This window comes from Homalodisca vitripennis, chromosome 2 (genome assembly GCF_021130785.1).
Source record: "Homalodisca vitripennis isolate AUS2020 chromosome 2, UT_GWSS_2.1, whole genome shotgun sequence".
Classification (NCBI taxonomy): domain Eukaryota; kingdom Metazoa; phylum Arthropoda; class Insecta; order Hemiptera; family Cicadellidae; genus Homalodisca; species Homalodisca vitripennis.
The window spans coordinates 18,099,779-18,239,594 of NC_060208.1; the positions used below are offsets into that span (position 1 = coordinate 18,099,779).

General features: G+C 35.0%; 4 protein-coding genes across 7 annotated transcripts; 3 read left to right on the forward strand and 1 right to left on the reverse strand.

Moving 5' to 3' along the window:
• Window positions 1–666: 666 nt before the first annotated feature.
• On the reverse strand, window positions 667–39,388 carry LOC124353617 (probable cytosolic oligopeptidase A). Of its 3 annotated transcripts, none has more exons than XM_046803538.1 (15): window positions 39,139–39,388; window positions 36,012–36,175; window positions 34,491–34,696; window positions 33,201–33,368; window positions 31,459–31,550; window positions 28,778–28,966; window positions 27,132–27,247; window positions 25,509–25,635; window positions 22,694–22,894; window positions 20,874–21,045; window positions 17,214–17,326; window positions 13,584–13,742; window positions 12,124–12,339; window positions 10,223–10,372; window positions 667–2,377 (listed from the first exon to the last, which is right to left on the reverse strand). In XM_046803538.1, exons 1-14 carry the CDS (start codon window positions 39,222–39,224, stop codon window positions 10,255–10,257), a joined length of 2,127 nt encoding a protein of 708 aa, XP_046659494.1. In that variant the 5' UTR covers window positions 39,225–39,388; the 3' UTR covers window positions 667–2,377; window positions 10,223–10,254. The 3 variants fall into 3 exon arrangements, with proteins under 3 accessions (XP_046659494.1, XP_046659496.1, XP_046659495.1); XM_046803540.1 differs by lacking the exon at window positions 667–2,377 and adding an exon at window positions 7,221–7,267; XM_046803539.1 differs by lacking the exon at window positions 667–2,377 and adding an exon at window positions 8,568–8,610.
• A 2,080-nt stretch (window positions 39,389–41,468) lies between these two features.
• Window positions 41,469–47,936, forward strand: LOC124353618 (small nuclear ribonucleoprotein F). The gene is made up of 2 exons (XM_046803541.1): window positions 41,469–41,626; window positions 47,491–47,936. Exon 2 carries the CDS (start codon window positions 47,527–47,529, stop codon window positions 47,788–47,790), a length of 264 nt encoding a protein of 87 aa, XP_046659497.1. The 5' UTR covers window positions 41,469–41,626; window positions 47,491–47,526; the 3' UTR covers window positions 47,791–47,936.
• A 5,244-nt stretch (window positions 47,937–53,180) lies between these two features.
• Window positions 53,181–77,092, forward strand: LOC124353620. 2 transcript variants are annotated; one of them, XM_046803543.1, is made up of 7 exons: window positions 53,181–53,669; window positions 56,120–56,401; window positions 64,190–64,412; window positions 69,548–69,711; window positions 72,578–72,720; window positions 73,706–73,851; window positions 76,967–77,092. In XM_046803543.1, exons 1-6 carry the CDS (start codon window positions 53,300–53,302, stop codon window positions 73,838–73,840), a joined length of 1,317 nt encoding a protein of 438 aa, XP_046659499.1. In that variant the 5' UTR covers window positions 53,181–53,299; the 3' UTR covers window positions 73,841–73,851; window positions 76,967–77,092. The 2 variants fall into 2 exon arrangements, with proteins under 2 accessions (XP_046659499.1, XP_046659498.1); XM_046803542.1 differs by having other exon boundaries at window positions 56,120–56,397; window positions 64,171–64,412.
• A 42,323-nt stretch (window positions 77,093–119,415) lies between these two features.
• On the forward strand, window positions 119,416–125,811 carry LOC124353621 (1,5-anhydro-D-fructose reductase-like). Its single transcript, XM_046803544.1, has 6 exons — window positions 119,416–119,605; window positions 121,608–121,775; window positions 122,082–122,279; window positions 122,416–122,669; window positions 122,798–122,957; window positions 125,072–125,811. Exons 1-6 carry the CDS (start codon window positions 119,522–119,524, stop codon window positions 125,210–125,212), a joined length of 1,005 nt encoding a protein of 334 aa, XP_046659500.1. The 5' UTR covers window positions 119,416–119,521; the 3' UTR covers window positions 125,213–125,811.
• Window positions 125,812–139,816: the final 14,005 nt, after the last annotated feature.

Below are 139,816 nucleotides of genomic sequence, written 5' to 3' on the forward strand. Positions count from 1 at the left end.
GATTTGACTTTATTTTTTGACTTTGTTAAATTATGCATATTTTTTACTTGCTTCTTCTATTAGTTGTTTTCCTTGAGTATTTATTTATTGTTTTTAGGATTAATTTTGTTTTCTAGAAATGTTAATTATTGTTATTGTCTTTCTTGTGAAGTTTTGGTATGTTAATTTGAAATTTGTATTTATTATTTTTTATATTGCTACTGCATTATTGCTGAGGTGTTTACTCTTGTAATAAAACTGCATGGACTTGACCACAAATTAATTTCAAAGAACAGATTAGTAATTAGTATGTTAAGTGAAAATGCAGACAAACCCAAATAGGATTTTTGCATTTATGAATAAAATGATTTGTAATTGTTGTTATTTCAAAGAATAAATAAATAAAAAAAGATAATTTAAATGAGTAACAAGATGGTAGTTGTGGATATTTGCGATTTGCTGGTTGTCCTTAAAATCTCATCCAATTTGAACTTTTCAAATCATCCCTACTTCAGATTATTTTACTAATCAATACAATTTAATTGAATAAAATTGACTAAAATTGATTAAAAAACAATACTCAATTGCCAAGAGCTAGGGCAGTTTGGTATAACTTTATCTGTGACTAGAAATCATTTAAATCTATTAACCTAGATTATTGACACAGGAGTAGAAAAATAACACCAGTTAATTTCAGCTAATGAAAATAAACATTTTATTAATTGAGTGATAAAATATCACAGATCTAGAATGAGGAAGTGGCATGTATTTATTCATAGGTTTTAAATAATTACAAATAAAATATAGGCCTACAATGTCGCATTCATTTTACTAGCCTATTTGATGCCAGTAGTAAAATATAACATGATAATGAATTTAGTTTATTGTGATCTACAATAAATAAATGTTATGGTTTCTTAAATACTCTAACAATAAAATGCATGATTTTAAATACAGTTTTTTTTATTGTAGAAAAACTTAAGCACTTTACTTTAATGCTACATTGTTTTGAAATGTTAAAAAGCACATAAATGATGAGTAAAAAGCGTATATAAAAATTCAAACAGCAACTAAAATCTGTAATTAAAAACATTAAAGTTGGAAAATTGTTGGCTGCTTTAAGATGTACACTATAGATATGTAATAACTACTTGTTTTGAGTGAATTTATTGACTTCATCTGCAAACATAATTTAACATTTTATTAAATGTTAACTTCAATAATGTATTGGAATGGATCGTGCAAGCCGGATCATTTCCTGTAGCCGTACACTGTATTAGAATTGCATTCTGATAGCGCAGGGTTTTCTCAAACCCACGGAAAACATACCAGAGGCGTATTTATAGGAATGAAAATGAAATTTTCTCACAATCATAGGTCTTAAAATAATTCCCATTAGAACTACTGGACCCAAAATTGTCTTAAATAATAGTTACTTTGTTACTGAAATCTATTTAATTAATTAATCAAGAAATTCAGTAGCTTGTTGCACAGACCACTTATGGGGAATATGTGCAAAAGTATAGCTTTTCACCACAAATCTGAAACAAATTTTGTGGCTTTGCTTCTAAAATAATTATAGGTATTGTTGACTTTGAGAGGCAAAACTCATGAACCCAAATTCTTATTTTGTTATGATATTACTCTTATAATTAGACAATAGTTCATTAAAAAAATTGGATTTTATGATTTTTTAGGACAAACAATTCTTGAGAGAACTGAGTTTTTAATATGACCAAAATAATATCTAGGTTTTCCTTAATTTTTTCCATTCCACACACAAATTTCCCGTGAGGGGTTTCAACTTCCAACTTAATTACATAAGAACAGTTTGTTGTATTAATAAAATCAAAATAAACCAATTATATTACAAAAAAGATTTTTTAAAATCTTAAAATCATTTGTTTCCTCAAATTCAGCAGAAATATTAAAATCCTTCTTTAAAATGCTGTACTATTTTTAACTACTGGCTTATTTCACACAAGAGGTCACGTTTCCATCATATGTCTTATATCATTAATTATATATTTTTAAAGAAACAGCAATATGATATTTTTGGTGAGTTTGAACAACTTTACATTCACAAAATTCCATTGCTAAAAAATCATAAAAAAGGGTAAACAACTGTATTGAAAGATAATTACAATTAAACGAATAAAAAAATTAACCATAATCATTTGTGCTACTTTATAATAATGTAAACAACCACCGTGAAAAGTGCACAGTTTGAGTTGTTATTAAAATCTAAATGCGGAGAGACACACGAAACAAAACAAAATTGAATTTGTTAAACATTCTCTTTTGAAGTAGTAGAATTTTGTTCTTCGCCACAGAACAACTATTAAGATAGAGCCGTCATCTGCAGACTAGAAACATCTTCAGTCTTACTGGACACCACCTGTAACATGTCAAGTTCTCAGACTGATTGACAGTTACTACAACCATCATCTGTAGACTAGAAACATCTTCAGTCTTACTGGACACCACCTGTAACATGTAAAGTTCTCAGACTGATTGACAGTTACTACAACCATCATCTGTAGACTAGAAACATCTTCGGTCTTACTGGACACCACCTGTAACATGTCAAGTCCTCAGACTGATTGACAGTTACTACAACCATCATCTGTAGACTAGAAACATCTTCGGTCTTACTGGACACCACCTGTAACATGTCAAGTCCTCAGACTGATTGACAGTTACTACAACCATCATCTGTAGACTAGAAACATCTTCAGTCTTACTGGACACCACCTGTAACATGTCAAGTTCTCAGACTGATTGACAGTTACTACAACCATCATCTGTAGACTAGAAACATCTTCAGTCTTACTGGACACCACCTGTAACATGTCAAGTTCTCAGACTGATTGACAGTTACTACAACCATCATCTGTAGACTAGAAACATCTTCAGTCTTACTGGACACCACCTGTAACACGTCAAGTTCTCAGACTGATTGACAGTTACTACAACCATCATCTGCAGACTAGAAACATCTTCAGTCTTACTGGACACCACCTGTAACATGTCAAGTTCTCAGACTGATTGACAGTTACTACAGCCATCATCTGTAGACTAGAAACATCTTCAGTCTTACTGGACACCACCTGTAACATGTCAAGTTCTCAGACTGATTGACAGTTACTACAGCCATCATCTGTAGACTAGAAACATCTTCAGTCTTACTGGACACCACCTGTAACATGTCAAGTTCTCAGACTGATTGACAGTTACTACAGCCATCATCTGTAGACTAGAAACATCTTCAGTCTTACTGGACACCACCTGTAACATGTCAAGTTCTCAGACTGATTGATAGTTACTACAACCATCATCTGTAGACTAGAAACATCTTCAGTCTTACTGGACACCACCTGTAACATGTCAAGTTCTCAGACTGATTGATAGTTACTACAACCATCATCTGTAGACTAGAAACATCTTCAGTCTTACTGGACACCACCTGTAACATGTCAAGTTCTCAGACTGATTGATAGTTACTACAACCATCATCTGTAGACTAGAAACATCTTCAGTCTTACTGGGACACCACCTGTAACATGTCAAGTTCTCAGACTGATTGACAATTACTACAGCCATCATCTGTAGACTAGAAACATCTTCAGTCTTACTGGACACCACCTGTAACATGTCAAGTTCTCAGACTGATTGACAGTTATACAGCCATCATCTGTAGACTAGAAACATCTTCAGTCTTACTGGACACCACCTGTAACATGTCAAGTTCTCAGACTGATTGATAGTTACTACAACCATCATCTGTAGACTAGAAACATCTTCAGTCTTACTGGACACCACCTGTAACATGTTCAAGTTCTCAGACTGATTGACAGTTACTACAGCCATCATCTGTAGACTAGAAACATCTTCAGTCTTACTGGACACCACCTGTAACATGTCAAGTTCTCAGATGATTGACAGTTTACTACAGCCATCATCTGTTAGACTAGAAACATCTTCAGTCTTACTGGACACCACTGTAACATGTCAAGTTCTCAGACTGATTGACAGTTACTACAGCCATCATCTGTAGACTAGAAACATCTTCAGTCTTACTGGACACCACCTGTAACATGTCAAGTTCTCAGACTGATTGACAGTTACTACAGCCATCATCTGTAGACTAGGAAAAAATCTTCAGTCTTACTGGACACCACCTGTAACATGTCAAGTTCTCAGACTGATTGACAGTTACTACAACCATCATCTGTAGACTAGAAACATCTTCGGTCTTACTGGACACCACCTGTAAATGTCAAGTTCTCAGACTGATTGACAGTTACTACAACCATCATCTGTAGACTAGAAACATCTTCGGTCTTACTGGACACCACCTGTAACATGTCAAGTTCTCAGACTGATTGACAGTTACTACAACCATCATCTGTAGACTAGAAACATCTTCGGTCTTACTGGACACCACCTGTAAACATGTCAAGTTCTCAGACTGATTGACAGTTACTACAACCATCATCTGGAGACTAGAAACATCTTCAGTCTTACTGGACACCACCTGTAACATGTACAAGTCCTCAGATGGATTGACAGTTACTACAAACCATCATCTGTAGACTAGAAACATCTTCGGTCTTTACTGGACACCACCTGTAACATGTCAAGTTCTCAGACTGATTGACAGTTACTACAACCATCATCTGTAGACTAAGAAACATCTTCGGTCTTACTGGACACCACCTGTAACATGTCAAGTCCTCAGACTGATTGACAGTTTTCTACAACCATCATCTGTAGACTAGAAACATCTTCGGTCTTACTGGACACCACCTGTAACATGTACAAGTCCTCAGACTGATTGACAGTTACTACAACCATCATCTGTAGACTAGAAACATCTTCGGTCTTACTGGACACCACCTGTAACATGTACAAGTCCTCAGACTGATTGACAGTTACTACAACCATCATCTGTAGACTAGAAAACATCTTCAGTCTTACTGGACACCACCTGTAACATGTCAAGTTCTCAGACTGATTGACAGTTACTACAAACCATCATCTGTAGACTAGAAACATCTTCAGTCTTACTGGACACCACTGTAACATGTCAAGTTCTCAGACTGATTGACAGTTACTACAACCATCATCTGTAGACTAGAAACATCTTCAGTCTTACTGGACACCACCTGTAACATGTACAAGTCCTCAGACTGATTGACAGTTACTACAACCATCATCTGTAGACTAGAAACATATTCAGTCTTACTGGACACCACCTGTAACATGTCAAGTTCTCAGATGATTGACAGTTACTACAACCATCATCTGTAGACTAGAAAAACATCTTCAGTCTTACTGGACACCACCTGTAACATGTCAAGTTCTCAGACTGATTGACAGTTACTACAAACCATCATCTGCAGACTAGAAACATCTTCAGTCTTACTGGACACCACCTGTAACATGTCAAGTTTCTCAGACTGATTGACAGTTACTACAGCCATCATCTGTAGACTAGAAAACATCTTCAGTCTTTACTGGACACCACCTGTAACATGTCAAGTTCCTCAGACTGATTGACAGTTACTACAGCATCATCTGTAGACTAGAAACATCTTCAGTCTTACTGGACACCACCTGTAACATGTCAAGTTCTCAGACTGATTGACAGTTACTACAGCCATCATCTGTAGACTAGAAAACATCTTCAGTCTTACTGGACACCACCTGTAACATGTACAAGTCCTCAGACTGATTGACAGTTACTACAGCCATCATCTGTAGACTAGAAACATCTTCAGTCTTACTGGACACCACCTGTAACATGTCAAGTTCTCAGACTGATTGACAGTTACTACAGCCATCATCTGTAGACTAGAGAAACATCTTCAGTCTTACTGGACACCACCTGTAACATGTACAAGTTCTCAGACTGATTGACAGTTACTTACAGCCATCATCTGTAGACTAGAAACATCTTCAGTCTTACTGGACACCACCTGTAACATGTCAAGTTCTCAGACTGATTGACAGTTACTTACAGCCATCATCTGTAGACTAGAAAACATCTTCAGTCTTACTGGACACCACCTGTAACATGTACAAGTTCTCAGACTGATTGACAGTTACTACAGCCATCATCTGTAGACTAGAAACATCTTCAGTCTTACTGGACACCACCTGTAACATGTACAAGTCCTCAGACTGATTGACAGTTACTACAGCCATCATCTGTAGACTAGAAACATCTTCAGTCTTACTGGACACCACCTGTAACATGTACAAGTCCTCAGACTGATTTGACAGTTACTACAACCATTCATCTGTAGACTAGAAACATCTTCAGTCTTACTGGACACCACCTGTAACATGTACAAGTCCTCAGACTGATTGACAGTTACTACAACCATCATCTGTAGACTAGAAACATCTTCAGTCTTACTGGACACCACCTGTAACATGTACAAGTCCTCAGACTGATTGACAGTTACTACAGCCATCATCTGTAGATAGAAACATCTTCGGTCTTACTGGACACCACCTGTAACATGTCAAGTTCCTCAGACTGATTGACAGTTACTACAACCATCATCTGTAGACTAGAACATCTTCGGTCTTACTGGACACCACCTGTAACATGTCAAGTCCTCAGACTGATTGACAGGTTTACTACAGCCATTCATCTGTGAGACTAGAAACATCTTCAGTCTTACTGGACACCACCTGTAACATGTACAAGTTCTCAGACTGATTGACAGTTACTACAAGCCATCATCTGCAGACTAGAAACATCTTCAGTCTTACTGGACACCACTGTAACATGTCAAGTTCTCAGACTGATTGACAGTTACTACAGCCATCATCTGTAGACTAGAAACATCTTCAGTCTTACTGGACACCACCTGTAACATGTACAAGTCTCAGACTGATTGACAGTTACTACAGCCATCATCTGTAGACTAGAAACATCTTCAGTCTTTACTGGACACCACCTGTAACATGTCAAGTTCTCAGACATTGACAGTTCTACAGCCATCATCTGTAGACTAGAAACATCTTCAGTCTTACTGGACACCTGTAACATGTACAAGTCTCAGACTGACAGTTACTACAGCCTCATCTGTAGACTAGAAACATCTTCAGTCTTAATTGGACACACTGTAACATGTCAAGTTTCAGTTCTTATCTGTAGAGATCTACAGTCTTACTGGACACACTGTTAACATGTCAAGTTCTCAGACTGATTGACAGTTACTACAACCATCATCTGCAGACTAGAAACATCTTCAGTCTTACTGGACACCACCTGTAACATGTCAAGTTCTCAGACTGATTGACAGTTACTACAGCCATCATCTGTAGACTAGAAACATCTTCAGTCTTACTGGACACCACCTGTAACATGTCAAGTTCTCAGACTGATTGACAGTTACTACAACCATCATCTGTAGACTAGAAACATCTTCAGTCTTACTGGACACCACCTGTAACATGTACAAGTTCTCAGACTGATTGACAGTTACTACAACCATCATCTGTAGACTAGAAACATCTTCAGTCTTACTGGACACCACCTGTAACATGTACAAGTCCTCAGACTGATTGACAGTTACTACAACCATCATCTGTAGACTAGAAACATCTTCAGTCTTACTGGACACCACCTGTAACATGTACAAGTTCTCAGACTGATTGACAGTTACTACAACCATCATCTGTAGACTAGAAACATCTTCAGTCTTACTGGACACCACCTGTAACATGTCAAGTCCTCAGACTGATTGACAGTTACTACAACCATCATCTGTAGACTAGAAACATCTTCAGTCTTACTGGACACCACCTGTAACATGTCAAGTTCTCAGACTGATTGACAGTTACTACAACCATCATCTGTAGACTAGAAACATCTTCAGTCTTACTGGACACCACCTGTAACATGTCAAGTTCTCAGACTGATTGACAGTTACTACAACCATCATCTGTAGACTAGAAACATCTTCAGTCTTACTGGACACCACCTGTAACATGTCAAGTTCTCAGACTGATTGACAGTTACTACAACCATCATCTGTAGACTAGAAACATCTTCAGTCTTACTGGACACCACCTGTAACATGTCAAGTTCTCAGACTGATTGACAGTTACTACAACCATCATCTGTAGACTAGAAACATCTTCAGTCTTACTGGACACCACCTGTAACATGTACAAGTTCTCAGACTGATTGACAGTTACTACAACCATCATCTGTAGACTAGAAACATCTTCAGTCTTACTGGACACCACCTGTAACATGTACAAGTTCTCAGACTGATTGACAGTTACTACAACCATCATCTGTAGACTAGAAACATCTTCAGTCTTACTGGACACCACCTGTAACATGTACAAGTCCTCAGACTGATTGACAGTTACTACAACCATCATCTGTAGACTAGAAACATCTTCAGTCTTACTGGACACCACCTGTAACATGTACAAGTCCTCAGACTGATTGACAGTTACTACAACCATCATCTGTAGACTAGAAACATCTTCAGTCTTACTGGACACCACCTGTAACATGTACAAGTCCTCAGACTGATTGACAGTTACTACAACCATCATCTGTAGACTAGAAACATCTTCAGTCTTACTGGACACCACCTGTAACATGTACAAGTCCTCAGATCATTCATTGCTCTTGTAAGTGTTTATATTACAAGGATAATGGAGCTACTGAAATAATATTATTTTTAATATTATTCTACAATTATATTTTAAATTGGAATTAATTAAGTGATTGATTTTTAATTATAAATTATATTTTGATCTAGACTTTGAAATACTTGAAAGACTTTAAACATTTTCCTGAAGTAGCTTAATTGAGTTTATTCAATGTAAGTGGAACAAACTCTAAACTTTCACAAATTATGTGAATTAAAATAATATAAGAAATACATTAAAATTTATGTAAACCTTTTTATTTGATTTTTTAATTTGAAAATTGGATTTGATCTTTGACAAATGGCACACTAACTAGAATCTACTAAGACTTACTACATAATTAACATAACAGGCTAATAACTGTTTTATTTAAATCCATTTCTAACAACATTTACTAGCAAGAATTTAGAATTAAAAACCTATTATTATAATTGTTCAAATTATTAATATTATTCAGATTTGTATAAACATAATAAGGACACATAGAACAAAAATAAGATAGGGAAAAAAGGATAGGAAGGACACACAATTATTTGAACAATTAGAAGGGAACTAACAACAGTTCGATTGGTTCCCCAATTTCAAGGATGGTTTCCTGTAGTAAATCAAGAACAAGGAAACGAGGAATTGATACAATGACAGACGAGTGTGGAGGCTTAAAACTGAATTGAAGGAAGGAGAGAAACAGGATCAGGGCTTGAGGTTGAGGACTTTAATACCAAAGTAGAGAAAATGTTAGTATGCCTAGTACTTTTATTGATAATGAGCATTTAAAGAAAGAGGTAAAGAAGGATAGAAAGGGGAGAAATAAAGAAGGATATTAAGGGCCAAAAAGGGACTTACATACAATCCTGGAAGAGAACAAGGTGAACCATGAATAGGATACAACACTTACAAAAAAGAATTCAGGAGGTTGAGGTTACATTGAATTTGTGACTCCAATTTTAATACATTGAATAAGTGGGCGGACTACCTCATCCTGAAGAGCTCTGATGACCACGTAATCCAACAATTAAAGCTGATGTGGCTGCATGATCTGACTTCCCTGAGCAACCAAGATGTATGTTCCTTGACACGAAGACAACATTGCTTCACTCAACAGAGAAAACTTAATAGCTGATTATTCCAATATTTGGCCATTTTCACACTGAAATCATTTAACACAGACATACCACTTACCTACCATTTGGGCGTTAATGAGACACACCTCTTATGAACACAATACTGTTACTACAGGCCAAACAGCACCAGATAAGGTTACGTTTATCGTATAGTGTTACGATGCTACAGGCCAAACAGCACCAGATAAGGTTACGTTTATCGTATAGTGTTACGATGCTACAGGCCAAACAGCACCAGATAAGGTTACGTTTATCGTATAGTGTTACGATGCTACAGGCCAAACAGCACCAGATAATGTTACGTTTATCGTATAGTGTTACGATGCTACAGGCCAAACAGCACCAGATAAGTTTACGTTTATCGTATAGTGTTACGATGCTACATGGCAAAACAAAATAAATGCCTAAAAATGAGTTGAATGATAACTAACCTGCACTGAGTGGTCGAGTGAGAGCAGGGAGTTCAGTGTAAGCCGAGATACTTGAGGTAGGCCTCAGAAGAGGGGTCACGACCTCGGAACCTGCGGAACACCTCACCAGGTGGACAACTCCCACCGAACGCTAGATAAGTGTCTCTGAACCTGTAAATTGTAATGATACATAATTAAAAATTAAACAACTTAAAAAAATTAACTTAGGTACAAGACTAAGTTTTATGTTATAATTATTTAAACATGTGCACTGTATTATTCTTATTCATATTTTTTGTATGTAAAGATTTTTCAAACATATTTAATGACTGATGCCATGTTTGAACAGATATTTCCCCATCATCACAAAAATACATAACGAGATAGAACAATATTTGCAACAAGACAAAAAAGTTTTGAACCTCTGTGTAATAATTTTTTTTGGCACAATTTAGTATAGTTCAAACTAAGAAAAGTTAACATATTTTTTATTTATTGATTTAAAATATTAAATTACATGTAATTATAATATTGTTTTTATTACAAAATATTATTGAATTTCACACACACAAAACTGGAAATTTATAAAGTAGAATTTACTTGGTAAGCATTTAAATTTATTTTTTATACATACATACATCTGATTTACATTTAAAAAGTTCTTGTGTAGCATCGAACACAGACTGTCTAAACAAAGTGAAATGGCTGTCAACTAATGTTAATGAAATGAAATTACGAACAAAAAGCGTAAGTTTCACTCTGAAGCACATATTCTTTAGTAGATTTATTTAAAACCTAACATAGTAGGAATATACCTCCATGTTAAAGGTGCAGACTATTTAAAAAATTCTGACTATTTCAAGAGAAAGATGTTTTAAAATGGGTTGTTCTGAGTATAGACACAAGTAGAGAATGAATAATATGGTTATGTAGTTATAATGGGAGATAAAGGTATTAGATTGTATTATTTTATAAGTTTGAGTTAAAACTTCCCTTACCTAAATACTTCTCACTTACAAAATTAGAAGATAAAAAAATAGCCTCTACATGATTAACCCTTATAACGTCACAGACGCCGTATGGCGCATAGACAAACTATCTCCAAACGGCAAAGACGCGGTACGGCGCATTGACACAAAACTGCGTCTATAGCAAATTTAAGTTCCTTTTAAATCCGATCAATGTCACTAACGGTATGCGTCAACCATGTGTGTGGGTTATTGACCTATGTCAAGCGTCAAAATATAGCTGTCGCATTACATTGTTTGAAACAATAGACGCGGTGTCTAGACACTCTCCCCGCCACACGGCACAGACGCCGTACAGCGCGCGCGCGCTTTTGTTTGCAGTTTGGCTTCAGGTAGTGCGTGTCTAACCATCGCTGAGTCGGTTTCCTTCGTCGTGTTTTCTGTTTATATGGTTTTTTATTTATTTTTAATTTTATTATATATAATTTATTATAAATATAATTTATTTTAATTATATTTATATAATTGTCTGGTAATGTTTATAGTTTAGCTAATAAAATTTTGTGTGCCTTTTATTTTGACTTTATTTATATCTACAATTTAATGTCCCATAAATATATGTACGTACAAGATAATTTTAAAATTTTTACTTTTTTATACTTACCATGATTATAGAAAGTAAAAATAAAAATGAACTTTACACATTAAAAATTTTTTTTTTTTAAATAATGTGCCGTTTGCTGGAAGTCTTGAAAAGATATACTGACGTTATAAGGGTTAATTCAATTTTGAATTTCCTAGAAATCGGATTGATCTCTTTTTTGGTTTTGAAAATCTGTTCAATAAATGGTGAACTACTCCAACAAACAATTCAATACCTCATTATAGATTTAAAAAAACAAAAAAAATCCCCTCCGTAACAAACCAATTCCCAGTCTTCTCTATGTTACTGACCTAGAGCCGATATTCTTCAAGTCGACGTCAGGTTCAGTGAACGCGGTGTACACATCGGCAGCCACCATGCGGGCCCACACGTGACTGAAGTATGCCGCGCACCACTGCTCTGTCACGATCGCGCTGAAGTTGCAAGGCAACGAGTTCCAATGGTCGTGTGGCAGGATGAAGTGTGCTGGCCATAGACGCTTCATTATATCCTGCCAGAAGTCCTTGCTGGAATAATAATTACAATGTGACGAAAATGATGTTGCTGTTAACTACTACTGATCATGTAGCACACATGGTCAACAAGAAATATTCTGATTATAATGTTATCTTGTAATGTTTTGTTCAAGTAAAACACATGAACCACAATAAATTCCAAAAACATAAATTATTAATATACTCATAAAATATAATATTTCCTATGAACAAGAAGGAAATACGACTATTGAACAATATCATTTATTAGAAAAATAGAATAGAGAATATTGTAGATAAAAAATTAATAAGCAACTAAAAGAGATATTTTACAATTTGATTATTCTATCAGTTGGCCTTATATTTTTTATATGAGAAGCTGAATACTTTAAAATAGAATATTTAAACTGGAAACTAACATTAAATCCATATATGAATGTAATACATTATAACAATAATGTCATTATGTTACTTAAGAATTTGTATTTTTAATCTCTATTTTTATTTTAAGGTTATAACAAAATACGAATCACTTCATTGTAGACCAACTACATTTCTATAAACAAGTTTGATTTTATCAATAATTGAGATGTTATAGAGATATGTTGTAGATAATACCATTTTGATTGATAGACAATTCTTGAAATGTTTTTATTTAATCTTATGTATGTTTCGTTTATGTGACTGTTTTTGTTCTCTTAAGACAAGAAGCTTAGAAATCGGACCTAGTCATATAATGACCTTTGCACTGCATCCAGAGTGACAGGATATTCTGGATTGATAGGATTGGGGTAGGAGCCGCATCCTGTCGAGATTCATGAGGACAAATTTAGGGCACTAATCTCAAGTCATGTCCCCACGGAAGAAGGGAAAGCCAGCTCTGAACCAGCCTCTCCAGTCAAAGCAGGCAGAGAGTGGCACATCCTTATGTCTAGGCTGGCAAGAAGTCTTTTGACTCTTAGGGAACGAACCCTACCAACTCCAACGGTCATCTCCCACAGTAGACTAGACCTATCGAATTACCCTTGCACCCCAGACATTTGTGGTTAGTAATGTGCCACTCTTGGACATCCATAAGGTTTCCCAGATTTAAGTGACACATTGGTTTTTGCTGTACCCAGTGTGGGTTCAACTGGAAGGTATAAACCAGCCAGAAATGAACCCTCTAGAGTTTATATGACGTTATATAACATTGTATGTCTACAAGTATAAATGTCTTGTTTTTAATTTCTAACTTAGAATCATTTAGCGAAAATAGCCGCCGTTCAAATACTTACGTGGAGTAAATTTCTAGGTCGAGATGTGCTTTGAACAATTCATGGCAGAGATTATAACCGGCCAGATGCCTGTCAATTTCAGTCAGAGGTGGAACTGGTGGTTTCTCCCCTGTAGCGTAGTGGCCTGATATACTTTCAAACACTGCAGGGTCCTTCAACCTAACCAAATACATAAATATAAGCAAAGTTATAAAAATACTGATACATTTAGGGATTAATAAGAGATCTGTTTGGAAAGTTATTTACAGTGAAAGGAGAACTTTCCGTTGACCCCCAATACATCATGTTGCCGCTCCACTAGAGTTCTGTATCTTCTTTGTACATTAACATACGAGTGTTGTATTCCAGTACGATAGAACATTTTCTCAAAGAATTGGTGTCCGATTTTGCCACAACTTTTTGGTGAGGAATTTATGGGCAATACTGAAATACAAGAATGGTCTACGTGATATAAAGTATCACATTACAATCAAGTGTAAATTTAATTGTATGATTCGGGGTACAGGTGAAATCCTACAAATGTGGGTCAGGAATACAAAAAAAAATTAACGTCTTCTTATAGCAGTACACACAAATTTTTATTTACAATTTGAAAGCTGGAAGCAAACCTCAAAATAAAAAAAATCATTGTTTGTTAAATCTGACACAATTTTAAAATGGCATGTCCTGTAGCTCCGAAATTTGTTCCTAAGCTACTAACAAAAGACCAAAGGATTATTGGATTGAAACCACACAGAATTTGGACTTACTTATATGAAAAATGATATAAAACTATCTCAGAGAATAATTACTGGTGACCTGGTACGGGTGTATATTGTTATAAAATAAAAAAGAGTATTGATAAGAACATACTTAACAATGACGGTAACATGAACATCAGTAAAAACTATGACAAATTCAAAGCAATTTTATGGGTACTTTTGTATTATATGGAGAAAACTCTGTCCCTATCTACTACTTGTCATTACGTGATTTTTATTTTTAACATGTACAAATGTACGTATGAATTATAAATCAAAAAGTTAAAGTTAACCTTCATGAGCGCTCACGTGGTCTGAACTTGAATTTGTGTACTATCCCGAGGGATGGTTTTTCTTTTTTCGCCAGAAGTACGGGGTATTGCCAGAGGTGCCACCGAAGCAGGCACTGATGGCCAGGTGCATTTCCAATCGATACTTTCCCGACCTTTGAGCACGTGCCAGATTATCCTTTCGTGATCTGACTGGTTAATTTTGCTAATTTTTTGTTTTAACACATAACTTGTATAGTTGTATAAACATTTCCTATGTTTATGTTCATGCAATTCTGAGTGTAAGTGCAAACTTCAATGGATTGAAAGGAAACAGATGATTGTAAATTTTTTGTTAATGACAACTCGTTTAGTTGTATATACATTTTCTTCCTAAAATATATGTATGTTTATATCTTTATACATAGTATATTTTTTATACGGATAGGGATGGTTTGAATTTTTTTAACATTTAAAGTTAAAAATAAGTTTTATAAATGATACAAATATATGTCCATATTTTTGTACAATAAAGGGTTACATTCTGGAAGATCGTATTACAATCTATCAAATAAAAGTAATATAATTAAATTAGTAATATAGCTGTTTCCCTGAACCTCTGGAAATCCCTTTAAAAAATAATAGTATTCTTGGATTACTTTTCATGTTATTGAGCAGACTCCAAAGGTTTAGGAATGACAGAAATCGGATATGTGATGCAGGAATCAATTTAAAAAAAATTCAGAATCAGATTTGAAAATTCTAGATTTTCTCACTGCTAGTATAAACCCTCTATATACGAGGGTAATTCGGAAAGTAAGGTCCGATTCACGTTAACCAGACAAACAGTAAGCGAGCAGCAAAATGCGCATGCGGCCTGACTCCCGGCATGCATTGCGCGCAGAACAACGCCATTTGCAGTGAAATAGTTGTAGTTTGCTGTTTTCTGTGCTTTTTTAAAATGTTTAAAACTATTGAACGTCCCGCCGACTGTGAAATACGGTCTGTGATACGGTTTTTGACAGCAAGGAACGTTTCAGCAGCGGATATTCGTCGACAGATAAATGAAGTGTACGGTCCAAATGCAATGAGTGACAGCAAAGTGCGGAAGTGGGTGAGAGCTTTTAAAGATGGACGGGAAAATGTCCATGACGAACCACGATCTGGTCGGCCTTCAGTGATCACCGAAGATTTGGTGAAAGCCGTCGATGAAACAATTCGTGAAAATCGGCGATTCACTGTTTCTTAATTAGCAATAGAATTTCCAAACGTGAGTAGAACCACATTGTTTAAAATTGATTCTGAAATTTTGGATTTTCGCAAATTGTGCTCACGTTGGGTTCCCAGGCTGCTTACTTATGGAACACAAAAAAAGAAGAATGGGTATTGCTCTTGAATTTTTGATCCAATATCATCAGGAAGGTGATAACCTTTTAGATCACACTGTGACGGGTGACGAGACATGGGTTTCCCACATAACCCCAGAAACGAAACGCGTCGATGGAGTGGCGTCACTCGACGTCACCGGCATTTGAGTCGTCACTCGATGACGGCGGCCGACTTCTATGACACCGGCATTCAAAAACTTGTAGATTGATATGACAAGTGTTTAAAAAAAGGTGGAAATTATGTAGAAAAATAGTGATTGATGTCAGGAATCAAATAAAACAAGTTTTTTTGAAAAAATCTGTTGTGGTTTTTTTAAAATAAAAAAACGGACCTTACTTTCCGAATTACTCTCGTATATATAGTTTTGGAACACTCATCAATGGCAAATGTCCACAAACATCCTGTTACCGTCACAACCTATAAATAAAAAACTTTTACATAAGTAGCATAATTTGGAATTACTAGCTAACTAGATTTAACAAAACAAACCAAACAATACAAAATAATAGAGTTTAAGTAACATACGTCTAACCATTTTAAAATAATAAATATACTTTTTGTATTTACTTTTATGATGTGATGGTTAAAGTGTTTACATTGTAAGGCTTCACATAATTAGGTATGCAACAAGAACAATCCTATGAGGCCTTTTTATTGGGACAATAATTATGATAGTTTCTACTTCTTCAAAAAGCATCTTCTACATCAAGTTCCGTACTTGATTGTTCTGTGGTCGTTCAAGATTGTTAAGGTAATTTTCTTTGTGCCGCTAATGTTCCATCTGAGTTGGCTAGGACATGTTCGTTCTTACTTTATGCTGCAATAAATAATTAGAATAGAAACTGATGAATTGATTTTGCCAATCGATTTTTGTGACTAGACAAATCAGCATTAACAATCTTCTTAAATACAAATTGTTAATTAAGAATCTGAAAATATTCCTATCTGAAAAGTCTCATTTATGAAACAATCTCATCTTATTACTCAATAAAAACTAACATGACAGTTTCTCATTTATTTGGGACCCAATGTCTTTAACTGCACGTAATAGACACAGTTTTCCCCTTACTTTGAAGCTTTTAAAATCAAAAACTTGTTTTTTGTTATGTTCAATTGTTAGCACTCTCTTTAAATCTCAATCTATAATCAAACTATTCAATATCATTCAAACGATGTGATCCAAAAGACTATCAATATTATAAGTATTAATCACTGTGTGTACTGGTACTGACCAATGGAGGAAAACGTTTCCTACGATCTCCACTGCGTCCCACTCCACGTTAGACTGCCCAGCCACTTCTGTGTAGTTCACAGTAGTTAACAGCTGTTGTAGAATGTGTCCAAACTGGAACAGCAAACAGAAAAACAACTCAACCTTCACCTTAATACAGCGTGTATCAAAATGAATGACCTGATTTTAAAACTCAATATCTATTGCTAAAAATTTACTACAAAAATAATATTTATTGCAAAATATTCACAAAATCTTAAAGTTTTAGGTTCATTTTCCAACAGGATGGAGCTCCGCCTCACTGGCACAACAATGTTCGGCAGCTTCTCAACAACACTCTGCCCCACCGCTGGATAGGGAGCACGGGACCTCGAGACAATGCCCTTCATTCTTGGCCTCCAAGATCACCAGACTTGACCCCATGCGACTTTTTCTTGTGGGGATATGTGAAGGAAAAAGTGTTTGTTTCCCCTCTAACTCATGACATCGAAGAACTAAAGAAAAGAATAACTGTCGCAATAAGGTCTGTGAACGCAGATACGTTGTGTATAAGGTTTATAAGGAATTTAGCTATCGTCTGGATGTTGTTCGTGCTGCTGCTGGTGGACATATAGAACATTTGTAATTACATACCTAAAACTTTAAGATTTTGTGAGTATTTTGCAATCAATATTATTTTTGTAGTACATTTTCAGCAATAGATATTGAGTTTTAAAATCAGGTCATTCATTTTGATACACGCTGCACTTACACGTCCATTCACAAGTTTTCTGTTTATACAGTACGTGTTTCTATACATTTTGATTCCTTATAACTTTTTTTGTCACCGCAAATTGCTATTTTTGTTATGCACACTGGACACGAGCGTTGTAACGGTAACACAGTCTGACTTCTAGCAGCAGACATGACTTATTTACTGCTGTAACACTCACGAGAAACATTTTTGTAATCAGACGTTATTGGTTTCATGCTGTAGTCATAAACAATAGTTCATACAAAGTTTTAGTAGGGTGGATTACAGTAGAATTGAATTTTACTATGCACGAATTAACCAGAGCTTCAGATAACTGAATTCTAGAAAATCACATCCTTAGTATGACAAATACCTTGCTCATATTGAAAGAGGATGGAAAGAAATTATCCGACAAATTAGGTAAACTTTACATGTGCATGTCAGTGGCCTAGCATGAGAATCTACAAGTGGAAACTGTGCACACCCGCAGTTCAACCACAACTGTTGACACACCTAATTTGTCCTCATGGCACTATTAAGGTCAACACATTTACTGTGTCTCTATACTGAGTGCATATACCACAGTTAATGCGTCAGTGCTGTTAGTGTGTGGTTCTTTATAACTGTCTAACTGTCTAAAGATCACTGAGAGTGTTTACCGCAGTCAATGTGAGCTGTTAGTGAGTGGTTGCTCATACCTGTCTAAAGATCACTGAGTGTGTTTACCGCAGTCAATGTGAGCTGTTAGTGAGTGGTTGCTCATACCAGTCTAAAGATCACTGAGTGTGTTTACCGCAGTCAATGTGAGCTGTTAGTGAGTGGTTGCTCATACCTGTCTAAACATCACTGAGTGTGTTTACCGCAGTCAATGTGAGCTGTTAGTGAGTGGTTGCTCATACCTGTCTAAAGATCACTGAGTGTGTTTACCGCAGTCAATGTGAGCTGTTAGTGAGTGGTTGCTCATACCTGTCTAAAGATCACTGAGTGTGTTTACCGCAGTCAATGTGAGCGGTTAGTGAGTGGTTGCTCATAACTGCCTAAAGATCACTGAGTGTGTTTACCGCAGTCAATGTGTCAGCTGTTAGTGAGTGGTTGCTCATACCTGTCTGAAGATCACAGAGTGTGTCTACCACAGTCAATATGTCAGTGCTGTTAGTGAGTGGTTGCTCATACCTGTCTGAAGATCACAGAGTGTGTCTACCACAGTTAATGTGTCAGTGCTGTTAGTGAGTGGTTGCTCATACCTGTCTGAAGATCACAGAGTGTGTCTACCACAGTTAATGTGTCAGTGCTGTTAGTGAGTGGTTGCTCATACCTGTCTGAAGATCACAGAGTGTGTCTACCACAGTTAATGTGTCAGTGCTGTTAGTGAGTGGTTGCTCATACCTGTCTGAAGATCACAGAGTGTGTCTACCACAGTTAATGTGTCAGTGCTGTTAGTGAGTGGTTGCTCATACCTGTCTGAAGATCACAGAGTGTGTCTACCACAGTTAATGTGAGCTGTTAGTGAGTGGTTGCTCATACCTGTCTAAAGATCACTGAGTGTGTTTACCGCAGTCAATGTGAGCTGTTAGTGAGTGGTTGCTCATACCTGTCTAAAGATCACTGAATGTGTTTACCGCAGTCAATGTGAGCGGTTAGTGAGTGGTTGCTCATAACTGCCTAAAGATCACTGAGTGTGTTTACCACAGTCAATGTGTCAGTGCTGTTAGTGAGTGGTTGCTCATACCTGTCTGAAGATCACAGAGTGTGTCTACCACAGTCAATGTGTCAGTGCTGTTAGTGAGTGGTTTCTCATACCTGTCTGAAGATCACAGAGTGTGTCTACCACAGTCAATGTGTCAGTGCTGTTAGTGAGTGGTTGCTCATACCTGTCTGAAGATCACAGAGTGTGTCTACCACAGTTAATGTGTCAGTGCTGTTAGTGAGTGGTTGCTCATACCTGTCTGAAGATCACAGAGTGTGTCTACCACAGTTAATGTGTCAGTGCTGTTAGTGAGTGGTTGCTCATACCTGTCTGAAGATCACAGAGTGTGTCTACCACAGTCAATGTGTCAGTGCTGTTAGTGAGTGGTTGCTCATACCTGTCTGAAGATCACAGAGTGTGTCTACCACAGTCAATGTGTCAGTGCTGTTAGTGAGTGGTTGCTCATACCTGTCTGAAGATCACAGAGTGTGTCTACCACAGTTAATGTGTCAGTGCTGTTAGTGAGTGGTTGCTCATACCTGTCTGAAGATCACAGAGTGTGTCTACCACAGTTAATGTGTCAGTGCTGTTAGTAAGTGGTTGCTCATACCTGTCTGAAGATCACAGAGTGTGTCTACCACAGTTAATGTGTCAGTGCTGTTAGTGAGTGGTTGCTCCATACCTGTCTGAAGATCACAGAGTGTGTCTACCACAGTTAATGTGTCAGTGCTGTTAGTGAGTGGTTGCTCATACCTGTCTGAAGATCACAGAGTGTGTCTACCACAGTCAATGTGTCAGTGCTGTTAGTGAGTGGTTGCTCATACCTGTCTGAAGATCACAGAGTGTGTCTACCACAGTTAATGTGTCAGTGCTGTTAGTGAGTGGTTGCTCATACCTGTCTGAAGATCACAGAGTGTGTCTACCACAGTCAATGTGTCAGTGCTGTTAGTGAGTGGTTGCTCATACCTGTCTGAAGATCACAGAGTGTGTCTACCACAGTCAATGTGTCAGTGCTGTTAGTGAGTGGTTGCTCATACCTGTCTGAAGATCACAGAGTGTGTCTACCACAGTTAATGTGTCAGTGCTGTTAGTGAGTGGTTGCTCATACCTGTCTGAAGATCACAGAGTGTGTCTACCACAGTCAATGTGTCAGTGCTGTTAGTGAGTGGTTGCTCATACCTGTCTGAAGATCACAGAGTGTGTCTACCACAGTCAATGTGTCAGTGAGTGGTTGCTCATACCTGTCTGAAGAGCAGTTGAGTGTCGGCCCAGGTAAGCAGAGCTGGCTTCCCGTAGATTGGAGGATCCAGGTGCAGCACCAGAGTGGACAGAGGGAGTGCCTTGTGTATCCTGGCTGCTGGTGTGATGTTCACTACCCAGGCTCCCCTCGATCCTGTCATCGGCTTGTCCTCCCTGCGACAACATCAGTGTGCTGACAACAGTTCTCTATGTTGGTACTATAGGAATCTGATGTCTCATTTGTGCTTAAGTTGCATCTTTGTGCCGTGATTATTTTTACTTTGTAATCAAGAATTTTAAAATTAGACACAACTCAATACATTCTTATATTTTTATATACTCGTGTTTTCATCAGTACACTGTTTTCATAGAGATATATACAATTATTAACTTTTGAAACAAGTTTATTTCCAAAATAAAATCTAAAGATTTGTTGCTTTAGGTTTTTTTACGTTGTAAAAATAGAAAAATGTATTTAATTATCCTGAGACTTTTGGAACATTCAGTAAATTAAATTTAATTGGTATGAAAACATTGATGTATCTAAAAGATTTCTCAAATAAAAAATTGTTCTTAAAATTAATAAAATGGCTGATTTCTAGGGGAAAAATAATTCCCCATGTTCCTATCTTCAAGTTAAAATCATTCATTTTACGAAACATATAAAATTGCATATGTTTTTGTTAGAGTATAGATTTGAAGAAATTGTCATAGATGAAAGCTGTGACATTGGCTTTAAAACTTATATTCAAACTGATAGTTCATAATGAAACAGATATAAAAATAGAATTACTTATTAATTTAGCTTAGCTAAATTTTTATCATCACAAGAGGAAGATAACAGGGTCTGGACCCTCCTTTGTTAATTTTTCATGTTTGCAGAGAAAATATAGATTGTGTTGTTGGTATCAAACATGAGGAAGGATGTCCTTAATTAAAATCTTTTTTATTATAAACTTCATTGCAATAAGTCATCTAACATGATCTTAAGATTATTTAAAAAATATCCAAGATTTCCATTGGAACATCTAAAAAAATAATTATAATAAAACATTTGGTAAAAGGCAAACATAGGTGTGTCATGGCTGAAGTTAGCTTGCAAATAAAAAATAACTACGTGTGAGGTTTTTTATAGTGTAAATATCTGAACGAAAAAAAATTCCTTTAGTCATTAAATGACTCATGGTGAGAATTCCATGTTTTAATGACGGTTGTTTCTAAATGTTATGTTTAGTATCTGATGTTTTATGTATACATTTGAATACTTTGTTGATATTTAATTTAGAACTTATGTGTTTTTAATACAGTTACATCTTCAAATTTCCTATTTCACTTACTAAACGCATTATCTCACTTCTCTCAGGGTCATGTCTAGCCTTCCCTCCTTAAGTAGATCAATGTCTTCTCGGATTATGGGTCTAATTACGGGATATGGTCACCTGAAGAAGCATCTTCACAGAGCATTCATTGGAAGGATCCGCTCTGTAGAATGTGTGACGAACAGGAGGAAATTGCTCTTTGACTGTCCAGCAGTAGCAAGGGAGCGCTATGCCATATTTGGTATTCTGGACAAGGTGGTGAAGTTCTCCAGGATGACCTATCGGTTGTTTTCAGCGGTTTATAGAACTGCTGAAACCGAATACTGATTGGCCTCATGGTATACTTCCGGGGTGTGCAAAAGACCCTCGAGGCTTAAGTGCTTGACAATTGAAGAAGAAACCCAATTAGAAGAAGAAACCCAATATCTGACTAAATAAGTTTCTATTTATGGAAAGAGATGAAATCATTACTCTTGTTTGTCAGCAAAAAACTAATCCCTCACCTCCCGTAAGGGTCTAAGTAGAAGCCAGCAACTGGTTTGTTGGAGTCATCTTCGTAGATGTGGAAGAATCTGACATCAGGATGCCAAAGGTCCATCTTCTGCTCCACGAACTTGAGGTCAAACAGTCTCTCGCAGAGCCCCAGCAGACCTGTCCACACTTTGTCGAACGGCAGGAAGTCGATTAGGGTCTCTTCCTGGAAACTGACCACAAAGCAAAACAATTTCCGTAAATCAATTTATAGAAATTATTATATTAGTATAATTATATCAGGGTGATTGTATAAAAGGATATATGAACACAATATTTTAGATTGGATAAAAATGTTTTATCTGATTTTGTTTAGTTTCTATTTGTGTTTTAACCTTTTCGAAATCATAACTCCAAACTGTTTAATTTGTATCATGTTGAAATACTGCTGTTTTGAAATGTCATACTACAGAAAACAACATTATACAAATAAATTTAAAAGGAAAACAAAAACACACTGATAATGACAAAACATTTTTGGTAATCTATTTTTAAATTATAAAAAGTAAGTTTTTGCTTATTTAGTATAACTAAATTAAATTAATGTAATGAACGTTCATGAATAGAATCAATATTTTTATGAAATCTGAAATTTTTGAAATTAGTGAATTTTTTACTTTTTACTTTGGTTTATTACGTTCTAATAGGGTGAATAATATTTCAAATGTAGTATTGTATCTGACATACTTAGATTAAAAATTGGTTTTTAAATAAAATATATCAAAATATATGAAACTTTTGTATATGTGAATTAAGTATTCTGACTGCCTTTGTATTTAACAATTGCAGAAGAATTTGTCAATACTCCCTTTTAAATTAATTTAACATTTTCTAAACATCGGTGATTTGTGATAATTTGTGTCAATAATGTCAAAAATATATTTTTGTAAATGCTTTTTAAGAAATAATACAGTATGGTACTGATATGATATTTTAATGGGCCAAAATAGTTAAGAACAATTTCTTACGTAGTGCTTTCTTTCCTGAATGAGAGAATTAAGTCAAATTGAAGTAAAAATTAGTTTATAATAAGATTTCCATGAGATAATTTCCTGTGGGTGATCGCCATACCCACTGTTTAGTGAGAGATTATATTTCCATAACGATGTTTCTCTTAATATTTACTGTTATAATATAAATTCCAATAAAAGCAATTTCAACCCATTGACTACCAATTAAAATTAAAATATTTTACCCTCAGGTACTGAATTGGTTTTTCATTTTTCAATAGAAACCACTGTGTGGGTGATTAGGGTCAATTAAAAACATTAAAAAACCATATAAAATGTAAAAATTGTATATTATTGTCTTATATTATGAGTATTTTAGTTGCCGACAAACAACTGGATTTATACCAGATCTACCACTAAAAATAAAAATATGTGGATCATTAGATTGTATTGACCACACCCAAGTTGTCCCATGATTTTCTTCAATTTCTTCATTGCCACTTTCACTCAAAATTTGGTCATTAAAGTTACCATCACTCACTTCATTTTTACTTTCATTGAGTGTGTTCTCCACAAAGTTACTAACACTCTCAGAAAAGAACAACATCATTTTACCGTGATGTAATTTCAGGCGGCAACTGATCAAAATAAACAATCGACAGATAAAATGATAAACAATAATCGATTTCGAGAGTCTACTAGCTTCAAAATCAAACATTTTAACAGATCATCAATATAATTTGTATAGACAAATGCCAAAATAATCGATATCAGGAATATGTTTTGACTGCCCGTTAGTAATTACGTCAACACTAACTGATGACGTACAATGTCATTAGTAGGTGATGGATTAAACAAAAAGCAGAAACATTTTTTACAAAATTATAAAATGTTGAATTTATTTCTCAGTATATAGTTTATTGTGTGTTTTTTTGGTGTTTTGTGTACATAGTTTTTTTAAGTATACTTTTATAAACTTTTTACGTAAATCCCATATCAAAGTAATTTAAATTTTATGAACAGTGTTCAGTGTTAATATTTTCATTAATTAGTTTCAGTGTTTTAAAACTCTAAAAGTAAAGACTAAATACTCCATAATACACTAAAATTAAGATTGATAAGCTTTATAAACCTTAACCCATTGCGGATCGTATTATTTTGGCGCGCGGGCACCAGCGGGCGCGAATTAATTCACGGTCAGCGGCCGCACAAACAGCAATGGTGCGTCACATCGTATCGCTCGCTATTGTATACTAGAAAATTTAGCTGCGAAGGTATTCGTTCAGATGGAACATGGGCCTGCTGGGGTATCCTTGATGTAGGTACGATAACACGCGAGCAAGGTTACGGCATGGCAGGGATAATGTCTAAATCATAGTCTAAATAAAGCGGCTCGGACAAATCGATTGCAACATCCGGGCCATTGTCTAGACTAAACCAACCAACATGTACGTCTGCGTCATTTAGTTGTGTCACTAACCTCAAAAGTATTATAATAACAACTGAGGAAAACACCCAATCAGAAGCGCTAAAAAGCAGAGAGTAAACTCAAATGAATGATTTTTCAACTTCGACATACAACTGCGATCTGTAGGATATTTATAAAACTTTTGAAAATTCTATACGTAGACCGTTGTTAAACACTCTTAGTAGACAAGTGAAGACGATCGCGCCCGATCTATCAGACATTAACAGAACTATTTGGAGGGAAATTTAAAAGCAGACCGCTTTTGCGACCTGAGCTCGTCACTGTGCCGTTAGGCCCGGCCACTGCGTGACGAGCCCAGCTCGTCAGTGATCCGCAATGGGTTAATAAAGATAGGACAAAAATGTTTACTTGTACAGAGTCCGCCTCTGTTTCCGCTGCCAGAAAGGAATGTCCCAAACCTGTAGTCCACCTTCGAACCCTCTGTCCCAGGCAAACTGTTGCAGGTCGGCCAACTCTCTATCAGCTGCCGGCTTTGCTGCCAACATTATAACAAAAACTTACACTATTTTAACAAAGTATAAGAATAAAATTTTTCTTTTTCTTTATAAACATTCACGAACATCACATAGACAAAAAGGGCAAAAAATACTTATATCAAAAATAAAAATAAAATCATTTCTTACTAGCAGAGAAATTATACACCCAAAAGAGGACGTTAGTGTGGGAGTCTCAGTTAAACATTTATTTATTAACTAGCAAGCAAAACAGCAAAATAAAAAAAGTATAAGAAGACAATATTATAAGACAAAAAATATTTAAATTACACATACAATAAGGAAACATTGATAAAAAGTAAAGCAAAGAAAAAGACAAATACAACATATAGTATCAGCATTCCAATAAATAAAATAACTCTATTTCATGATTATTCTTATTATAATAACTTTTTAATGGTTTTTTTTTAACTCAGTAAATGATTTATTGACCATTACAAATTCAAGAATAATATTGAAAAATGTACAAGAAAATTAAACAAAACTTTTTATATAAGATCCAGTTGGGGTTGGGCAAGCAGAAAGTATTGTCTAGTGGGGTAGTCATATTATGTTATTAACAGTTAATCTTGTGTTGCTACTTAATTTAAAGAACAAAGCCAGCACCTTAAATATAAATATATATATATATATATATATATATATATATATATATATATATATATATAAATACCTTAAGAACAGAATGTCTTTACCGACTAACAAAGAAAATGCATGTTCATAAAAATTAGCATTTGTTAGTAATCTAATAAATTTTTTCTGTTCAATTATGAAAAAATATAAATTATAGAAACATAAATACTACCAAACAATGAAATGCCATATTCTAGTTTTGAATTTATTAAAGAAGAGTAACGTACTTCAATATAGCCAAAGGACATTGGTATTTCAGATAAAAATGATCTAAATGACTGACTCAGTGAGATTATTATATGACTAACCTTGCACCTTGCATGACAAATCTTCATCTACCTGTGTATTTTTACGATTTCAATTGTGCAACAATGTTGCTCTTTGAAATCACTGCTGATGAAATTTACTGGCTGAATGTTTGCAAAGCCTGTCACTTGTAGGACTGTAAGAATTTCTTTTCCTTCTGTCTTGTCTGTCCGCAGATATCTTGACGAACTGACCTATAGCCTTGAAATGTTGAATGAAACTTCATTTATATATTAGCAATACTGAGTTCGATGATGGTGCATGTCACTCCATTGGATTTGGCTGAGTATTAGTAAATATTTTTACATTGGTCTTACCCAAAGCATGGTGGCAACGAGAAAATAGAGAAAAATTGTTTTTGAGATTTCCCAGATTCTACATGTTTCCGGATTATTCTCGACCACAGTTTTTTTCTAGTGCGTTAAATTTCTGGCTTATTCCTAATTTCTTGGTTTTTCCGTTCTGGCTACCCTGTCAAGGTATGACAATAATTCTAAATGATCTAAGATATACTAAATGCTTACTAAGTCTGACTTACCAACTTGCAACATGTTTCCCAAAGTCTGTTGTACATTTTCCAGGGAGCCGGCCATTTTTGTTTCCATGGATAAATGTGCATAGCTTTCATACCCAAGCAGTCGGGCTTCATCCTTCCTGCAAAACAAAGTCTTATATCAAACTACCTGTTTTGTTTTAAAATTTTACTTTAAAATAACCGATGTTTTAGTTTTTGGATAAACATTTATTATCACAGTTGACATCACTATCACACATCACAGTTTGAAACTTGTACAGAGTCCAAATGCCACTGCTCTATAAGCACAGCTAAACTCTGGCAATCTTGGAATTCCTAGTTGAGATTAAGTTCAGTTTGTCCATGTTCAAAGGAACGGTCTCCCGACAAGAATACACACTACAAGAGAAAGGTGATATTTACATGTTCAGCACTGTGCTAGTTACTACGCATCACAAACCACCGCTCACACAAATGTGGGATGGTTGCGTCAAGCATCATGATGCTGTGTGCAAGAGTCGCTGCAGCTGTATCCAATACTGACAAGACTATATCACCAGAGCAAACATTCAACACTGATCACAGGTGTTCAGCACTGTGCTAGTTACTACGCATCACAAACCACCGCTCACACAAATGTGGGATGGTTGCGTCAAGCATCATGATGCTGTGTGCAAGAGTCGCTGCAGCTGTATCCAATACTGACAAGACTATATCACCAGAGCAAACATTCAACACTGATCACAGGTGTTCAGCACTGTGCTAGTTACTACGCATCACAAACCACCGCTCACACAAATGTGGGATGGTTGCGTCAAGCATCATGATGCTGTGTGCAAGAGTCGCTGCAGCTGTATCCAATACTGACAAGACTATATCACCAGAGCAAACATTCAACACTGATCACAGGTGTTCAGCACTGTGCTAGTTACTACGCATCACAAACCACCGCTCACACAAATGTGGGATGGTTGCGTCAAGCATCATGATGCTGTGTGCAAGAGTCGCTGCAGCTGTATCCAATACTGACAAGACTATATCACCAGAGCAAACATTCAACACTGATCACAGGTGTTCAGCACTGTGCTAGTTACTACGCATCACAAACCACCGCTCACACAAATGTGGGATGGTTGCGTCAAGCATCATGATGCTGTGTGCAAGAGTCGCTGCAGCTGTATCCAATACTGACAAGACTATATCACCAGAGCAAACATTCAACACTGATCACAGGTGTTCAGTGCTGTGCTAGTTACTACAGTTCAGAAACAACCGCATGTGAACATAAGATTGCTGCTGTGAACATATATCAGATCTGCAGCATCTGTAATCTGACACTGGTACAGATTTATTCATGGTTCACACCAGCCTAATAGATCCATAGAAGTTGGCGACAATGACGTTCAAAACTGCGTTGATTTGACATCATAGACACCTAGGCTACAAAGGCACTCAATCTGATTACCCAGCAAGCTATCCAGTGCAATCCAATTGAACAGGTTTCTCATTGTCTCATTACGTTAACACTTGTTTTGAATCTCTTCAGATGCACATGACTCCAGATTCCAGGAGTCAAGTCTGTGACAACGTAAGATTTCAGATGCTGCACTAAAGGAAGGAGAAATATTTCAAAATAGTAATTTAGGTTAATTTAAAATGGTATTTCTCACCTATGAGCTCTTATCTTCTCCAAAATTGCACTGTTGTGGAGTTGTGAATCTTCCAGTGAGTGAGATGCCACTCGGCTGTTGGCTTGCCACACGTTCCAGCGGAGTTCCCTGTCTGGACAATATGCCATGAACAGCTCCTGGAGTTGCGGCTCCAGCGTCACTGTCCAAGGACCTCGGCTGGGCTCATCCCTGCACACGACTGGCTTTAGAGTGCACATCGTTAAAGATAACTTCTCTAGAACTTTAATAATTGTATAACGGAACAAACACGAGCAAGTTATAGAAGCTTTAATCAATATCATTTATGGCACAATAATAGTGCAGTAATACACATACTATTGTTTTATCAGACATGGTACAATGAAAGCGATATACAATGTGTCTACTATTTACCTCATTATAAAGGCTGAACACCCAATTCATTATACTCAGGAGAGTTGATGGCCGAATGGTCTCAGACGTCAGACTTTGGATCTGAGTTAGAGATAGCTCAGGTTCAAATTGACCTTGTACTGTATCGACTCTCCTTATTCTGTTTATTAACATCCTCACATAGGCCAGTGGCCCATAAGGACGGACAGAATAAAGCTTAAAAGGAGATCAGACTCCCTTTTTCTAAAAAGAAAAGAAAAAAAGTTTTACAGCAATATTGATCTATTGAATTAAGATAGTAAAGTACTGTATATTTTTTACACAATTTTAAAGCAATTTACATGAGATAAAAATGAAATGTAACTTGGTTTTATTAACCCTTTTAACCCCAGCCATTTTCCCATGGACTTGCCATAAAGCCCATGGCGATAAGGGACCTTAGTGCAGAATTGAGGAAAATACATCTAGTTTTCTTATTTTTGAAGATAATTTTGAGGTTTTTGTTTTAAATTGTTCACAAATAAGTATACTTTTAGATGTAATAGTTCAAAAGTACTTTTACAGAATGATTTGTTTTTGTTTAACATATATATACATAAACAAATTTTTTATAGTTTGGACATACATAAAGGGTAGAAAAAAAATTGTAGCCCCTGAAAAATTAACCAATTTTGTTGCACACATATTTCTTACTACACACACAAAATTTGAAGAACTTTCCTTGATAAATGCAGGAGATATATTCAATTCATTGTATTGCTGCATAAGCACTTCTTTATATATTTCCACATACACGTCAGTAAAAGTATACAGATATGTCACTAGTTTTTGCACTCTTGAAATAATAACAATTGTAAAATAACAAGAACTAATTGTAATTGTTTGTAACACTAAAACTTGTTTAATTTTTCAAAAAAGTAAAAGAAATACTATAATATTTACAATATATACATTTTATATAAGCAACTCAGTTTATTGTCTTAAAAAATGGCACCTTCACCACTAATAATATTATTTATCAAAGTGTTTTCACTCACTGGTGACTTTTCTCTATGACGTTTACTCATGTTTTAACTAATAATACAATAAATCACACGAAAAACAACCGCTTTCAATCACGCAAACTAATTGAGATTATAACTCAGCATAAAACAACAAATGCAACTGAAGTCGTCTGTCGGCTGACATCGACAAATAAACTACGCTCAACGACGACGAAATACAGTGCCAATTGGAAGATTTATTGTTTTTGCATGTAGCCCGTTTCTTCACCGACAAGTATACCGAAACTGATGGCATTTGGACATATTATTAGCCAGCTACATCAAATTCTCGAAACGTCCGGTATATCGGACGTTGGGCATTTTAGCTAGACCACCTCTGTCGGATATATCGGACGCCGGGGCTAAAAGGGTTAAAAGCAAAATTAGAATCATTCTATTTAATCTCAATACAATTTCTCATATGAAAGAAATATTTATATTTGTGTAAATGTGCATAATATGGGGTGATTATGTCTCCTGTCCTACTAATATTTTAAAAGTCACAGATAAAAAATAAAACTTTTATTAAAGGAAGTTATAAAAACTTTTTTGGTACTAAACCCTAACTCAAAACCAATTGCACCAGGTAATAACATCTAGATCACTCTCTCTCTCTCTCAACTCTGCTTGGTTTATTCCTAGCAAACTTCTAACATTTATTTGTATTCTATCTCTGTAGATAGGTTTTTAGAGTTTAAATAATATACTTTATCATCCAAAAATTTAATTTTTAAGTGTCTTTTTCTAATTTATTTTTATTTTTGGTTAATTGTCTACCAAGCCATTTTCACTATCCATGTCAATTTCATCATCACGGGAACGAACCCAATTGTCTACGTGTGCATCAGATATTTCCATAGTACAATAAAAACTAGAAATAAAAGCATAAAATACTCCAGGAACGGGTGACAAGCAATAACATGCGGTAGCTGTCAACTTTGGAACTATAGTGAAAGGTGCACTCATGACAAAGAAAGTGCTGACATCTAGTAAAAAATGAGAAAACTAATTGCTTAGCATGCAGTTGTCATACAAATACATCTTGTGCAATATTACAGTGGAAAAAAATTAAAACAGACACAATATTACGATCTATAATATTACATCAGTACCACACTCTTACGCTATCAGTATGAACACATTATTGCGTCAAAAGCCATGAAGCGGTTAACTCACAGAAAAACACTGAATATACAAATTCAGAGTAAATGAAGTGTTATTATAACTATGAATACTTAAAACACGATATTACTCTTAGCTACGTACTTATTTTCTGACATTAGCCTCAGCAGCTGGTCTGGCATCTCTCTGGTGACACTGGGGTCGTGTATCGTATGTTTGAACATCTTCGATGAAACCTGTCAACAATTGCAAGAAGTGACAAGGCTGAAGAGTGTATAGTCAAAAATTATACAGTTAACTTTCTCAACAGAACCGTTTAATTATGATGTCTTAAGAACTTAAATTGATTGTATATAAGTAGTGTTCAAATATGGTACAAAATTGTTTCCTTTATTACATATACTAGTGAAGTCTGGTTTTTCCTGGTTTTACTGAAAGATTTCAAAAAGAATCATAAAAATAAATACGCACATAGATAAAAAAGTCAAATTTGTTTAAAAACTTTAGATACTAAACGAAAATTATAACATTTGGGTTTTAAATTATTCTAGAATAAATGTGATGGTTGAGGGAAGGAATATTTTTATAAGGGGAAAAAGTAATAAAATATAAACATAAATTATAGATAGGAACTTTATAATATATAACAATGGAACAGAAACAATCTGTTAAATTCTACACAACTCCAATATAACTATTGAAAGAATGTAATCCTATTTGTTTGACTCTATTTCTATACAATGCTTTGTAGATAAAGGTGGAATAATGGTTAGTGACAGATAGCTATAATTCTTTCACACAGAACAAACTGTAGGTCTAGCAGAAAACTCCCAGAGAGATCTCACATCTTTGCTGTATTTTTTGTAATCTAAATTAAATTTAGAAGCACGCAATTTTATTTTCTAGTATTTCTGTTCTTATATAAATCATATTCTGATATTAAATTACAGTAATATTAAAAAATAAAGTTTTAAAGCTATTTAAAATGTGACATTTTGAAACAACTTGCACGCACTTGTTAAAGAGTTAAGTGCAGTTAAGGCTACCGTCTTAACAATAACTGACTGTAGATTGAGTAGAAAATCTTAAAAATATGATGATTACTAATTCATCTTTTAAGAGCGGCCTTTTTGCGCACCTTGGAAGCATACCATGAGGCCAGCCAGTTTACAGTTTCAGCAGTTCTACAAACCGCCAAAAACAAAAACAATCGATCAGGTCCTCCTGGGGAAATTAACAACACTTGTCCAGACTACCAAAGATGAAGGGATGGAGTACAGTAACGCTCCCTTGCTACTGCAGAGCAATCAAAAGGCAGGTGTACAGCAGACTCCTTCTGTCTGTCACACAATTTACAAAGCGGATCTGTTCAGAAAATGCTGACTCTGTAAATATGCTTCCTCAGGGGACCACGTCCTGTGCGTGCGAAGTGACCACAACCTGAGAAGATACTGATCTGCTTAAGGAGAAATCACGCGTGACCCTGGGGGAAGGCGACTGCAGGACCAATCTACTCATCCTCACGCCTGGGTGCAGTCTCCTCTCATGTTCAGTGTGAATCCACTTTGAGATAGCCTAAAAGGATTCACACCTATAAATACCACAGAGGCCCCATAGGGTTGAGGCCCCATCTGTTGGACACTGAGCCCTCTTTCCTTGTGACCAGGAACCCAACAGATAGTCACATTGTTGATTCTACCAAGGGATGATCACTGCTTAGTAACAAAGATTTATTCTTGAAGATTGTAAACTGAGCGGACTGGCTATTTATATAACAGTAACGGTTTATATCGAAGTGAAAGTGATCAGCTTATCAAAATACTGTTTTGAACGCATGTGTGAAGCTGATTAGTTGTTGTAGTTCTAACTCACAGTAGTCACCTTACCTGCATTCTCATGGTGAAATCTGACCGACACTCGGCCATCCGTATGTGAACATTGGCGAGTTCCTCTCGTTTGATCTCTTCCAGATCCAGTCCTGCCAATCTCCCCTCCAGGATGAACTTGTCAACAACCCTCTGGTCCTCCTCCGTCATCTTACTCTGGTCACTCTCCTACAACATCAACACTTCAATATGTCTGCTCTCTAAACCAGAAAGGTTGAGACAGTTGATAGGGTAAGAATAACTGGAAGAGTAAGTCATGATAAACACTGATATTTCACCACTACTAATGGCTTCCTCAAACCGGGCGAGAAAATAAAAAGGTAATAACACAATGACTCTGTGCCATTGTTTCACAATTACAAAAAAATTGTTACCAACTATGCACATTAAATACTTAAAATGATAAATGTATATCAAAGATTCTACTAATTGTGGGTCTGACGATGAAGAAGGTAGATAATGTTGTCTATTTGGATCATGGGATTTGATGATATGGTTAGCTTCCATTATTCTGAGTAAGAGGACTATTTTGGTGGCATAACGGTGTAGTCAACCTTTTCATTAAGAAGAATGCTTTGCCCTATCTCTGTTTCTGAGTAGTTTGTATATATTTTAATTAAATGGTTAACCAATCTGTTTTCACTGTTGACTTATTGTGTTTGTTGGCTCAAAATTAACTATAGAGAAAAATGTGATATACAATATTTATCGAAATATAAGTACTAAAATATTATTCTGATAAGTAAAAATTTAAAATTTCCGTTAAAAAAATTGCAATGTACATATAAGGAAAAGAAAACTGTAAATGAATTTAAAATTCCAAAATGTCATAAATTAGGTATGGCTTATTTATTTGTAGACTGTTAACTGCATTTAACATAAACTTACAAACATAATAATGTAAATTTAAATAATATTTATATTTAAATTATGTATTTATTTGACAAATACATTAGTTTTAGTGAATAAACTGAAAATAGTACATAGAATGCATTATTTGTGCTCATAAACTTTAAAAGATTTATAAGACAATTAAAACTACAGTTCATAACTACAATTTAGCTAGCCATGGCCTACAAAATCCATATAATTAGTTGATGATTATCTTTTACTCATCTGGTATGTATTCATATCACTATCCTCATTCCTAGACTCACCTGATTCTGTAATGAGTCTGAGCAATTGAAGTAGCAACATAAAATATGACTGGTCAGTAAATGTCTAACCAATCCATAAATATTGGGTCTAGTCTATGTGACAATATCGTTTAGCGTGGTATTTTTGTCTCACCTTACACGCTGTGTATATAGCTTTGCTATAGAACTTGGAAGCTCGAGCTCGACGGGCCCGATGATGTAACGGAACATACGTTGTGGCCGGCATCAGCGTAGAACTCGTCAGGTACAAATTCTTCACTATTCCCCAAGATGTGTCTAGAGACGCACTTATTTTCTCCAGTGGTTCAATCACCTCTTTGACAACATCGGTGCAACCGGCTATAACATGTGACCACAGTCAATTTTAACAAAACAATAACTATAAAACAACAATAAACATTACAGATTCTATTAAATATGAAATATACTTTTAATGCAGAATTTATCAGTTTTTAATTTACGACTAAAACATTGAATTTATGTTTTTCAACTTGCCGATGGTCTAAAATGGTGATATTTGACAGTATATGGTGATATATCTTTAGATAAACTTATGTATATTTTTTGATTAGAGCAACAATGCCAATGATACTAAGGCACCGGAAATAGATGACAAATGCCCAGAAATAACAGAAGACTCTCAAGGACACATGTATGTGAGTATATATGTATTTGATCAGAGTAGCAAATCAAATGTTACTACGGCACCGTCTAAGTCTAAATAACTTAGACCAAAAGCGGGTTACAATGGATACAAATAGTCACTTTTTGCCCTTAAACTTACACACAAACACACACGCGCACACACACGCACGCGTGCACACACACGCACGCGTGCACACACACGCACGCGTGCACACATACGCACGCGCACACACAGGGTGTCACAAACTTCTGTCAGTGATAGTATTCATATTTCAAACAAAAAATGTCATAAACATAGGTCTAGAAATGTCTTGTTTAGCCACTAGCCGCAATTTTATATTTTTTATACAAACATTATTATCTCTAAAACTAGTTAAGCTAAATAAACCAAATTTGACATACAGGTTTGAGTAGATAAGAGGAAAATTTTAAAAAATATTTGTGTTATATTCTTTTATATTATCAAAATGACGTCTGTTGAAAATGATGAAAGTAAAGAAAAGTCTGGTTACAAAACATTTACCAGACACAAACTATTTGAATAATTTCATTACCATTCCAATGGTACTTGTTTCAACGAAATACGTCAATGCATAAGCGAGCACGACCACTTTAAAGGTAGACTTGCACAAGCTAGAGGCAGCAAACTGATACCTCTCAACTGACAAGTTTGGCGCTCCCAGCTTGTGCAAACGTATCTTTAAAATAGTCATTCTCGCTTATGTTTTGTTGAAACAACACCGTTGGAATTGCTAAAACAATTGCAAAATAGTTAGTATCTAATAAAATTTGTATAACCTGTATAAAACAGCCAATACCTACCAAAAGACAACAGTTTTGCTGCTCCTGGCCACTAAAATAGGTTTAGTTATTAAAACATCCTGAAAATTGAATAAGATACAATATTTTAACAACTCGTTAGTGTAAAAACCACTACAGATCAAAGATACTTTGTATCTGTAAAAAGAAGCTTACATAACAATTTTAATACAATTTTGCAAGCACATACCTTTCTCCACCGCCTGTTCTATCACCCTGACTCCTTGTTCAAAGTCCAGAAGGTGTTTCCCCATGGTCGTCACACACTTCTCTGTCGTAAGGCTTTTGAAGTCTGGCATGTTGTCTTTCATAAGTGCTACATTATCAGGAATATTTGGGTTGATCTCTGGTAACCTGTTGATAAATTTACAACAATGATAGGCCAACCAAAACCTATAATGGTGTTACATCGTAACAACAGTGATTTTCATGCAGGATTAAAACAGAACTGAATAATTTGGGCAAATTTAACACAGTTTTAAGTCCTGAATGTTACTCTGGATATTTGTGTTACGCTAGAACATAAACTCTATAAGACCAGTAGATGGACTATGCCTATATAACTGGCAATTCAGCTGCTGAAGTCATGTCCGCCATCTTGTTGTAGGCAAGAAATGCAAAACTAGGCTCAGAATGGTGCAAAATGTCAATGCTCTTGTTTCCAATAACTGTCATGATCTAGTATCCTTAGAATAAAAATAATGTTTTGAAACTTTCCATGAACAAAGCTAATAAGTCAAGGACATTAATAGTACCATCCAAAAGATAAATACGGTTGTTTTATATTTTAAATAGTAAAATAATGTCAAAACTGTTATATATGTTTTAAAAGTTACATAAAAAAGTTAGTCGGCTGTTAAAAAATTTTTTTTGCACTGGTGAGTTTAAAAACAGTGGAATTTGTAGTTAGAGATTCCAACCATCTGAATCATACAAGTCCTCCTGAACATAACTATATATGGGTTTAGGGGGTCCAAATCGCTAATAACAATATTTTTTAATAATTAAAATGGAAATGTAATTTTGTGGTTTGTGAACTATGCTGTTTGTTAACTATGATTTTCATTGTCATCTCCACCCATTAACTTATCTGAGTGTTCTGTGGTCAGAACAGCTTAGTACAACACCAACAACCGTCAAGTGCAGTACCCTTCACTGCCTCACCGATAACATAAAAAGCAGTAATGGTCGGAGGCATTCGTGATCAGACCAGACCCTCTAGAATTTGGAGGTAATTCCCCGCGCTGATGGTCGGAGGCACTTGTGTCAGGCTAATATGAAATTTTATTTTCAGCATGTCTAAATTAACTAAAACGTCTTTTATTTGGGTAAAATTCCATTGTTTTAAGCGTTATTGATATTTTACGTATCCAAAAATGGTGCAACAGCTAACATCAGCAGCAACCAATACTAGGTTGACTCACAGTCACAGCAAAAAAAACTTCACTTTTGTTCTATAACTCCGTTATTTGTCATCGTCACTCCTTATATTGTTTATTTTAAAGGATAGACATTAGTAAGCGACCTACACTCGTTGTTCGGTTGTTTTTATCAAATGGTTCGATGCTTTTATCCAAAGGAATAATTCGATGTTACAATTTATCTTAGTATATGATATCAAATTATTTGTTATAGTCATTTTAATGAAAACAATAAACAGCAAGAGGTAACTAATATTTTGAGACTTTGAAAATGGCAATGAATATGAGGAAAATATGCGAGATATTTCTAACAAGTGATGAGATTTGTTTAAGTGGCTCCAATGTGTGGGTTTGGCTCCTGGTAACACACTGGGAGAATTATTTCCGGGTAGGGTATGATAAGCGGACCCGGTTTTTATATCAAAGAATGTAATCATCGATACCCAATATTCGCATCTCAAATCCTAGATTATCAATCGATATAAAGTATCTATAGTTCTCAATAACAATCATATGTTTTAAATTAAAATATGGATCTAATATTTACAGAGATCAAACAAATTATTATAACCAAAATTAGGAAAACTGAAGACTCAGAATTAGGGGAACTGATATTTGCTCCTCTCATAGTTACAAGTAGTTTCTTTCCCACAAATTTCACACAATGGGTTTTTCGGTACGAATCAAACACGTAGAAGCCATGAAAAGCATGTCTTATCATCTTTCAAAACTATGTCGTGTACCCTAGTTTTCTAAAATTGACTGCCATTTTTAATAATCAAATGTTACTCATGTAAAATTGAAATATTACATTAAGAGTATTATTTGAAAGTGTTTACAGCTATTGATATAGATTATTTAATTAATCGTTAAAAATAATTAGTCAGTATCGATTGATTATATCGATGGTTATGATTAAGTAATATAGTTTGCCAATTTCGATATAAAAAACCGGGTCCGCTTATCGTACCCTACCCTTATTTCCTCCACTTCACAAAACCTGTTATTCATTGATATCAAGCTGGGCAAGTTATAAATATTGTAATGTTTCTTTGAATTCTAAGTCTAGGCAATTGTTAGTTTTGTTGCTTTATGTGTTAGTCTTAAATTTATGTTTTTAAAATGGTAATCGTCGAGATTCTTCTTATTACAGTAAATTATTATATTTCTTATTGTGTACGATTTTTACATATTGAAGTTGGATAATATATCAAACTGTTCGATAAAAACAACTGAATAATGAGTATATGCCGCTTATTAAAGTATCCCCATTTTAAGGACGATATAGCAATAAGTTAATGACATGAAACTCGTCTTATGTCACTCCGCCCGTTAATTTTTAATTTACCTTAAGATAAATCACTTTGGTTGCAATATTTTATCTGCAAGGATCCTTGAGATATGGGCAGAAAAGTAGATTGCGCCCTAACCAAGTTACCTGGCCCTCCTCTCATGTTATCCGCTAGTGTGGTTGACGTCTTATTTCATGATCACTATGGTGCATTTAATAGTAACCAATTATAAACCTGTATTAGGATTTCAGTGCATGCTAAACCCCTTTTGATTCCTGGACTACAGGTGACAACCAGTGTACAAAATGAGAAGTGCAGATAGGGGTGGTGCAATCACATATAGCAATAAGGAGGAAAGGAACTGGCATTGCGGACAGAAGTTGGCAATTATTTGCTTGTTGCTGTTAAGTCGGCAAAATTAGGGTTTGCAACTCTGATGTAAATTCTCTTAAAGGCGCTCTGGAAATTTCCTCCAACTAGGGGTGATTTGAGAAGCTTAAAAAGAAGGGGTAATATGGCATTTACTATAAGCAAGGGATTTTTTAGTTTATAGGAGATAAATAAAATTCTAGATAAAGTCCATTATTCAAATTTGGTTACTTACAGTACTATGTAACCATTTCTCGTAGGTTGCACAAGCCTTGCATTAAGAGTACGAGGAAATCTTCTACAGCACAGTGAAACTGACATGTTAAGTTAAACGTTTTTAACTAAATCCCTTTAAAATCAAAATATCTTGACAGTGTTTATCAACCTATTATCAATAAGAACATGTAAACCTTCCTATCATTGATACGGTGACCTAACCTATTAACATGATATTGGTCTATCAACACTGACTGAAATTGAGGAATTTCAAGAACGAAGAAATAGAATTGAAGAATAAGAATGTATAATAATAATAACCATACATAGGCCATACTGTTCTGAAGGTACAGTCGGTGAGTCAGGTAGCTGAAAAAAATCAAAAGAGAGAATTCTTTTAGATTGTAAAATTTATAAGATTGTTTTTAAAAAATGCATGCGACGAGACATAAACTTTGACTATGTGTATTAGGATAGTGAAATATATCAGCGAATGGAGAAGTCATTGTGATACACTTGACTAATGTGGGAGTGCATGATTACCAAGTAATTCGAAACGTTTCTCTTTATAGGGTCATTGTTGGTCCAGACGTCCTGTTATAGATGAACAAAATAACAATTATCCTCAACAAGGATTCGAATCCCTCCACTGACTGCCACCCCCAAATTCACTTTTATCTTATCTTGCTCATACTCCTACAGCTCATTGCAAGTACGAGTCTGCAAATTACTAGAAAATTTGTACAGCTTTTAGATAAAATGAATGATTTTAGACAAGTTTAAGAATTGGTTGGCACTCTCAGTCGATCAACCCCGAACTTCTAGATTTTCTGACTGACTCAAGGCTAGCGTGGAACGACCACGTCCACACTAAAGCAGTGAGGATTGGAAAAGTCATGTCTGTTCTGCAAGCCGAAGAACCAGAATACAAAGTTCTTTTTCTTAAATAAAGTGTAATAAGCATGACTAACTACTTCTTCACCCTCTTTACACGTGGAATGGCATTGGCCAGATGTTCTAAGCTTAGAGATGAGATACATATCTTTCTCAGCTTTGTATCTAAATGACAATGTTTTGGCTATTTGATGAGTATTTTTAATTTAAGTCTACAAGGAAACTATATGAGTTCACAATAAACTAAAAGCTATGGTAAAAAGAGTTAGATTTGGTCAACACATATCGATAAAAGATCTACATCAAACTTTCCCACTTATAAAACAGTGTATTTTTTATTTGATGCAGGTTTTCCTAGTCAGCTAACAATAAAAATTTCAATTTATAATGTATTCAATAGCTAACGTTATGTCAATGAGTAAGAAATCCAACTACATGCGGAGGGGTTGAAAATCTATCTAACCTCACAGAAGAGGAGGAAGATGGGCTTACAGATTTATTTAACAACGGGGAAGTAAAAATCTTCAACAAGGAAATTCTAATTGAACAACTTAATATAATGATCACCAAGAAACGAGCTCCAAAGCTGTGTGAATAAAATAAATTTGTCATATTTGTATGAGTATGAGAGCATAATAAACTATGGGCCAAAATTCAGAGATAGAGTTGAGAAAACGTACAAACAAGTTCACACTACTAAAGTGAAGATAGACATGATACTTTTTCTTCCTTTTATTAATTTCCTCAGTCCAGATTCGATAGAATTATATTATTGACAGTATAAAACCAAATTATTACATTTAAATTGTATTTTATAGTAAGAAACACTCGTCATAATTTTAACGTTTTAATGTTTTTTCCACCCCTATGTACAAACGATGTTACAAGGTGTTTCTAAAAAAAGTGACTTGCTTAAGGAGCTCCTAAAACATAATTATTTATGAAGGAAAGCTAGCTAAAGAAAAAGATTGTTTGAAGTCTGTTAGAGTTAAAATTTTTAACCATCTTCTTGGGTTAATTTATGGATTTGATTATTAAGAAATCCAGGAGTACTATCTGTGACCTGCTCATTGAGAAATTATATTATTACATTATTTAACTGAACGGTTCGTCATCTATTGGTATAATTGTCAATTAAAACTTCCTTATCACTAAAACAATGTAAACGTCGCTCCCACCAGCAGTTGAACTCAAGAGAATTTTATTTAACCTAATGTGTATTTAATTGAAATTTAATAAGTTGTATGCATGTATTCTGTATCTTCATGTTATTACATGGATCTTTAATCATTAGTTTGTAAGGTATTCTGTCTAGGCACTGGAGCTGTAACTTGACTTTGCCACTATTTGTACAAACAATACAACAGTAAACATAATTTAATCTAAATGAAATCTGTATTATTACCTTGCAGTGGAGGAAACTGTTTAAAATCAAAGCCACCGGATCGCGAACTACTTTGGCGGGCCGTGGACTGTTTTCTGGCGTCACTGGACTGGGACCCGGCAATCGGCAATATTCATTTTTCTAGTGCTGGTTTTACAGGTTCCTATTTCTAACCCCAAGTACTTCAGGCAATAATTTTATCACTTACTGTGGTTCAGCGAGTATTTTGGTAGGTATACTTTTAAACGTAACTGTATTAAAAACAGCCTTACTTAAAAGCCTGGAGCTTATATCTTCTAAGGGGAAGCAAGGACATAGGTTGGTGTCATGATGGCCACACATTGATATGCCATTATGATACAATTTTGAGTAATTATTGGGTTCTAGTATGCATTAGCAGGAAAGCTATAATAATCTCAAACCACTTTGATCAATTTATTAAATTAGTATGTTTTCATTTCCAGAAAGAATTTGTAGGTGGTCTTGATCGATAATTGGACAATAACTGTCATGTTTGAAATGTTAGGTTATATCTCAAATAGTCCACCAATCTAGAGCATGGAGTAGAATCAGGGTTTCTGGGTGGGGAGATAACAAGTTAAGAAAAGGTGGGAATTGGATGAGGGGATGTTTGGGATACCAACATTCAAGCAAAAAAAGAGCTGCAATATAATAAGCATCCAACACTCGAGTGATCAATAATATCAAATCATTGATATTCATGAGTAAAGAATCCAGGTAGAGTAGGAAAAGCGTACCCGGTTTTTTATTTCAATATTGACAAATGATATTACAACATATTACAATTATAACATTTGATATGACCAACCGGTATTAATTTTTCAATAATAACTAACTTTTAACAACTATAAACACTTCTCCATATTTTATAGATAATAACAGACAGTTGAAAGCTAGTGGAGAACCATGAAAAGTGGCATATCAGCCGACCTGCTTGCAGTTCATCTCTGTGACTATTTGTACAGAAGAGAAGTACACTTTTATAGAGAAGATGCTTCAACAACTTCTCGAAAGCGGTTAATTATTGCTATCCAGTAGAAAACAAATAATTACGCCTATTTAGTATTTTCTGTTATAAATGTTTGTTATCACTTCATTATTATTTGTGAGCTTTTCCTATTTAAGTGCTCTCGATCTTGTTTGCCAATGCGCACATTATTTGTGCATCTCGTTATTAAATTATTTTTACCTGTTTCGTGATTGGTTCACAAAACACCTACAGGCACAGATGGCCAGGGACATTCCTATCATAATTTTAGTTATTGTTCAGGCTTTCCTCCCATTTATATATCTATTGTAATACTGTATAGTGTAGATTTACTTTATTTTAAGTTGAAATTTTGACAAATAGCGTGAAGTGGCTAAAGTAAATAATTAGGTACAAAATTAAAGAGTTGGTAATGTTGTAAAACAAAAAGAATGTTAAGAATCCATGTGTTATCATTGATATGAAAAACGGTCAAATTAGTCCTTTTTTATGTTAAGTCTAATAAATATCATAGATGGATAACATTGTAAATTTATCCTTACCTTATTTAATTAACTTTATGAAGACCAGACCAATATATATTCATGCTGGGGAAAAAATGTTCATTTATAAACCAAGCCTGTCTAAAATCCTCAGGATAATAAGTTAACTTAACCCTTTGCGATCGGTATGCCATTAAATGTGGCCTAAACATATCTCTCGCTCAGCTCGAGTGGAGTATTAGCTCGCCGGGTCACACATAGTGGCCGACTGGGTCCGGCATCTCCACTCGGCGATTGTGTAACCATATACCTCACATTGACTCGGATTTAAATGGAAGTGATTGACCTCTTGGGCTTTCAAATGAGAGGTTTTGAAATAGAATTCTTGACCACACATTGTTTACTTGCTATAAGGTTATTTTATATTTGATTTGTTGTATTCTTGAGTCTTATAAAAAATATTAAGTAATATGTAATTTATGACATGGTTTTGGTGAATAAATGTACTTTTTCCCATAAAGATTTTAGTTTTCAAGATCTATTTGTTGTAAATTTAATAAGTGGTAATAAATTAAAAACATTTTGATGAAACAAATATATTTTATACATATTTGATGTACCAACATCATGAAAAATGTAAAATAGAAAGGAATTTCACAAATGCAAACGTAAAGTAATTGAAAGATCAATGATAAAACTTGTACCTACCTTAAAATATTGTTATAGTTGTAAAACATTGTATTTTGTTACGTGCAAATTGAAAAATCAATTTCCAGTAATGCTTGACCAAGGATTGTAAAAAAACTAATTATAAAACAGAACTTATCATTGTTGCAATATCTGGTGTTCTGGTGAGCTGAATGGGGTAAAAAGTGAGGGCCACTAGGTGTGGCCTGCCGAGCTGAGGGACTGGATGTGATCATAAATCAATGACCTGACGCAGAGCCATGGACAGCCGTAGTAGCCCGGTAATCTGAGAAGACAAGTCATATAAGTTCAATGCCAAACGTTAATGGCAGTTTTCTGAGGTTTAAAAAAATTTCATATTTTAAATTTTATAAAAGATTTTGTGACGTTTTTGGTCTTAAAAAAAGATCCTCTTATAAAAAAATTATAAGACTAACTTGTAGATGACATATAGCCTACGGTACTAATAAAAAACAAAAAAATGTAAAAAATATTTTTAGGATGGAACAATTTTTGGTACTTTGGGATTATACCGACCACACCCAGACATGAATCGTTATTTAACATTTTGCTTCTACTGATTACTAGATTAGCGTAGAAGACTATTTCGTCAGTATAAAACAGGAATTGTCTTATCGCAAACCCCTCCCCATCCTCAGACAGAGGTCAAAGTCGAGCGTCTAGTAGATAACGTGATTGCAGAGCCTCGCCGCCCGTTCAGCTGGTGCATCGCTTTGTTGTACTTTCGTGTTTTACCTCTACATTTCTCCAAACACAAAAATTCAACAAAAACAAATATTACCAAACTAAAACTAAACTCTTTATTGAAAAAAACACTAAAAACTTGTTTTTATTCTTGATCACATTCCGCCACCCAAAATGCGAGTGCCTCCGGCCATCAGCGCGGGCTTCGACAGCACCTTCGGTGCTTCCCCGCGCTGATGTCGACGAAAGAAAAACATCCCTCGAGATAGTACCTATCAGTAAAATATCAAATTCTAGAGGGGCTAATCAGAAATATAAATTGAATTGAAATGGAAAGGCAATTATGTACCGTGCAAATCACGTGATGCCGCGCGGCCTGCCGTAATCAGGATTCTCGAGAAAGATAAGATAACAGCGACAACAATACCGATCACAATACCTGGAAATGCTTGTAAGTTTGTAATTTTGTAATTGAAGAGTTGTTTTTTCGTTCTATCATGTTTGTTTCTATAAATTTCTATTTTTGTGTTCTTCATACTGGTGTGGTCGGTATAATCCCAAAGTACCCAATTTTTATTTGAAATCTATGGTTTATAGATCACAAGTATACAAAGTCTCAGACAAATTGAACCAAACTAATGTTTATGATTTTTTTCAACCAAATACGTCAGCAGACGAACCCGCGTACTCAGCTAGCTGAGAGTGAATGTTAGACAAAGAGAACTATGAGATTTACTAGCCATCCGTAAGACACAAAGAATAACATTGTTATCAGTGAAGTTTGGCAGATAAGCCTCACAGTCTCAATCATTAAAAAAAAACATGATATACATGTCATTTAAAATGATGCTATCACATCAACTATATATAGTTGGCTGGTCTTGTTCACGTGGATGTCGATCGACAATATATAATTAGCCGGTCTTTTTTGTGTCGTTATTTAACGGCAACATATAGTCGGCTTGTTTCCAAAGGCTGTTCGATCAATTACGCATTGAGATTGGAACTCTAATGTGATCTAGGCTTGAAAAGGTGCTATTTTGAGGGATGTTTTTCCACTTGTTCCAGCAGTGCAGGGTGATGCTGAAACCTGCACTCACGGCAAGGGAAATTTTTAACCTTTACCTACTTTTACAAAATCATTCAATGAAACGTGATCTAATCACGGGAAAGAACCGATCTCAAAGTCCCATAGTCATAAGAGTGAGCAAGATTGGAATGTCACCATATAATGCTGGCGGAAAGAGAAAAATCTTCCCTTAAAATGAATTTAAAAAGTCAAGCCCAGATCATGTGCCTCAACCTCTTCAGTTGAATAAGATAGGAAGCAGTGAGGCATGTGGACACTGAACCTTCTTACCGCTTGGCCAGGATAACAATGACTTTCTGTTACTTATTTTCATGTTTATTATTTTCTAAGGACTGACTGATCGTCATACTTAAATATGAAAGATCAAACTGTAATTAGTAATTAACTCGAATTACCACCATTATTTTTCACTTTAGATAATATTTACTTCAGCTCAATCCCTAAAATCTTGACAATTTCTTAAAATAGTAGAAAAACATGTTTCAAGTTTATCTGCTTGGTACTAAACACACCTTTCAAATTATTTGTTGATTTTTTCAAATGGAAAGTACTTAGTAATTAACCCATTAACCACTTATCATGGTACCGTTTCGGCCACTCATCATGAGACGATATAGTGATGACAACACACGTTATTAAAACATTATTTTGGGTTCAAATAATAAAGTTTACGTATTAAAAAAGAACAGGTACAACACATATAAATATGTATTAACTCCGGAAAATCAACATGAATCAAGGTATAATACTATATTTTGGGACTTATTGTAACCAGTTACGTTATTGATTTGTCAGTAAAGCTATATTTCAGTAAAACGATCGATCATTGTCTTATTCTGTAAAACTTTGTACTTTAATTTTGGATGTCTCTGACACGACATGTTGTTTCTACAGTATAATCTATGGTTTTGAGTGTGCATACACGTACTGGTTGGCGTCCTTTCTCTTTGTTGTTATTACAGTGGTTTTGTTTGAATTTTTTGAACACGGCAGAGGTTTCTAATGAGTTTGATCATGTTTTCTCAAAAATTAGGTAGATTATATTCTAGCCTGTTTCATTAGATAAAAATACAGTAGCTTATTCACCAAATTTGTGTGTTAGAACACAAATTTCTTGTTTTACAAAAATTTGTGTAAAATTGAACAAATTAAGATAAATGAATGAAATAAAATTGCCACCAAGAATTAAATTTTCTATAAAACTTCACTAAATATCATGGATTATAACTGTTTTGTATTAAAACAATTTCATGCTTTCAAAATTTACAAAAAATATTCAAATTACAATAATAATTCTGAAAATACAACATTTTTATGTACTTAACATGCTTATAAATTGCATTATGTTATAGCCTGTTTCATTAGCTAAAATAGAATAAATCAGCCAACCAAATATCAATAAAATTAAATTTTTTGGTAAGAGTTTTTCTAAACTGAATTTTTTGCATATTTAACTGGATTTCCACAAGGAGATTGGGTGCAGGAATCTTGAGTTACATAGAAAAGAAAAGAACAGAAAATTAAATTTTTGGATCAAATTCAATTTCTGTCATATATTGGTGCAAATCAATAATTTTAAGAAAAACTTTATTAATAACTTTGAATGAAAATGCAACTGTAAGAAGTTGCGTGTGGTAACAAAACTTTTAATGGAATTAAATAATTTTTGGCCCAAGATGAATATTTAAATTTTGTGAGAATTGAATTAAATTGAATACTGATTGAATGGTGATTTAGAGGTAGTTGGGTTCTTGTTGTTAATCACATTAAGTTAGTTGTCAAATTAACCTAGTTCATCATATTAAACATTAAAAAAAGTTATATACAGCTCGATCTGTGTTACATTAACACTTTCAGTCTAATTTTCACATGCTGAGAAAATGAAATAAAATTACTAATAGCATAAAATAACTGAAGTGCAGAGTTTCATTTTTAAGTCGAATATCAAAATGTTATTAGATTGTGATAAGACATTTCAGCTCTTCTATACGGATTCAGTTTGCGGATGTGATGCGTAATTCTCAAGTTTGAAGGTTTGGGTGAGACTAATCGTACATTGCATTAAGCCACTTTGTTTTATACGTTAAATAGTTACTGATTGTTCTTGTGTTTTGTTCCAGTTTTTTGTGTGAACGTGCCTAAGACAAACATTCAACATGGCCACTATGCCGATAAATCCCAAACCGTACCTGAACAGCTTAACGGGTAAACCAGTGATAGTGAAGCTGAAGTGGGGTCAGGAGTACAAGGGGTTCCTGGTGTCAGTAGACACGTACATGAACCTCCAGCTAGCGAGCAGTGAAGAGTACGTGGACGGCAAGATGACCGGACAGTTGGGAGAGATCCTGATCCGGTGCAACAACATCCTCTACATCCGAGGAGTGGAGGAGGATGACGAGGAAGGCGAGATGAGGGAATAGGAAGTAGCCACCACCGTCTCGTGTAAACTTTTGATTGTTCTTGGACTGTGGAATTGTGATGGAACATTGAACAAGTTGTCTTTTATCGATCATGTGTGATTCTGTACAGTGAATTTTTTATAAAATAAATTTCTAGTGTAAGTTGTTCTGTGAGTTTTAATTTAAATTTATAATGGATAGTGAGCACTCCGCAGTTACCCTGTTTTTTTGTTGCTCCATTCAAAATAGATTGTACAAATGGATAGACTTCGCCAGGAAGATAGATTTTTACATCCTTTTTTTAATCCTTTTATTTCACTTACTTTTTCTAACTCATCACAAGATCAACCAACACATCATGAAATGCTTAATATTTTACTACTAATAAAATACATTAAATATTAAATTTCAGCATTGCTTGTAAACTATTACTACAACACACACATAAGAAAAGAGGTTAAAGAGATTTTTCAGAATATATTTACAGGAGTTTTATTAGTGTAGAATTATTTGATCAAAATCAAGTTGTCACCCACCGAATCCTATTATATCGTGTTCACTGAACTTCTATATTTAGGTGGAGCTAAATTTGTTCAAAGAAAGATCATAGCATTTTCTGTTGTGTAGAAATTCATGTTCAAAAATAAAAACCGTGTAGGTAGACAAGTGGTAAAGTTATCAGTTTTCTCTATTATAGAAATGAGATCGGTATGGTGTAACTAATGTTTATTTTTGCTTTGTCCCTCTAATATTTAGGACAAATATAGCCAAGTAGTCCAGAGGTTGTTGTGCTTAACTTTCATTATTTTTAATTTTCCAACAAATAAACTTTAGGCTATCGAAAACAATACAAAATTTCACAAAATAAAAAATGTTTTTGCTGATGGTGTTATTTTTAGCTGATTAGATGTTTTCACTGATCGCACATCTACACTTCAGCCAATGGGCGTAGTGGATAAAGAGTGGTTATTGTTAATATTAAACTATAGTTCATAACTAGGTTATGTGAATGAATGTAGTAGTGACTACCCTCCTATTTGTTGTAGCTTACATTCTCCAGGCAGGGGTAGGTAAAACTTAAAATTGAAGCGAATAAAGATAAGTTGCTGGGTTCTCGTTCTAGTTGTATTTTATAATTTTAAGCCTTTGGTTGAGCACAATTTAACTTTTTGAGACACTTGATAGTTTGTTCCAGATTGTTTATGCACTTCAGATATGAAAGTTTTTATTGTATTAGGAAGAGTGTAAATAACAGTAATTTACTGTTACGAATTAATAATAAATATGTTAGTAATTTTTGCTCAATGGCTTGCTATCTAATTGAAAACCGAAATGAGGAGCCATTTAAAGGTCAAGAAATGTAAGTTAGGGTTTTCAACTTTATATGAAGGGGATCCAGGCTTTGAATTTGTTTGTTATATACAAAAAATATGCTTTTTGAGTACATTGATGGTATATATATATATATATATATATATATAATAAAGTTATTGTATAATATAGCACAAACTTAATTGTAACAATTTAATACATTGAATTTATTTTCCAAATATTGAACTGAAACTAGCTTAAAAACAAAGTGTTATGGTATATGAATGGTTTTTATTTATACTGTTACGCCTTAAATACGCTAAAGAGAAAAATATAAATGTATGAATTCTGTTACGTGTTAGAAATCACTTTAGTGATGCTAAAAAACTGAATAATGTAGAATCATTGTTCTCTGCTTCACATCTTGTATTCCATGAATAAATAGGTCACCACTTCTACTTCACTGTGAATAATCTGCCAAGCTTTCAAAATAATATCCATTGTTGTTCACTGACTACTCTGTTGACATGACAGTTGCCTTGTATATTATAATAGAGAATAACAAGAGAATATTCTTGTACCAAATTAATATTTACATTGCTGGAAAATGTTTTGACAATCTTTACCACTACCTCAAATTATTTAATTTTTAACTTTGTTAATTTTTAAATTTTGTTAAAAAGTCATCATTTTAAAAACCTTTTTTTCTCAGGTAAAATGTTCTTTTTAACGTCATATTAGTTCATATTAAAATGTCATGCCATATGCAAGCACACAAAGCGCAATTAATAAACAAATGGACTAGTTAAGAAAACTTTAAATGCAAAGGTATAGTTTACTTGGACAATAATAATACATGTTTTAAATTTATAACGTTTTTAGCATTTTATTCAAGTCTATAAAAAATCCACAACCAAAACATAGTTTTGAAATTTTTGTATTACTCTACTACTTTAAAACTCCAAAGAAATTCAACAAAATAACACAAACTGATCATCGAGAAGAAGCACTAATTCCAAGGTCATTAAAGATTACATCTGAAATTCAAGTAGGAATTAATATATAATCATGATATAAAGTGGACTATTACTAGCTTATATACTAAAAATTACCAATAATTGTTTCTTCAGAAGTTAATGTTATTTTGGGTCAAGATGTCTTATCCCAGACCTCAATCACAATAATACTTTTTTTTAGAAAATCACCAAGAGCACTAACAAGAATCCGTTGTAAATACATTCGTTCTTACGGCTGAACATTTTAACATAAACTAAAGTGATGTTAAAAAGAACATTTTGTCTGCGAAAAAATTGAGATTTTAAAATTAAAATACTTGTTTAACAGTATTTAAAAAACAAGTGAAGATAAAATTAAATAATTCGAGGCAGTGGTTAAGATGACAAAACATTTTCCAGTAATGTAAATATTAATTGGTGCAAGAATACTCTCTTGTGTTATTCTCTATTATAATATGCAAGGCAACTGTCATGTCAACAGAGTAGTCAGTGAACAACAATGGATATTATTTTGAAAGCTTGGCAGATTATTCGCAGTGAAGTTGAAGTGGTGACCTATTTATTCATGGAATACAAGATGTGAAGCAGAGAACAATGATTCTACATTATTCAGTTTTTTTTGTAGCATCACTAAACTTATTTCTAAGACATAACAAAATTCATATATTTAAACTTGTAAAATAACTGTACTGAACAATATTTGTATAAATATTATTTTTATTTTGTTTTGTACGATCAGTTTTTATGTCTACAATACAGTGCACATAATCTGCATAAAAGTTATCTGCATATCAATAAATACTGTGAGGATTTTAAAAACTTAGAGCGATCTGACATGAAAAACAGTTCACTGTATAACCTAACTCAATTCATTTGGCTTGTATGTGAATAATATTTAACCTCATAGCTATTAATACACATATTCTGATACACATTTTCTCAAAATTATATTGCTTTGCTTGAAAACCAGTTCACAATTAAATAAATTGAAAAGTATAAAATTAGTGCCAAAACTGAAAATGAAGCAACTTTTATTAATCTAACAACTTATATTAAAGTCAATTTAAAATTGGTTTAAGTTATTAAAAACTATGTCAATGCAATGTAAATGTCGAGTCGAGCTCCAGTGCAGTGTCTCGAATCAGACGCTGTTACAGACTTGACCTCTGGAATCTGGTGTCATGTTCTCTGAACATGACACCAAGAAAAAAAAAATGTTGGCGACGAAGAATCTCTAAATGAACTCTACATCGATTCTACACCAGAGACACCTACACTACAAAGTATAAAAATATAGTGTAACCTAGGTGAAGATGTATTCTTGTATCAAGTGCACTACAATGTTTCTGACACTATCTCTAAGCACTGTTGGAGTGACCAAGTTTTCTATACACATCGGAGCTATGGTGGAAGGATTTATTCAATGTAAATGTTAAGTTTAGCTTCAGTTCTCTGATGTCGAAACGACTTAAAGGGATCGTTTGAGCTTCAAATCCAAATTTCAGGAGTCAAGTCTGTGATAGTATCAGATTAAAGATGTTGCACTAAGAGGAAGGTGAACTGGAGCACAACAACATTTACATGGAATCAACCCTTCCCACCATAGCTATGTTATGTGTAGCAATGCAATGATTTAACATTTCTTGAAGTCAAAATAAAATCAATTTAGAATAAGAATTAAATGGTTTTAAAATAAGGATAAGAATATAATTTAAAATTGGACTGAAGCAGGTTCAAAATTATTTCAAATTATCCTCACAACTAGAGTGATTTCCATTAAATATTATTACACACTTTTATTTAAGTGAACAGAGAGCCGATTCCGGATGACCTAGCAGCAGTCCATTACTACTAGGCCTCCAGAGTTGGCTCTGTTACGCCTAGCCTTAGTCGTGTGATGAATCGGGTCACCTCCTGGATGAAAAGCCACGGATTCGAGCTGGCGGTTGCCAAGAACTAGATAGTCATGCTCACTTGATGGAAAATACCTACTGTGATTCCCATGATTATGGGTGCCGTCGGGGTTCAGATAAGGACTACCGCGAGGTATCTTGGTGTAATGCTGGATCGCCGCTTTTGTTACTGGAAACACATACAGATCGTTTGCGACTAGGCAGCTAGGGTTGTAAAGTCACTCAACTGATTTATTTGGGAATGTAGGTGGCCGTAGAACAGCGAGGAGAGAAACCATGCAGGGTTAGCAGTAAAGGTGGAGCGATGTAATGCGAGGGTTCTGACGGTCGTTGGGCCTTCGTCTCGTTAGAAACCTGAACGCCTGGATGGACCGCGGCCACGGGGATATCTAACTGTCAGTTCCTAACGGAGCACGGTTACTTTAGGAAGTACCCTTAGCAGATATGAGAGGTTTGATCCCCTCGATATGCGTACTGCCCGGAGGAAGATGACGCTCACCATTCGTTCTTCGAATCCAGGCGTTTCACCGAGCAAAAAACGCTTGTCTCCACTATCGGTGATGTCTCAGCAGAAACTGTGGTGGTAATGCTACGGAAGCGAAAATACGTGGAATGCTGTTTCTGCGTTCGTCTACGCTGTTCTTCCCGTGAAACGAGAAGAGTGTTGCCTGATTGATCCCTAGGCTTCCGGAAAGGAAGGACAGCTCCTTTAAGGCGCAAGCCACGCAGCCAGGAGTAAGTAATCCTGAACAAGGGGCCCGTAAGGAATTTAGTGAGTACATATTCTCTGCGTCAAATGAGGCGAATCCCACATTGTGCGTATATGCACCACCTACATAAAAACCTAGTACTCTAAAAAGCTGGTATTTGTTTATCCAATAATACAATTTCTGTGGCAATGCCAACGAATTATTAAACATTAATAATTCGTGACCCATTTTGTAACCATGAAAAATTATTTTATTCAAGTACTTTAAGCCAATGCCCCACATAATTCTGGTACAAATGAGATTTTTTTTTAGTATTATGTCGCTCGAATTCAAAATTTAAGATTTTCAAACAGATTCTCCAATACCCAATAACGTCTTTGCAATATGCGCTCGTCTTCAACAGTGAAGAATAAAATTGCTTGATTGTCATATGTTAATTTCACTTTCATTTTCAACAGCATTTCCTGAAACGGCGTTTGCCATAATGTTTACGTAAAAACGTGTTTTGTAAATAAGCTGCTGTTAAATGTAGTAAACTATTTTTTAAGAGCCAACTTAAAATTTCTCAGTCCTCGGTGTAATGAACAGCACGACCAAATTCAGTAGTAACAAACTAACCATTTCTGTGGTGTTATACACTTTTTTGTTGTACGAGAAACTGTCGTGTTTCGTGTTGGAAAAATGCAGCGACGACACCAAATGCAACGGAGGAGCAAGATATGTGGTCTGCGGAATTTGCGGGTACTCCAAGGTAGTTTCCACCAACATCTGTCTTCGACCATTCCGAAACTTGTACGACGATATCCACGGCGGGGCTTGTAAAAGGATTGAAGACCATTGCAAAAGGTGGCCTTGCGACTCGCGCGGCACCTCCCGGTCCTACGAAGGATATGGACTCTGCAGATGCCAATGTAAAAATAATCACTACGGCAGTTTTTGTGCGAATTCAGGTAATACCCAACTTGGGTAGGTACGATAAGCGGACCCGGTTTTTTCATTAGTACAGTCATCGATGCTTAATATTCATTTATCGAATATGCGTTGGCTACAGTTTAAGAGGCAGCCACTACAATAGAATCATATTTATGATTAATCTAAACTATAGAAACAAAAATGTTGACACGATTTACATTATATAAAAACTATCTATGTTGTGTATCTATAAAAGTAACAAAGAAAACAGTTTCACATTTAGTTACTATTTAGGCCTACTGTTTTTAAGGATATACTATGATTCTATTGTGGTGGTGGCCTCTTATTATACTGTAGCCTACGCGTTTATAAATCATATCAACATATCTGTAGCCATAATCACAATCATATTTTAAATTAAAATAACTAATACAACGCACATAGTGATCATCTTATAAATAATAAACGAGCAAACTATTAGAACTGGAAATATGAAATACTCATTATTAATAATGAAATGATAAGAACATAAAAACCGTTTATAACAGGAAATACGAAATATGCGTAATTATTTTTTTTTCCTGCATAGCAATGATTAACCGTTTTCGAGAAGTTGTTGAAGCACCTTCTCTAGAAAACCGTAATTCTCTTCTGCACAAATACTCACATGGATGATATGCAACTGTGTTATTATCTATAAAAGAAAATACGTTTACTTATGTAAAAGTGTTTATAGTTGATACAAGTTAGTTATTGTTCAAAATCAGTATCAGTTAGTTATATCGAAAGTTGTAATTGAGTAATATCATTTGTTAATATCGATATAAAAAACCGGGTCCGCTTATCGTACCCTACCCCGAAATAAGTACATACCAATGCTCCTATTAGTTACTACAATTATGGCAATCATAATAAAGACTGTGCTTCTCAGTATACAAACAATATTGAAAATACAGCAATGTTCATATAATCTTATATATATAAAAATCTTGAGTCACGATGTATGTTGCCAATAAACTCCAAAACGACTGAACCAATTTCAATCAAATTTCACATGTATCCGTAATTTAGTCTAACTTAGAAGATAGGATAGTTATTATCTGAATTATTCGCTTATGTCGTGAATATAAACGAATAAAATGAAGAAAAGTTTTCAAAGCGCCTGCACATTATAACCTGCAATTACGAGATAGATACGTATATTAAACAGTGAAACACTATTTGAAGGCGCTAAGTTATGATGTATAATTGTCTAAACTAAATTTTTGGTTGAACTTAAAGGTTGAGTGGTAGACCACTTTGTAATAAAATACATTATGCATGTACAATACATTTTTGACATATTTTCTTGATCGTGACATCAAGGTAAAATCTACATCGGGGTTGGAAATATAATTTACTTCAACCAGAAATGCTCATACGCGGGCAAAACTTACGAAAAGCGTGCGAAGCCGCGGGAAACAGCTAGTGTTCATATAAGAACGTTTATTTTTAAAGTTGATATTTCACAGAAGGCTCTTTTTAGTTCTACAAAAGTGTTAGAACTTTATCGCTTTTAGAATTCAAATTAAACATTTTAAACTATTGTTCGATATATGCAATTTGTATTGAATTAAAATAGAATAATTCATTTTTCGTTTCATATTTACAGTTACAGCAGTCACAAGTAATTTTAAAAATCAAGGAAAACCACTGTGTCCCACACACAGCACAAATTCGAGCATCACTTTTACTATTCGCGTTACTATTACTTTTTACCTTTGACACACAAATATTGGGATTACATTTTGTATACACCCAGGTAGTATACATATTTTTATTAAACAACACCGCCAGGATAGATCTGAATGGACTTTTTCGTATAACTAAAAGTATAACACACAACCCCCTCACAGAAATATTCCAGGTTAATGAGTTTTATAATGTTTCGTGTTTATAAAAACCTCGATTTCGACAGGTTATGGAACATGGTTTCACGTTTCGAACCTGATTTCTCAGGTCCGTTCCCGATTCGAGGAAGGTTAGGCGTATTTGAATGGCAGTGTATTAAATTTAATTGCACAGATCTATTACGGAAAATCGCTTAAAAACGTAATTATTCAGTGTCATTTGCTAACTTGTGTTAGTTCTTTTTGGTGCAATAGAGTAACAGGAATTAAGACATTTGCCATCGTACAAAAGGTATATTACAACGTTTCGAGGATTGGAATCTATCCTCTTCGTCAGGCGGGGGAGTTATTTTTGTATAAAGTAATAACTCGCTCACCTGACGAAGAAGATAGATTCCAATTCTCGAAACATTGTGTTATACCGTTTGTAACCATAACGATGGCAAATTTCCGATCTCCTTTTATCCTGTCAGATCTTCCATCGTCAATAACAAACTGTAAACAAAGAATAGAGTAATTGTATTATGGTGCGTTATTGATTACAGAATAATCATAATGAATAGTTACAATTAGGTCAAATGTTTGTTATGTCGATAAAGGGAGTTTGGATTGGTCGACGATTTTTCGAGGAAAAAAGTACACGAGTGGCGTACAGGTGCTGGTGGAATTAGTGGTTTCCATAGACACGTTCGTGACCGTGTTCGTGATGGCTCAGAGCGTAAACATTAACACCACGAAAGTGATACTGTCGTCCGGCGATGGGATGCTCTTCATGGAGGCCGACAGATCTGTCATCAACAAAGAGAGCTCGGCAGGCAATGACGAAGCTTATTGCTACAAAAGAATGCAGCAGAGTCCAATCTGTAAATACTTCTCAGTGAGTAAGTTAATAATAATAATATTAGTAATAATGCCAGTAGTAATAATAAATAGTCCTTTCGGCTCAATCGGAAGAAGTAGCCTATGTCAGATTTTGGGACAACTGAAATATTGTTCATTTATTTCTCGTACACAAAAAAAGGAGTTGTTCGGACACAAAAATTATATAAAAGTATAGGAAATTGTATAAGGATACCAGGACACTATTTGTTTTTCTCTAAGTTCATAAGTAACGCAGTTATGAATGTATAACACACACACTCACTATATACTGCAAAAAAATATTCAAATTTAACACAATTGTCTCAAAATGTTAATACTCTTGCTTGTTGGTATCTATTGCTTTCAAATTCTGTAAATCAGTTCCTGTTCTTTTTCAAGCATTAATGTAATGTTTAAAATTGTTAGCTAACTTTTACTAGAGATGAAGCCATAAGTCTAAATTTAATGTGAAATCTACAAATGAAAACTTAATGGATTTTCTTTGTTTTTCAGCTTAAAATTCATATACAAAGCCTCAATTAACGGAATAATTTATATATGTTTCATCTGTATTTGCAATCATATCAACATTTCCCTATTGGTTTGCTAATTGTGTCTCCTGTGAGTGAGGAAGAGGTGGCCCGCGTGATACAAGGATTGAAACAAAAAAAAATCATGTGACATCAACGGCATGTCTGTGTGGCTGCTCAAACGTTGCTCTAAGCATATTTTGGCTCCACTCACAAATTTGATCAACTTGTCTTTCGCACAAGGCATTTTTCCCTCCCTTTTGAAATTTGCGAAAGTCACACCCATTTTCAAAAAAGACGATCTTTGCCTTGCAAGCAACTATCGTCCAATTTCAATCCTCCCAGTCATGAGCAAAGTTCTTGAAAAGATTTTTCTTGTCAGATTTGAAAATTTTCTTGATCGTTTTGAAATCCTCTGTTCCGAACAATTCGGTTTCAGAAGAAACAAATCCACAATCGATGCGGTCACAGACCTAATCGATACAGTTGTCGATGGCCTGGAGAGAAGAGAACATGTGCTAAGCATATTTCTAGACCTCTCTAAAGCATTCGACTGTGTACATCACGAAACACTGTTGTACCAGTTGACGACATGTGGTGTTCGAGGTCTGCCTCACGAATGGATCTCGTCTTACCTCAGGGATAGAAGCCAGTGTGTGCAGATTGCGAATACCCTGTCAGGAAAGGTTCAAATGACTTACGGTGTCCCACAGGGATCTATCCTTGGACCTGTCCTATTCCTTGTGTACGTCAACAGATTGAACTCATCGATCCTTACAGGGAAGATGGTTCAGTATGCTGACGATACAACTCTCTGCATCAGAGCAAAAACAAAACATGAATTAGAAATCAACTCATTTTTAGAACTGAATTCATGTATTCAGTATTTTTCAACACTAAATCTGAGGACCAACAGTTCCAAATCAAGCGTTGTCAATTTCTTTCTTCGGCAGCAAGAACCTGACAACTTTGCTGCCGTGATGGCGGATGATGTTCTAATAGAAGAAACTGATTCCACCAAGTTCCTCGAAATGCACCTAGATCGAGGGCTGACTTGGGACGATCACATTAACAGCATTTGTTCAAAGGTTTCCTCAGGCATTTATGTCTTACGTAACCTTGCAAAATTCTGCTCCTTGGATATACTAAGAACGGCCTACTTTGGCTTGGTATATCCACATCTGACATACGGTTTGAGACTGTGGGGCAGCTGTTCTAAATACAAATTCGAACGTGTATTTAGAAGTCAAAAGAAAGCTGTCCGAATCATTTCAAAATTGAACTTCAGAGATTCATGCAAAAACACCTTCAGGGAGCTTCGATTGCTGACTTTGCCCTGTCTCTATATCCTGGAGGTTGTCCTGTACTGCCGTTCTAAGTATAACTTGGTTCAAGGCAGGGACGTTCACCAGTATGGGACTAGAGGCAGGGACAACTTCCGCGTTCAACAACACAGAACTGCAGCATTCGAACGTTTACCGTCTGAGGTTGGTGTCAAGCTAATCAATAAGCTCCCTGAAGAGATCAAACAATTGAATGACCAAAAAAAAAAAAAAAAAATTTAAAACTCGACTAAGACACCTTTTGGTGTCGAGGGTGTTTTACTCGGTTGACGAGTTTATGGAGAGCCGCTGGGACGAAATTCAAAACTAACACGATCAATCCTCTGGTTCTGGTGTGGCAGTGGCAGGATTGTCTGGTGAGAATGAAGATGAGAGTGAATGAGAGAAACATGTGACTGTGTGCGTGAGTGAATGAAGTGTAGGCCTACCTTTTTATTATTTAAATATTCTGTGACGTTTGTATGCAATTTTATTATTGTTACCGCAATAAGGTTATATTATTATTATTATTAATTCATTTATGTCTTTAAAATATCCTTTTGTGTACGATAATATTTGAAAATCAATTTCTTTTTGGATTTCTGAAGAGTTTTTAAAACTTTGTATAATTCATAAATCAATTATTTTCTAGAATTTTAGCAATTATCGCACCATTTAGAACATTTAAGGGTTGAATATATTTTATATTTCTAAAGCCAAGAAAATTTGGATTTTTTAACTTTGTTATGTAGGCTATTTTATCAAAGTTTCTCTCAATAAGCCATTCGTGTTTCAAAGAGAAAGTTCAATTCTCAATTTCAAATTAATTTTATTTTGTTTATAATTTATTATTTGTATATTGTATACATTGTTTATTATTATTATTATTATGGTATAAAACCCAAACCACTTATCATTTATTCTAAATAATTGACCTTACTCATTACGGTAACGATTATGTAATACAGTCCTACAACAGTAACATTACTCATACGCGAATTATAATTAATACATTTAATGGGTAAAGCCCCCTCCCCCTGAACCAAAAGTCTGGGTACATACCTGATACTTTTATTACTTAACAATGGACTTCTTAAAAGAGTTGAATGATGTTGGAGATTGGAGAATTTGGTTTGATAAATAACAAGATCCTAATGTGGATTTGCCAAACAAAATTTTACATGTTTTGGATAAAAATATATCGAAATGAAGAGCTCAAAGCTAAAAGGATGAGGGTCCATTAATTGTCGTTTTGGAGCTAACACTGATTTCTTGTATTTTATTTCTTATAAAATATTGCATGGTATCTAACTAAGCTGAAAAGATGAAGGTGTACAAGCTATAGAGGTTTGAAAAATACGTGTTCTAGGCTAAAAGGATGAAGGTGCTATAAATGCTGGCTAAAAGGATGAGAGTCCACCTAGTTCAGATTGCTGACCACAGAGGTCTCTGCTCTTAGTGCTGTTGTTTGTTGCCCATCTGCTGATTGTTTGTGTTTTGGAAATTTGCATTCCAGTGTTTATTTACAGCTTCAGGTTAATTGTAGTGTAGATTAGTGATACATATGCAAAAATCTATTGCAAAAAAGGAGGAGATGAGGTTTGTTCCTTGCTTTGGGATTTCATTTTCAACCACCTTGACTTGCAAGTAAAAGAACTTAAAATTTTCTGTGATTCCTGCGCAGGACAAAATAAAAACTATGTTGTTTTCCGTATGATTCACTACATTGTACACTATACTAAGAGACTTGAAAAAATAAGAATGATTTTTCCAATCAGGGGCCACTCATACCTGGAGTGTGACAGGAATATGGCATTGATTGATCAAAAATCTGTGGTCGAAACTCCTTCCGAGTGGAACGAAGTTATCGAAAACTCCAGATCCAGACCAACTCCATTTAGAGTGATTTCTTGCGACAACCAGGAAATTTTTAAGTCTTGGACTAAATTTCTTTCTCCTTTATATGCAAAAAGTTGTCCTTTCAAAACACGACCTGTTCGGCAACTAAGCATAGTTTCCCATCACCCTCGAATGATGTTACATCGTCAGTCTTTTGATGGCATAAATGAAGAAAGTGTTGTTACTAAGCCTAAAAGGAAACACGTTTCCCTGTCAGAAGGCTGTTTTCACCTGCTAGAGCTTGCATATTGTGGACTTTTACCTTTAAAAAAAGCAAAATACGATGATATTCAACATTTAAAAAGATTTTGCTCTGTAAAGTCTCAATCATATTTTGACACACTGCCATATGCTTAAACTGTTACATGTATCCATTACAAACAATCTTGTTATTGAATTTGTAGCTGTAATCAAAATAAGCAGATCTGTAAACAACTTTTGAAAATATAGTCTTTATCTTATCTGTATTTGTTTGTTTCATTTCAAGACTTGTTAGTGGACCCTCATCCATTTAGCCAAGATTTAGTGGCATTAAAAAATAAAATTACTATATTTAATTTTAAAATTTATAATTTATAATTATAACCCAAATACATAACATATACGTTCCCAGTAAGGTACTGTATGAATTAGTAACCAAAATGAAGAGCTCTTTATTTTAATTATTTTTAAATTTAGTTTTAAATCTTAAAGTCTTAATTTCTCAAAACTTGTTATTTTGGATCCTCATCCTTTTAGCTTTGAGCTCTTCAAATACATAAAAAAGATAGTTTATATTTAATGGTTACTGGTAAAAAGGGTATGTAAGAAAAATAATGTATTATGATTAAATTGGTATAATGAAGATGTTTTATTGAACCTAAACATAATTTTCATTCGATTTTAATAGATTTAGCTTTAATTTTTAAAAAGATGTTTTGTTTGTTATTGTAGATCTGTTTATGGAATTTTAGACAATATATACCCAAAATGTGGACTGGTTCTCTAACATAATATGAAAAGACATAACGACGTATCTCCAAATTTGACGAATTTGAGTTATCAATGCATTCTTATTAAACTTCGCGAGCTCTATACATGAGTCTTAACGACGTATCTGTACCTGCTCTCGTTCCACAGATATTGCATTTCACAAGTGTGGCGTAACTAACATTTTAATAAAGTGCACAAAAACATAGTGACGTATCTTAAGATGATACGTCAGATTGCAAAATAAGGGTAACAAATGAAAAGACAAACCGACGTAAGTTAAGATACGTCGCTTTGTTTTGACAAAACAACTGTGTTGTTTATGTACATTGTATGGCGTATCTAACAAAATCATATACAACTTAAATTTAATAGTTTACTAGTCTCTATAAAAATATGTAATTACACATACATGCAAGGGCGAGGTGTACGCTGGGTGTCCTTTGTCTTTACGGTACCTTTGCCATGAACATCTTATAAATAGTGATTGCCGAAATGATCATGAACTAATACAAGAAAATACAATTCGAACCAATGCAACTAAGGAAAATATTAATAGTGTTCCTCAAACCGCTTCTGGCAATCTTGCTCCCGAAGACTATGAGGTTGAAGGATCAAGAAGAGAAGATGGGACTATACATCCTGAAACTTTACGGAAAAGAAAACCAAACAAAAGGATGATAGCCAAAGAAAAAAGAAACAGAGGTGAAGAGTATGTGAGTTATTACACTCAAAAAATGGTAGCAGCCAGAAACCAACTGAAAGAAAGGTGTAACGGTGAAGTGTGCAAAACATTTGCTAACGAATGCAGTGAAATTACTGACAGAGAAAGGCAAAGGATTTTGGAAGCCTTCTATGCAACCCAGAGCCTACAGCTACAAAGAGAGTATATTGCAAGATTTGTGACTAAAACCGAGACAAAGAGAAAAACAAGTGTGATTGAAAACTCAAGAAGAAAGTATACTTTTAAATACAGTTTACCAAAAGGAGATGAAGTTAAATCAGTTTGTAAAAAACTGTTTATAAACACACTATGCATAACTGAGAGGAATGTAAGAACCACTATGGAAAAGAGGGCAGATACAGAAGTCTTAAAAGCAGAAAGAAGAGGTGGTCGCACAGAAAAAATGAAGGCTAAAGATATGACTGTTCGTGAAGCTATCCATGGACATATTAATAGGTTTCCTCGTATGGAATCTCACTATTTTAGAGCCTCATCAACAAAAGAATATTTGCATTCTGATCTAACATTAAACAAGTTGCATTCTCTGTTCCTGCAAGAGTTTAAAGATCACATGTAGCAAAACAACTTACAGCGATGTGTCTAGGAAACTTAATCTTGGGTTTCACCACTTAAAGAAAGATAAGCTCTTTTACCACAGGCGTCTTGCAAATTTTAAATTCACAATCTACAACCTAGCCACAAAAGAATGTGACTGTTTTTTGTGGCATGAAGGCACGAGGCAAACGAGGCTCTTCTGAAATGGCAACGTGTATTTTCAGTTATTTACAAGAACTCGACAGAGGGGGAGGAAAAGAAGTGTTTTTGTTTTCAGATGGTTGCAGTGGCCAGAATAAAAATTCTGCCATTGCAACGATGCTTTTGCATTTTGTTACAATCTCAAAGCATGTTTTATGTGTGTCTCTGAAATTCTTTGAGCCCTATCATGGCCAAAACGAGGGCGACTCCGTACATAGTGCCATAAACACTGCCTTTACTGCTGATGGTGAGGTCTTTGTTCCTGCCCAAATTGCGTCCATAATTCGACTAGCACGCACAAAGCAACCATACAATGTACACTGTATGCAGTCAAATGATTTCTTGGACTTCATGGGGCAGGCAAGAAAACTAAGAGTTCTTTCTGTTCGGCAGGGCGATGACGGAGAAACTATAAACTGGCCAAGCATGGTGGAGTGTATGGTCTTGAAAAAGGAGCCTAAGAAAATATTTTTTAAACCAGCCACCTTTGTAATGTCTACAGCAGTCTATCTCTGGCACGGACAGAACAAGACCCTAAAGCCAAACCTAAATGACTCAATAACAAACAGCAGACAGCACCCAAGTTGACCAGAGACAAGTTCCAGGATCTCATGGCTCTCTGTTCGGGTTGTACACCTATTGTTCGAAATGAGGAACATGTCTCTTTTTACAGGAACTTACCACATTCCTAGTATGTAAGATGGTCTTACGGAAACTTTACGGAATTTGACAATTTATTTCATTCCTATTTTGGAATAACTTAATGCTTTTTGCTTTAATACAAAAGACTGTTTTTTTACGTTAATACTTACTACTAAAAAATATGTACAACTTTGAGGTCCTATTATTTTTGTTTTACGAATAAACTATTTCTTATGTATACAAATTTATAATGTTTAATGTTATTTACCTTTAAACATCAATTTTTATTTGTCATAACAGTTATCTATTACATACCACAAAAATATAGACTTTATTTCAAGAAAAGGTAACTATATTAGACATTTTCAATAGTGCATTGAAGTCAGATATACCGTTTACAGCGTGTTTATGTATTTTCAACTGTCCCTGCAGTAAAATATACACATTCCAAAATAAAAATAAATGTCTAGTAAATATTTTAATGCACAAAAACTGGCGTATATGCCTTTCGTTTCTTAACCTGGCCAAGACATAATGACGTATCTACTTTAAGTCGTGGTGGAAGGAAAACGGAAGTAGGAAAAGATATATATACCTAATTCCATTTTAAAAAGTAAGTCAATGACAAATGCTATACCAATTTTTATGATTCTAAGACATATATATTTTGAGTTACGATAAAAAATGTCAACATGAAATCTTCAAACTGCTCTCCTAAAAAATTAAGAAAAAGCAGATACGTCGTTATGACTTTTAGCCGACGAATGGTTGTACTAGTAGAGAGAGCGTCAATACTGACCCCATGGGCTTATATGTCTTATGATATCACTATTAATATTTAGTTTAAGGACTAGATCATGGATCGGTTTCATCATTCATATTTTAATGAAATGTGTTTGTTCTTTCTGAATTGTAAATATACAAATAAATACCTAATTGTGTTTTAGATGTCTAAATGTGTTTTAGAAGTGGCCGCAGCATACGAACTAAGGATAAAATATCCTTATCAAGGAATTAAGGATAGAAATGATATAATCCAACTGCGTGATGTTGCACGGGGTTATGTGACCAGTCTGTTTGCCGATATATACGATAAAAGTCTGTATCTATTTACTGTTCATCAAACCGTCCTTGTTTTGTATCCTCGAGAGAATCTTCCCTGCATTCCTACGATAGTGATAGAAAACTGGTATGTATTCAAATATCCTCCACTCAAATCAACTCTCAATATTCAAAGAAACTAATACATATAGTAATCTACACATAATGTAGCTATGGTGGGAAGGGGTTATTCAAAGTGAATGTTGAGTTTAGCTCCAATTCACTTTCTTCTTAGTGCAGCGTTTAGAATCTGGCTGTGACAGACATGACTCTTGGAAATTGGAGTCATTTGTGATTGAAGTGGTAAAAAAAATTCGGTCACGAAGAAGCGACCACTAATTATTTTAGCTTTGGATTAATTTACAAAGACACCTAGAGAATAAAATATAGTGTAATCTAGGTGAAGAGGTTTTCTCATTGTTTACAGAGTTTACAAAAGCCTTTATTAAAAAAAATACATCATTTTACAGAGCCATGTGCTTACAAGCACGTGACTTATTACTACAATATGACATGCGTACATTACAAAATATATACATGCAGTTGGCAAGTAAAGGTTTTTTCTTTTATTTATGTTTTCTTCCACCGTGGTGCACAAATACTGTATTCATACTATCAGTCCATAGCATATATTAAATTTAATAGTTATATAATAGTTATAGTTGTCCAGATTTTAACAAGAATCATCATTAACAAGCAAAAACAGTAAGATCAACAAATATTAAAAATATCAACAAGCACAAATTAATATATAAATAGATTTAGCGTACATATAAGTACCAAACAGTAAACCACAATATAAATACCTATAGCAATAAGACAGAATCAGTAACATAACTATATATATATATGTATATTATCAACATAATATAGTATATAAGTATTAATAGCATATATTATTTTCATTATTTCCTGCTAAATAGTTTTTTAATCTGGGCCTCGCATCGAATATTATATCATTTCCTAATTTCAAAATATATTTATAATGTTTGGGCCAGGATAAAACAATTGTTTATGAGCATTTTCCTTTCTAAAACATGGGACAAGTATTGACAATCTATTTGATGATCTTGTATTGACCCTGTTTCCTTAATAAGATACTTAACTATGTGTTTATGCATATGAATTGCTGAGCATATTACATATAGTTTATTCAAAGTTAGTATTTTTTTTTTTCAAAAAAATACATGAGATACTATATACAATATTCTTAAACTAAAAACATTTCTAATAGCAACTCATTGTGTCATATGTGCCACTTGTCTCATCAGGTGCACAATTGAGTGCACTGATACGTTTTAACACGATCTCTAAGCACGGCGGAGCAATCTAGTTTTCTACAAATAACGTAGCTATGGTGGGAAGGTTGATTCATTGTGAATGTTGTGCTCAGTTCCAGTTCACCTTCTCATTAGTGCACCGTCTGGAAACTGTTCAGAAAAGAACATAAAATAATGTTACTGAATAAAAATATTATATTTTTTTCCAATTTGCCATGGCTGGGTTCCCTAACGTGTGCTATAGTTTAGAGTCCACACATCCGTTTCATCGGACGGCCGCGAACATCCCAGCGTGGCCAATGTTAGTAAAATCCATGCTAACTTTAGTACAGTTTTAAAAAGTGATTTAACTTGGTTTAAAACAAAACATTTTACATCTGTTGCTACTACTCGTAAACGGTAGTTGGAACCGTTCCGCTTTACGTCACACTACGTGTAATTGGGTTTGGGTTTAAAATTTCAAATCTATAGCTCATCTAATCTATAGCTCATCTAATCTATAGCTCATCTAATCTATAGCTCATCTAATCTATAGCTCATCTAATCTATAGCTCATCTAATATATAGCTCATCTAATATATAGCTCATCTAATCTATAGCTCATCTAATCGAGATGTCCTGAGACAGATAGACGATCATACGGGAAAAAAATTATGGTTGCCTGTAAAGTCGGTTTTACGGGCGAAGATTTTACGTGACAACGTCTTTTTCTCGGTAGAATATTTATTGATATGAATATTATTAAATTGCACAATAGGAACAAGGAATGGAATGAAAATAAGAATTGCACAAATTTTAACTATAGAAATATATTTTGTTTACTAAAACATTGTACATAATTTGAAATTAATTAAAATTTGTTATTGTAAATGGTAAAGTTGAATAAAACATTTACTAAAATTGGAATTTGAAATTCTTGCTAAACACAGTTAAATTCTAACTCCGCGCGTGGTGATTGGTCGGTTTAGTTCGTTTGTTTGGTCGCACTGTTATGACAGGTTAGAGGTTATAATTTGTTATTTTAAATGTTTGACTAGCAATACGCGCTGTTTCTTCTCAATCGACTGAATTACGATTGATTGCAGAGTGATTTAAACTAATAATTTACTTAACACTATCAACATTTGTCAATAGTATGACATAACCTATAAACTCAGTTTCTCAACTTTTGTGTCAATCTAACAATTAATCAATCAATCATAGTTTACGATAATGAAATATCAGTGTACAATTATTTACCTTTATTGTTGTAGTTGTTGTAAATGACGAATCTAAGCACTCCACATTTTCACGAATAAACATAGTTATCTGCTTTATCCCGTGCGGCGGACCCACAGTTATCTGCTTTATCCCGTGCGGATCCCGTGCGGCGGACCCACTGGACGGGCATCGTAACGTTACCGGGCGTTACACTTTTTCATGAGTGACTCCGAGCCGCAACCTAATTTAAGACGTTGTCACGTCAAAAAACTTTTACATCCCCTGGAAGGCAAAAGAGGTGGTGTGAACCTAATGATTTGACGTGAGCTTCAATGACGCTCAGCCAAATTCAATGATAGGACATGGAACATCATAGAACTTATTCTTGTCTATGTAAAATAAAGTTTTATACAAAATGTGAAGTCTAAAGATGAAATATTTATCAAAATATTTTCCACATGATACAATCACATTTTGGTTCATTAAGCTACGTTTCTTAGTAGTGTTCAAAAATTAAAGTTCCAGTGAGCTGTGAGCTAAAATAAAATTTTTGTCACCAACTTTCAACATAGACTGTCCACTCATTTCCCCCCTTTTAACTCTGAATAAAAAGATCACATTATATTATCTCTTATGATTGCACTCAGTTTGCTTACCGTTAATTTATTCTACTATTGTATCTTTGCCATCACGATTACCTATAAGAGCAGTGTCAAAGCCCCTCAGCCAAATCCCGTGGAGTGACATACACCATCATCGAACTAAGTGTTCCTCTTATAGAAATGAAGCTTCATGTAAAATTTCATGCCTGCTCGTTTTCATGATATCGTGTGGGCAGACAAACAGACAAGCAAACAGAAATTAATGTTTTAGCCCCACGAGTGATATGGCTTTGCTAGCGCTCAGCCAATAATTATAGTGATTCCAAGTTGATATACCTCACTTAGAGTAAAATTGTATATACTTTAACCCATTGGCTTATATATATATTTTTACTATCAGCTCAACTGGAGTTATCCTATTAAAAATGCTAAAAACGTAAGAGTTTTGTTATATGTTTAAAAAAATTTATTTTTCAAGTTATTTGGTTATATTTAATAACTTTTTGGATTAACATGAAATGGGCTTTAATAATAAATAGATAGTGATATATTTGGTCATAATTTAAAAATAATAATGCTGTACAAATTAAAAATGTTTTGGAATTTTTTAAAGTTTTAAAATTTGTTTACTCAAATAATATAAAATAAAATACCGGTACCCCATTGATGCTTTTATTTTATTTGAAATGTATTTCTCTACTTAGCAATACTAGAATATGTGTATATATTATATGCATAGTTTGTCAGAATAAATGTTTTTTCTAAATACTGAAAATTCCTAGAATATTGATTTTTGTCTCTTGTAGACACTAATGTTCTTATAGTAACTTATTATTCATTTAAATTTCAATTAACTGTAGTATTGCAGTTTTTATTATGTCTTACAACAATATTAGTCTAATTTATACTAAGATTTGGTTGAAAAAGGAGTTAACAAACATTTATTAGATGGCGCTGTACTTGTCACGGAACGGTTCCGTGATATAAATTTTTGAACCCAGACTAGCTGTCACGGAACCGTTCGGTGATACAAGGCCAATGGGTTAAAACTAAATATTGTTTATTTACAAAATTTGCAATCGTCTATTAATACTGGTGATTAGTTAGTTTGTCACTAGAGTTCGTAAGTGGTGATGACAGCCGATGTAAAGAATACGTGTTTTGACATAGTTACCAAAATGTATGCAACAAATTCCACTTATAAATTCTCGCAGCACAGCAAATTACCAATAGAAGCAGGGCATTTCGTATGGAATGACAAAACAATCTTTAAAAAATCAAATCAAAGTCTTACATTTAGCTTTTTTATTAAGATGGGATGGGTTCATATAAGACTCTCTGGAACACCTATAGAAAGTTTGTCGGTAGAAAAATATGGCCTTCACAATCGCAGTATTTATGTAGAACCAATAAATTAATCTCCTCTGCCATACCTGTCATGGGAATGTTGGAAAATAAGAAGGATTTTGTACTGTGTTTACCAATACCACTACAAGAGGTGGTGGATTAAAAGATGCCCAGATCATTGCAGTCATACAAAAATGGAATTATATAAATATTTCGTGGACAAGAATAGCCGCATTTTGGATTTAGATTGAATTGTGTTCAGATTACTTTGCTTCGATTGGTGAGCAACATCATTAATTATTTTTCTCAAAACAATGAATGTGCAATAAATAATCAAAAAAAAGTAGCTATAGCGAAAAGGGTTGATTAAATACGAACGTTGAGTATTGTTACATTTTACCTTCCGCGTCTTAATCTGTCACAGACTTGACTCCAGTTACCTGGAGTCAATTGTCGTCTGGACGAAACCTATGCATCGTTCGGGCAAAGGCATAGAGTCTCATAGACTACCGAGGGCTCTAACGTATTTACCCAGCAATATAAACCAATGTAATCTATATGAAGAAGTATTCATTCATAGTGTACCAAATTTTACAACTGATGAACAATGAGAATGTCTTTATTGTGTATATGCATTATTTTAAATTGTAGAGTAAGATAAGATGAGATAAGGGCATTGCCCAGCTGCAAACAAATTATTTGATTAGGTGAGTACAAAAGCGTTCAGTAACTCCATTTATGATAATCAAAATTAATGTAACAAATAATATCGATTCTTGTCTTTTTTATTTCAGTAAGAAACGTTTCGACGGCCGTAGAATTCATGGAGGGAGTATCACTTTATCGTTGAGGAGTAGTGTATATATACTGAGAGAAGGCACAAGCAGATCTGACAGCGCATTTCGTGTTAACAGTGGTTGCCCAGAAGCTCACAATTATATGTGGGAGGCATGGAGAAGTAAGTACTTGATGAATTGGTGAGAGACGGCAGTAGTCTGTAGTTGCTCAGAACTAAACAATACGTGGGAGGCATGGAGAAGTAAGTACTTGATGAATTGGTGAGAGACGGCAGTAGTCTGTAGTTGCTCAGAACTAAACAATACGTGGGAGGCATGGAGAAGTAAGTACTTAATGATTTGGTGAGAGACGGCAGTAGTCTGTAGTTGCTCAGAACTAAACAATACGTGGGAGGCATGGAGAATTAAGTACTTGATGAATTGGTGAGAGACGGCAGTAGTCTGTAGTTGCTCAGAACTAAACAATACGTGAGATGAGTGGAGAAGTAAGTACTTGATGAATTGGTGAGAGACGGCAGTAGTCTGTAGTTGCTCAGAACTAAACAATACGTGGGAGGCATGGAGAAGTAAGTACTTGATGAATTGGTGAGAGACGGCAGTAGTCTGTAGTTGCTCAGAACTAAACAATACGTGGGAGGCATGGAGAAGTAAGTACTTGATGAATTGGTGAGAGACGGCAGTAGTCTGTAGTTGCTCAGAACTAAACAATACGTGGGAGGCATGGAGAAGTAAGTACTTGATGAATTGGTGAGAGACGGCAGTAGTCTGTAGTTGCTCAGAACTAAACAATACGTGGGAGGCATGGAGAAGTAAGTACTTGATGAATTGGTGAGAGACGGCAGTAGTCTGTAGTTGCTCAGAACTAAACAATACGTGTGCTTGATGAATTGGTGAGAGACGGCAGTAGTCTGTAGTTGCTCAGAACTAAACAATACGTGGGAGGCGTGGAGAAGTAAGTACTTGATGAATTGGTGAGAGACGGCAGTAGTCTGTTAGTTGCTCAGAACTAAACAATACGTGGGAGGCATGGAGAAGTAAGTACTTGATGAATTGGTGAGAGACGGCAGTAGTCTGTAGTTGCTCAGAACTAAACAATACGTGGGATGAGTGGAGAATTAAGTACTTGATGAATTGGTGAGAGACGGCAGTAGTCTGTAGTTGCTCAGAACTAAACAATACGTGGGATGAGCATGGAGAAGTAAGTACTTGATGAATTGGTGAGAGACGGCAGTAGTCTGTAGTTGCTCAGAACTAAACAATACGTGGGAAGGCATGGAGAAGTAAGTACTTGATGAATTGGTGAGAGACGGCAGTAGTCTGTAGTTGCTCAGAACTAAACAATACGTGGGAGGCATGGAGAAGTAAGTGCCTGATGAATTGGTGAGAGACGGCAGTAGTCTGTAGTTGCTCAGAACTAAACAATGAAAGGGAAGTATTGAGAAGTAAGTACTTGATGAATTGGTGAGAGACGGCGGTAGTCTGTAGTTGCTCAGAACTAAACAATGAAAGGGAAGTATTGAGAAGTAAGTACTTGATGAATTAGTGAGAGACGGCAGTAGTCTATAGTTGCTCAGAACTAAACAATACGTGGAAGGCATGAAGAAGTCAGTACTTGATGAAATGGTTAGATACGGTACTAGTCTGTCATTGTTCCGAACAATACAATACATGAGAGGAATGTTACAGCAAAGTAATTGATTAAGTAATGAGATACAGCATTACAGTAGTCTGTATTTTCTACGAACTCAACAATAGTGGGAGGCAAAGAGAAATACCAACTTAATGTATATATGAGAGACGGCTCTAGTCTGAAATTGCTCGTAACTATACAAAAAGTCGAAGGAATGAAGAAGGAAGAACTTGATGCTTTGGGAGAGACGGCACTGTTCTGTAATAGCTCCTAACTAATCAATAAGTTGGATCATATGTCTAAATCAATATCAATCATTAGATTGTGTACATATGATGTGTATTCGACTTAACATAAAGACTGGACTCGATCAGTTTACTCATATTATTATTGACGTAAATGCTGTCCGAAATATCGCATCGTTTGGATCTTATCCCTGCTTCTGCAGACTTTCCTTGGTTATGGATTTTTTTTCAGAATAGGTTACTCAAGCTCCAATTTAAAAGCTGCATAAATTTACAAAATCTATTCATACTCTGCTATTAGTAGCTATGTAGACTTTAACACACTAACAAACTTCCAACGCCTAACAATCGTTGCAAAAACGCTACAATATATAGGAAATACTGGTTTGAATAAATCTAAGAACTACTAATTTATTTATTAATTAATCCAACCTAAAATTGGATTAACTCACTACATCATTTAATAGCAGTATTTAAAGCTCATCGGATTCTAAATTTAATTTCATCACGGTTAGTATTAATCCCTATTCAAGCTCACTACTAGTCTCATCCTGAAGATATTTTAAAAAGGATTAAAAATAAATTGATTAGATCTTTTCTAGCTATCAAAGCCTTAGTGTACTTTAATGCTGGAAGAAAAATATTAGTCTTTTCTGTTGATTATAATTATAACCTTTAGTCAATTACACTGGGCCTTACCTTACATTCACTCAAAAGTAAATTACGTAAAAACTGATTTTAGTACAAATTTTGCTGAAGAGAAGTCAAAACCATTAATTGAATTTTTGAAAGATAAATTAAATTCAACAACGAGATATGGAGCAACAATAGATGCTGTGTTTACAAGATATTTATCAAGATTTTATCCCTGAATTTTTATTTCTTACTTCCATTATTATAAAACCAAAATTTTATTGTTGGAATATAATGACAATGAAAATGAAGTTATTTCGGAAATACAAGATTGTAGTGAAAATAATTATACTGACCAAATTATAGAAACTAATATAAACGATAATAATGAAGATGTGTATATACATACATACATACACACACATATATATATATATATATATATATATATATATATATATATATATATATATATATATATTACTTTAATATTTAGAAGTCAGTAACCATTGTTTCTAGTCATCCCGAACCTTAACATGGAGGAGGAGGCGGCGAACTATACAGCCACCAGTTTCAACTGGCATCTCAAACCCAATCGTATGTTCCCCGGGATATACATGATCAAGCTGTCAGTTTCCAGCCATCTCAGGAATTTCGCTGTGGTAAGAGTCAGCTAGTAACTACATAATTTAATCTTCTTTGTTTATACTCTGTGTTTTGAGGGTTTAAACAGACTTGTATACTTTACTCTTTATACTAATGCTAATATTTCGTATTGGAAAATTTGAAAACAACATAAGAGAAATCATGCCATAGTTGCAATCGTATTTTTGATCGTTGCCTTTGTGCCAATTTATTTGAGCTTTTAAAAGTTTTTAAGAGTGTTACAGATTGTTAAGTTCGAGTGTCATTGCCTCTAATGAATGAGTGGGTTCTGGGAAATAGCCGATTCGATTCCTGTAACGAAATTCAGAGCTTTTACTGATTTATGGTCCACGGAAATGTTTAACCCTTTGGATAAAACCGCAGTTTCTGTTTGACTTAGCACCCTACATGACAGATTTTTTAGTTTTCTGTTTTTATTTTCATAAGTTTTTATTTTGTTGAGAGAGAAGTTTTTTTTGTTGGTCTGATATTTTAAAGTTTATAAGATTTTATTTTTCTTGTTTGAATTTGCTTTTTTATCTATTTTGCATGATCTTACAGATGTCGAATTAATTGTCAATTAAATTAGTGAGAAGTAGTTTAGTATTGAATACTAGTTTGAAGATTTTATTCTCTGTGGTGGTAAGCAATTCTTTTCAATTCTGCTCCCACAGCATAAGTGCATTTTGCTTCCACTGAAAGACCTGGAAGAATGTGTGGGCTAGATTATTTCACAGTTCTACATACGGGTTAGTTCGAGTGTCTAGCCTATAACGTTATGATAATACCATTGGCTATTAGAATGTCATCAAAATTTACCCAAGCGCTCTTTACGCAATAGCATTTCAAAACGTTTATGAAATACAATAGTTTGATTTTTGTTCTTAATTCGTCTGGGTAGAACGTAAAGGAAAGGTAGAACCTCTCACAAACAGGCTGGGTTAGAGAAATTTGTTTTACATAAAAAATGTACATATTTTATCTTGTTTACATGTGTTTTAGTGCTATCTCGAGATTGTCGAGGGAAATTATCCGAGTTCAAGAAAGCCACTCCTCAAACACCGAGGTCGCCACAGATATAGGACACGAAAAAAGGAAAGATATCCTTTTTTCAGAATGGAACCGGATACTGACTAAAATCTCATCTGGTAAGAATTATAATTTCTCACCGCGATATTGATGTAGAATAGTGCAGACGTTAAAAATAGGAGTAAATCTCACAGACTTAAAGAAAAGATCCTTAAATCCCCAAAATATTTTCATGTCCCACAAAAAATCGGCTTGATCTCGTAACTCCATAATTGATTTCTCATGTACTAAACCTAAGGCTATTCAAGCAGTAGTGTACCCGAGCTTTAAGCACAAAATACTTATAATAGATCCTTTAGACTTCTAAAATATATACCATGTCACCATAACACCCCTTTTACGTCGCCTGCATCTGTAATATACTGCAATATAGCACTATAACAGATTATCAAGGGGATTGCAGATATCCTTGAACTCACCTATAAACATATAAAGCAACACATCCTTAAGATCTTATAGTGCTCCAAAATGTTAAGAATGGCCACGTAAACCACATTTCTGATTGACTGATGCATAAAATATATCATCGCTCTTTTGCATCATGAAATTCCCCTGGAAATTCTAAGGATAAAGGATAACTTTAGAATAGGATCAAGGAATAGTCTAACTCATTTCCGTTGTATGTCACTGTGTTTGAGGCGACAAATAGCAGTTATTATAAAATAAAAAATAAGGCTGTATGTAGATGTTTCGTAGTAATATAAAATCACAAGAATTTATTTTTATAAGTAAATATTACGTTTCTAATGCTACCTAAAGAAAAATGTTTAATAATCAAACTGCGGTAAAAATGAAATACAAACAATAATGAAATAGAGGACTTTAATTTATTGTTGATTTTTTTATACAATTTCACAAAAGAAAATGAAACTTAGAAAATATATATAGTTCAACGGCACCTACTTTTTGGGTACTCAAAATGTCGAAAGGGTGTTGTCTCTTCGTCCCACTACACCAAAAATTTCAAACGTCAAACATCCTTTGGAATATTTGTACTCAATTACAGGTCTCTAGTCATTTACTCCAGTAATAATAAGATTATAATAATAATAACATTCTAATAATATTAGTAAATTCGATAGTGCCTTTGTTGGTTTGTTTTGCTTTCACGCGCAAACTACTCAATCGATTGTACTGAAATTTGACATGGACATTCTCACTGTCCCTGGAGGATGAATATAGGCCAATTCTTATTTCGAAAATTCCTCTGCGTTACGCTCCATTGATCTTTGAAGTGGCGAAAAATCCCATCTCGGTCTCGAAAGTTCAGAAATATTAACTGAAAGAGCCCGTCAAATATAATAAAAGGTTCTGTGTAAACATTGCTTTATGACAGCGCGACCACATGTTTCATTAATGTAACAACTATTTATTCAGAATTTGACTCCGAAGACTTCCCTTGAAGCAGTCGGCAAGAACTATGCTTGATGAAAGTTCGCTAGACTGTGCTTTCGAATTAATGTACCTATTCCAGCTCTAAATGTTCATACATTAAAAATACTACAAATATTTCTCAGTTTATAAAGATTATACATGTAAATAGTTTCATTGTTAATATACTTTTAACTGTATATTTATTAGTAAATATTAAGTATTAGATATAAGAAAAACTTTAACTTTGCTATAAAATTAAAGACTGTTTAAAATCCATCTTAGTTGTCTTTTTAAAGAAGTAAGCTTCTCTGATATGTGATATATATTTTCTTGATCGGGAAACATGGCGATTCAACTGAGGAACAAAAGAACTAAAAACGAAGTAAATTACAATGTCTATTAATACTGTATACACCTTTTAAAACATTTCCGATCGTGGCAAGAAGGCAAAGTTTACAAGGGAATGTACAAACTCGTAGCGTACATTGGTGTCGGAAATACAATTCACTCGAACGAGAAGTCCTCATACAGGTGCAAAACCTCCGAAATTGTGGACGAAGCGGCGGGTAACTGCTAGTACTTCTATACATATCACATTATTGCTAGTAATATATCTATATTACTATGCAGTAATAATTTACTTTTTAAACCGTAGAAGTGTGTAACTAAACCAAAGATTAGTCCAATAATGGTTGAAAATTCGTTGTTTAAAATTATTGCACCTATTCTTTTCTTTGATCATAGTCTTATTTTCAAGTAAAGAAATATAAATTTTCTTTAAAGAAATTTAAAGATTTCTAAGACTCTTATCTAGGTTGGAGAGAAATATTCAGGGTTTTTTTATTCATCCTGAAACTTTTTTTGTGTGTTTGAGATTCCGGTAGCTCCTGGATTCCGGAGTCCATGTCTGTCTGAAGAAATCCAAATAAAGTCGGCGACGAAGAAGCTGAAAAATGAATCGACCTTTTCCATCACAATAGCTTCGTTATGTGTAATAGACGGATTTGTAACGCAACCCTTAACAAGCGTCTTTTGCATGAAAAAATGTCCCATTTCATATACTTGGTAAGAGGGTGGAGGCATGTCTTTAAACCTTATTGACTACTTAGAAGGAAAACAGAAAACACTACAATTGTTGCAACGGATTTTTATTTTTTATCAAGAACTTTAAATTTGAGAATTTATGAATCCACTATAAAAAGTTTTCTTGAGGGTTTCAAAGTAAGAAATAGGTGAAAAGTCTGGGTTTTTTTCTGTACTAAATTCACTATTATACTGTCACTATTTTTATTTATTTTAATCCTCAATTATAATTCTCACGTGTTCGCAAGACTTCATTATAACATTAAACATGATCACAATTGCAATTTGTATTTGTGTATGTATTTGTAGTGTATATTTATTTATTTTGTGTATTTGATTATTTTGTATAATTTATTTTCTGAATTACAATATTGCATAAATATTTTTAGTAGATACCCAAATGGCGGCTTAAAGTAATCTGAGATGCTAGACTCTCATAAATGTGTATTCATTGTTTTTTTTTTCAATTTACTAACTTGCCACACTACTTGTAAAAGTGGCCAGTCCATTTACAAAGATGATACTGTTAATAGCTTTGTTTATGTTGATTGGAAATGCATTAATTTATTCGTGTTTTCATTTATTCATATTATTAAACAGACATTGTCATAATGCCAAGTATGTTTGGCACTGAAGAAAGATGCCAAATTTACCTTTTACATAAAATAGAGTCTTTGTTGTTAATTGCAACTAAATTGTTCTTGCTTGTGTTTTCAGAGCGAAGCCATTCAGGGCTATTTCGAACTCGAAACCCGATGGACTGCAATTAGTGGTCCAGCATTATAGAAGCTTTTGGAAATGTAAATAAAGAAATTGTGAACATTAGTACTTTCTCTAATCCAACCATTGAGTTTTTACTTAATAGCAATTATGACTTTGAAATAATAAAATTAATTTTGTGTGATTAATTTTAGATAACAGCCTATTGATTACACTAGTAGAGCAGCCCGTACCAAAATAGATCGATGACATTGAAGGCGATGTTGCCACATCGCTGCTATGATGCGTATACGGTCAATCGTTTGATAAACTTGTTGTCTGAAAAAAGATTAATGAAATCCTAACGACGTACGCATATTTATAGTAACATCTAATGATTTTTGTTTATTGCATCAGATATTGAGACTGGTGTTTCATACACGTAAATCCGGCAACAGTGTTGGACACAGGGTGTAGGGAGGGGATTGAAACGCAACAGGCGTCATCGTACTATATTGGTGCAGGCTATTCTGTGTATTAGATGCTACTCTAAGAAACCTCATTCGAGCCTCTCACAGGAAGGAGCCTTCACTCCAAGAAAATTATTTGACAAGAAGAGGTTACTTGGATAAGATTCTGCCAACCTTTTTTACGATTTATTCAATTCTCTGAAAGGGCAAAATATCTGCTTCAGCAGCCACTGGGCTCGTTGTCTTCAATGTGTTTGCTATATCATCTTATTTACTAGGTTCAGTCTGTTACAAACAATGTTGGGCAACCAAATTTTCCGGATGGTATGGAAAAGTCTGCAATGATTATGACGTTTAAAGACAGAAATATGAGTCATGTTGGCACTGTATTACAACTATATATTGTATTTTACAGTAACAATAAATGGTACACAAACAGATGGATAACTGATAAGCGTAGAGACCCTGGTACTCATAGAAGATTATGATAACATGGATTTTTCATCGAGTCGGCTGATGTAGAAGACGGGAGGGGTGTTCTTGTTAACCGAGAAGCAGGCACTGGGAAGAACGTATGTAAGTGGGAGAACGCGATGTAAGTGGGAGAACTAACCTAATACAGTTATTTACCCGAAGAAGAAGTCAAATTGAAGATCTTGGAACGTAGTGTTATTGATATTTGTTTTACTGAACTATCGCAAATGTACGGAAAATCCTGTTTCCTTCACTATTCATAGCCTTCAACTATGGTTGATCTTCAGCGGCGGACTACAAACAGCTGTTTACAGTCTTCAACTATTGTTAATCTTCAGCGGCGGACTACAAACAGCTGTTTACAGTCTTCAACTATTGTTAATCTTCAGCGGCGGACTACAAACAGCTTTTTACAGTCCTCAACTATGGTTAATCTTCAGCGGCGGACTACAAACAGCTGTTTACAGTCTTCAACTATTGTTAATCTTCAACGGCAGACTATAATACTTATTTAAATGCCATCAACTATGACTAATGTACCTACAATAATGACATCTGAACATGTCCTGGAAATATTGTAATAACTGAAGCATTTAGTTATAACGTTACAGTGAAGCAATGTACTATAATGGTTGAATGCGGCTCTATTTATTATTCCTCCTTAATTTCTATCTTTAATGCAGGTCTTCAACATTATTTTTGGAAAATCAATTATATTTGTACATGTTGAGTTTAGGCACAATGATGCCTTCGTTTTAAGGCACGCCGCATTATTTATGTGCATATTCCAGTTCGAGACACAGATAGAAACCAGGTCATGTGTTCAACTCGGTGTATAAACATCCACGTCGCAAGGGTGGAGTCGGCTCTGGTATAATATGTTTAGTAGAAACCAGTGACATACTTTGCACGTTATTGCACATTATTGCCAAATAACAAGGGCTGAAGATAAAAAAATGTTAACTCGTACAGTGAACACATTGGTTATTCTTCAAGAGTGGCACATTTGTATTAATTTACGATTTAAAGAAATTATATGTTTATATTAAATTATTTGAAGATAATTAAATGAGTTATAATATACCCTGTTAGAAAATTGTTTTTCTTAAAATAAAACTCACGTCACTCCAGGAAGCTATAAATAATGTACATATTTTAAAATTTAAGATATTTTCTCCATGCGCTTTTATATGGACGTAAATAAATGTTTGTCGAAATTGCTTACTTTAAAAGTCTGTAATTTCATGTGAAGTAATGAAATATGGCCATTTCTGTATGTAATGAAATTAATTTAAAGGACTGTGCTGTGTATTTAACATAAAACAATATTTTTAAATCCAAAATCGATTACACTACAACAGAATAACTTTCAGCTTTGGAAATCTACATTCACAGATTACAAACAATGTAGGTTAGTCTATGAATATAACCACACTTTTAATTGTGGTTACGTACAATCGCACGCTACAACATCTATTTAATAGCCTTCAACTATGGTTACCCAAATTCACAAACTACAAGAGCTGATCAATAGCCTTCAACTGTGGTTACGTACAATCACAGGCTACAACAGCTGTTCAATAACCTTCAACTGTGGTTACGCACAATCACACATTACAACATCTATTTAATAGCCTTCAACTATGGTTACCCAAATTCACAAACTACAAGAGCTGATCAATAGCCTTCAACTGTGGTTACGTACAATCACACATTACAACAGCTATTCTATAGCCTTCAATTGTGGTTACGTACAATAACACATTACAACAGCTGATCAATAGCCTTTAACTGTGGTTACGTACAATCACACATTACAACAGCCATTCAATAGCCTTCAACTGTGGTTACGCACATTCACACATTGCAATAGCTTTTCAATAGCCTTCAATTGTGGTTACGTACAATCACACATTACAACAGCTGTTCAATAGCCTTCAACTGTGGTTACGTACAATCAAACGCTACAAGAGCTATTCAATAGCCTTCAACTGTGGTTACGCACATTCACACATTACAACAGCTGTTCAATAGCCTTCAATTGTGGTTACGTACAATCACACATTACAACAGCTATTCAATAGCCTTCAACTGTGGTTACGCACATTCACACATTACAATAGCTTTTCAATAGCCTTCAATTGTGGTTACGTACAATCACACATTACAACAGCTGTTCAATAGCCTTCAACTGTGGTTACGTACAATCAAACGCTACAACAGCTATTCAATAGCCTTCAACTGTGGTTACGCACATTCACACATTACAACAGCTGTTCAATAGCCTTCAATTGTGGTTACGTACAATCACACATTACAACAGCTATTCAATAGCCTTCAACTGTGGTTACGTACAATCACACATTACAACAGCTTTTTAATAGCCTTCAATTGTGGTTACGCACATTCACAGATTACTAAACCTGTTAATAACCTTCAATAATGGTTACGTACATTCTCAGACAACAAATGCTGCTCAGAACTTGTTCAGTAATTCACTGACAACAGCTGTTCAATAACCTTCAACAATTGTCACCTAAATTCTCAGACAACAGCTGTTCTCCACCTTTAATTGTGGTTACGTTCATTCACTGATTACAAAAGCTGTTCAATAACCTTCAAAAATGGTTACCTACAACCACAGACTACAAAAAAAAACACTTAAATCTAGTTAATCTACAACCATAGACTATACTTACGGCTCGTGCATATGTAAAGCATAGTTTAACGATGTATTTGAACAGCTCTCCTCTGTGTTGCTTAAAATCTATATGTAAGATTAAAATCTATATGTAAGATTAAAATCTATATGTAAGATTAAAATCTATATGTAAGATTAAAATCTATATGTAAGATTAAAATCTATATGTAAGATTAAAATCTATATGTAAGATTAAAATCTATATGTAAGATTAAAATCTGTATTTAAGATTAAAATCTATATGTAAGATTAAAATGTGTAAGTAACAAAACTATTGGTTATTTTTCATCTCCGTGTTCTATTTTAGTCTTGCAAATTTCTTTTAAAAACAGTAAGGTCAATCGTCCACAGTACAGTTCCAAGAGCGTGTTGAGGAATAGAGGCTAAAACTGTGCCTGGCAGTTCTTTAGATCAAACTGAATTTTATAGTTAAAGTTTTTTTTAATAACTTATTATAAATAGCAAAAAACCTATTTATAGTGTTTCTTCTTTATTTGAGCACTTTTAAACATTTATATGATCTATATATATATATATATATATATATATATATATATATATATATATATATATATATTTGTTGTTGTTGTTGTTGTGTATTGTATCTCAATTTATTCATCAAATTGTATTTTAGAAATAATTTGTGCAAATGGAATGGTATTCTTTTTTCAATATTTGAAGATAACGGGACTTTTCGGACATTTGTCGTATCATTAATTAACTGTTGTATATTAACTTTACACTAAAAGATCACAAAACTATTTGGTTAAACGAAGCATCGAGAGATGAGTTTTTTTATTGTGCAAGCCAATTCATTCTTATTGCAACGATACGTTTAGGTACAACTTTAATGGGGTAACTTAGTTTTATTAGCTTATGCTAAGAAATATAATAATTTAAATTCATGTTTCACATAGGTGTTGTTTATTTACTATTTAGTTATGCCATGTGTACACACACATTGCTCTATAATAAAATGGTTATGTAAATATGACAGTATTTCCTGATTTAATGTTGGTGTTATTTTCATCACTCTAAGGGTAGATGGAGTGCACGATATTGAATGGGACATTCTAATATACCTGGCGATACTCGGATAATACCCAACCACGCGGCAAAGCTCACAATCAGTGGCCATGATATAATGACCTTAAGCTCTCTCGGGTTTCTTATATTATGTCAAAGTTTCCACCTTTGATCATCTACGTAGCATCCAATCATCCGTCAAAGAGGACGTTTCACAATGCTTATATGTCGATACAGCTTACAATGTCCTTTTTTGGAAAAGAAGGATTCTTATTAGGGTACGTAGGATAAACGAAGAACTCGTATGAAGCCACGCGCTGTCAGTGTATATTTTGTAATGTAACTAATTTTAAAAGGACAAATCTGATTTGTCCAATTAGCATGGTCTATAACAATAACGTAGCCAGGAAGTTATTTGGGGGGGGGGGGGGGTCAAGACGACTGTTATTTTTCATTAGTAAGGCAACCGCTCATTTCCCATTTTATTCCTTACAAAAGTATTGACCCGTGTCAATGTTGAGAACGATCTTTCAGAAGTACATGTCTGCAGTAGTGAATTATTGATATAATAATTGTTTGCTAAAAAAGTAATTGAAGGAAATTGAAAATTGGGAGGGGTCCGAACCCCTTGGACCCCCTCACTGGCTACGCCCTTGGTTTATAAGGATAAACAGTTCTAGGAAATCTTTGCAAATCAAACAAATCTCACGATTAGACCCAAAACTATGAGTAAAATGATTAGGGACAAATCTGTCTCAAAACGACAGCTATTATATTCAAAGCTCCAGTGTTTACAATGAAATTTAAAATTACACTAAATAAGGAATAAACATATTTAGATTTTAATAAATAGTACAGTATTTTGTTGTCACAAGACGTACAACACTGCCATTGGCGTAGTGTAGCGGGTACGGCGGTTTAACCGAATCAAGCAACGTCGAGCGTGGCTGCTGCTTGGATGGGTGTCTGCTGAGCGATCCTGTCCTCGCAAGCAGCCCGCCTGCCCGGCCATTGGTGGTGGTTCGGAAGTCACCCCTAAGCCGTTGGTCCCTAGGTTAAGTGTTAGAGAGGGTTTCCTAGCCCTAACTTTACTTGGTAAAATAAGATATTCTTTTACTTTGACTCATAATTTAGTAGGGCATACGCCAATATTCTTTGTTCGAAGTCTATTATTTACCATGGATGATTTGAAAGAGGAAACCTCCTAAAGGATAAGATAAGCAAACCCTACCTCCTAACCATCTGAACTCTCTTATTGTTTATTTAAAATCCCTTGCTGTGTCCGATAGGAAGTGCCCACAGAGATTTTCTCAGTATCTCACCTTTTATCGAGTGTGAGCAGTATGTGTTGTTCAGTGTGGCTGTGATGTGATTAGTGGTTTGTGCTTATTCCCGCTCTTATTCATATTCTGGATTTTCAGGTGTATTTTTTAATTTATGACTTACAAGTTGTTGTTTTGTAAATTTTAACTTTTTTTATACCAAAATCCTCGCCATATATTAATTAGTTTTTAATGTTTGTGTTTCCTTATTATATGCATTCAGGTTTTTTTTTGGCTCTTAAAGAAGAGGATACATACCAATACTGAAAACGTATTGGTAACAGAACTATCTTTACATAACGTAGCTTCGGTGGAAGGGTTAACTCAAATTGAATTTTGAGTTTAACTCCAGTTTACCTTCCTTTCAGTGCAGTGTCTGATATCTAACTCTGTCTCCAACTTTACTCCTGGAATCTGCACCTGATCAGACAATGAAACTACCACTTCACCTATTTATAGATGCCTGTGATGTCGAAACGATGTAAAGGTTCGTTTAAGCTTCTTCGTTGCCGACTTTCTTTGGATATCTTCTGACATAACATCCACATAACTCCAGATTCCAGGAGTCAAGTCTGAGACATCATCAGATACCACCCGCTGGCAATAAAAGGAAGGATCATATTTATTTAACATATAACAATGGGAAATGTAAAAAAACACACATTTGCTTACTCTTATGGCTTAAGGGTTTTTGGCACCTAAAGGAGAGGAATCCTGGAAACATATTGTAACAGGACTTCTTGTAATACTAAACGATGGGAAAATTCCAAAAAACATGTCAAAAGAGAATAGGTACTTAATACTGATCTCTTTGTTCAGAAATTTTTGACAAAATAGAGTTTAGTTCAAGGCTTTCTTTAATATGGTTGATAAGTTATAAGTGCTTCGGTGATACACCTCTCGCCTGTTTATATCCTGCCACCAATTTAAGGACAGCTTCCCAGGAGGAAATTTTCTGTTTTCCTTATCACCCATGTAAATAGAACAACAATCAAAAGTCACGTTACACTTCTCTGCATGTTCTAACCCCACTTAGATACCTGTTGTCAAATAAACTAAGTCAATAGTAATTAATTATCTGCTAAGATTACACGATTTAAATCATGGGTATTTTGTAAAGCGCCACTGTATTGGCTTAAACTACCTAGCTTTTGTAGAATGTTGAAAGATGTTTGTAAGTTGTTCACCATAACGTTTTTTGTAATGCACTTTAGAATTTTCAATAGGCACTGGAAAACACTGTACCCTATAATTTTCAGCTCTCTATAGAATACAAAGTGATCATTTAGAGTAATCTTACATCAAAGAGGGGATTACAAAGAGGCATTATGTAATATAATATCCATCTAAATAAGTGTATCACCGAGATATATGTATCACATGTCCCGTAATAATTTACTTTGATCGCACTGATTCCTCTGGTGGTGGCAAGATCATTATCCGAGGTTTGCCATGTCGGATTGATGCCACAACACTGGATTCCCAAGAAAGATTTCCATCAATTCGATCATTAAAAGGGGCGACTAAAGTTCATATAAGAATTCCTTGATTCGTTCAAACTATTTGGTTGATTGAATTTCAATTCCTTAATATTTTTCTATTTCAACATGTAAATTTACCTACTCTGTCGTGTACCTAATTCAACAATAATAAATAAAAAGTTAATATAAATAATTAAAGAAACTAAAACGAGAATCCTAACTAAGGTTTTAAGAGATTGGATTTGAAATTAAACAAGAGGGTTACCACACACACTACTGTGTTAGTCAATGATCCCAACATTACCACTGTTACCATTACTAAGGTCATTCCCAAAGCAAAACAGTACATGCATTTGCAAGTTAGGAGGATGGTTACCGCACACTCTACTATGTTAGTACAATGAACCCAACATTACCACTGTTACCATTACTAAGGTCATTCTCAAAGCAAAACAGTGCATGCATTTGCAAGTAAGGAGGATGGTTACCGCACACTCTACTATGTTAGTACAATGATCCCAACATTACCACTGTTACCATTACTGAGGTCATTCTCAAAGCAAAACAGTGCATGCATTTGCAAGTAAGGAGGATGGTTACCGCACACTCTACTATGTTAGTCAATGAACCCAACATTACCATTACTAAGATCGTTCTCAAAGCAAAACAGTGCATGCATTTACAAGTAAGGAGGATGGTTATTGCACACTCTACTGTGTTAGTCAATGAACCCAACATTACCATTGTTACCATTACTAAGGTCATTCTCAAAGCAAAACAGTGCATGCATTTGCAAGTAAGGAGGATGGTTATCGCACACTACTATGTTAGTACAATGATCCCAACATTACCACTGTTACCATTACTAAGGTCATTCTCAAAGCAAAACACTGCATGCATTTGCAAGTAAGGAGGATGGTTACCGCACTATGTTAGTACAATGATCCTAACATTACCACTGTTACCATTACTAAGGTCATTCTCAAAGCAAAACACTGCAAAAAAAGAAAAAAATAATATAAATTATCTTTAAATTACGTATATGTATACACTAAAAGTTACCAATGAATAACTAATATAGATCCCCCGTTAGTCTATTTTTCTGTATGCATCTAATTTGATTCTGTGTGTGTAAAGTATGCGCGTGTTACAACTAAATTTACAAGTGCCGGTGAGCCGACTCTGGCCGGTTGCGCCCGAGCTGGAGCAGCCGATCGAATGCACCCGAGCCCAGCCGACGCCGGCCGAGGGCCTCCGAGCATTGACGACGCCTGGCGGAGGGATATCATACCAGCTAAGTGCGCGTGTGTTGTGTTGTGTAGGTGGTCGCCACGTTTTATTCGTTCAATAAGCTTATTGTTACTAGCTGAGCTGCTATTGTTTGTGTAATTTTTGCGGATGTTCGTTTGTTATCATGTCTAAGAAACAGTCCTCTGTACTAACATTCTTTAAAAAACTTGGAAATTCAAGTGAAAGTGTAAATGAAGATCGTGGGGGTTCACAGCACCTAATCTAATAGCACCTAATCTCACAGCACCTAAAATTTAACCGTCTAATAGCACCGATTCTCATAGCACCTAATATTATAGTACCTAATCTCACAGCACCTAAGGAAATACCCGAGAGTCGCACGGCACCTAAAGATCGTGCTGGAGTTTTATAGCACCTAATATCACACCACCTAAAAGGGAGTGGTGGGGATCGCCGGAGGGGTAGGCCGCCACCACTGTCCGTGGCCAGTGGGCGACACGAGCTCCTCCCGTTTGTGTTCAATGGGGTGATCGTGACAGGCGGAGAGAAAGAGTGGGGGCAGAGCCGAGCAGTACCGATAAATCCCGAACATTCCTGACAAACCCTGTACATGCGGCTGATAGCGACCTCAGTTCGGAACGGTTCTGATTTCTATTATCTTACGAATTAATGAGTCGTTTTATATCCGAATTAATGAGTCGTTTTATATCCGAATTAATGAGTCGTTTTATATCCGAACATATCTGCAAAACATAGAAATTATATCGAATTAATTATATTAATATTGAACTTTCTTTATAACTCCAAAGATACTTTACAAAATGTGAGATGGTGCACAACGAATAAAATGTCATAATCTAGAATAGAATAGAAAAATTATTTATTTTCTTGAAAATATGTACAATAGTAAAATTATATAAACATCATTTATACCTTAAGCACAAACACAAACATTGCTCCTTAGTTGTAGACACAATTGACATGAGAATAAAAATAAAACAATGTTACTTTTTATTAAAGAAATATGAACATGTCTTTTTTTATTTTAATACAGCTAGGGTACATCAATAAACAAAATTCAAGAAAACAAAATAGGACCTCAAAGGCAAGGAACTGCCTGTGTAGAGGCTCCAACTTTCTTAGAAAAACAAAAGAAAACAACACTCAAGCAAATGAAATTAACAAATAAATTCAAATACGATAAATCTACCCATTTAAACTAAGCTTTAATAAAACAAATTTGAATAAAAAACACATTATATAATTTTCAAAGTCTAAAGCTAATTCAGTATACATAAAATGCCATAAATATAAATTATAACCATATCCAGTTATCTTTTTGTGATATTGGAATATATTCAAATTAATAGGACAAAAGCAACATATTATAATGTGGAGTCCTTAATTTGTAGTAAATAAATTAATAATTACTTAACCAAAAACATAATTATAGAAATATGACAAAATCAATGACAACTACCTGACTTAAATACCTAACATAGCACGTGACATAATTAATAAATACAAAATTATCCTAATTATATTATATTACTGTACAGATTTATGTTACAATTATACAAATTTATACAATTTACGCGCGGACTGCTTATTCCACTATTCTAATACGCGGGCTATCTCTAGTTGGCAGGAGGGGCCCCTCCATCCCCACTTTTTCTCTCCGCCTGTCACGATCACCCCATTGAACACAAACGGGAGGAGCTCGTGTGGGCGACCGTCCGTTGAGTCGCGTGGTTAGGGGAGAGCTCTGAGTTGGTTATTGACACGTGCTGTGCGGGTTGCATTAACGCGCTCGCCGGAAGAATTGAAGGCGGTGGACGTTTCGTTTAGGAATTTATATTATGACATATTATGTTATTTTTACCGGATCCCGGCGACCTCTCTCACACACACTAAACATCTCACTTAAAACGTCTACCACATTAAAATATACCCCTTTATTACAACTGAAAAAGTTTGACGGCTTAGGTAGTATTAATCTATATATTATAGCGAAAGTGAGATATTTTAGATATGTTTATTGATTGTGATAATCAAAAATATGAAGAAAAACACAGTTTTCTTTTAAATTTAAGCTTTCTCCAATTTAACTCCTCCTAATTCAAAAATAATTACAGTTAAAAAATATAATATATCATTTGTTGTATGTCTCTTAAAGAACGACATACTGATAATTCAGAGTTCTAAGTTAATAATTAAAGGCGTAACAAGTTTTTTGGGAAACTCATTAGACTTGTATTTATTTATAAATCACGCAATGCTTATTACTAATAGTCTTTACTTATGAGTGAGGGTGCAGAACAAGCGAGGTACACAGTAACTGTGCCGGAACCTTAATACATTATGGCTTAATGAAACACACATACCAACTTGCCCTGTGTGCCAAAATCACAAATTAAAATATCGACAGTTTTATTTTCACACAAACCACAACAGGAAAATGTTTAAATTAGGCTTGTATGATTCTGCTAAATATATTAATTTATGGAAAGGCAATTAAATTATCCATTTACCCAAAACAAACATTTAATTAAACTTATATTTGTAAATTCACTAACAGATAATTTGAGGGAAATTAATATTCCTCAAAGCGAAGCGGCTGAATACCTTCCATAATCCTATCACCATCGTCTTTGTTATCGGTGTTATATTTTCACTGTTTACCTCATGTTCACTGACACAGTCTTCCGACGAATTTCTGTCCCTCAGTCAAAATATTAGTAGTCTCTCTACAGCCTCCCCCAGCAATTCATTGGTTCAAGCGTTATTTATAACTATTTTTGTATTCTCTACAACTTTCATCCAACAATCAGGCGTAGTCTTTTCCAAAGCTTCTTTACAAATTTTGTGATAGAATTAATAGTGAACGACTTATTATTTTTGCGATATGTAAATTAATTTAAGCCCGTATTAGTTCAATCGCGTGGAGCTTGACTGTCACTAGAAGTTCAACTTTTTCATGTCTGAACTAAAGTGACTCCTTTCTAGTAAACAATCCTGTAATTTCTGCCTTATATCTTTTGCTCATAGGTGCTTTAAATATTTATTTTGAATTATACAGTGTATTATACATAGCAATAACTACATCTTTCATTAATATAATCCACCCATAGGGGTAGAAATGGACTTGGAATTCTTAGAAGACCTTCCCTATGTCCTATGTACATAAAATGTGGCACACACATGCCTCATAACTTTCACAGAAAATCAATAGCGTCTTTATGAAGATTAACTACCATAGCGACTGAAATATAAAATTTCAAACCCTAGAAAAGTATATTATTATTTTTCATCTTCCCGCTATCCGAAAAAAGTTTAAATTTCGCACACACACACACACACACACACACACACACACACACACACACACACACACACACACACACACACACACACACACACACACACACACACACACACACACACACACACACACACACACACACACACACACACACACACACACACACACACACACACACACACACACACACACACACACACACACACACACACACACACACACACACACACACAGAGTTCTCGTCATATAAATTGATTATACAATAGATATATAATATAATAATATAATAGTATAATAATATAATAGATTACTCGTTTTCATGGAAGTAGTACCCGCTATAAAAAACTACGTTTTGCTTTGTAAACTTCCCTTCCTTACTTCCTTGTAAACTTCCTTTGTAAACTCGGGGAGCCCATTGTCTTGATAATGTTTTTTAGTCTGCCTAGATCAGGTTATTTCATGCAACATCTTTATTTTTCTTTCTCGGATCGTGATCGGCTTATTTTAAATAGTCAAAAGAATACTTTGTCTGAAACATCTAAAACCTTGCTAAATCCAAAAGTACAAAAGTGACACATTTAATTTTAATTTTTCCAGAACCCTCTATTGATGATCTGACAAACCTTTTGTTTTTACATGATTGGAATGTCGTACTTAGTAATGGAAGAGTATTCTCTACCTAAAAACTCGTTCATGCATATTTCTCCATTTCAGTTCATAAATAAACATTTTACTCTACAGTGAAAAAACAACGTTCCACAGTTAGTGAGATTAAAGGTCGAAATCAAAATTATTGGTATAGTGGGGAACTGGACCAAATTAAAGAAATTTTTGTTTTTGGAGAAATCGACAAAACTTTCTACTAGTGACAGGCTTCGTGTTAACTATTTAAATCTCTAGAAATGTTATAAAAAGTCCGTAGAAGATGCGAACTCACAATGTCGCAAAAATATAAAATAGCAGTAACCAATATAAGGCCTGGGGAGAGGTTTTTAACGCCAATATAAGGCGTTTTCGGTGCAGATAAACGAAAATACAAACATTTAGCATCTCAATCGACATTATCAATAAATATCACTCCAGGTAACTTAAACCATTTGTTTTATCAATTCGGTTAACACCAAATAAAGGGTAGTATCAAAAAGCCTCATGTTAATAGAAAAAACTGAATAAGAAATTACCCTATTTTGAAAGTAAAACATTTATCTTTGTAGAAGTCTCAATTGATGTGGTCATTAAAGCTGTCAAAAGAGTTAAAAACTCAGAAAGCAAAGACATTTATAACAAATCTGACAATATATTTTAACGAATTTACCATACGTTTTTGAACCCATTAACTATATGTATATCTGTCCGATTCTTAAGAAAGGGTTTAGGAGTTTCCCTGAGAGCTATTGCCCAGTATAAATTTTACCTGTCCTGTAATAATAGAAAGTGTTTTACATGATGAACCTTTTGCGTATCTGGAAAATAACATCAATCTAAATTTATTACAATAGAAGAGGTAAATACACCATTGATGCAATTTATTCACTAATTAAGGAGGTCCTAAACAGTTTTGAGATTAAAGCCTTTGTTCAGGTTACATATTTGGACTTGAGCAGGGCCTTAAAACTTAACTATTACGGTATTAATGGGAATCCGGCTTTAAAGAGTTCTTTAAAGACTATTTATCTAACCGCAGGCGAAAAGTTTGTTTCTATTAATGGAAATCGGTCCAACAATTTGGTGATCGGGATTGTTGTACCTAAGGGTCAGTCCTGGGCCCTATTATGTTTTTATTATATATAAATTAATTTCCTACCGTTGTTAGGTTAAAATCTCTTTTATATGCTAACGACACAACTCTTTAGAATATCCATTCAAACTTTGACAAACTACAAGTTCTTGTAATTGAATCAGTTAAGAAAGCCTCAGTGTAGTTTAGATCAAATGGATCTTTACTAAATGAAGTCAAAACTCAAAACATTTTGTTTACTTTACGACAAACCCCTACAATTGACACACCAAATTATTTCTTTTCTTGTGCTAAATTTCTAGGAATATTTTGGTAGAGTAATTTTTTTACTTAGACGTATTATAAATTGTGTTACTGAAAAATATTTTAAATCTGCATACTATGCCTATTTTTAATCAATAACAAGGTATGGCCTAATATCGTTGGGTAATAGCGCTAAAATTCAATATCAGAATACAATAACAAAATCACAACCACTAGAACACTGTGAACCACTTTTTATTAAGCTTTGGTGGAAACTTTTATAAATTTATATATTTTTGACTCAGTATTGTATATTACAAAAAACATGTCATCATTAATTTTGACTAGCAACTTGCATAATTATAATAGCAGAAATAAATATAATATTGTTATTGAGCATTGCAGATTAAACAAAAAATAAAATAGGCATGTTATAATTACTAAGAAGACAAATTGCAATATTTGTTGTATTTTTCACGGGGCACTCCTGCTGCGTGCCTCGTAACTGTGCAGTGTGCCTGATTCAAAGGTCTACACATGTGGTCTTTCCATGTGCCTTGTGCCAGTGCACTGAGTGCTGAGACACACTGCATGGTTGCCAGGTTAATCTCCAATGCCCGTTACGTAGGCAAGTGAGCCAGGCAATAATTAGAGTTTATTTCTGATAATTATAATTTTTTATATACAATAAAAAACCGAGATTGAAAGCCTATTTTTGTTCTATATTATAAAATTTTATTTCTTTCCTATGTAATACATCCTGTATAAATAGATTACAATGAAATGGATATGTTATTAATAGTATCATATGGAAAATTTTAAGAGGTATTGAGATTGCGTCCTAAACAATTAATAACTTTGATCCTCAAAAATCAGGAAGATTAATTTTAACAACAATCAGTCTAAAAGTAGACTGCGGCAAACTTCTTACGACGCAGTGGGAGGACTGAGAGTAGTCGATCTCACTCAGTATATACCAGCAACAAAAGTGTTAATATACGTTTTGATGTTGTCGTCTTGCACTGTATGTCATGTTATATGGGTCTTCTGAAGCCTTACTGTATACTTTTCAAGTAATGTTCTAATAGTCCTCATCCTCTTTTTAAGATTCACGACTTGTTTAACATGGTCTCATACATTCATTTTTAATCTATGAATGTTCAGCTTTGACAATGTAATTTAAACATTAATTTAAATTTGTTATGCAATCATTACTAATAGAGATATTCGCGCCAATACACCAAAATCCAGAGATAGCAGGCTGATTAATAATTTGTATAAAGACTCATAACAAGTTGTTATTTTCTTTGAACAGCCAAAACAAGACACGCTCTTATAAGTGCGTTACTGGCGCAATCTGTAATAAGATATATATCCCACTAATATTATAAATGCGAAAGTTTGAATGTTTGGATATTTGGATGTTTGGATGTTTGTATGTTTAGATGTTAAGATGTTTGTCCTCGAATCACGCTGAAACTGCTATACGGATTGTGCTGAAATTTGGAACCGGTATAGCTTTTGGTCTGAATTAACACTTAGAGTAGCTGTTAACACTTTCAGCTGAAGTTTATCAAAGAGGCAGAAACATGTGTTTACATTTAGATTTGAGTAAATATTGAATTATTGTAAAGTGCTTAATCAGTAGTGTAATGTACATTGCAAATACGAAGTTATTTAATTTTAAATTTAGATTGCGCCAATGATCAATAACCCATCTAATACAATATAAATGCTATTTATACGCTGTTATAAAAACTACCTTATTGTATAAAGCTGTGAATGTTTGCACATAACGTAATCTAATCTGGTTAGTTCCTTAACATTGTGTATGGCCTTTTTACTGTAGTTATTGAAAAGCAAATGGAGATAATATTGCCCTAATACTTGAAGCATATACATACATACATATACATAATACATATTTAGCGATCGGTAAAAATATCAAAATCACTTAATCATCAAAATTTAACCTAAGTTAGATTCCGAAACCAACATATGAGACCATTGTTTTGGTTAGCGCAACAGCATAAATCAATTGTGGAACTATAAATAGATTAGACCGGGGGTGAATTTAAACGACCATAACAGACTCATATTGACCGCAGCAATTTTTGAGTTGTACGATACACTTTCGTCATTGGGATAAAAAGGCTAACTCTTATTGTTACTGAAGCCATCGAAGAACGTCAATAAATTAACATGGAATGTGGGAGGGAAATACTAATCTTATAAAAACTGTTTCACTTTACGACTTCAGGATCCCAAATCTCTGTTCTTTAAACTTAAATCTAAATTGGATCAGGAGATTGGAATAGCTTTGAGTGACTATCGATTATCTCTAGACTGTTTATTATGTTATAGAAAAAGAATACATAGATATATTGTCCAGTTTTTCAACAGAAAATTCCGTGCGAAGCTGCGGGTAACTGCTAGTATATATATATATATATATATATATATAAAACTGCTAGTATATATATATATATAAGTATATATATATTTAAGTATATATATAAAAAAAATTTGCTGTCTACGTATCTACTGATCAAGCACCGTTCTGAAATTTAATTTGTATTAAAATGTTTCTGCCTGTTTTACGAACATGAACTGAGTGTCAACAACTTTTAAATACTCAGTTAAAATTCGATTATGAAACAATATTAGAATAGTTTTCAAATTGTAAAATATTCCAGGCAACTATTTTGATCCACCTCTTCTTATAAAATTTCTTAACATTTCAACGGATTACTAAAAATTTGTCGAAATAAGAATATGTTGTGATTCATTTTTATGTGTAATATGTAGGTCTTATTTGTAATCGTACTATGGATATTATTTCATATAAGCCCATAAGCCAGATTGAAAGAATTTAGACATCTTCACCTTTTTAAAATGTATACTCATGCCATTGATAGACAACAATATGCACTTTTTAATTGAATATTAAAATAATATTCTTAAATCAATTTTTCAAGTTCAAGTTAAAGTTCAATCTTCTTTATTATCTAAAAATACATAATATAAATAAAATTTACCTCCCAGTGCACCTCAAGCCGCGCGTGCGGGAGTTCAGTTGAATCATAATTACAATTATCTTAGTGTTCATTGTCCAATTCATATTTCCATAACATTGTCTTCACTTAAACTAAATTCATAAACTAGCCAAAAGCAGTGTAAATCTAATAAATGGTATACCACGAGATTATTATAATATTACTTAGAATAAAGCAGCATTAACAATATGTACAAAAAAATGTAATTATAAGCATTACAAATTTATAAGCAATAATAAATAGAAAAACAATTGTATGGGCTCCTTAAATTCACCCATTTTTTCTTAAAAGTAATATCATATTTTTCAAATTGAGCCTTAACGATATCCTCCATTTTGACAAAACTTCTTCTTGCAATTTGGCCAAAATGTCCTTAGTAATTGTTTATTTTTGCTATTTACTCTTACCTGAGCAGCAGTTCTTACACTTCCATGATTCACGACGTACTTGTCCCATGCGATTCCATGTGCTTTCTAAAATATCAGCACAAACGAAGTGTAGATTTGTTTTACATTGAGAACAAACAGCATGTTCACTCACATGAGGCAGAGGATCGTCGCAATCGGCACAATCACTCATCTTGATAACACGGAGAACCGCATTGTGTTAAATATTAAAAACTAATATAATCCATTTTTGTACAGTTTGATTTTTTTACTATAAAAAGCTCAGGTTAGTTTCGTTATTTTATGGAATGAATTATAGAAATTGCAGTTTGACTTATAAGTTTATATAGTAATTATAAAATAAATATATTTTTTAATGCAATGTAAAGAACCGCCTATTTATTAACGCTTTATGAAGAATCGAAAGGCTTTATTGAAATGGTTTGTTGTGCGTCCGTCTGTGCGATAACTCTTATTATAAAGGCCCTAGTGACTTCAAACTTGGTACATATGCTCTTATTGGTCTAAATAAGAACTCTAATGATTTTAAGATAAAGAAGAATCGTCTGTGCGCTACCACTTATGTTACATTCTGTCGAGTCTTTCAATGCTTCTAACATCGTTCGGGTTATTTTAAGTAATCTCGTATTTGGTTCACAAAAACATCATATATGTATAGTACTTGTATTCATTATAACACTTATCTAGCAGTTTGGCATGAAATAGCAAGATTTTTCGGCTGAAAGTATAAAACTCGTGAGTCAAATTTCACTGTTATAGAACATTGGGAGGTTAAAAAGCTAAACTATAGTTCTTCTAACGGTTGAAATTCCCTATGGATGTTACATTTTAATCCAAATAAATTTGCTTTTAATGTAAGTCATGATACTTACGTGTATAAAATATTTACTTTGTCTGACGTAGGGAAATTGCAGAATAAGTGATGAATGATTTAAGGCTTTGCCTATTTTTATATAGATTTGAATGCAAATTATTACCGGTTTTCAGTGCACGGAATATACGATTTGAACACATTTAATTCCAATGACGATAAAAACTTATATAAAAATGTAAAACACTGAAATTAGATGAACAAATAATTTACATTATTGGTTATGTGCAAGATTTGCGGTTTGGCCTAAACATTCATTCAAATTCAAGGTAAATAATTTTTGGTGCTATTATTAGTTGTAATCAACAACCGCCGCACGCCATGCGCACGGACCCTTCTCTTGTGCGAGGAGACAAATGTCTATATCGTGTCGCCTCGCCTTGTGCTGTCGACTGCTCGCCCTGCTGTAGAGGACAGTAATGGCGGGTCGTCGGGAGCGGGGTGAGGGGCAAGGTTGGATTCTCCTCTATCCCCTCTGTTCCACCAAGGCCCCTTTGGAACAAAGCGAGAGGTGCTGTGACACTGAAACTTGAAACAGTCTCACGGCACCTAAACGAACCGTGGATCGTTGCACAGTACCTAATCTTATAGCGCCTAATATCACAGCACCTAAATGACGACTTTTTTTCTGTAGGTGGTATGAGATTAGGTGCTAAAAGATTAGGTGCTATGAAGCCGCACCATGAAGATAGACATTTAGCGGGAAGTAGCACTGGAGGTAGCGTTGGTGATGAATCGCCATCTTGTTTACGCCCAGATCGTGATGCTACATTCCAGGGCGAAAGTAGAGATCCTTCATTGGGAGTACAAAGTGCAGATATTGCAAAAGGAGCATTTCAGCCTGTTGATTGTTTTAAGGTAAGCAAGATTCAATCCAAATCGAGGCAGTTCAAAGAATCCTGGTACAGTGAATTTAATTGGGTCGAATATAGCCCCATTAAAGACGCTGCATTTTGTTACCCATGCCGACTATTTTGTCAACATAAGTCTGGTCGCGGGGAGGAGTCATTCACTAAACTGGGCATGAACAATTGGAAGAAAGCTTTGGAAAAATTCAGGAAACATGAGAATAGTGAAATGCATCAAAAATCTAAACAGTTTCTCAATGAGTATAGAAAAGCAGGAAGCACGGTAGCAGATTCGTTGTCCTCGGCACATACTAAAATGGTTGAGATGAATAGGAGGTATTTAAAATTCATAATTGAAAACATCCTATTCCTTGGAAAACAGAATCTTGCCTTAAGAGGACATGATGAGAGTACTGCTTCATTTAACAGGGGGAACTTTATAGAACTGCTACAACTGAGATCTACTCAAATGGAGGAAGGAATCCAAACATTAATGAAATCCCCAGTCCATTCATACAAAAGTGTCCAGGTACAAAATGAGATAATAGATTGCATAAAAAGTGAAATGCTTCAACAAATTGTCCAAGAGGTGAGTGAGGCTTTGGCCTACTCAATTATTTGTGATGAAACTACGGATATTTCAACCCGTGAACAGCTTAGCATTTGCATTCGATACATTACTAAAATAGATGGACACATTAAAATCAATGAAAGGTTTTTGGGCTTCGTTGATGTGTCAGACACTACTGGTGAAAATTTACATCACACTATTAAACAGTATCTGCAGCAGTTGGGTATAAGCTTAAATAAAATGCACGGCCAGGCATATGATGGAGCTAGCAACATGAGCGGCAAATTCAAAGGTGTTGCCTCAAGGTTCCAAGAAGAAGAGCCTAAAGCTTTGTACACACACTGCCATGCCCACTTGCTTGATCTGGCTGTTCAGAGATTTTGTGAAGAAATAAGACAGCTTCGGAATTGCTTATCCATAGTAAATCACCTGTATAACTTAATTAATGCATCAGCTAACAGGTTTTCAATATTTGAATCAATATGTAAGCAAAGCGGAGAAACAAAAATGAAAAGACTGGTGAGCTTGTCTCGAACTAGATGGACAGTTCGACACAAAGCAATCCATGTAATTCTAGAGCAGCTCCCTGAAGTGTACGAAACTTTGGAAGTTATTGCAAACGATGTATCAAATCGTAAAATTGCAGCCGAAGCTGATGGTCTAGCCAAACAAATCAGCACATTTGAATTTGTATTCAGTTTAAAACTATTGCACAGAGTTTTGAGTCAGACTGATATACTCTCCAAAGAACTGCAGAGTGAATCTCTTGACATTTCTAAGGTTTTTGCAAAAGTTGAATCAGTCATTGACTGTTTAAAACTGGACAGAAATGATGATGGCTTTATTCAGATGTGGAATGAGTCAGAAGAACAGTGTAACAAATATGGTATGAAAGGTTTGTCAGTTGAAAGGCCTTCACTACCACGCAAACGGAAGATTCCGAAAAAACTTGAAGCTAGTAGTAGCTCTTCAGATGCTGCATTTCATCAATCACCTGAACCTGAACCTGAACAGATGTTCAAGACTGGCATTTACTTTGCTGCTTTAGACACAGTAATTGTAAACCTGCAATCTCGTTTTTCCAAGAACGATTATGATAAAATCAACTGCATTGCCCAGTTACTATTTAATTGGACCGAAATTGACAACAACGCTGTTATGGCAATCCAAAAGTTTTATAACTTGTCTTTAAGTTTCTCTGTACATCTTAAGTTTTTTCACTGTTATGCAAAGAACAATTTTGTCAAAACAGACAAAGCAACCACAAGAATAACGTTCCAAGAGTTGGCTGATTTTTTTTATTGAGAATGATCTTCAAGCCAGTGCACCAGATGTTTGGCAGCTACTAGAAATATCACTTTCGTGGCCTATCACAACAGCAAGCGCAGAAAGATCGTTTTCTACACTACGAAGGCTAAAGACATTTCTTCGAAGCACCATGACAGAAGACCGCTTAAGTGGGCTTGCCCTGATGTCTATTGAGCAAGAATTGACGTCTGAATACATGAAAGATAAAAAACTAGATCTGTTAGTTGACAGATTTTCAAATCTAGCCGATAGGAGGCTAATGCTTCATTAGAAGTAACGAAAATTGGTTCGTTGAAAACCATTACTGTAGTTCTGTTCACCTTAAAACTTTGTCTTGTACACAAATTTGTTTTTGTGTTATAAATGTCCTTGCAGTTATGTCTAGAATAGAATAAACTTGTATAATTTGAAATTGAGTCTTTTTACAATCCATCAATATAGTAAAAATTGATTAAAACCAATGTTTAACAAAAATACACATATACTTTACTTTAGTTCTTAAGTAATAGTTTTCAAAAAAGTTTCTACGGGACCCCCCACCCCCCCCGGAGACCCCGTGCCCCCCCAAATTATTAGGTCACGCTACGCCTATGTTAGTCAATGAACCCAAAGTTACCACTGTTGCCATTACTAAGGTCATTCTCAAAGCAAAACACTGCATACATTTACAAGTATGGAGGATGGTTATTGCACACTCTACTGTGTTAGTCAATGAACCCAACATTACCATTGTTACCATTACTAAGGTCATTCTCAAAGCAAAACAGTGCCTGCATTTGCAAGTAAGGAGGATGGTTATCGCACACTACTATGTTAGTACAATGATCCCAACATTACCACTGTTACCATTAATAAGGTCATTCTCAAAGCAAAACACTGCATGCATTTGCAAGTAAGGAGGATGGTTACCGCACTATGTTAGTACAATGATCCCAACATTACCACTGTTACCATTACTAAGGTCATTCTCAAAGCAAAACACTGCATACATTTACAAGTAAGGAGGATGGTTATTGCACACTCTACTATGTTAGTACAATGATCCCAACATTACCACTGTTACCATTACTAAGGTCATTCCCAAAGCAAAACACTGCATGCATTTGCGAGTAAGGAGGATGGTTACCGCACACTCTACTATGTTAGTACAATGATCCCAACATTACCACTGTTACCATTACTAAGGTAATTCTCAAAGCAAAACACCGCATGCATTTGCGAGTAAGGAGGATGGTTACTGCACTATGTTAGTACAATGATCATAGTGTTACCACTGATACCATTACTGAAGTCATTCTCTATGGAAGCAAAACACTGCATGCATTTGCGAGTAAGAAGGATGGTTACTGCACTATATTAGTACAATGATCATAGTGTTACCACTGATACCATTACTGAAGTCATTCTCTATGGAAGCAAAACACTGCATGCATTTGCGAGTAAGGAGGATGGTTACTGCACTATATTAGTACAATGATCATAGTATTACCACTGATACGATTACTGAAGTCATTCTCTATGGAAGCAAAACACTGCATGCATTTGCGAGTAAGGAGGATGGTTACTGCACTATATTAGTACAATGATCATAGTATTACCACTGATACGATTACTGAAGTCATTCTTTATGGAAGCAAAACACTGCATGCATTTGCGAGTAAGGAGGATGGTTACCACACTATATTAGTACAATGATCATAGTGTTACCACTGATACCATTACTGAAGTCATTCTCTATGGAAGCAAAACACTGCATGCATTTGCGAGTAAGGAGGATGGTTACTGCACTATATTAGTACAATGATCATAGTGTTGGACCCCCTCACTGGCTACGCCCTTGGTTTATAAGGATAAACAGTTCTATGAAATCTTTGCAAATCAAACAAATCTCACAATTAGACCCAAAAGTATGAGTAAAATGATTAGGGACAAATCTGTCTCAAAACGACAGCTATTATATTCAAAGCTCCAGTGTTTACAATGAAATTTAAAATTACACTAAATAAGGAATAAACATATTTAGATTTTAATAAATAGTACAGTATTTTGTTGTCACAAGACGTACAACACTGCCATTGGCGTAGTGTAGCGGGTACGGCGGTTTAACCGAATCAAGCAACGTCGAGCGTGGCTGCTGCTTGGATGGGTGTCTGCTGAGCGATCCTGTCCTCGCAAGCAGCCCGCCTGCCCGGCCATTGGTGGTGGTTCGGAAGTCACCCCTAAGCCGTTGGTCCCTAGGTTAAGTGTTAGAGAGGGTTTCCTAGCCCTAACTTTACTTGGTAAAATAAGATATTCTTTTACTTTGACTCATAATTTTGTAGGGCATACGCCAATATTCTTTGTTCGAAGTCTATTATTTACCATGGATGATTTGAAAGAGGAAACCTCCTAAAGGATAAGATAAGCAAACCCTACCTCCTAACCATCTGAACTCTCTTATTGTTTATTTAAAATCCCTTGCTGTGTCCGATAGGAAGTGCCCACAGAGATTTTCTCAGTATCTCACCTTTTATCGAGTGTGAGCAGTATGTGTTGTTCAGTGTGGCTGTGATGTGATTAGTGGTTTGTGCTTATTCCCGCTCTTATTCATATTCTGGATTTTCAGGTGTATTTTTTAATTTATGACTTACAAGTTGTTGTTTTGTAAATTTTAACTTTTTTTATACCAAAATCCTCGCCATATATTAATTAGTTTTTAATGTTTGTGTTTCCTTATTATATGCATTCAGGTTTTTCGGCTCTTAAAGAAGAGGATACATACCAATACTGAAAACGTATTGGTAACAGAACTATCTTTACATAACGTAGCTTCGGTGGAAGGGTTAACTCAAATTGAATTTTGAGTTTAACTCCAGTTTACCTTCCTTTCAGTGCAGTGTCTGATATCTAACTCTGTCTCCAACTTTACTCCTGGAATCTGCACCTGATCAGACAATGAAACTACCACTTCACCTATTTATAGATGCCTGTGATGTCGAAACGATGTAAAGGTTCGTTTGAGCTTCTTCGTTGCCGACTTTCTTTGGATGTCTTCTGACATAACATCCACATAACTCCAGATTCCAGGAGTCAAGTCTGAGACATCATCAGATACCACCCGCTGGCAATAAAAGGAAGGATCATATTTATTTAACATATAACAATGGGAAATGTAAAAAAACACACATTTGCTTACTCTTATGGCTTAAGGGTTTTTGGCACCTAAAGGAGAGGAATCCTGGAAACATATTGTAACAGGACTTCTTGTAATACTAAACGATGGGAAAATTCCAAAAAACATGTCAAAAGAGAATAGGTACTTAATACTGATCTCTTTGTTCAGAAATTTTTGACAAAATAGAGTTTAGTTCAAGGCTTTCTTTAATATGGTTGATAAGTTATAAGTGCTTCGGTGATACACCTCTCGCCTGTTTATATCCTGCCACCAATTTAAGGACAGCTTCCCAGGAGGAAATTTTCTGTTTTCCTTATCACCCATGTAAATAGAACAACAATCAAAAGTCACGTTACACTTCTCTGCATGTTCTAACCCCACTTAGATACCTGTTGTCAAATAAACTAAGTCAATAGTAATTAATTATCTGCTAAGATTACACGATTTAAATCATGGGTATTTTGTAAAGCGCCACTGTATTGGCTTAAACTACCTAGCTTTTGTAGAATGTTGAAAGATGTTTGTAAGTTGTTCACCATAACGTTTTTTGTAATGCACTTTAGAATTTTCAATAGGCACTGGAAAACACTGTACCCTATAATTTTCAGCTCTCTATAGAATACAAAGTGATCATTTAGAGTAATCTTACATCAAAGAGGGGATTACAAAGAGGCATTATGTAATATAATATCCATCTAAATAAGTGTATCACCGAGATATATGTATCACATGTCCCGTAATAATTTACTTTGATCGCACTGATTCCTCTGGTGGTGGCAAGATCATTATCCGAGGTTTGCCATGTCGGATTGATGCCACAACACTGGATTCCCAAGAAAGATTTCCATCAATTCGATCATTAAAAGGGGCGACTAAAGTTCATATAAGAATTCCTTGAATCGTTCAAACTATTTGGTTGATTGAATTTCAATTCCTTAATATTTTTCTATTTCAACATGTAAATTTATCTACTCTGTCGTGTACCTAATTCAACAATAATAAATAAAAAGTTAATATAAATAATTAAAGAAACTAAAACGAGAATCCTAACTAAGGATTTAAGAGATTGGATTTGAAATTAAACAAGAGGGTTACCGCACACTCTACTATGTTAGTACAATGATCCCAACATTACCACTGTTACCATTACTAAGGTCATTCTCAAAGCAAAACAGTACATGCATTTGCAAGTTAGGAGGATGGTTACCGCACACTCTACTATGTTAGTACAATGATCCCAACATTACCACTGTTACCATTACTAAGGTCATTCTCAAAGCAAAACAGTGCATGCATTTGCAAGTAAGGAGGATAGTTACCGCACACTTTACTATGTTAGTACAATGAACCCAACATTACCACTGTTACGATTACTAAGGTCATTCTCAAAGCAAAACAGTGCATGCATTTGCAAGTAAGGAGGATGGTTACCGCACACTCTACTGTGTTAGTCAATGAACCCAACATTACCATTGTTACCATTAATAAGGTCATTCCCAAAGCAAAAAACTGCATGCATTTGCAAGTAAGGAGGATGGTTACCGCACACTCTACTGAGTTAGTCAATGAACCCAACATTACCATTGTTACCATTACTAAGGTCATTCCCAAAGCAAAACAGTGCATGCATTTGCAAGTAAGGAGGATGGTTACCGCACACTCTACTGTGTTAGTCAATGAGCCCAACATCACCATTGTTACCATTACTAAGGTCATTCCCAAAGCAAAACAGTGCATGCATTTGCAAGTAAGGAGGATGGTTACCGCACACTCTACTATGTTAGTCAATGAACCCAACATTACCATTACTAAGGTCGTTCTCAAAGCAAAACACTGCATGCATTTACAAGTAAGGAGGATGGTTACCACACTACTATGTTAGTACAATGGTCGCAACATTACCACTGTTACCATTACTAAGGTCATTCCCAAAGCAAAACACCGCATGAATTAGCAAGTAAGGAACATGGTTACCGCACACTCTACTATGTTAGTACAATGAACCCAACATTACCACTGTTACCATTACTAAGGTCATTCTCAAAGCAAAACAGTGCATGCATTTGCAAGTAAGGGGGATGGTTACCGCACACTCTACTATGTTAGTACAATGATCCCAACATTACCACTGTTACCATTACTGAGGTCATTCTCAAAGCAAAACAGTGCATGCATTTGCAAAGTAAGGAGGATGGTTACCGCACACTCTACTATGTTAGTCAATGAACCCAACATTACCATTACTAAGGTCGTTCTCAAAGCAAAACAGTGCATGCATTTACAAGTAAGGAGGATAGTTACCACACTACTATGTTAGTAAAATGATCCCAACATTACCACTGTTACCATTACTAAGGTCATTCTCAAAGCAAAACAGTGCATGCATTTGCAAGTAAGGAAGATGGTTACCGCACACTCTACTATGTTATTACAATGAAAACAGTGTAACCACTGTTACCATTACTAAGGTCATTCTCAAAGCAAAACACTGCATACATTTACAAGTAAGGAGGATGGTTACTACACAGTCTACTATGTTAATACATGGAACCCAAAGTTACCACTGTTACCATTACTAAGGTCATTCTCAAAGCAAAACACTGCATACATTTACAAGTAAGGAGGATGGTTATTGCACACTCTACTATATTAGTCAATGAACCCAACATTACCACTGTTACCATTACTAAGGTCATTCTCAAAGCAAAACACTGCATACATTTACAAGTAAGGAGGATGGTTATCACACACTACTATGTTAATACAATAATCCCAACATTACCATTGTTACCATTACTAAGTTCATTCTCAAAGCAAAACACTGCATACATTTACAAGTAAGGAGGATGGTTATTGCACACTCTACTATGTTAGTCAATGAACCCAAAGTTACCACTGTTGCCATTACTAAGGTCATTCTCAAAGCAAAACACTGCATACATTTACAAGTAAGGAGGATGGTTATTGCACACTCTACTGTGTTAGTCAATGAACCCAACATTACCATTGTTACCATTACTAAGATCATTCTCAAAGCAAAACAGTGCATGCATTTGCAAGTAAGGAGGATGGTTATCGCACACTACTATGTCAGTAGAATGATCCCAACATTACCACTGTTACCATTACTAATGTAATTCTAAAACCAAAACACCGCATGCATTTGCGAGTAAGGAGGATGGTTACTGCACTATGTTAGTACAATGATCATAGTGTTACCACTGATACCATTACTGAAGTCATTCTCTATGGAAGCAAAACACTGCATGCATTTGCGAGTAAGGAGGATGGTTACTGCACTATGTTAGTACAATGATCATAGTGTTACCACTGATACCATTACTGAAGTCATTCTCTATGGAAGCAAAACACTGCATGCATTTGCGAGTAAGGTGGATGGTTACTGCACTATGTTAGTACAATGATCATAGTGTTACCACTGATACCATTACTGAAGTCATTCTCTATGGAAGCAAAACACTGCATGCATTTGCGAGTAAGGAGGATGGTTACTGCACTATATTAGTACAATGATCATAGTGTTACCACTGGTACCATTACTGAAGTCATTCTCTATGGAAGCAAAACACTGCATGCATTTGCGAGTAAGGAGGATGGTTCCTGCACTATATTAGTACAATGATCATAGTGTTACCACTGATACCATTACTGAAGTCATTCTCTATGGAAGCAAAACACTGCATGCATTTGCGAGTAAGGAGGATGGTTACTGCACTATATTAGTACAATGATCATAGTGTTGGACCCCCTCACTGGCTACGCCCTTGGTTTATAAGGATAAACAGTTCTAGGAAATCTTTGCAAATCAAACAAATCTCACGATTAGACCCAAAAGTATGAGTAAAATGATTAGGGACAAATCTGTCTCAAAACGACAGCTATTATATTCAAAGCTCCAGTGTTTACAATGAAATTTAAAATTACACTAAATAAAGAATAAACATATTTAGATTTTAATAAATAGTACAGTATTTTGTTGTCACAAGACGTACAACACTGCCATTGGCGTAGTGTAGCGGGTACGGCGGTTTAACCGAATCAAGCAACGTCGAGCGTGGCTGCTGCTTGGATGGGTGTCTGCTGAGCGATCCTGTCCTCGCAAGCAGCCCGCCTGCCCGGCCATTGGTGGTGGTTCGGAAGTCACCCCTAAGCCGTTGGTCCCTAGGTTAAGTGTTAGAGAGGGTTTCCTAGCCCTAACTTTACTTGGTAAAATAAGATATTCTTTTACTTTGACTCATAATTTAGTAGGGCATACGCCAATATTCTTTGTTCGAAGTCTATTATTTACCATGGATGATTTGAAAGAGGAAACCTCCTAAAGGATAAGATAAGCAAACCCTACCTCCTAACCATCTGAACTCTCTTATTGTTTATTTAAAATCCCTTGCTGTGTCCGATAGGAAGTGCCCACAGAGATTTTCTCAGTATCTCACCTTTTATCGAGTGTGAGCAGTATGTGTTGTTCAGTGTGGCTGTGATGTGATTAGTGGTTTGTGCTTATTCCCGCTCTTATTCATATTCTGGATTTTCAGGTGTATTTTTTAATTTATGACTTACAAGTTGTTGTTTTGTAAATTTTAACTTTTTTTATACCAAAATCCTCGCCATATATTAATTAGTTTTTAATGTTTGTGTTTCCTTATTATATGCATTCAGGTTTTTCGGCTCTTAAAGAAGAGGATACATACCAATACTGAAAACGTATTGGTAACAGAACTATCTTTACATAACGTAGCTTCGGTGGAAGGGTTAACTCAAATTGAATTTTGAGTTTAACTCCAGTTTACCTTCCTTTCAGTGCAGTGTCTGATATCTGACTCTGTCTCCAACTTTACTCCTGGAATCTGCACCTGATCAGACAATGAAACTACCACTTCACCTATTTATAGATGCCTGTGATGTCGAAACGATGTAAAGGTTCGTTTGAGCTTCTTCGTTGCCGACTTTCTTTGGATGTCTTCTGACATAACATCCACATAACTCCAGATTCCAGGAGTCAAGTCTGAGACATCATCAGATACCACCCGCTGGCAATAAAAGGAAGGACCATATTTATTTAACATATAACAATGGGAAATGTAAAAAATCATACATTTGCTTACTCTTATGGCTTAAGGGTTTTTGGCACCTAAAGGAGAGGAATCCTGGAAACATATTGTAACAGGACTTCTTGTAATACTAAACGATGGGAAAATTCCAAAAAACATGTCAAAAGAGAATAGGTACTTAATACTGATCTCTTTGTTCAGAAATTTTTGACAAAATAGAGTTTAGTTCAAGGCTTTCTTTAATATGGTTGATAAGTTATAAGTGCTTCGGTGATACACCTCTCGCCTGTTTATATACTGCAACCAATTTAAGGACAGCTTCCCAGGAGGAAATTTTCTGTTTTCCTTATCACCCATGTAAATAGAACAACAATCAAAAGTCACGTTACACTTCTCTGCATGTTCTAACCCCACTTAGATACCTGTTGTCAAATAAACTAAGCCAATAGTAATTAATTATCTGCTAAGATTACACGATTTAAATCATGGGTATTTTGTAAAGCGCCACTGTATTGGCTTAAACTACCTAGCTTTTGTAGAATGTTGAAAGATGTTTGTAAGTTGTTCACCATAACGTTTTTTGTAATGCACTTTAGAATTTTCAATAGGCACTGGAAAACACTGTACCCTATAATTTTCAGCTCTCTATAGAATACAAAGTGATCATTAAGAGTAATCTTACATCAAAGAGGGGATTACAAAGAGGCATTATGTAATATAATATCCATCTAAATAAGTGTATCACCGAGTACCATTACTGAAGTCATTCTCTATGGAAGCAAAACACTGCATGCATTTGCGAGTAAGGAGGATGGTTCCTGCACTATATTAGTACAATGATCATAGTGTTACCACTGATACCATTACTGAAGTCATTCTCTATGGAAGCAAAACACTGCATGCATTTGCGAGTAAGGAGGATGGTTACTGCACTATATTAGTACAATGATCATAGTGTTGGACCCCCTCACTGGCTACGCCCTTGGTTTATAAGGATAAACAGTTCTAGGAAATCTTTGCAAATCAAACAAATCTCACGATTAGACCCAAAAGTATGAGTAAAATGATTAGGGACAAATCTGTCTCAAAACGACAGCTATTATATTCAAAGCTCCAGTGTTTACAATGAAATTTAAAATTACACTAAATAAAGAATAAACATATTTAGATTTTAATAAATAGTACAGTATTTTGTTGTCACAAGACGTACAACACTGCCATTGGCGTAGTGTAGCGGGTACGGCGGTTTAACCGAATCAAGCAACGTCGAGCGTGGCTGCTGCTTGGATGGGTGTCTGCTGAGCGATCCTGTCCTCGCAAGCAGCCCGCCTGCCCGGCCATTGGTGGTGGTTCGGAAGTCACCCCTAAGCCGTTGGTCCCTAGGTTAAGTGTTAGAGAGGGTTTCCTAGCCCTAACTTTACTTGGTAAAATAAGATATTCTTTTACTTTGACTCATAATTTAGTAGGCCAATATTCTTTGTTCGAAGTCTATTATTTACCATGGATGATTTGAAAGAGGAAACCTCCTAAAGGATAAGATAAGCAAACCCTACCTCCTAACCATCTGAACTCTCTTATTGTTTATTTAAAATCCCTTGCTGTGTCCGATAGGAAGTGCCCACAGAGATTTTCTCAGTATCTCACCTTTTATCGAGTGTGAGCAGTATGTGTTGTTCAGTGTGGCTGTGATGTGATTAGTGGTTTGTGCTTATTCCCGCTCTTATTCATATTCTGGATTTTCAGGTGTATTTTTTAATTTATGACTTACAAGTTGTTGTTTTGTAAATTTTAACTTTTTTTATACCAATAACTCCAGTTTACCTTCCTTTCAGTGCAGTGTCTGATATCTGACTCTGTCTCCAACTTTACTCCTGGAATCTGCACCTGATCAGACAATGAAACTACCACTTCACCTATTTATAGATGCCTGTGATGTCGAAACGATGTAAAGGTTCGTTTGAGCTTCTTCGTTGTTTTTGGCACCTAAAGGAGAGGAATCCTGGAAACATATTGTAACAGGACTTCTTGTAATACTAAACGATGGGAAAATTCCAAAAAACATGTCAAAAGAGAATAGGTACTTAATACTGATCTCTTTGTTCAGAAATTTTTGACAAAATAGAGTTTAGTTCAAGGCTTTCTTTAATATGGTTGATAAGTTATAAGTGCTTCGGTGATACACCTCTCGCCTGTTTATATACTGCAACCAATTTAAGGACAGCTTCCCAGGAGGAAATTTTCTGTTTTCCTTATCACCCATGTAAATAGAACAACAATCAAAAGTCACGTTACACTTCTCTGCATGTTCTAACCCCACTTAGATACCTGTTGTCAAATAAACTAAGCCAATAGTAATTAATTATCTGCTAAGATTACACGATTTAAATCATGGGTATTTTGTAAAGCGCCACTGTATTGGCTTAAACTACCTAGCTTTTGTAGAATGTTGAAAGATGTTTGTAAGTTGTTCACCATAACGTTTTTTGTAATGCACTTTAGAATTTTCAATAGGCACTGGAAAACACTGTACCCTGTAATTTTCAGCTCTCTATAGAATACAAAGTGATCATTAAGAGTAATCTTACATCAAAGAGGGGATTACAAAGAGGCATTATGTAATATAATATCCATCTAAATAAGTGTATCACCGAGATATATGTATCACATGTCCCGTAATAATTTACTTTGATCGCACTGATTCCTCTGGTGGTGGCAAGATCATTATCCGAGGTTTGCCATGTCGGATTGATGCCACAACACTGGATTCCCAAGAAAGATTTCCATCAATTCGATCATTAAAAGGGGCGACTAAAGTTCATATAAGAATTCCTTGAATCGTTCAAACTATTTGGTTGATTAAATTTCATTTACTTAATATTTTTCTATTTCAACATGTAAATTTACCTACTCTGTCGTGTACCTAATTCAACAATAATAAATAAAAAGTTAATATAAATAATTAAAGAAACTAAAACGAGAATCCTAACTAAGGTTTTAAGAGATTGGATTTGAAATTAAACAAGAGGGTTACCGCACACACTACTGTGTTAGTCAATGATCCCAACATTACCACTGTTACCATTACTAAGGTCATTCCCAAAGCAAAACACTGCATGCATTTGCGAGTAAGGTGGATGGTTACTGCACTATGTTAGTACAATGATCATAGTGTTACCACTGATACCATTACTGAAGTCATTCTCTATGGAAGCAAAACACTGCATGCATTTGCGAGTAAGGAGGATGGTTACTGCACTATATTAGTACAATGATCATAGTGTTACCACTGGTACCATTACTGAAGTCATTCTCTATGGAAGCAAAACACTGCATGCATTTGCGAGTAAGGAGGATGGTTCCTGCACTATATTAGTACAATGATCATAGTGTTACCACTGATACCATTACTGAAGTCATTCTCTATGGAAGCAAAACACTGCATGCATTTGCGAGTAAGGAGGATGGTTACTGCACTATATTAGTACAATGATCATAGTGTTGGACCCCCTCACTGGCTACGCCCTTGGTTTATAAGGATAAACAGTTCTAGGAAATCTTTGCAAATCAAACAAATCTCACGATTAGACCCAAAAGTATGAGTAAAATGATTAGGGACAAATCTGTCTCAAAACGACAGCTATTATATTCAAAGCTCCAGTGTTTACAATGAAATTTAAAATTACACTAAATAAAGAATAAAAATATTTAGATTTTAATAAATAGTACAGTATTTTGTTGTCACAAGACGTACAACACTGCCATTGGCGTAGTGTAGCGGGTACGGCGGTTTAACCGAATCAAGCAACGTCGAGCGTGGCTGCTGCTTGGATGGGTGTCTGCTGAGCGATCCTGTCCTCGCAAGCAGCCCGCCTGCCCGGCCATTGGTGGTGGTTCGGAAGTCACCCCTAAGCCGTTGGTCCCTAGGTTAAGTGTTAGAGAGGGTTTCCTAGCCCTAACTTTACTTGGTAAAATAAGATATTCTTTTACTTTGACTCATAATTTAGTAGGGCATACGCCAATATTCTTTGTTCGAAGTCTATTATTTACCATGGATGATTTGAAAGAGGAAACCTCCTAAAGGATAAGATAAGCAAACCCTACCTCCTAACCATCTGAACTCTCTTATTGTTTATTTAAAATCCCTTGCTGTGTCCGATAGGAAGTGCCCACAGAGATTTTCTCAGTATCTCACCTTTTATCGAGTGTGAGCAGTATGTGTTGTTCAGTGTGGCTGTGATGTGATTAGTGGTTTGTGCTTATTCCCGCTCTTATTCATATTCTGGATTTTCAGGTGTATTTTTTAATTTATGACTTACAAGTTGTTGTTTTGTAAATTTTAACTTTTTTTATACCAAAATCCTCGCCATATATTAATTAGTTTTTAATGTTTGTGTTTCCTTATTATATGCATTCAGGTTTTTCGGCTCTTAAAGAAGAGGATACATACCAATACTGAAAACGTATTGGTAACAGAACTATCTTTACATAACGTAGCTTCGGTGGAAGGGTTAACTCAAATTGAATTTTGAGTTTAACTCCAGTTTACCTTCCTTTCAGTGCAGTGTCTGATATCTGACTCTGTCTCCAACTTTACTCCTGGAATCTGCACCTGATCAGACAATGAAACTACCACTTCACCTATTTATAGATGCCTGTGATGTCGAAACGATGTAAAGGTTCGTTTGAGCTTCTTCGTTGCCGACTTTCTTTGGATGTCTTCTGACATAACATCCACATAACTCCAGATTCCAGGAGTCAAGTCTGAGACATCATCAGATACCACCCGCTGGCAATAAAAGGAAGGATCATATTTATTTAACATATAACAATGGGAAATGTAAAAAAACACACATTTGCTTACTCTTATGGCTTAAGGGTTTTTGGCACCTAAAGGAGAGGAATCCTGGAAACATATTGTAACAGGACTTCTTGTAATACTAAACGATGGGAAAATTCCAAAAAACATGTCAAAAGAGAATAGGTACTTAATACTGATCTCTTTGTTCAGAAATTTTTGACAAAATAGAGTTTAGTTCAAGGCTTTCTTTAATATGGTTGATAAGTTATAAGTGCTTCGGTGATACACCTCTCGCCTGTTTATATCCTGCCACCAATTTAAGGACAGCTTCCCAGGAGGAAATTTTCTGTTTTCCTTATCACCCATGTAAATAGAACAACAATCAAAAGTCACGTTACACTTCTCTGCATGTTCTAACCCCACTTAGATACCTGTTGTCAAATAAACTAAGTCAATAGTAATTAATTATCTGCTAAGATTACACGATTTAAATCATGGGTATTTTGTAAAGCGCCACTGTATTGGCTTAAACTACCTAGCTTTTGTAGAATGTTGAAAGATGTTTGTTAGTTGTTCACCATAACGTTTTTTGTAATGCACTTTAGAATTTTCAATAGGCACTGGAAAACACTGTACCCTATAATTTTCAGCTCTCTATAGAATACAAAGTGATCATTTAGAGTAATCTTACATCAAAGAGGGGATTACAAAGAGGCATTATGTAATATAATATCCATCTAAATAAGTGTATCACCGAGATATATGTATCACATGTCCCGTAATAATTTACTTTGATCGCACTGATTCCTCTGGTGGTGGCAAGATCATTATCCGAGGTTTGCCATGTCGGATTGATGCCACAGCACTGGATTCCCAAGAAAGATTTCCATCAATTCGATCATTAAAAGGGGCGACTAAAGTTCATATAAGAATTCCTTGAATCGTTCAAACTATTTGGTTGATTAAATTTCATTTACTTAATATTTTTCTATTTCAACATGTAAATTTATCTACTCTGTCGTGTACCTAATTCAACAATAATAAATAAAACGTTGATATAAATAATTAAAGAAACTAAAACGAGAATCCTAACTAAGGTTTTAAGAGATTGGATTTGAAATTAAACAAGAGGGTTACCGCACACTCTACTATGTTAGTACAATGATCCCAACATTACCACTGTTACCATTACTAAGGTCATTCTCAAAGCAAAACAGTGCATGCATTTGCAAGTAAGGAGGATTGTTATCGCACACTACTATGTTAGTACAATGATCCCAACATTACCACTGTTACCATTACTAAGGTCGTTCTCAAAGCAATTCACTGCATGTATTTGCAAGTACGGAGGATGGTTATTGCACACTCTACTATGTTAGTACAATGATCCCAACATTACCACTGTTACCATTACTAAGGTCATTCTCAAAGCAATTCACTGCATGTATTTGCAAGTACGGAGGATGGTTATTGCACACTCTACTATGTTAGTACAATGATCCCAACATTACCACTGTTACCATTACTAAGGTCATTCTCAAAGCAAAACACTGCATGCATTTGCGAGTAAGGAGGATGGTTACCGCACACTCTACTATGTTAGTACAATGATCCCAACATTACCACTGTTACCATTACTAAGGTCATTCTCAAAGCAAAACACTGCATGCATTTGCGAGTAAGGAGGATGGTTACCGCATACTCTATTGTGTTAGTCAATGAACCCAATATTACCATTGTTACCATTACTAAGGTCATTCCCAAAGCAAAAAACTGCATGCATTTGCAAGTAAGGAGGATGGTTACCGCACACTCTACAGTGTTAGTCAATGAACCCAACATTACCATTGTTACCATTACTAAGGTCATTCCCAAAGCAAAACACTGCATGCATTTGCAAGTAAGGAGGATGGTTACCGCACACTCTACTGCGTTAGTCAATGAACCCAACATTACCATTGTTACCATTAATAAGGTCATTCCCAAAGCAAAACAGTGCATGCATTTGCAAGTAAGGAGGATGGTTACCGCACACTCTACTATGTTAGTACAATGAACCCAACATTACCACTGTTACCATTACTAAGGTCATTCTCCAAAGCAAAACAGAGCATGCATTTGCAAGTAAGGAGGATGGTTACCGCATACTCTACTGTGTTAGTCAATGAGCCCAACATTACCACTGTTACCATTACTAAGGTCATTCTCTATGGAAGCAAAACACTGCATGCATTTGCAAGTAAGGAGGATGGTTACTGCACTATGTTAGTACAATGATCATAGTGTTACCACTGATACCATTACTGAAGTCATTCTCTATGGAAGCAAAACACCGCATGGATTTACAAGTAAGGAGGATGGTTACTGCACTATGTTAGTACAATGATCATAGTGTTACCACTGATACCATTACTGAAGTCATTCTCTATGGAAGCAAAACAGTGCATGCATTTGCAAGTAAGGAGGATGGTTACTGCACACTCTACTATGTTAGTACAATGATCCCAACATTACCACTGTTACCATTACAAAGGTAATTCTCAAAGCAAAACACTGCATGCATTTGCGAGTAAGGAGGATGGTTACTGCACACTCTAGTATGTTAGTACAATGATCCCAACATTACCACTGTTACCATTACTAAGGTCATTCTCTATGGAAGCAAAACACTGCATGCATTTGCGAGTAAGGAGGATGGTTACTGCACTATGTTAGTACAATGATCATAGTGTTACCACTGTTACCATTACTGAAGTCATTCTCTATGGAAGCAAAACACTGCATGCATTTGCGAGTAAGGAGGATGGTTACTGCACTATGTTAGTACAATGATCATAGTGTTACCACTGTTACCATTAATGAAATCATTCTCTATGGAAGCAAAACACTGCATGCATTTTGGTTTCCATGCGGTTGAACTGTTCTGTACGGTTCACAGCTGCATTTGAGTAAACCCAACCAAACCTAGTTGTTGAACCTTGGCAAATGAAAGCAAATCTGTTTACAAATGAGAATACAGGCAAATATACGCGACTCTAGTTATATAAATAATGTTGCTTTTGTGTAGACACAATATGTTATATAGTAAAACCTAAACTATCTTAGTTAAAATAAACTAAATTGAATAATATAAGTATTGATTGATGATTTTATATTTAATTAGAAACATGAAATTCAGAATATGTTAAGTTTAGATCGCAAGCAAATTTTGAGCATATAATAGGCACATAGAAGAGCCTACAGTGATCTCCCTCCAAAACTAGTCCATTTATTGAGGAGTGACAGGTTAGGTATCCTAAACATATATAAGGAGAAAGGTTAGAGATATAACAAAGAAACAAAATGCAACCCTCCCTTCCATAATTCACATGCAAGGACTCTATTCAATAACTTAATATAATTTACGGAACAACATGTGTTAAAACTGGAGGTTTCAGGTTCGAATCTCAGATTGAATTGTAAACCTACAAACATATATTGTAAAGCTCTATTTAACAAATACACGTTAGTGAGTTTTATAAAAAGTATTTTACTGATTCATAATGACGGACCAAAATATTCATAAAATTGGGGTTTTACATAAATCCCTTGTATTTCATACAAATTTAAAAATAAGGCAGTAAGACCAGCAAATTTGTTATTTGCAATAAACAAAAAAGATGTTTCACATCAGAATATTTACTAAAATCTGTCCATTCCTCAAAAAATTAATATTTTTCTATTAAAATATTGAATATAATTAATATGTAATATATAATATATCATCTAACATAATCTATTGTATAATATAATATAATAATATATTAGTATTCATACTTAAAAATAATTCATACTCAAAAACAAACTTCAAGCAAAGAATAATTCATACTTATAATATAAAAATATAATACATATCAATATATATTTAATATGATTGGATGCAAATATAACTTTTTAGTTAAAATGGGAATAACTCAAAAAATGTAAATTTTAAAACAATATAGGCTACCTAATTTGTCTTAGAAAAAAAAGGTTTTTTTACATTAAAACCACGTGACTATGACTAGCCGTTTTGAGTAAGAACTGTCACGAAAATCATATATCTATAAAAACCCAATGGATAAGATAACTAATCAAAACGTACATATAACAGTCATTCGCAATTTAAAATTCGTTACTAATTGCGTTATATTAAATTCGATAATCACGGCAGTTTGTTTTATTTTTCGAAAAGGACTTAAAAAAAATTAAAGTGAGTATTTATATCTTTGTTTTGATATTTCAATAAACGATCAACTTGGCGTCGATAGTTTCAAGTCTATAAAATGATATGAGAGAATTGGGAGAGTATCTAGACCGGAACTAGACGAGAGACGGGAGATTGACCCTTTTAGCCCGGAAGTGACGTGTATTACTGGCAGACTGGTGCAATGTCCCGGTATCATACTTGAACAATTCAGATATTAGGAAATAGTAAACACGATACTGACTATGTTAGTTTGATTTATAACAGACAGATTTGAACTGTAGGTAGTTTTCTTTCGGGAGCCATAAGATTAATTGAACATTTCCTTAAATTTTAATTCGACCATTGAAAGTTTTTGTAAGAGCAATTGAACTTCTTTCGATATTTCAGAACTAAAAAAAAAACGCCAAACATGAACTGTCCATTTCCCAGCAACCACATTAATGTTCTCAGAAAACTATGTCATAAATGACTTATTTATTAAGAAAGTAGAATACACCGTACCACGCTACATGTTGTAACAGGGTTCAAAAACTTGTAAAATTTAAAGTTTATAACTCATTTAATGTCGGACAATCATACAAAGAAAAAAGAAGTTCACGCTAAAATTACCCATCATAGAACCCATTCATGTATAAAAGTTTCATTCAAAATTTGAAGTCCAAACATGAAACCTTTCTCGACAAACCTTGCCACGTGATAAATTCACATTTTTGTTCATTAAGTTAGGTTCCATGACAGTGTTTAAATAATAAAAGTCTACACACCAAGCCACTATAAAATGTTATGTTGCCTGAGTTGGGATAGTTAGGCTACATGTGTTAATACATCTCAAATGTTTGAATCTCTTATGGTATATTGAATTGGTTTAAACATTTATTTATTCTGTTATTTTTTATTTGCCACCATGGTTACCGATAAGAGTAATGTAAAAGTAATCGCTAAAACTGAGCCAAATCCCATTGAATGACACGCTCCTCATCGAACTCATTTTGTAGAGAACGGTTTGTAGAGTTTAGATATATACTGTTTTATACAAAAACATTTAGTTTAGTGTCTTTTTTCAAATTTAATTAGCCTAGATTTTACATATCTTCCACTAAGTAACTTCCATTATTTATGTTCGTGTCATCATCACCTAAACGAAGACAATCGGCTGTCGTGCGTCGAATATTTCCATGGTATAATAAACACTAGAAATAAATCCATAAAATACTCCAGAACAGGTGACATGCAACAACACATGGTAGCTGTCTGCACTGTGTGACTACAGTGAACTCACCAAGGTGCAACACTCATGACAGAGGACCAATAAAGTGCTGCCACCTGGCAGAGAACGTCAAAACCACTTGCGCGATACTTGACATACATGAGAACAGTAAAACGATGCGTAATATTACGTCAGTAGCGCATTACGCGATATCTGTGAACATAATATTACGTCAAAACCCGTGAAGGGTGCGACCTCGTGTCTTCGCGACCGGAAGAGGGCACCTTCCAGAGGAATAATAACCGTGGATCCGCCACTAGATTGCTCCTATCCATAACCTAACCAGCTTTGATGACTAAAGATAACTAATAATTTGGATATGGTTCCGAAAGGTTCCCTAACAATTATACCAAGTCCCAGGCCACTTACACTCACTTCTACCGTCCACTCTACCCGATCGCTGTACAACGACTAACCCACAACCTCCGGTCTCAGCTTGCTAACCTAGCAGGAATCATCCTACCAGAACCTGTCCAGAAGAATTCCGGATGGTAGGAGGCTCCTATAGTTCAAGCTAAGAGCTAGAGGTCGGCGCAGCTGGCTATTGCGTTCGCGGCTACAGAAGGATTACGCGCGCCAAATTCAAATCTAAAGCGGCACTCGCCGCAAGGGGTAAATTAATACTGAATGGGGGGTTTTCGTGGAATTTGCAATGAGTTTATCTTATGGAAATAAATTTATGGAGTAATAACCCTCCATAAATTGGACCTTATAAGTAGGTCCATGGCACAAACTGGAGGTAGTCAGTAACCAGGGAACTAGATGACCCGTTATAAATTATATTTGTTATAAAATTATATCTTCATTAAGGCTACATTGTGACCTAACCTGGTCCTTCCTCAGGTCTAACCTATCTCATACAAATGGTAACATGGGAGAGGAACATAAAGCAACAAATTTATCAAAAGTTGGACGCTTGGATGTATTGTTGTTGAAGTGTCTAAACATGAATAGATGTAGGTCAGTGGAAAGCCGGAAGTTACTCGTATACCACACAGCATCGCTAGAGTTGGCAAGTGCAGCCAGACCTTTTATCATGCAACGATCGATGGCATGGTTTACATTCAGGACTCTTCACGGGCTTTTAACTTCGTCTAACTTGAGCTTTTTACTCTATTTACTGTTTTTAGCACACTGTTCACCGCTCTGTACAGCATTGAAAGATTTATCTGCCTTGCAACACTTACCCTACTTCATTCCGCATGTAAGATGTGTTGAATTACTGATGTGGTGGCAGTCTTGTTTCGTGCAGGGTTCTTTAAAAAACGTAAAAGTTCTTTTCATTCCATTGGTGAAATAAAACTCTTCAAGGAAATGTCTCGTGAGGATTCCGTGATAAATGATTAATTCTAGCATACACATAAAGAGTGATCCGAAAAAATTAAATTTGGGTGACCTTAAAAACAAATGAAAACTATTTAAGTTTTTAATTTTGCAAAATAATAGTCTGTTTAAATAACACACATGATTTTTCAAAAATCGAACTCAAAAAACTGTTATAGTCTAATGGGTGCTAAAAATATTAGTCTATAGTGTGGTACTCTAAAAAAAACTTTGATTTCATATTTTTAGGAGGGAGCTCTGAAGGTAAACATTATTGTTTAATGAATTATCATTTCTGACACGTCATGTCTTAGCTTCTCATCCTTAGTTTTTGTGTTCATTCAATATCTTAACTTCTTTTAATATCTGGATTTTAAGTTATTTAGATTAAGTTATTTGATTTTTTTAATAAAATAAAGTTTTTCGTTTAAAACAACGTTACCTCTAAAAGAATAATAATTACCGATTCTGATCATACTTGTACAATTAATAGCCTAGAAAATGGCAACAACGGTATATAGACTACAAACAATATAATCTTAAAATACACTGATTTTATAACTTACTCATTAGCTTTTAAAATTACATGCGATTTTTTTATTTATGTTTAAACTGTAATTACATGAACCCAAACGACGGAAGCTCCAACACTTTTCATAAATCCCAAACTAAAAATTTTTCTTGTGATTTTTTTAAATTGTGGAAACGTCGAAATACAATAATACGTCTATGGCATTAAAGGTTTATTGTTAAGTTATTTTAAAAAAGTAACACAACTATAAAATACATCTCTGAAAATAGGAGAGTGAACACTGTCAATCACTGCACAGTAAATTACGGCCTTTCCATTTTGGGGAAATGTGGAAAAGCTATTGAAAGAAACGATTCAAATTATTTTTTATAATGTGTATACGAAATGTGACTAAAGTGAATAATAAGTGTATTTTGAACTAAAAATTAAGGAAATAGAGTTTATAAATTTGATATAATTTAAGAAAATTACATTAAAAAAAATAAAATACTACGTAAGAAAACCACATTTCTTTATTTTAGAAAAACGCAATTCTCATATATACCAACAAAATTAATATTCTTATTTTCTACAATTTCCAATGGGTTTAATTCATAATTACCCGATATTACTTTAAATTCCTAAAAATTATCTTGGAAACGGGATACACTCTACATGTTTTATTAATTTCTTCCATTAAAAATATTTGACGTCTTCACGGTTGACTTCAATTCAAAATGTTTAAACAATCAAGAAAACAAAATAACCGAACCAAAAGTTGCACAATCGTAAAACTAATTTTGCACCATGTTTTCCCTATTTTCAGCTTTTCTTCCGTCTGATGTTTTTGTGTTGTTACACACTTCCGGAAATACGCGAAGTGCACACGGTGGCAACCGAACTTCTCGAACCACACGGCAACACAGGTTACGGATTGTTGTGCAACAGAGTGACGTATGATTACGTCACACCGGATATCTCAGGGTTATCACACTTGTTGTCACGGTGAAGTGTCTGATACCAGGTCACTAGTAGTTGGTGATATATAACGTTCGGCACCAGTGAAGTGCTTAACTCTCCTGGAGTAGGCTAGTGTGCAGTGTGGTGTCCGTGTTCTCGCACTTGTGATCAGTCATGGCCGCGAAGCTGACCCCCAAGTCTGTGATAACCGCTGCCCCCGCAATGAGGATGCCCGTGATAGGGCTCGGCACTTTACAGGTAATTGCAAATAATAAAAAACTAAAATAATACCACACTAAATTATCCGTGAAGGAAACGGGATTTTTCCGGACCTTTGCCATCGTTCAGGGAAACAAAAAAATCAGTAACACTACGTTTCGAGATATGCTACGTTTCTATTGGCCTCTGGTCAGTCGTAGCAGGTTGGTCGACGAATGCAGACGTATTGTGACCTGTATTCTGTAGTTCTGTTTTAATAATTAGTGTTTTGTTTAGTTTTTTATTAAGTGCACGTTTTAGAGTTAGTGAAGTCGGCATACAACATGATGTGATTCCTGTCTTGTGCGTGTCACAACGCTCTGGTATGATTTGTTTATTTTAACCTAGCTTGTAATTATGTATTAGGTTAGTTATTTACCCGAAGAAGAGACCAGGTTGCAGATCTAGAAACGTATTGTTATTGATTTGTTGTTTCACCGAACAATGGCAAATGTTCGGAAAAAATCCTGTTTCCTTCACAATCCTTCCATCGTCAAAAATAAACTTCAAACAAAGGACTAAATTATCTAATAAGTATAATTAGTACAGAAAAAAATTAGTAAAATCCGTGTTATTGGTATCATTTTACCTAATGTATATTAGACCTTTAGAAATAATTTTTCGCTACAAAAAGAACTAATATTGTAAGAAGGGAGCTTTGTGATATTTTAATGAATGAAATGCACACAGACGTTTTAAATTAACGCTTAAAACCAAACAGCGTGTAAGCTACATTTAGACGAACATACTTTTTTTCAATCCCCATTACTTGTCAGTTAGAATTCGATTTAAAACTTTGACTTTGATTCATAAAATCAATTTTTGATCTATTTAGTTATTATATGCTGCTACAAAAAAGTAAACGAGCTCTGTGATTTGGCTTTCTACATTTCAGTTGGTTTGGGTTTTATGTGATTTTTTTACAAATCTATCCCAATGTATAAGTTTGATTTAAAAATTGCGAAAGTTATCGTAATAAATTTTTATTTTGAACTTCATAACGTTTTTCTGAAACTAAGAGCGATTTTTAAATTGAATACCACTTTTGACAAATTAGGTGGCTATTTTTGTTACAATAAAGTGGACAGGAAGTTAATTATCTTACATATCTATTTGACGAGGTCTCATAAATTGGTGACTATTGTGTTTTCAAACAAAGACGGTCTATATTTAAAATGTAGTTGCTTCAAAGGCGAGTATCATTATAGACAACTAATTTAATTGCCTTGAACTTGGTTTAAGAAATGGTCTCTGTATTTGTTGTATAAAACGTTTATGTTTGAAAAAAAAAAAACAGTATAAAAATCTGGAGAAGCATTAAACCGAAATATTGTCAAATACATCATGAAATTTATTACTTAAGTTCAGATATACTCTTTATAATCTACTTGACAATTAAAAACGGGAATCTCTATTGTTTTTGTAAAACCTGCTTTTGGTATAATGGGTGCTAGAAGATTATTTCCTCCAAGATGTAAGTAAATCAGAATAAAGAAGTTAGAAACGCTCTGTTTCGGCCTGCCAAATGAACACAAACCAATTGCTTTGTATGACCAATAGGAGATTATATTCATCAGCCAGTCACTTTAATTTCCCGCCCCTCCACTTACATATATAAGCGGATTTGCATTACTGGCTCTGCCAGTTTTGGTTTTTCATATTTTGTTCACTGAAGTGGTTCTCCAGAGTGAGGCTGGAGTTTCTGAATATTTTAATTTTAATAAATAGTTTTAATTTATTTAGTTTGATTTAAATGAAACACTACTTGTAGAAATAATTTATTTAAAGAGAAAGGAAATACATTTTTTAGTTTATAACATAGTAGATAAAAAAAATCTAGACTGCATGCTACTAATATCTAAATACAACAACAGTTTTATTAATATCTGTGATTTTTGTAATTTACAATGCAAATCACATTTTTGTGCCACAATTTATTTATTTTTACGAAAAAGTATAATCGTTCATGTCAATAATAATAATAACATTGATGTTTTTATAGGCGAAAGATGAAGTAATAGAAAAAGCCATAGTCGATGCCGTGGAGGCTGGGTACAGACACATCGACACAGCATACAATTATTACAACGAAAAGGCTATCGGAAAGGCGCTGAAGGCATTGTTCGATTCGGGAAAGATCAAGCGAGAAGACTTGTTCATTACATCAAAGGTAAATATTCACTAGGAAGTTAAGTAGTCCAGGATTATATATTTTGTTAACATTATATTGTATATTAAAAAGGTGATATAAACAATTTCATTAAGAAAGATTAGTCTTGTCACAAGGACTTGAAAGATTATGTTTGAAACATACACTGAGCATATCAACCAACAACATCTACAAGTCCATTTTGTCATGTATTAAGAAGCATATTTTTTGACTAACAAAGGTCCATGTAGCCGTTCACATTATTTTAACAAGAACTAGCGGTTCCTGTTAGAAATTTTGTTATGAGGGGAAAATTGTGTGTTCCAGCTCCCTAGGACCGCTATGCGACCCAACCTCGTACAGGAATATCTAGGCCGCTGCTTAAGAGACCTTCAGTTGTCCTATGTGGACCTCTACCTGATCCACCATCCTGTGGGTTTCGAGCCCTGCGAAGAAGCTGTACCTGTGGATGCTGAAGGAAACGTCAGACTGGATCTCACAACAGACCATGTAGCCATGTGGAAGGTAAACCAGCTTATTTGTCAAAACACAACTAATATTGTTTTTTATTGAACAAATAATTGTGTACAGCATTGTTGGACATTATAATAACACTGAGAAAGATCTAAAGGCTAGTTTTCTCATGTATCAATGTCTTCAGGCAATGGAGGCGCAAGTAGATGCGGGTCGGGCGAAAGCCATCGGGATATCCAACTTTACCATTCCACAAGCGGACAGGATATTAAAGAACGCCCGGATACCTCCAGCTGTCAACCAGGTGGAGTTTCACCTCTACTTCCAGCAGAAAGAATTACAAGCTTGGAGCAAAAAAAGTGGCGTTCACCTTACTGCGTACTCCACCCTCGGCTCTCCTGGTATGGTTGCTACATTGAAATCCCAAGGAAAAATTGACCAGTAAGTAACTGAATTAGTTTGTACTATTTTGAAATTCTAGAATGAAAATTTCTACAAAAGCATAAATAAAACTTATAAACTATAAGTTATGGAAAATAGTGACTAACTAGTCTAAATGTTCTTTCTAGGAATAAGGAGTTGAATCCTGTATCAGACCCTGTGGTGGCAAGGATTGCTAAAGATCACAATAAGACCCCAGCTCAAGTGTTGTTAAGGCACATCCTTCAACTGGGTGCCGTGGTCATTCCTAAGAGCACCAACCCTGAACGCTTGAAGGAAAATCTGCAGGTAAAATAAAAAAACGTGTTTAAAGTAGAGAAGTTAGCAATACTTCTGACCTCGTGGTAGAGTCCATAGATAAAGCTCACAAGACCCTAGCTCAAATATTTCCAACATAGTTCAGCTAAATGTCGTAGCCATTCCTAAGAGCACCAACCCTCAGCGCTTGAAGGATATCAAGCGTCTATATATATATATATATATATATTCTGACCCTGTGTTGAATTCGATAGCTAAAATCTTAAATCAGGACCCCAGATCAAGTATTTCTAAGGCACATACTTCAGCTGGTTGGGTTGGTCATTCCTAAGAGCACCAACCCTGAACGCTTGAAGGAAAATCTGCAGGTAAAATCAAATACGTATTTAAAAGCAGAAAAGTTAGCAATCTTTCTAACCCCGTGGTTAGAACCCCGAGTCCATGGCTAAAGCTCACGAGACTCCAACTCAATGTGTTGCTAAGACACATAGTTCAGATGAATGTTGTGGTTATTCCTAAGAGTACCAACCCTCAACGCTTGAAGGTTATCACGCGTCTAAATATCACTTTCTGATCCCATGGTAGAGTCGATGGCTAAATGTCACAAGACCGCAGCTCAAGTATTGCTAAGGCGCATTCTTCAGCTGGGCAACCGTGGTCATTCATAAGAGCATCAGCCCTGAACGATTGAAGGAAATCGGCAGGTAGAGAAGTTAGAAATATTTCTGACCTGTGTTAACGTTGGTGGCTAAATCTCACAAAACCTCAGACAAGTGTTGCTAAAGAAAATTCTTTAGTTGTCGGATGACAATTTCCAAGCGCTGCAACCCTAAAGGAAAATCTTCAATTAAATTCAAATATATATGTAGAATTGAGGCAATGAGCATTCTGTAGACTCCTTATTGGCGAGTTCAGCCAAAGCTAAAAGTAAGACCTCAATTCAGGTGTTATTAGAGAACATTCTTCTGCTTGGTATCAAGGTAAGAATGTGTGGAAAGGACGATAAAACATCTACATTTACACTCAAAATACTGACAAAGCATTTGACTGAAGGGATATCCTTTGTTTTGAGATTAACAGCTGTATGTATTATAATAACGTCATTGATACATTTTTTCGTTTCATTAGTGTAACAAAGCAAGGTAGATAAAAATTGCCTCCGTTGGAAATTTGGTTTCAATACTAACTGTATATGTGGACTATAGGCTACTATTTGTAGGGCTTCTCCGTAATGTGCTGCACTCACATTATTGAACAATACAGGTGTGAAACCTTATCAATTTTTGATGATTTACTCGATATTAATAGTAATTAAAATATCATTACTCTTTGGATTTAGTTAGCTTACCCTCTACAACATATATACCTTATACATTCACTTTTACCAACTTGGACTAACACAGTTGAAAACGAAAAAGCTTACTCCAGTCCCTTCCTTTTTGCCGCTATCTTGTTTCTGCCGTGACGATCGCCAGTTACTGTTGGCCTCTGGTGAGTACAGACTTATTGGAACCTGTATTCTGCAATTCTGTTTTAATAAATATTGTTTATTAGTGCATATTTTAGAGTTAGTGTGCATAGAACAGACATACAACATAGTGTTGTTGTTACTGATTTATGCGTATCATAACGTCTCTTGTATGTTTTCTTTGCTTTAACCTAGATTTTAGTCATTCATAAGTTTAGTCGTTTACCTGAAGAAGAGACCAGATTGCAGTTCTCGAAATATGATTGTATTGCGTCAATGAATGTCGGAAAATTTCCGGATGGATAAATCCTGTTTCCCTCACAATCCTTCCATCGTCAAAAACAAACTTCAAACAAAGAACTTGGGCTAGAAGTATGAATCAGAGGTAATTGGGTAATCAGAGATATCTCATCGCACTACTATTTCTATCTGCACAATGCGTCTTTTCATCGCTATGCGCGAGAGTTTCTTCTATTCGCGCCTTTTTTTATCAACACATCCGAACTTTACGTTATATTAACTGGCTTTTAGTAATAATGCAGGATTAGTTCATAAAAAAATGTTTGTGAATATTTAATTTCATAATGTTATATTTGGATTATGAATTACTGCGAGTTTCATTTCTGACATTAAATGATTGACAAGTGTATTACAGTGACAATGTTTTTATTTACAGGTGTTTGACTTTGAGCTGACCGACGCCGAGATGTCTGAGCTTAACGCACTTGATAAAGGAGAGCAAGGCAGAATTTTTCACTTACCAAGTATCACCAAGGGATACGACAAGCACCCTGAAAACCCTTATCCCAAGTTGTAGCCTGGAAAGTATAGAATTCGTAGTGTGAACATCATAATTCTGGACAATGTAAATTTTCTTTGGTCTTTGTGAAGAACAATGTTGACTATGAAGAGTACAGGTATATATTGATTTTATATTTTGTTACTGCACTTATTTACTAGTAAGAGAAACAGTTTAGCTAGCAAAATAAATGCAGTTTGAGTGTATAGAACAATATTGAGGCTTATTAGGATTTAAAATTAAATTAGCCATGTTATATTCAATTTAAACTTATTGTAAATGCTTGAAATTACTACAATTTTGTTTGATTAATAAATAAGATTTTTATTTTTCCATATTATTGTATTATTTAAATATGGAAAGTAATTTAAAAGTACTATATGAAATAAGGTTACAGTTAACAACACCACTCTAGGCCTTGGAATATTTGTGCAGTGATTGAATATTTCTCAATCACTACACAAGCCCCCCCCCCCCCAGTGACATTTGTGGGAAGCTCAAGTTAAACAAAGCTAACTAAAACTTGACTATAAGCTTTATCTGGATGTCTAAAACTCTAGACGTTAAATATGTATGCTGCATTTGTTTGTAATATAACTAATTTTATTTCGCATTTATTACTGGTTCACTCATTTATTCCTTTTTCCAAATGTAAAAGAACCATTTTTTATGTACATTGTAGAGTGTCACAATGATTCAGAAATAAAACAGCTACTATACTTTTATCAGTTATAGATCAGTCAGCCTGGTACTATATATTTTAATTCGATATAAAATTAAAAATTATTTCTTTGCTTAAATAATATTCAATATACTCATATGTACCCATAGTTCTAATATTGGGGTAACAGAGAACTTCAGACAGTTACTGACGCATTTTAAAGTCCTCTAGTCTTGGTTTTAAATGGATTAAACATGCTAGTACTCTATCACTTTAAACATACCAGTAACTCTGTCACTTCAAAACTTGATAGTAGTACTCTGTGACTTTAAACATACCCATACTCTGTCACTTTAAACAAGCTAGTAATACTCTGTCACTTCATACGTGCCAGTACTCTGTCACTTCAAATATGCAGCTCTCTGTGACTTTAAACATACCCATACTCTGTCACTTTAAATGCTAGTAGTACTCTGTCACTTCATACGTGCCAGTACTCTGTCACTTTAAACATGCAGTACTCTGTCACTTTAAACATGCAGTACTCCGTCACTTTAAACATAACAATACTCTGTCACTTTAAACATGCAGTACTCTGTCACTTTAAACATACTATTAGTACTCTGTCACTTTAGACGTGCCAGTAACTCTGACAGTTTAACACGTTGAGTCCCATGGGTAACACTATAGTTATTAGAGGATTTTTTCGCAGTGTAATATTACAGCTCAGAGTTACACAGCTTATATTAGATTATACTCGTATTTATACCTCTATGTTAGTGCACTTGATTTAGGATTGGTTGTAGAATGTTTAGAAAAAATATAGCTATCGCCGATGAAAGGTACATTCACAGCTGATATATTTTATGTTCTCCAGCTGTTCAAACAAATGGGTGGGAAACAGCAGGTAAACAGCGTGAGTCATAACCTCTTCGTTTTTTCTTACTCCTGTTTTACTGTTGGTATGCAACGTCACAACTTGTAAGGTGTCCAAGGTGTAACCTACTTGTGTACAACATAAAAGACGCTGCCAGAGTATAAATTGTGTGCATTAACAATTAGTCGATTCAAGTGATTTAAACAAGTTTTTTGTATGAAAAGGGTTACCTACGGACTGTCAACAATAACTCCTTGGAATCACCGATGTTACTCATGAGACTGAATGACAAACATATAAAATAAACTCATGGCACTCATCGGGTTAACTCGTATGTGCCCGTAGTTACAATATTAGGACAACAAGGAACTTCTGAATACTGTCGGTGGCTTGAAAAGTTCTCTAGGTCTCGGGTTTATATATGCAAAGTAAATAAATTAATAACATGGAACTTTGTTTATTACTCGTAGCAAAAACAGCTGATGCAGGCCGCATTTGACTTTTCTAAACAGATTTTACTCGTCCATGGACATTCCAATATAAACTTGATACTAGTTAGTTTTCGTTGTAAAAAGAAATCAGTTTTGCTCTATTTATACGAACTCAACTGTAGGTCGCTAGCTATCACGAAACAAATTGGGTTTTTGATAGTGTTTTATCTCGAAGATAAGAGATAAACACTTAATGACTTAAAACCTCACATAATAATAGTATGGTAACCTTCTTATCAACTTAGCTGTAGTGTAAGATAACAAGCCTAGCCTTATCAGTTTATACATAGATAAACCTTACTTATAGTAAAAGTGAAAATTGTTCTCATAGTTTTTAATTTCATAAGGTATATTATTGACTGAAATCTATCACACAGGGGCTGACAAAATGTATATTGTCTGTCTGTCTATCTGTCCGTAAGATATCTCAAAAGCGAATTGCCCTGTAGAGGACATTTTCCACGGAACTTTTATCTTTATATAGGCATTTCATATTTGATAGTGATTCCTATATTGGATTTACCTGAGCGTCTATCACACAGCGGCTGACAAAATGTATATTGTCTGTCTGTCTTTCTGTCCCGTAAGATATCTCAAAAGCGAATTGCCCTGTGGAGGACATTTTGCACGAACTTTTATCTTTATATAGGCATTTCATATTTGATAGTGATTCCTATATTGGATTTACCTGAGCGTTAGCGTAGTTTATATATCCGAAATACATCTTGAGAGTGATTTTTTTTTTAAATTTTGGATAAACTTAATTTCTTCATCAATTTCGATGATGATTCATGTGTCTCCCTAAAATCTGATTTCTTGAATAAATCCCTAACTGTGCGAACAGATTTTCTGGTTTTAGGCAAAAATATTGTATGCTTGATATCTGTAGAATTTAAATTGTGTGTGAAACTTTATTTTACATAGTCAGGAATGAGTCCTTTGACTATGCATGTTCCAATCATGGAATTTCGCTAAGTTTAGTTGAACCCTAACACTCAGTAGGCTAACACAATTAATTGCCTTTTTCTCTTCCGAGGAGATGTAAAAATGTATTTTCTGTATGATTGTGTGTCCACAGGACATCTCAAGAATGTAATGAGCTATACAGGTTTGAAAATTAGCATGGAAACTACGCGGTATAGTATGGCATTCTCGTACTAGGGCATTATACGAGTACTATTTTACTGTAAATAGATCATTTTTGAAAATGCATTTACTTTTTAGACCAAATGTGCCGAAAACGAAATTCAACGTCAACAAATTTGGTTTGTTAGAGTTTTTAAGTATTAAAAACAAGACAAACCACACAAGTGTCTTCTACTTCAGTGTTAATAGGCTAATGCGTCATTCTCGACATTCGTGTTTGTAGTTAAAATCAAAAGGAATAGTTTAAACCGTACAGGGCAAAATCTCCGTCTATTCCTGAAACACCACGACACCTCGTGCAAGTTCGGCATCGCTCGTATATTGTCGGATATTTACGTCTGAGCTCCTATGTTGTTTCCACACACCACTAACTCACCGTAGAGTAAATAATGCCACTATTCCGGGGATGAAACTGCATTCTTTGAGTGCATCTCTGGGGAAATACGGTCCATATATCCTCCTCACTTTGGAGACATAACTGGGCTATTTTAATATCGATGTTTACACATCTATTGAACTCGGTTGTATTCAAATCACACAGATATTGCTTTGAAACCACCGATGTTTCATCCGGTGTTAAAATGATGGAAACAGTTGCTAAGCCCGTGTTTTACAGTAGTTTAGGATTTCGTTACTTAGGACATACAGGTGGAAAATGTAGCGCTTTCTTTAGCTGAGCGTTAGCGAAGCCTATCACTGGTAGGTCAGGAGAATTTAATTTCTCTGTTTGTCCGCACTTATGCTCGCAAACCTATAGACTTATTTACTTGAAATGTTATATGAAGATTCTTTTATATATTAGCCACACTGAGTTCGATTCTGGTGCAAGTCGTTAGATAGGATTTGGCTGAGCGTTCGTGTTAGTTTTTACACTGGTCTTATGGGTAACCACTGTGACAGTGAGAAAATATGAGAAGAAATAAATTTGAAAAAAAAAGTAATGGAGTGAATGTCGGTGCTGGAAGTTGGTGATAAAATCTGATTACGCCCTACTTACCTCACCGGAACTTTTATTAAAAGTTATTATTTAAAAACTGCTACTCAATGAAGACATGTGATTACATCATGTGGTAAACGCCATGAATGTGTATGTGTATATGTGGTTTAAATCTCGTTAAAGATCATCTGCAGGCTGCAAATTGTGCATGAAACTTCATTTCTATGAGTTCTATGATGGTGAATTTCAAGCCACGGAATTTGGTTTTGTCTGTCGAAGGTATGTAAACATTTCTTTTTAATATGACGTACGTCTGCCTATCTGACTATAGCACATCTCGAAAATGAAATGAGCCATAGCTTGACATTTTTCATGCAACCTTAGCGAGGTCTGCTATACGACTCGTCGTGTAGCGTACTTCCTACCTTATAGTGGTGAAGTAATTATTATGTATTCATATCTTTCTTAGAACTCTTAAACTGCTAATGGTGTAGTGTAGCGGGTACGGCGGTTATTGCAAGATAACCAGATCAAGCAACGTCTAGCGTGGCTGCTGTGTGGATGGGTGACTGCTGAGCGATCCTGTCCTTGCAAGCAGCCCGCCTGCCCGGCCATTGGCGGTGGTTCGGAAGTCACCTTTAAGCCGTTGGTCCCCATGTTAAATATTATAGAGGGCTTCTTAGTCCTAACTTCGCCTGGTAAAATAAGACATTCTTTACTTCACTTTACTTTACTTTTAAACTGACAATTTCAAACTGGATACTTGATAGAATGGAGAAGAGCTCATCCTACACTAACAGACATGGCACTGGATGTTACATAGACCCTATCGCTAGCTTTAGTACAGGAAGTGGTGATAGCTCTGCTCATTTCGTGAGCTAACACTTAAGGCCTTACTCGCGTTTTTCGGTTACGTACCGGGAGTACGGTATTGTCTGTTCATTAAATTCTTTCTTCCATTTGAGATATTTTCATTTAGGAAGTACAAAGATGTAAAGGTAGGTTTAGTTACAATTACAAACTTATATTTATCAAGAGATTTTAAATGGTAAAACATTATTTGTTCCACACAAAGAAAGTATCTTGATCTGCAAAGGAGATCCACTATAGCCTACCTTTTGACTCTTTCGATCTCAATAACAGGGTTAATTTACTACCCCCCCCCCCGAGCAACGTCCGAATTAATTTTCTTTTTTACTTTTGGGGGAGTGGTCTTATATTCCTGATTTCCTAATTAATTTTAGATTAATCTAAAACATTATTCATGACCGAATGATGGATTTTCTTCCAAAAAAATATGAGATTTAGTTATTTCAGGTTGACCTATTATTTTTTATTTCAAATCTATATTTGTTTTTTAAATCGTTTTTCATTTGATACTTCAAATACGTATAGTTTTTAAAATATAATTTCTTTTGTAGTATTAAAAGTAATTCTTCCTTTTGAGTTATGAAATTTTAAAATCAAAGGTGCATGCATTACATGGTATTTGTCCAAATTTATAAATAACATTTTTACTCCGGTAACGAGAAGTTCGATTTGTTATTTCGATTTTATTTATGTTATTTCAAAGCACCTGTTTCTATTTTACTCCATGAATAAAAATGTCACATTTCAAAATTTCATACACTTAAAAGTAATAATTACTCTCCTAAAGATTATACACAGTTTGTTTACAAATGTAGCTTATTTGTTCAGCATTTTCTCGTTATCCGTAAAACCAAAGTAAAAATATTCGCAAACGATCAGCCAAAGTTTCTCTTACTCAAACATTACTTTCCCTTTACAAACAATTAGTGTGGTTCACTTTTTTTGTAGTCTTATGTGCAAAAAGCTTATTTTAACAACAAAATGAATTATAACACAGTTTACGTTTCCTAGTAGAAGAACACTTGCTAGACAAAGACATTTCAAATAATCTTTTAAGTTCGTGTACTTTTTTGCATTGTTCACTACTGAGCTCGAAAGTTCTATTGCAGGGCTCAATAGCATTATCCACCTGCAAGTAAATGCAATCTTGACCTGCAATAGGTCACATTTGAGACTATAGTACGAGGCATAACATTGCCAGACCCCATTTGGCTTTATTATTTATTAATAATGTAAAGAGATCTCAATTTATAATTTCAATACTGGTGTTATTGCATATTCAATAATAGAATATTAATCAATACTCATGCCAAGTTCAAACAATATACCACAGGCCTAAGCGCCTTAACCCTTTGAGTGCCACAGGGTCACTAATTTTGACCTTTTGTATTTCGATAATATTTTATATAGTAAAAAGTTATTTTGGTAAAATAACCAGATAGCTCAATTCAATAGGTTCCAAACTATGGATAAACACGAGTTTTATGGTGTTTCCTTACTCTTTGATCTGTGAAACATATGTTGTTTGGGTACTTTGATATTATCTGGAGCCCACTATTTTTGGACGAGTTTTCTTTATCGGGGACCAAATTAAATTACAGTATTAAAAAGAACATACTTTATTTATCCTATTTTGGAATTTAAAAGTCATTACGACAATAAATCAAAACAAAAACTAAAATAATAACAACTTATTATTCAAAATACAAAAAGTTATCATGTAAAAACCTAAACTTTTTATATTTTTATAAAGCAAAATTTGATTGTAACGATATGTCTCATATTCTTCCTTTAATAATTAGAGTAAAACAACAACAAAATTATGAAGATCTGTTGCATAGGTATTTTACAACAGCTTTCCCCCCAAAAGCTTCACAAATATGAAAAAGCAGCCCGCAACCTTTTGCACATGACTTGGGAAAATGCCAGCGGCACTCAAAGGGTTTAAAGGACAGTTTATTTGCCACAACCAAACATTACTATAGTAATGAAATCTATTATATTGTTTCAATCATTATATCAATATCCGTATTTTTAAAGGTTTTTATAGCTGTATGTATATATGTTTTTCTTTATATAGTTTATATTCCCCTTTGTTATATTTTGTTACTATTTCATTGTTATTGTTATTAATTTTGTAGATTTACTTTTGTTAATAAAACTTTAAAGATTTATTATGTTAAAATCTTCATAGTCTATTTTGGAAGTATTATTATATTTGTGATTATTGTTAATAGTCTATTTAAATGTTCGTATATCTCTTTATACATATTTCACTCAGTTATCTTGTATGGTCTATTTTGTCACGCATTTTTACTGTTATTTATTTCAATTGCTAAACTCATGCAGTGACTTAACTCTTTGTTCAATTTAATAGTGGATCTAGAAGTTTTGATGTGTAGGTCTTGGGCCTTGTTACTTTTTTTTGTATAAATTGACTGCTTGCCGTTTATAAATAAATAAAATAAAATAAAATACCTTTATCTTTAGATCTGAAATGTATTTCGAAACGTCTTCTCATTTAAAATGATGGGTTTCTTTCGATAGGCTTTCAATCTCATTTTGCTTATGGGAGAGAACAATTTTGAAATCCATAAAACAATATAAAATTACATCATTTATTCAAAATTCATAAAGGTATTGTTGGGAATTTTAAACTTAATCGTAAGTTAAACTAATAGAGAGCAACAAACGTCTTAGACACTGTTACATATAATTAATTACTTTAGTTTGTAATACAGTAATTGTAGATCATCACGGTGGTCCAATAAAAACCCACCGTTGATTACATTCTCGCCAGAGTCATAAAATTTCCCTCGACGTTGCGTCACCGTTCCCTTGCCAACTGATCTCATCTCGGTCCCAGTCCACATTCTCCATGACTTCCACTGACACTTGTGTTGATTAGGTTGGTAAGATTGGCCTCCTGATTTGTTCCGACCTGCAGCGCACTTCACTGGCGAAGCTGTCAACTTAATTTCGTCTTTATTAACCTTCTCTTCTGGATTTTCACCACCGCTTCACTTTCTGATAGAAAATTACAATTTTACCTCGGTAAAGATTCATTCTCGAGATGCCGTTATTATTTGAAACGACGATTAATGTAATTGGCAAATAAAGTTGCCTGGTTTTATTGGCAGCCCTGTAATAAAATTGTTATTACACACACACACACACACACACACACACACACACACACACACACACACACACACACACACACACACACACACACACACACACACACACACACACACACACACACACACACACACACACAGAGTGTATATACACATAAGATCCATAAGATTGTTATGTAAATTTAAATCAAGAGACTCCCTTCAAAATATTTACTTTATAAAGTATGACTTAAAAGAACTAGTTGTGAACAACATGTACACATTTAAAAGCATTTTAAAACAGTGTTAATAACCAAACTTCACTCATATTCCATATAGGTACACGTTGTCACAATTTATACATTTACCTATTATACATGTATTTTTTTCAACCGGATTTCCGTGTCCTTCATATTAAGATGGCTCAAAAACAGCTTGAAATTTCAAAACTTTCTTTTGAAGTACTATTGTAGATTTAAAAAACACATTTCATCTGTCTTCAAGTGAAATATCTTTAAGGGCTGTGAGTATAACATTAATAAAATTAGCCAACCAGAAAATTGATTGATTGCTTGAAAATTGCAAACCTATTGGCCAAGTAGGTTTGTTTATTTAAACGCGTGCGTGAAGTAAATATACAAGTGAAAAATTACTTATCACAAAACACTCCTGAGGGAACAACATAAATTTGCGAATTAACCTTTATTTAAATTAAAGAATGCTATTTACATTTGTAGAGATGTAATAACTATATAATTACGACCTGACATATCATCATTATATGTAGAAATAACAAAGTATATAATGCTTTGTAACACTCTACGATATTTATTTGACTAAAATGCCCACCTGGTTGATAATCAACTCTGGCGGTTCAGATCTGGACAGGCGCTAAGGCGGCAGTAGAATGAAACGGTACTTACTTTCTGAACACGCATCGTACGGTAAGACATTTTGGCGTGAAGAAATGAATGGGACTCCCTCACAAGGGCAAGTACGTCACCAGAACAGTTTGGGACTCAGACGTACGGACTATATCGTACGAGCAGAACCCGAGTGTTTGGTAAGAGCCGTACACCTGACTGTCTATAGATAGAGAACTCTGTTGTGTCTAGATTACGCACACTCCGGACTTCCCGATAACAATCGTATATCTTCGTTATTTACGCTGTTCCCGACCAAACAGCCGGCTGTTTTTCACTATTTCTGTAAACATTTTAAAATCTGTATTTCCGGCCAAGATTGGCAGTATTCGGAGAAATGAAATTGCATGCAGCACCAATATTGATCCTACTAGAAAAAACGAGTCATTTAATACATTCTCTTGTGCAAAATCATATTTTTGACGACTTTATGATTTTCGCATAGCATTTTCTGGAATCTGTTCTTTACATTGATGTAAAACACAAGACATTTATGAAGTCCTAATGCTATGTCCTTTCTTTTTAAATCAAGTCTCAACAAAATTTTTCAGCGTTTTCTCCAACGAATGTTGTGAGCGTAACATCGGGTGTGCCTTAAGGGTCCCTCCTCGGTCCCTTTTCTATTTGGCCTGTTCATAAACGATATCGGGGAGTCACTAGCCGGCAACTTTCTTCTATTTGCCGATGATGTTAAGATCTTCAAGGAGGTGACTTCAATCCATCAACAACATGAGCTCCAGGAGGATCTGCTTAGGATAGAACAGTGGTGTGATAGGAATGCTATGCAACTGAATGCTCATAAATGTCAAGTAATGTCATTTGGAAGATCAAAAACTTTGCTGCACTTTGACTTCTCTTTGTATGGCTTGTTACTGGATAGAGTGACAGTTATAAAGGACTTGGGGTTGTACATGAGACCATCCTTGGATCCAGGTATACATATCACCAAGACTTGTGCTAAAGCCAATTGTGTTCTAGGGTTCATTTCCCGAACATAAAGAAACACCCTATCTCCTGCAACATTGAAGACCCTCTACGTGACTCTTGTTCGTCCCATTGTTGAATATGGTTCTACTGTCTGAGCTTCCCACCAGATTGGACATTGCGACCATCTAAATAAAGTTCAAAGGCGTTTTCTGCGATTGGTAGGAGTTAGAAGTGGTATCCGTTATCCTGATGTTGATATTCAGGTTATTGTAAGCCAACACCAGATCCTTTCGCTTTCATCTAGAAGAGTGACTCTTGACCTTATATTTCTATTCAAGATTGTCAATAGTTTGGTTGATTGCCCTGAGCTCCTGCGTCACATAAACCTCCATGTACCTGCCGCAACCCGCCTTCTGCAGCCTTTCTCCAGGCACTCACACCAGACTGTCTACGCCTACCAGAGTGTAATTCCACGTCTGCTGCGTTTGGGAAATGCTGCGCACCAGTTGGAATTCTTTGGTGTATCCATGCTGGTGTTTCGGAGGCGGGTCTTCTCTTGGGTGTCTAGCATGATGCACATTGAAAACAAGAGTCGACCTTTGGTTGCTCATCCCTGGTAGTATTTTTTTATATTGTTTATTTTTTGTTATATATTGTTTTGTCATTTCATTTTTAAATTTTCATAGTTTATACCGTCAGCACACACTTATAGCATGTATTTATAGCACTTGTAGTATTTAGTATTAGCATGTGGTTGTCTTGTTGTATATTGACCCATGCAATAGAGTTAGCACACGCTTAGCATGAAGCATGTAGTTATTATCTTGTTACCTTGTTTTCAATTTGTGATTGATGCACAAGTTGCATACACTTAGCATGTACATTATTATATAATTATCTTGTTGACCATTTTTATCTCTTTTTGTTTCTTGTCTTCGATGTTCTATTTCATTAACTTTAAATGTATACCATATTCAATTGTTCTGTAACCATGGCTAGTCCAGTAGTACTAATATCGCATGTAAGTGGCTATGCATGAAAAGTGTACTATCAATATTTCGAATACCATTTTGTAAACGTTTTTGTAAAATGGCGATTGCCGTATGTATGAATAAATAAATACCGCTCCTAGTCATGTGTCTACAGCATTGCCTTTATTGAATACAAATAAAATGATCATGACCATCACTTCCACCTCCCTAATACTAGCAATAAACCCGATATTTATGGAACTTGGTGATTCTTAAGTTGATAAAAATATCCTAGCAAGAAAACGTAAAGCCCAATATTTGATCTCGCATTTCAAAATTTTTAATCCTCGATTCTAAGAAATTGGGTCCTAGGAACCATACGACCATCTTACCATACGATTAAATGCAAAATTATTGAACAGCTGAAATTTAAAATTTGGGAAGCATTATATTTTTGATATGCAAAAATTCAATAAAAAACGCGTAGAGAAAAGTAAAAAAACCTGCTGAAGAATTAGAAAAAGACGTTGTACGAGGCACATTTAAAAAGGATACTTGTAGTTTATGTTAAGTTTTAAAAAGTTTGAAATTTACAATTTTTATATTGGCTATCTCAAAAAATACCAAAGCCAATATTTCCAAATTTACAGGTTTAGTTAACTGACACTAGATTTAGTTCTACCCTAAGGATTTCATGATTCATGCTGTAGTTTTCTAGTTGCACCGGTTTTTGCAATTATTTTTATTGAAAAATTAGACATTTTGTAAAAAATTTGTCAAATTAAATTGTTTGCTGAATTTTAGATCCTTTTAATGGAAACTGCAATAAGTTTCCCACTTTCAGGAACAAGACAAGTTTTAGTTGCGCATGAAATAATTTATGAGCTACACAGCATAACCTTATGGTGATCGGATTCCCGGCTCACTCAGTGTTGCCAAGTTTCATACAATTCCAGTCGCATAGTTAATACCGTATAAAGATACTACAATATGTACAAAATTCATAATGTATCGTTTGAAACAAATATAAACGTTTTGTGATCTATTACATTTTTTTAATCCCATTACTTTTTATTTAGCCCGCATAAATTTTTATACATCATTTCAAAGCCAATCCGAACCCAGAAGTTTCACTAGGCCTAGTCTATGTCCGCATAGTTTGCTAGTGATCTGTTATGTTTTGCCAACGGCAATTTCCAGGTCTGATAGTTGGACCACGCTGAGACCGGTGTAACAGTTCAAGGTGCCTTGTGTTTTTCGTAATGTCGGACTGAACTTGTTCAGTGCTTTAGCGTAGTTCAGCAGACATCACTTTACCCACCAATTGTCTAAGCAGACCAGCGTTGTAGTAAACAAAGGAGCAACCAGTTGTCTCAGCAATGCAGTGTTGTGGCGAACGTAGCACAGTAACCAACTTTCTCAGCAGACCAGCGTTGTGGTGAACAAAGGAACAACCAGTTGTCTCAGCAATGCAGTGTTGTGGCGAACGTAGCACAGTTACCAACTTTCTCAGCAGTCCAGCGTTGTGGTAAACAAAGGAGCAACCAGTTGTCTCAGCAATGCAGTATTGTGGAGAACGTAGCACAGTTACCAACTTTCTCAGCAGTCCAGCGTTGTGGTAAACAAAGGAGCAACCAGTTGTCTCAGCAATGCAGTGTTGTGGCAAACGTAGCACAGTAACCACCAACTTTCTCAGCAGACCAGCGTTGTGGTAAACTGACTAGCACCAGCCAATTTTTTCACGTTTTTTTAAAAATTTTCTGGATTTTTTAAAACGATTAATAGTTCATCTCTGTCGTTGGAATGTTTTTTCACATGTTTTCGGTGGCTTCAGTAGCAATAGAGGAAGGGCTTTTGTGTTGGACTACCCAGAGATATTATAGATGTTGTTGATTAAGGTATGACGTATAGAATTTCGTAAACTAGGCCAGTTTGAAAGTTGCGCCGTTATGAAAAGGCAAATTAATCTTAAAATTAATCTTAATCTTTAATTAATTAAAGCCACAGAACGATACAATTTGTGGAATGATAAAATCCTCCTCTAAAAGAGCCCCGATGTTGAAATCCTCAAATCAACTTCAGATTACAAAATCTTACAATTCACAATTTAAACCGTAATGGAAATTCGGAGGATTTTAAGAGCTTCGTGGTCGCATAACAGAGAAGGATCGACGACTTGGAATTGGCACAGCCGTTCCGAGTCGGTCATCGTAAAGTGAACGTCTGCCACTGGAGAGCAATACGATGCTGGGGATACGATAGACGAGATGGACATTGTAAAATTGGGTGAAGAAGAGGCCCTTTGTTGGTTGCATAGCTTGTACAGTGCCAGTCAATAAAAATTGTAAATGTAGAAGAATTGCACATAATAGGAAATTAAATGGGCTCATATCTTTTCTAGAGCTATAAAAGTTTTAATGTCAGTGTATTTTATTTTTAACAGAAATTACGATTGATTCCCAACAAATAAAAAGTTAGATGTTTTTTATCTTAGCTGTATGCAGGCCCGTACTCAGACTAAACGTCTACGGGGTGACTGGGGCACAATGGCGGGATATTACCGGGTCCGGCCGATTACCTTTTCCGGGGCCCGCCAAAACAAAGTACGGCCCTGGTTATATGATATATAACTATGCAAACTAACACCTAAACTCAATACAAAGTAAACAACTACACCCACTTCTGCACATTAGAGTGTTTTGCGACATTATTTTTGGTAAATGTACACAAAAAGTATTAATAATGATGTACACACCATTGTATATTAATTATGTATGCATGGTCTCTATCCATTGGAAGGTTTATATCCACAGTGATATCTGACAAATTAAAACTATACTGAAAGTCGCCTTTTTAAAGGTCTGAATACGTTTAGCTAAAACTGATTTATTATTAATTTACGTGCCTGGCGGTTGTTTTTAATTTGGTCAAGCTAACAAAATATCGCAGGAAAAATGTTTTTTTTTTTATATTTTAAATCTTTTTGATGCCATCAAATTTCGTCATCAAAATTATAAGAATAAGAGACTGAAAGGATGGTAGGATTCGGACACTTACCATAATTATATGTTATATAAAAAACGTTTCGAGGATTGAAATCCACCCTCTTCTTCAGGAGTAAAGACACCCTAGTACATTAACAACATAAAAAATGTGGCAATGGATTTCCACTGAAAGATATAAGTGAAAACTGATACATGATCGGTATCACTCAAGTCAAGACTGACCTGAAGAAGAGGTTAGATTAGTCCTCGAAAGGTAGTTGTAGATTACAGTCCGAAATTCTTCGAATCATACTACGTCATTAAGAAATTTTAAGCAAAGTTTAAGAAGTTCCTCTTTACCTACACCGGTACACCGGTTTTAGAGTTTGGAGTGGTATGCAATACAAAAAGTAGCTAGTTGATTGGAGGCTAACGCCTAGAGAGAATTATGACACTTGCAAGGGTTGCATCTATGCCATTCAAGGACCCCAAACTTGGTATAATGTGGCAAGGCATCTCAATGTTACTGTGGTAACACAACAAGGGCTATTCGATCCAGACTTATTGAGAGCTTGAATGGGCAACACAACTGGCACCCGAGAACACTGGGAATATGTAGAGACTAAGAACGCCTTAAGGTATCCAACTTGAAGCTTGAAACAACGTAGCTTGATTTCAGACGTAGTTGGCAGGAAAAATTCTTTCTCCCTGTTATG

Bases quoted from the DNA above. Each gene is read 5' to 3' on its own strand.
- LOC124353617 (XM_046803538.1), bottom strand. From the start codon at position 39,224: ATGTCAGTTTCACTGTGCTGTAGAAGATTTCCTCGTACTCTTAATGCA. The intron at 36,176-39,138 runs GTAAGTAACCAA...ATTTATCAACAG, and splicing joins AGAAATGGTTACATAGTACT to GTTACCAGAGATCAACCCAA. The intron at 33,369-34,490 runs GTGAGACAAAAA...TTGATGTTGTAG, and splicing joins CTATATACACAGCGTGTAAG to GAGAGTGACCAGAGTAAGAT.
- LOC124353618 (XM_046803541.1), top strand. From the start codon at position 47,527: ATGGCCACTATGCCGATAAATCCCAAACCGTACCTGAACAGCTTAACG.
- LOC124353620 (XM_046803542.1), top strand. From the start codon at position 53,300: ATGAACAGCACGACCAAATTCAGTAGTAACAAACTAACCATTTCTGTG. The intron at 56,398-64,170 runs GTGAGTAAGTTA...ATTGTGTTTTAG, and splicing joins CAATCTGTAAATACTTCTCA to ATGTCTAAATGTGTTTTAGA. The intron at 64,413-69,547 runs GTATGTATTCAA...TTTTTATTTCAG, and splicing joins ACGATAGTGATAGAAAACTG to TAAGAAACGTTTCGACGGCC.
- LOC124353621 (XM_046803544.1), top strand. From the start codon at position 119,522: ATGGCCGCGAAGCTGACCCCCAAGTCTGTGATAACCGCTGCCCCCGCA. The intron at 119,606-121,607 runs GTAATTGCAAAT...ATGTTTTTATAG, and splicing joins TAGGGCTCGGCACTTTACAG to GCGAAAGATGAAGTAATAGA. The intron at 122,670-122,797 runs GTAAGTAACTGA...TGTTCTTTCTAG, and splicing joins TCCCAAGGAAAAATTGACCA to GAATAAGGAGTTGAATCCTG.